Source organism: Saccopteryx bilineata, chromosome 3 (genome assembly GCF_036850765.1).
Source record: "Saccopteryx bilineata isolate mSacBil1 chromosome 3, mSacBil1_pri_phased_curated, whole genome shotgun sequence".
Lineage (NCBI taxonomy): Eukaryota > Metazoa > Chordata > Mammalia > Chiroptera > Emballonuridae > Saccopteryx > Saccopteryx bilineata.
In genome coordinates this window covers 233,889,005-234,033,183 of record NC_089492.1, presented here as the reverse complement: position 1 = coordinate 234,033,183, position 144,179 = coordinate 233,889,005, and the positions used below count along the sequence as shown (strand labels likewise).

At 40.9% G+C, this 144,179-nt stretch overlaps 2 protein-coding genes and 1 non-coding gene across 6 annotated transcripts; 2 read left to right on the top strand and 1 right to left on the bottom strand.

Annotated features, from left to right (window-relative positions):
- The first annotated feature begins 23,062 nt into the window (after positions 1-23,062).
- On the top strand, positions 23,063-114,856 carry IL12RB2 (interleukin 12 receptor subunit beta 2). Its single transcript, XM_066264982.1, has 16 exons — positions 23,063-23,236; positions 35,833-35,944; positions 37,879-38,166; positions 44,211-44,325; positions 45,226-45,410; positions 47,530-47,672; positions 48,594-48,744; positions 62,321-62,400; positions 73,536-73,755; positions 83,404-83,604; positions 89,580-89,678; positions 90,098-90,256; positions 101,169-101,306; positions 104,429-104,519; positions 107,218-107,317; positions 112,700-114,856. The coding sequence occupies exons 2-16, from the start codon at positions 35,869-35,871 to the stop codon at positions 113,237-113,239; spliced, it is 2,586 nt and encodes an 861-aa protein (XP_066121079.1). The 5' UTR covers positions 23,063-23,236; positions 35,833-35,868; the 3' UTR covers positions 113,240-114,856.
- TRNAA-GGC (transfer RNA alanine (anticodon GGC)) lies at positions 82,625-82,700 on the top strand. The gene has a single exon. It is a non-coding gene; the product is annotated as a tRNA-Ala (tRNA).
- An 11,043-nt stretch (positions 114,857-125,899) lies between the features above and the next one.
- SERBP1 (SERPINE1 mRNA binding protein 1) lies at positions 125,900-141,962 on the bottom strand. 4 transcript variants are annotated; one of them, XM_066268919.1, is made up of 8 exons: positions 141,537-141,962; positions 137,901-138,051; positions 137,312-137,452; positions 137,113-137,202; positions 136,421-136,540; positions 132,555-132,732; positions 130,251-130,424; positions 125,900-128,055 (listed from the first exon to the last, which is right to left on the bottom strand). In XM_066268919.1, the coding sequence occupies exons 1-8, from the start codon at positions 141,847-141,849 to the stop codon at positions 127,999-128,001; spliced, it is 1,224 nt and encodes a 407-aa protein (XP_066125016.1). In that variant the 5' UTR covers positions 141,850-141,962; the 3' UTR covers positions 125,900-127,998. The 4 variants fall into 4 exon arrangements, with proteins under 4 accessions (XP_066125016.1, XP_066125018.1, XP_066125017.1 ...); XM_066268921.1 differs by having other exon boundaries at positions 136,421-136,495; XM_066268920.1 differs by having other exon boundaries at positions 137,113-137,184.
- Positions 141,963-144,179: the final 2,217 nt, after the last annotated feature.

Below are 144,179 nucleotides of genomic sequence, written 5' to 3'. Positions count from 1 at the left end.
ACCAATGACCTCAGTGTTCCAGGTTGATGCTTTATCCACTGTGCCACCACAGGTCAGGCAAACTATATATTAATATATTTCAAGCTGTAACAAAAAATATTGCATCTCAAGCTGTTACAAAAAGCAGTTTCAGTGTAGTTTGCATTGCTCCTATTGAGAGAGAAGTTGAGTATCTCTCTTATACTTAGTAGCCTTTCTTTCTGTGAACTGTCTATTTGTACTTATTATTAATTTCTATTCATTGTTTTCCTGCACCAATTGATAGGGGTTCTTTATACATTTTAGCTTCATTGAAACGCTTTGGAGTGGCAAAAATTAGAAAGTTGTTGTGGGAGGGTGAAAAATGATTCCTCAAAGATATCTACATTGTAATCCCCAGCACCTGTGAGTATGTTAGGTTACACAGCAAAAGAGGTTGCAAATGAAATTCAAATTGTTAATCAGTTGACTCTGAGAGAGGGAGATTATCCAGGTGGCCCACTGTAATCACAGGGGCCCTTGAATGTTAAAGAGGAAAGCAGAAGAGAGGGTGTCAGAGTGATACGATGTGAAAATCACGGATCAGCCATTGCTATCTTTGAGGATGGAAGGGAGCCATGAGCCAAGAAACATAAGTAGATCCTAGAAGCTGGAAAAGGCCATAAATTGGATTATCTATTAGAATTTTCAGAAAAGAATGCAGCCCTGCTAACACATTCATTTTAGCTCAGTAAGACCCATTTCAGACTTCTGATCTTCAGAACTGTACACATTTGTGTTGTCTTGAGCCACCATATGTGTAGTAATATGTTGCAGAAGCAATAGAAAGCGAATAGATTGGATGATACAAAATTCTGAAAACAGTGAGGAAAAAAGTAGACATCCTCACATGTACTCATGTGCCAATTGGTGAGCACATTGCACACCACAATTCTGGAGAGCAATCAAAGCAGTGTTATAGTTCTTAGTGAAAAATAGTATGTGTGGCACTTACAACACAACACTTCTGTTTCTGAATACACACTTCAGGGAAACATCTACATATGCAAGGATGTTCATTCGTCAAGATATTATTTGCGGTAGCAGGAGCTGGAGGCAAACTAGAAGCCTACCAATGTAAGTATGGATGTGGAAACAAGGGTTATATTATACTCTTGACAGAATGCTATGCAGCAGGCTGAAACAATGAACCAAAGCTATTTGTAACTACATGGATCAATCATAAAAACAAGATGTTGAGAGAGAAATAAAAAGAAGGCCTGACCTGTCACCACAGTGGGATAAAGCGTCGACCTGGAACACTGAGGTCGCCGGTTCAAAACCTTGGGCTTGCCTGGTCAAGGCACATATGGGAGTTGATGCTTCCTGCTCCTTCCTCTTCTCTCTCTCTCTGTCTCTCTCTCTCTCTCACTCCTCTCTCTCACAAAAAATCAATAAATAAAATATTTTTGGCCTGACCTGTGGTGGCGCAGTGGGTAAAGTGTCAACCTGGAAACACTGAGGTTGCCGGTTCAAAACCCTGGCTTGCCTGGTCAAGGCACATATGGGAGTTGATGCTTCCTGCTCCTCCCCCCTTCTCTCTCTCTCTCTCCCCCTCCTCTCTAAAATAAAAAATAAAAATAAATAAATAAATAAAAATAAAACAAAACAAAACAAAAAAAAGAAATAAAAAGAAAAACACTATTGAGTTTATAAAATAATAACATTCATTAAAAACATAACATTAAATATTTATTACCGATTCCCATGTATGTAAATAAACAAACAGAATGTAGATTGGAAAGACAGACATTATGTAAATGAGGTTGTCAATGGGATGAGAAGGAAGATAGGACTGAAGATAAAGCATAAGTAATAAAAAAGAAAATATAAAATACAAGAATTTTGAAGGAAGTATGAACTAGACTCACCAAAAAAAAAGAGAGGAGACTCGAATAAATAAAATCAGAAATGAAAGAGAAGATGTTACAATTGATACTACAGAAATACCAAGGATTATAAGAGACTACTATGAACAACCATATGCTAACAAATTAAACAATTTGGAAGAAATGGACACATTCTTAAATATATAATCTACCAAGACCAAATCATGATAAAATAGAAAATCTGAACAAATACATTACTAGTAGGGAAATTGAATCAGAGGAAAATAAAAACTTCCCAACAAACAAAAATTCAGGACCAAACAGCTTCACTGGTGACTTCTACCAAACATTCAAAAAAAGAAAGAATTAATACCCATCCTTTTCAAATTATTCCAAAAATAGAAGAGGAGGGGACTCTTCCAAACTCATTTTACGAGGCCAGCTTTATTCTGATACCAAAAGCAGATGAGGATGCCAGAAGAGAAATTAGAGGCCAATATTCCTCATAAATATAGATGCAAAAGTCCTCAACAAAATATTAGCAAACTGAATTTAACAACACATTGAAAGGATCATACAACATGATCAAGTGGGATTTATTCTAGAGATGCAACGATGATTTCAAGATCTACAAATCAGATCTATCACATTAACAAAATGCTTGCTGAATGTAGAAAAGTTACAACCCTGAATTTTAAGAATCTTTGGGGGTTACTGATAGTCTAAGAATCTTGTATTACACTATTTTATATACCCTTTCAACACATGACAAATACATTTAGTAGTTACATTGGTGTTCTATAAGTGGAACACTTTATAGACATGAGTAAAACTAATGATTAAGTAAAATGAAACTTTTGCAAAGTGAAGCAGCAAAAATGAATGATTAATCTTAGGTTCTAATCTCCTTATTATAAGCAAAAGGTTAAAATATATGTAAAAACTGTCTTACCAAGCTTAACTGGGGCCAGTATTTGTCGGATACCCTAAATATGTTGACAACTTCTCTTTATATTTATTCTGACAAATAACAGTTGTTCACAGCACTGTGTGAGTAAGTATTTTCAGGACCTTTGGTATCAACCATGAACCAAAATAGTCCTTTAAAGGAATGGAAAAGTACCAGAAATGGAAACTGAACTAGTATTTCCTAGAAAAGTCTTTGTTACTGTTACTGTGGTTTTCACTTAATTAAGCTTCTGATTTGCAAGTACATTCATCTAGCTGTAGCTGTGCAGAAGGCCATCTAATACCCATAAGACTTAAAAATAATCATCTTAACAATCATCGGTTGATACTTTGGTTTGTGTGTGAAGCTCTTGCTTCATCAGGCATTCTCCACTTATTCTCAGAAAACCTAGAAGCAAGATTTTTTTTCCCTCTAACTAGACACACAACCACTGATAGCAGGCATACATCTACTAGAACTCCCCAGATATTAAAAGAAGGATGAAGACAAGGAAGAGAAAGGAAAAAAGAAAATAAAAAGGGCTCTACAGATTACATAAAGAAAGGTAACTGTCTTGCTTTAAAAAAAACTATATATCATTTTCAAACTACATTTTTAAAACTCTGTTGAAAGTTTTGAAGATTCAAGACCCCCTTGTTTGACCAAAGACAGGGAGATCACTCCAGAACAAGGCCATTCAACTCAGGAAATATGTGTTGAGCACCTGCCCTGGGGCACTCACTGTGGTGCCAGGTACTGGAGATAAGGGAGCAAACAAGACAAACGTGGTCCTTGCACTCAGGGAACCTATGACACAGAGAGGATGCAGGGTTGGGGGGAGGGGGGTGAGAGACGCACTGATAACAATTAGCACAAGTCTTCCCTTGATTATAAGCCTTAACTCAAATGATATTATGATAAACTTAGAAGATGATAATTTTTCTAAAAATGTTTATGTAAGATTGGTCATCTTCTAATTTATTTCCATATAGAGGAGAGGACAAAGAAGGCTGTCATTGTTGCCTGCATCTTATTATCTTTTTTTTAAAAGATTTTATTTATTCATTTTAGAGAGGAGAAAGAGAAAGAGAAGGGAGAAGGAGGAGGAAGCATCAACTTCTACATGTACCTTGGCCAGGCAAGCCTAGGGATTTGAACTGGCAACCTCAGCATTCCATGTCAATGCTTTATTCACTGCGCTACCACAGGTCAGGCTTATTGTATCTCATAATTAGTTTTGCTTGCTTTACAATCAGATTCAAGTCCAATACCTCTTATTTGTATCTCTAAAGAAAATGGCTTCAGCCCTGGCCGGTTGGCTCAGTGGTAGAGCGTCGGCCTGGCGTGCAGGAGTCCTGGGTTCAATTCCCAGCCAGGGCACACAGGAGAAGCACCCATCTGCTTCTCCACCCCTCCCCCTCTCCTTCCTCTCTGTCTCTCTCTTCCCCTCCCGCAGCCAAGGCTCCATTGGAGCAAAGTTGGCCCGGGCACTGAGGATGGCTCTGTGGCCTCTGCCTCAGGCGCTAAAATGGCTCTGATTGTGACAAAGTGAAGCCCCAGGTGGGCAGAGCATCGCCCCCTGGTGGGTATGCCGGGTGGATCCCGGTCAGGCGCTTGCGGGAGTCTGTCTGACTGCCTCCCCGTTTCCAACTTAAGCAAAACACACACACACACAAAAAAAAAATGGCTTCAATGCATTTGGAACACCATCATGTGTCTGAGTTAGCAATTCAGATTGTGCATTCCTTCAGAAAAAAAGGGATTTGAGATTATATCACAATATATGTTCAGTTTTGTTTTCATTTACTTATAAATTTTATATACATAAGTAAATATATGTTGCAAATATATATTGTAAAATGTATATAAAAAGATAAAATTTTAAAATGAAAAAAGTAAAATACATTTTTGGAATAGTTAATAAAATAAAAGCCTTTCTTCTCTCTAAAAATTATTGAGAAATAAGCTAATCCATAAATTATACATGCTGATTATTATTAACATCTGGTTACCATAACTTTATTATTCTTGATAGTAATCAATTGTCCTTTCAAACTAATCAGAAGTTGCTGCATTTTCACATTTTTTAACAAATGTGTTCAAAATTTACTAAACTTTTCAACTGAAAAATTAAAGCAAGTTAGCAAATTGTTTTCAAAGTTGGTTTTTATTTTGAGAGAGAAGCAGAGAGAGAGAGAGAGAGAGAGAGACAGGAACATCAAGCTGTGCTGTGGGTGCCCTGACTGGGGACCTGAACCAGCCACCTTCATGCTCCAGGACGATGCTCCAGCCAACTGCGCTCTCCGGCCAGGCCTTGTTTTCAAAGTTTTTAAAGCATTTTTTTTTGTAGATAACAAACTTAATTTTTAGTAAACCACACCCCTCCCTCTCACACACACTAATGGCAATATTTTGAAATATTTGCTTTCAAATATTCTCTCTTTTTTTTTTTTTCTTCATTTTTCTGAAGCTGGAAACAGTCAGACAGACTCCCGCATGTGCCGACCGGGATCCACCCGGCACGCCCACCAGGGGCGACGCTCTGCCCACCAGGGGGCGATGCTCTGCCCATCCTGGGCGTCGACATGTTGCGACCAGAGCCACTCTAGCGCCTGAGGCAGAGGCCACAGAGCCATCCCCAGCGCCCAGGCCATCTTTGATCCAATGGAGCCTTGGCTGCGGGAGGGGAAGAGAGAGACAGAGAGGAAAGCACGGCGGAGGGGTGGAGAAGCAAATGGGCGCTTCTCCTGTGTGCCCTGGCCGGGAATCAAACCCGGGTCCTTCGCATGCTAGGCCGACGCTCTACCGCTGAGCCAACCGGCCAGGGCCCAAATATTCTCTTCATTGCAGGTTTTTACTCAATGTTAAAATGTTATCTTTACCTTGAAGGGACAAAGAAGCCTAAAATTTTTTTGTTAAGAAAAATCTATTAGGTAACATATGATTAAGAGACATATTATTACAGAAAATATCAGCAAATTTGGAATATTTGTTTTTTTGTAAAAGAGATAAATAAAATAAATTATAACTCACTTTTAACTAAGATTACTCTTTTAACTTTGTTGCAAATGGTTTTCACAGTTGTTTACCATCTTACCACACAGTAATGTGAAAACTCTACAATTTAAAAGTTTTTATCAAATCATCCACATAAATAAATTGCTGAAGTATGTAAACTACAATATGTCACAATATCATAAAAGCAGTCTATATATTGTCGAAACTAAAGTGTACATTTTAAGAAATTTTAACATCTTATGCTCACTATGGTGATGTAGTTGGCCCTGCACGTGCTCAGCAAACCTGGATTGGTTTTAGTGGATTGGAAGACTATTCCAGAAACAACAGTGGGGCACTCTTTTAAGAAATGCTGCCTTAGTAACACTTCTATGTCACTGAGGAATATATTGGGTGAAGCAATATCTGTACTAGTTGGGAGTGCTGGAATCTGTATCTAAGGAATATTTTAATCAGTTTTTTCTTACACGTAGTGCCCTTTTTCTTTTTTGAATGAATGAGAGTGATAGATAATAAACATATGTCTACATAAAACTAAAGAAAAAATTTCAGTAAGTAAAAATTTAATTAAAAATATTTTAAGTGATAAGAAAGCATTGTCAGTTTATGATACAGTTCTTTTCATTTTTTTCCTACTGTGCGCACAAGAGACAGAGAGACAGACAGACAGACAGACAGACAAGAGGCCAGAGAGATGAGAAGAATCAACTCATAATTGTGGCACCTTAGCTGTTCATTGATTGCTTTCTCATACGTGCCTTGACGGCGGTCTCCAGTCAAGCCTGTGACCACTTACTCAAGCCAGGGACCATGAGGTCATGTCTATGATCACTCCCCTTCAAGCTCCTGAAGGGGCGCTCCAACTGATGAGCCTGTGCTAAACCCAGGAACTCGGTTTAGAAAATGGGTCCTAGATCACGTCAGAGTAATGGCGGGGTAGGAAGCGATACCTATAAATCTCTCCCAAAACTCAACAAGATCTTCAACCAGAAACAGAAAAACCTATACTTGGAGCCTCCAGATGCTTTGCAATACACTCAAAGGTATGGTCGAGTGAAAAATTGGCTAAATATATAACCAAACCCCGAAGGAAATAGGGAGTAAGAAATGCTCCGCCTTCCTCACTAACCTAAACAGGGCGGCTTTCTCTGGTAACTGTGAATATAGAAACTGAGGCGGGCAAAGGGGGTGAATAGATCCAGGCCACGGCACAAGCGGCCGAACCAGGCTGTGGCACGGAGATCCAAACCGAGGAAAAACTGATCCTGTGGCAACCCGGGCAATACAAGCTAACACTCGCGCCAAACCCAAACAAAGAAAGACAAGCGGGGCAGCCATTTTACCCAATCTCCTGGTCCATGCGCAGTTAATGGACAAGAGATTTCTTCCTAAGCCCCAGAAGTGGGTGCCCGTGTTACCCCACAGAGAGGCAGAGTCAGAGGCCTTTCTGTGGGCCGAAAGCAGAATCTCTGGGCAGCCCCAGTGCCCTGGGAAAGCCGCGCATGGGAGGGAGCGAGAACTAATTCCAGCGGTGGAAATTTTCCGTGCTGGTGGGGGTTTCACTCAGAGGGAAACGCAGCTGGCCTCATATCCTGGTCTGCGCGCGCAGATAGTGAATGAGAGATTCCTCCAAGTGCCTCGGCAGTGCGCACCCGTGTTATCGCTCAGAGGGGCAGAGTCAGGGGCCTTTGTGTGGGCCAAAGCGGAATCTCGGGCCGCCCCAGCACCTTGCAAAAGCCGCGCATGGGGACGGAGCGAGACTCAATTCCAACGCTGCAACTTTTCCATGCGGTTGGGGGTTTCACTCAGAGCGTGAGACTGCTGGCCGGATATCCTGGTCTGCGCACGCAGATTGTGAATGAGACTTTCCTCCAAGCACCCCGGAAGTGGGCGCCCGCCTGTGTTACCGGACAGAGTGGCAGAGCCAGAGGTCTTTGAGTGGGCGGAAAGCCCGCCTGATTATGCTAGGAGCTCTGAATGACTGAGCCTTACCCAGAGCCCTGTGCTGAGTGGAAATAGAGTGGGGAATTGCCAGCTCTTTGAGCCTCTTACTATCCAGGCAGAGGCAGCAGCAACCCCATAGCTGGATTATCAGGCTACTAATTGAGGAAGGAAAGACTAGGAGAAAGGCTCCAGGAACACGGACTCTCTCACTGTCGGAGCCTATAAATGCTAATGAGCCTCAACTGCCAACGAGACTAAAGCACAATACATGACATTGCCATAGAGACTTATCAACTGCAAACCTCTACCTGAGCGTGCCAAAGGGGCAGAACCCGGGGTACAGAGTCACCGACCAGGAAGAGGGAGAGAAAAGAAAAAGCAAGAAGATAACCTCTCAAAATCAAGAATAATCTGCAGACTTTATAACCTATCCCATTTTATTATATTTGTTCGTTTGTTTCTCTTATCTTCATTCTTGATACTTTTTTTCCTCCTCCAATTTGGCCGATTAACTCTCTACCGGTCTTACTCTCTCCTCTCCTTGAACTACACTACCCATAAGTGTTACATCTCCCATTATCTTTTCTCTCCTCTTCCTTTCTCTCTATGAGGGTTGCACTCCAAAACCCTTAACTCTCTCTCTCTCCTTTCTTTTTTCTTCTTTTAGTGGTTCCCTCTTTTTTTCTCTCTCTCTCTTTCTTTTCTCCCTCTATATTAGTTTCTTCCTTTCTCCTTTACATCTCCTCTCATTCAAACCTCAATAACAAACAAATTATCTTATCTGGGACTCAAACTTATGTTTGTGGCATTTTGAGGGGTTTTTACTTCACCTTTTTAACTCACTAGCAGTGCTCCCATCCCTGGCTCTCCATTTTATCTAGTTCTTGTTCCACTAAATACAATAGTAATTTTTTAATTTGTCCCCCCATTTTTCTGTTTTCCTCTTATTCCTCTCATCATAACTCTTAGACAACCAACACCTAAAAGCAAATCATTTTATTCTTGACCCAAATTTTTTTCTTATTTGCTTTTTGTGGGTCCATACCCTCTTTTTTTTCTTTTTTCTTTTCTTTTTTTTTTGCCCCTTTATTACTTTTCCCCAATTCAGGCCCTCCATCACAGGCATTGTTTGTTACAATTCACAGTTCACCACAAATTTTCTCAAGAAAGAGGGGAGAGGAGAGGACAGGAAAAAAGGAGGGGGGGAATAATTTCCTTTTTTTAAAATTTTTATTTTATTTTATATTTATTTCATTATTAATTTTTTTTTAAAAAAAAACAACTCTTTGATTTTTTATTTTTTATTATTTTTTTAACTTTTTATTCTTTATTAAATCTCATTAATACTATCAACAAAACCACCCTCAGATGCCATTAAGGAAGAGAAAATCAAATATCATGGATACAAAAGAAAGAGAGGTAACACAGCTAGATGAGGAAAAATCTATGGAGAAAAAATTTAATATATTGGAAACCTTGGAGCTAAATGACAGAGAATTCAAGAAAGAAATCCTAAAAATGCTCCAAGATATACAAGAAAACACAGAAAGGCAATTTAGGGAGCTCAGAAAACAACTCAATGAGCACAAAGAATATATGTCCAAGGAAATTGAAACTATAAAAACAAATCAAACAGAGATGAAAAACTCAATTCACGAGCTGAAAAATGAAGTAACAAGCTTAGCTAATAGAACAGGTCAGATACAAGACAGGATTAGTGAAATAGAAGAAAAGTAACTTGAGGCACAACAGAGAGAAGAAGAAAGAGACTCAAAAATTAAAAAAAATGAGATAGCCCTACAAGAATTATCTGACTCCATCAAAAAGAATAACATAAGAATAATAGGTATATCAGAGGGAGAAGAGAGAGAAAATGGAATGGAGAACATACTCAAACAAATAATAGATGAGAAATTCCCAAGCCTGTGAAAAGAACTAAAGCCTCAAGTTCAAGAAGCAAACAGAACTCCGAGTTTTCTTAACCCCAACAAACCTACTCCAAGGCATATCATAATGAAATTGACACAAACCAACAGCAAAGAAAAAATTCTCAAGGCAGCCAGGGAAAAGAAGAATACAACATATAAAGGAAGGCCCATTAGATTATCATCAGATTTCTCAGCAGAAACTCTACAAGCTAGAAGAGAGTGGACCCCAATATTTAAAGTCCTGAAAGAGAGGAACTTTCAGCCACGAATACTATACCCATCAAAGCTATCCTTCAAATATGAAGGAGAAATAAAAACATTCACAGATACAGAAAAGATGAGGGAATTTATCATCAGAAAACCCCCACTCCAGGAATTACTAAAGGGGGTTCTCCAATCAGATACAAAGAACAAAAAAAAACAGAGCCACAAGTAAAAGCTCCAAGAAGAACACAATAAAACCAAATTTAAACTGTGACAACAACAAAAAGAAAGAGGGGGAGAAGATGGAGATTAACAGTAGCAAAGGACGATGGAGTGCAAAAGTACTCACAAAATAGTTCGCTACAATGAACAGGGTAGGGACCCTTTTCATTACTCAAAGGTAACCACCATTGAAAAAACCACCACAGAAGCACATGAGATAAAAAAGATAGCAACAGAGGAAAGATGTATGGAATACAACCAAATAAAAACAAAAGATAGAAAAACGAAAGAGAAGGATCAAACAAGACACAAAACTAACAGAAAGCAAGATATAAAATGGCAATAGGGAACTCACAAGTATCAATAATTACACTAAATGTAAACGGATTAAACTCACCAATAAAAAGGCACAGAGTAGCAGAATGGATTAAAAAAGAAAATCCAACTGTATGCTGCCTACAGGAAACTCATCTAAGTAACAAGGATAAAAACAAATTCAAAGTGAAAGGCTGGAAAACAATACTCCAAGCAAATAACATCCAAAAAAAAGCAGGTGTAGCAATACTCATATCGGATAAAGCTGACTACAAGACAGGAAAAGTACTCAAAGACAAAAATGGCCATTTCATAATGGCTAAAGGGACACTGAATCAAGAAGACATAACAATTCTTAATATATATGCACCAAACCAAGGAGCACCAAAATATATGACACCTACTTATTTATCTTAAAACAAAAACTGACAAAAATACAATCATACTTGGAGACCTCAATACACCGCTGACGGCTCTAGATCGGTCATCCAAACAGAGAATCAACAAAGACATAGTGGCCTTAAACAAAACACTAGAGCACCTGGATATGATAGACATCTACAGGACATTTCATCCCAAAGTGACTGAGTATACATTTTTCTCCAGTGTACATGGATCATTCTCAAGAATTGACCATATGTTGGGCCACAAAAACAACATCAGCAAATTCAGAAAAATTGAAGTTGTACCAAGCATATTTTCTGATCATAAAGCCTTAAAACTAGAATTCAACAGCAAAAAAGAGGGAAAAAATCCCACAAAAATGTGGAAACTAAACAACATACTTTTAAAAAATGAATGGGTCAAAGAAGAAATAAGTGCAGAGATCAAAAGATATATACAGACTAATGAAAATGACAATACGATATATCAGAATCTATGGGATGCAGCAAAAGCATTGATAAGAGGGAAGTTAATATCACTTCAGGCATATATGAACAAACAAGAGAGAGCCCAAGTGAACCACTTAATTTCCCACCTTAAGGAACTAGAAAAAGAAGAATAAAGACAACCCAAAAGCAGCCGAAGAAAGGAGATAATAAAAATCAGAGCAGAAATAAATGAATTAGAGAACAGAAAAACTATAGAAAAAATTAATAGAACAAGGAGCTCGTTCTTTGAAAAGATCAACAAAATTGACAAACCCTTGGCAAGACTTACCAAGGAAAAAAGAGAAAGAACTCATATAAACAAAATCCAAAATGAAAGAGAAGAAATCACCACGGACACCGTAGATATACAAAGAATTATTGTAGAATACTATGAAAAACTTTATGCCACTAAATTCAACAACCTAGAAGAAATGGATAAATTCCTAGAACAATACAACCTTCCTAGACTGAGCCAAGAAGAAGCAGAAAGCCTAAACAGACCTATCAGTAGAGAAGAAATAGAAAAAACCATTAAAAACCTCCCCAAAAATAAAAGTCCAGGCCCTGACGGCTAAACCAGCGAATTTTATCAAACATTCAAAGAAGACTTGGTTCCTATTCTACTCAAAGTCTTCCAAAAAATTGAAGAAGAAGCAATACTTCCAAACACATTTTATGAGGTCAACATAACCCTCATACCAAAACCAGGCAAGGATGGCACAAAAAAATAAAACTACAGACCAATATCTCTAATGAATACAGATGCTAAAATACTAAACAAAATACTAGCAAATCGAATACAACAACATATTAAAAAAATAATACATCATGATCAAGTGGGATTCATCCCAGAATCTCAAGGATGGTTCAACATACGTAAAACGATTAACGTAATACACCATATCAACAAAACAAACAACAAAAACCACATGATCTTATCAATAGATGCAGAAAAGGCTTTTGATAAAATACAACACAATTTTATGTTTAAGACTCTCAACAAAATGGGTATAGAAGGAAAATATCTCAACATGATAAAGGCCATATATGATAAACCATCAGCTAACATCATATTAAATGGCACTAAACTGAAGGCTTTCCCCCTTAAATCAGGAACAAGACAGGGTTGTCCACTCTCTCCACTCTTATTTAATGTGGTACTAGAGGTTCTAGCCAGAGCAATCAGACAAGACAAAGAAATAAAAGGCATCCATATCGGAAAAGAAGAAGTAAAGGTATCACTTTTTGCAGATGATATGATCCTATACATCAAAAACCCCAAAGAATCCACAAAAAGACTACTAGAAACAATAAGCCAATACAGTAAGGTCGCAGGATACAAAATTAACATACAGAAGTCAATAGCCTTTCTATATGCCAACAATGAAACAACTGAGAAGGAACTCAAAAGAATAATCCCTTTCACGATTGCAACAAAAAAAAAAATAAAATACTTAGGAATAAACATAACAAAGAATGTAAAGGACTTATATAATGAAAACTATAAACCATTGTTAAGGGAAATCAGAAAAGATATAATGAGATGGAAGAATATACCTTGTTCTTGGCTAGGAAGAGTAAATATAATCAATATGGCTATATTACCTAAAGCAATAAACAAATTTAATGCAATTCCCATCAAACTTCCAATGATGTTTTTTTAAAGAAATAGAGCAAAAAATCATCAGATTTATATGGAACTATAAAAAACCCCGAATAGCCAAAGCAATCCTAAATAAAAAGAATGAAGCTGGGGACATTACAATACCTGACTTCAAACTATATTATAGGGCCACGACAATCAAAACAGCATGGTATTGGCAGAAAAATAGACACTCAGACCAATGGAACAGAATAGAAAGTCCAGAAATAAAACCACATATATATAGTCAAATAATTTTTGATAAAGGGGCCAACAACACACAATGGAGAAAAGAAAGCCTCTTCAATAAATGGTGCTGGGAAAACTGGAAAGCCACATGCAAAAGAATGAAACTCGACTACAGTCTCTCCCCCTGTACAAAAATTAACTCAAAATGGATCAAAGATCTAAACATAAGACCTGAAACCATTAAGTACATAGAAGAAGACATAGGTACTCAACTCATGGACCTGGGTTTTAAAGAACATTTTATGAATTTGACTCCACAGGCAAGAGAAGTGAAGGCAAAAATTAATGAATGGGACTACATCAGAATAAGAAGTTTTTGCTCAGCAAGAGAAACTGATATCAAAATAAACAGAAAGCCAACTAAATGGGAAATGATATTTTCAAACAACAGCTCAGATAAGGGCCTAATATCCAAAATATACAAAGAACTCATAAAACTCAACAACAAACAAACAAACAATCCAATAAAAAAATGGGAAGAGGATATGAACAGACACTTCTCCCAGGAAGAAATACAAATGGCCAACAGATATATGAAAAGATGCTCATCTTCTTTAGTTATTAGAGAAATGCAAATCAAAACGGCAATGAGATACCACCTCACACCTGTTCGATTAGCTATTATTAGCAAGACAGGTAATAGCAAATGTTGGAGAGGCTGTGGAGAAAAAGGAACCCTCATTCACTGTTGGTGGGAATGTAAAGTAGTACAACCATTATGGAAGAAAGTATGGTGGTTCCTCAAAAAACTGAAAATAGAACTACCTTATGACCCAGCAATCCCTCTACTGGGTATATATCCCAAAAACTCAGAAACATTGATACGTAAAGACACATGCAGCCCCATGTTTATTGCAGCATTGTTCACAGTGGCCAGGACATGGAAACAACCAAAAATCCCGTCAATAGATGACTGGATAAAGAAGATGTGGCACATATACACTATGGAATACTACTCAGCCATAAGAAATGATGACATTGGAACATTTACAGCAAAATGGTGGGATCTTGATAACATGATACGAAGCGAAATAAGTAAATCAGAAAAAAACAGGAACTGCATTATTCCATACGTAGGTGGGACATAAAAGTGAAACTAAGAGACATTGTTAAGAGTGTGGTGGTTACGGGGGGGGGAGGGGGGAATGGGAGAGGGAAAGGGGGTGGGGAGGGGCACAAAGAAAACAAGATAGAAGGTGACAGAGGACAATCTGACTTTGGGTGGTGGGTATGCAACATAATTGAATGACAAGATAACCTGGACTTGTTATCTTTGAATATATGTATCCTGATTTATTGATGTCACCCCATTAAAAAAATAAAATTATTAAAAAAAAAAAAAAAAAAAGGAGTGACCTCACGGAAATGGCGCCGTGAGAAGCGCGTCCGACAGCTCTCCCCTAAATCACAACAAATTTATCAACTAGAAACAGAAAAATTTATCCTCGGAGCATTCCGGAGTTCCACACAAACTGAAAGCAAAAGGACTGTTATCACTTGAATCTGAGAGACGAGGGTGTGGAAGAAGCTACCGCAGCGACGCTCATTCAAGCCGCCAGGGAGTGCGCCTGCGGTGAGTCAGCCCATATACTTGGGAACCGCAAGCCGCCGCGAGCGGCCGACCATGAGCCGCCGCGAGCCCCCGCGAACCGCCACCGCGAGCTGCCGCGAGCCCCTGCGAACCGCCACCGCGAGCGACCGCCATGAGCCGCCGCGCGTGCGCCCGGTCCGGTTGAGCACCGCTGACGTTCCCAGCAGCCCGCACACTGCGAGTGGGGGTCGCCGGCCACCGGTGCCCGGAGCGCCCCATTTGCGCGCGTGCCTTGGGCATTCCACGCGCCCAGGGCGCCCTACTGGCCCGCACACCCAGGGGGCTCCATTATCCTGCGCCTGGTGCGGTCCAGCCGCCAGCAGTGAGCGGGAGAGGCTTGGGAGATTCTCTCCATGGGCGGGGCACCTCACCCAGCCATTCAAGCTAACAATCAAGCGTTGGGGGAGGGGCGCGCGCAGGCAGCCTAAAATACCTTCGGAAACACAGCTGCGACCCAATCACTGAAATTAGCTTAACCCATAAAATCTGCGCACCCTCGGTTCTAATTGATAAGATCTCTCTCAGTTCAGCGATCCAAGACAAGAGGCGTGATATTTTTTAGTGCCTCTCGCTAAAGGGGCGGGGGCAACTTCTGATTGATAGAGCCTCCATATTCAGGGATAAACGCTAACAAGAAGGACTTGGCAGATAATAAGGTCTATACTACACTAGTCGTAAGCAGAGACTAGTGCCTCTTCTTCCCTGCAAAAACAGGCTACAAAGTGTGGAAAGCCTGGGTTGAGAGGTCCAACTAAATGATAGGCGCTGAACAGTCACCTTGACAACAATTGACTCCCACCCCCGCCTGATTACACTGGAGGCCCTGACTGTCAGAGCCTTTCCCAAAGCCTTGCACTGAGTGGGGATAGAGTGGGGATTTCCCAGCTCTTTGAGCCTCTTACTCCCCAGGCAGAAGCAATTGCAGCCTTATAGCTGGATCACCAGGCTGCTAATTCAGAAAGGGGGGACTAGGAGAGAGAATCCAGGAAAGCAAACTCTCTCATCGTTGGACCCTGCAAACGCCAACAAGCCTTTACTTCCAGCAAGACTAAAGCCAATTATATGACATTGCCATAGAATCCCATCAACTGCAAATCCCTACCTAAGAGTGACACAGGGGCAGAGCCTGGGGTACAGAGTCACCGACTAGGAAGAGGGAGAGAAAAGAAAAAGGAAGAAGTTAACCTCTCAAAATCAAGAAAAACCCACAGACTTTACAACTTGATCCACTAATTTTTTTTTGTTTGTTGTTATTGTTGTTGTTTGTTTCTTCTATCTTTTTGCCTTTATTTCCTCCACCTCGGTCCTTCTATTCTCTGCCCATCTTATGCTTCCCCTTTCTTGAACTACACTACCCATGAGTGTTGCATTTTATTTTTCTTCTTCATCCTCACCCTCCTTTAAGGTTATACTCCAAAACACTTAACTCTCACTCTCTCCTCTTTTGTTTTGTTTTTTGTCTTGCTTTATTTTGTTTTTTTCTCCTCCTATTTTATTTCTTCCTTCGTTTTTCTCTTTTTCTTATTTTTTCCTTTCTATTCGTTTTTTCTTTTCTCATTTTACTTTCCTCCCATATAATCCTCAATCACGAACAAATTAGTTAATTTGGGACTCAAGGCTTTTTTTTGGCTTTATTTCTCTTTTTTGCTTTTGTTTTTATATTTTTTTCTCTTGTTTGTTTACTTTTGTGGCATTTTGGGTCCTCCCAACCCAAGGTCTCCATTGTATTTAGTCTTCGCTCCACTTAATACAACAGATTTTTACTTATTATTTTTATTTTTTCTTCTTTATTATTCTTTTTTGGTCCTTTTTTCTGATTCCCTCTTATCCCTCTCATTATATCTCTTAGTTGACCATCACTTACAAGCAAATCATCTTATGCTTGTCTAAGATTTTCTTCCTTTTTTTTTTTTTTTTTTTTGCATTTAGTAGGTCCCTACTCCCTTTTTTTGCCCCTTGAACTCTTCACCCAAAATCAGGCCCTCCATTATAGGCACGATATTTCCCTGAGGAGGGGAGAGGAGGGAAAGAGAAGAGAGAAAAAAAGGGGGAAATAATAAATTATTACTGTTTTTTTTTGTGGGGTGTTTTACCCTTTTTTTTTTTTTTTTTTTTTACTCTTTATTAATTCTAATTAGTGCTATCAATAAGACCACCCTCAGATGCCGATAAGAAAGAGGAAATCGAATATTATGGATACAAAAGAAAGAGAGGTAACACAAATAGATGTGGAAAAATCTATGGAGAAAAGACTTAACATATTGGAAGCCTTGGAGCTAAATGACAGAGAATTTAAAATAGAAATCTTAAAAATACTCAGAGATATACAAGAAAACACAGAAAGGCAATATAGGGAGATCAGAAAACAACTCAGTGAACACAAAGAATATATTACCAAGGAAATTGAAACTATAAAAACAAATTAAACAGAAATGAAAAACTCAATTCACGAGCTGAAAAATGAGGTAACAAGCTTAGCTAACAGAACAGCCCAGATTGAAGATAGGATTAGTGAAATAGAAGACAAACAACTTGAGGCACAACAGAGAGAAGAAGAAAGAGACTCAAAAATAATAAAAAATGAGAAAGCCCTACAGGAATTGTCTGACTCCATCAGAAAGAATAACATAAGAATAATAGGTATATCAGAGGGAGAAGAGAAAGAAAATGGAATGGAGAATATACTCAAACAAATAATAGACGAGAACTTCCCAAGCCTGTGGAAGGAACTAAAGCCTCAAATTCAAGAAGCAAACAGAACACCAAGTTTTCTTAACCCCAACAAACCCACTCCAAGGCACATCATAATAAAGATGACACAAACCAATGACAAAGAAAAAATTCTCAAAGCAGCCAGGGAAAAGAAGAGTACAACATATAAAGGAAGGCCTATTAGATTATCATCAGATTTCTCAGCAGAAACTCTACAAGCTAGAAGAGAGTGGACCCCAATATTTAAAGCCCTGAAAGAGAGGAACTTTCAGCCAAGAATACTATACCCATCAAAGCTATCCTTCAAGTATGAAGGAGATATAAAAACATTCACAAATACAGAAAAGATGAGAGAATTTATCAACAGAAAGCCCCCACTCCAGGAAATACTAAAGGGGGTTTACCAACCAGATTCAAAGAACAAAAGAAAACAACACCACAAGTAACAGCTCCACCAAGAACACAATAAAACCAAACTTAAACTGTGACAACAAAGGAAAAAAAGGGGGGAGAGGATGGAGATTAACAGTAGCAAAGGATGATGAAGTGCAGAAATACTTATAAGATAGGGTACTACAATGAATATGGTAGGTACTCTTTTCATTACTTAATGGTAACCACCCTTAAAAAAACCACCACAAAAACACTTGACTTAAAAAAGGTAGCAACAGAGGAAAGAAGTATGGAACACAAACAAACAAAAACAAATGATAGAAAAACAAAAGAGAAGAATCAAACTAGATACAAAACTAACAGAAAGCAATTTATAAAATGGCAGTAGGGAACCCACAAGTGTCAATAATTACACTAAATGTAAATAGATTAAATTTACCAATAAAAAGACACAGAGTAGCAGAATGGATTAAAAAAGAAAATCCAACTATATGCTGCCTACAAGAAACACATCTAAGCAACAAGGATAAAAACAAATTCAAAGTGAAAGGCTGGAAAACAATACTCCAAGCAAACAACACCCAAAAAAAGCAGGTGTAGCAATACTCATATCTAATAATGCTGACTACAAGACAGAAAAAGTACTCAGAGACAAAAATGGTCATTTCATAATGATTAAGGGGAAGTTGAATCAAGAAGACATAACAATCCTTAATATATATGCACCAAACCAAGGAGCACCAAAATATATAAGACAGCTACTTATTGACCTTAAAACAAAAACTAACAAAAATACAATCATACTTGGAGACCTCAATACACCGCTGACGGCTCTAGATCGGTCATCCAAACAGAGAATCAATAAAGATATAGTGGCCTTAAACGAAATACTAGAACACCTGGATATGATAGACATCTACAGGACACTTCATCCCAAAGCGACAGAGTATACATTTTTCTCTAGTGTACATGGAACATTCTCAAGAATTGACCATATGTTGGGCCACAAAGACAATATCAGCAAATTTAGAAAAATTGAAATTGTACCAAGCATATTTTCTGATCATAAAGCCTTGAAACTAGAATTCAACTGCAAAAAAGAGGGGGAAAAACCCACAAAAATGTGGAAACTAAACAACATACTTCTAAAAAATGAATGGGTCAAAGAAGAAATAAGTGCAGAAATCAAAAGATATATACAGACAAATGAAAATGAAAATACGACATAGCAGAATCTCTGGGATGCAGCAAAAGCAGTAATAAGAGGAAAGTTCATATCACTTCAGGCATATATGAACAAACAAGAGAGAGCCCAAGTGAACCACTTAACTTCACACCTTAAGGAACTAGAAAAAGAAGAACAAAGACAACCCAAAACCAGCCGAAGAAAGGAGATAATAAAAATCAGAGCAGAAATAAATGAAATAGAGAACAGAAAAACTATAGAAAAAATCAATAAAACAAGGAGCTGGTTCTTTGAAAAGATCAACAAAATTGACAAACCCTTGGCAAGACTCACCAAGGAAAAAAGACACAGGACTCAAATAAATAAAATCCAAAATGAAAGAGGAGAGATCACCACAGACATCATAGAAATACAAAGAATTATTGTAGAATACTATGAAAAATTATATGCCACCAAATACAACAATCTAGAAGAAATGGATAAATTCCTAGAACAATACAACCTTCCTAGATTGAGTCATGAAGAAGCAGAAAGCATAAACAGACCAATCAGCAGGGAGGAAATAGAAAAAACTATTAAAAATCTCCCCAAAAATAAAAGTCCAGGCCCAGACGGTTATACTAGTGAATTCTATCAAACATTCAAAGAAGACTTGGTTCCTATTCTACTCAAAGTCTTCCAAAAAATTGAAGAAGAAGCAATACTTCCAAACACATTTTATGAGGCCAACATAACCCTCATACCAAAACCTGGCAAGGATGGCACAAAGAAAGAAAACTACAGACCAATATCTCTAATGAATACAGATGCTAAAATACTAAACAAAATACTAGCAAATCGAATACAACAACATATTAAAAAAATAATACATCATGATCAAGTGGGATTCATCCCAGAATCTCAAGGATGGTTCAACATACGCAAAACGGTTAACGTAATACATCATATCAACAAAACAAAGAACAAAAACCACATGATCTTATCAATAGATGCAGAAAAGGCTTTTGATAAAATACAACAAAATTTTATGTTTAAGACTCTCAACAAAATGGGTATAGAAGGAAAATATCTCAACATGATAAAGGCCATATATGATAAACCATCAGCCAACATCCTATTAAACGGCATAAAACTGGGGACTTTCTACCTTAAATCAGGAACAAGACAGGGTTGTCCACTCTCTCCACTCTTATTCAACGTGGTGCTAGAAGTTCTGGCCAGAGCAATCAGACAAGACAAAGAAATAAAAGGCATCCATATCGGAAAAGAAGAAGTAAAGCTATCACTTTTTGCTGATGATATGATCCTATACATCGAAAACCCGAAGGACTCCACAAAAAGATCATTAGAAACAATAAACCAATACAGTAAGGTCGCAGGATACAAAATAAACATACAAAAGTCCATAGCCTTTCTATATGCCAACAATGAAATATTAGAAAACGAACTCAAAAAAATAATTCCCTTCACGATTGCAACAAAAAAAATAAAATACCTAGGAATAAACATAACAAAGAACGTAAAGGACCTATATAATGAAAATTACAAAGCATTGTTAAGGGAAATCGAAAAAGATACAATGAGATGGAAAAATATTCCTTGTTCTTGGATAGGAAGAATAAATATAATCAAAATGGCCATATTACCCAAAGCAATATACAAATTTAATGCAATTCCCATCAAAATCCCTATGAGATTTTTTAAAGAACTGGAACAAAAAATCATCAGATTTATATGGAACTATAAAAAACCCCGAATAGCCAAAACAATCCTAAGGAAAAAGAATGAAGCTGGGGGCATTACAATACCTGACTTTAAACTATATTATAGGGCCACGATAATCAAAACAGCATGGTATTGGCAAAAAAATAGACACTCAGACCAATGGAACAGAATAGAAAGCCCAGAAATAAAACCACATATATATGGTCAAATAATCTTTGATAAAGGGGCCAACAACACACAATGGAGAAAAGAAAACCTCTTCAACAAATGGTGTTGGGAAAACTGGAAAGCCACATGCAAAAGAATGAAACTCGACTACAGCCTGTCCCCGTGTACTAAAATTAATTCAAAATGGATCAAAGACCTAAATATAAGACCTGAAACAATAAAGTACATAGAAGAAGACATAGGTACTAAAATCATGGACCTGGGTTTTAAAGAACATTTTATGAACTTGACTCCAATGGCAAGAGAAGTGAAGGCAAAGATAAATGAATGGGACTACATCAGAATAAAAAGTTTTTGCTCAGCAAGAGAAACTGATATCAAAATAAACAGACAGCCAACTATATGGGAACTGATATTTTCAAACGACAGCTCAGATAAGGGCCTAATATCCAAAATTTACAAAGAACTCATAAAACTCAACAACAAACAAACAAACAATCCAATAAAAAATTGGGAAGAGGACTTGAACAGACACTTCTCCCAGGAAGAGATACAAATGGCCAACAGATATATGAAAAGATGCTCGGCTTCATTAGTTATTAGAGAAATGCAAATCAAAACTACAATGAGATACCACCTCACTCCTGTTAGATTAGCTATTATCAACAAGACGGGTAATAGCAAATGTTGGAGAGGCTGTGGAGAAAAAGGAACCCTCATTCACTGTTGGTGGGACTGTAAAGTAGTACAACCATTATGGAGGAAAGTATGGTGGTTCCTCAAAAAACTGCAAATAGAACTACCTTATGACCCAGCAATCCCTCTACTGGGTATATACCCCAAAACCTCAGAAACATTGATACGTGAAGACACATGTAGCCCCATGTTCATTGTAGCACTGTTCACAGTGGCCAAGACATGGAAACAACCAAAAAGCCCTTCAATAGAAGACTGGATAAAGAAGATGTGGCACATATACACTATGGAATACTACTCAGCCATAAGAAATGATGACATCAGATCATTTACAGCAAAATGGTGGGATCTTGATAACATTATAAGGAGTGAAATAAGCAAATCAGAAAAAAACAAGAACTACATGATTCCATACATTGGTGGAACATAAAAATGAGACTAAGAGACATGGACAAGAGTGTGGTGGTTACCAAGGGTGGGGGGGGAGGGAGGACATGGGAGGGAGGGAGAGGGAGTTAGGGGGAGGGGGAGGGGCACAGAGAACTAGATAGAGGGTGACGGAGGACAATCTGACTTTGGGCGAGGGGTTTGCAACATAATTTGATGACAAAATAACCTAGACATGTTTTCTTTGAATATATGTACCCTGATTTATTAATGTCATCCCATTACCATTAATAAAAATTTATTAAAAAAAAAAAAAAGAAAAGAAAATGGGTCCTCAGCGTCACAAGCCACCACATCAACCACCTGGCCATGCCAGTTCTTTTAATTTCTTACTGGTATATTTTTTTAAAAATGGATATCTTATAGTTGATGAATTCCTAGATTCAATGCAATAGTGTCATAAGTAAGGGCACTACTGTCATCCCCACTACGTTTTGTGATTTTCCCTCTTCCCTCAGAATCCCACTTATAATATATAGAACATGGGGCCATTTAGGGTCGGTGCATGCCAGCTATTAAATGTTCACTTCTTTCTTATTTTTTAGATAGCAAACACAAATTAAAGTCTTGATATTTTCTCCCCACCTAGACGTCCCTGCACACAGCCCTTTTGGCGACCAGGGCCCAGGGCGTGGTGAGCGCTGGGCGCCCCGACTGCACAGAACATCACCTCAGGAAAGTTCTCTAATTAGAGTGTCAACGAAGTGCCGCTACTCTGTGGCTGTGAAAACCCACAACATAATTTCGTCGTAGCACGCCAACTCAGCCCTCGCTCAGTCTCAGGAGACGGGCTTTACCCTCGCGTTTTATATAAGGGGAAACGGAGGTGTGAGGAGCATTACGCTGCTCGGGGAGACAGAGGCACTGCCCCCGGCGGCTGAGCCGGTCCCCGGCCCGCTCCGACCGCGGCGTGGAAACCGCAGGCGCTGGTGGCCCGGGTCAGGCAGCTGGAGGCTGCGCCGCGCCCCCTCCGCGCCCCGCCGCACGGAAACGCCCACCCGGGGTCTCCCGTGGCGCCCGAGGCGGACGCGCGGAGCACCTGCGGCAAGCGGCACACGTGCTTCCCAGCGCACCCGGGTCACCGGCCGCTCCGGCCCGCCCAGCCGGCCCATGGGCGTGCGACGCGCGGTGAGCGACCAAGGGCTCCGCTGGGGCGGGACGCGGGGTACGAGCTGAGCTGGGTGTCTCAGTGCTGAAGCTTCAGTGCGTCGCTTCTGTTGGAGTGGGGGCTGGCGGGTGGTGTGAGTGGGGGTCTCTCCCCGGCAAGGTCCTCCTTCTCTGGGCGCTGATGTTCACTCGAGAGTGCAGGGTTGAAGTTTGGCTAGACTTGGGGAGGAGGCGCTGAGACTCAGCCCTGACAGGGGGTGCTTGCCGAGGGGAGGGGAATGGCGTCTAGAAAACGGCAGAGGGCACCCCTCAGGGTCCAGCCTTGGTCTAGGACCACGGGCGCGTTACTCAGGCCTTGAAAATGAACTGTCTATAAGATATTGAGGATCGTATTTAGTCTTGCGGGGGAGGGGGTGCCCCCTTTTCGGCAGCATGTGGCGTCTTTAGACAGACCCAAATCCTGGCCTGGCTAGTTACTAGCAGAATGCTCTGGGGTGAGTGGACTGGCCAATCTGTTTTCTCATCTGTGAAATGCCTCTTTCAGGAGGCTCTTCTCACCTGCTTGAAGGACGGTAAATATAAGCACTGTGAGAGGTTAAATTCTTTCATATTAAGGGTCTAGATATAGGTTTTACAATAGTAGCCCAAAAGCATACAAAAAGACTTCACCCTGGTGTGTCTAAAGAGCAAGGTGAAATTACCTTAGTTTTTATATTAAAACAAAAACAAAACCTCTGGATAATTCTTACAATCCCCTGGGTGTATAGATAAAATCTTTGTTGAGTACCTACTGTGCACTTGACACATCGTTATCCTATTATAACTCTTTAAAAACCCAGTGATGTGGTTATTAGCATTCCCATTTTACAAATGTGGAAACCAATGCAGTTTCACAGAGATCACTATGTTTCTGGCTCCAAACTCTGTGCTCCTTGCCTTTTTGCTCCTCAGGCTTAATAACATTAAAGCCACCTCCACTTGGGCAAACAAACATTAGATTCTCATTTCCCTTTTACAGGGCACGGTACAGGGTCCTATTTCTGTCTCCCACATATAACTGAAGGGACTTTAGTATCTGAGAGCTAACACTCCCCTTCCCGTTTTATTGTGAAATCCTCAACTCATTACTATCACTTTGTTCATGAAAGGCTCTGGAAGAGTTTGCAGCATTCTTTTATCTTTTATTATGGTTTTTATTTTTGAATGTTGATTTTACATAAGATGTTAAATTCCCAAATTTTGAATCCTTTTGTATTGGAATGAGTTCTGTTGTGGAAAACAAATTCTAAAGCACACATGAGATTTTTATGGGAGGAGAATCCTCTAAGTGCAGTAAATGTTGCACATCATTTCTCAGCTGTGGACTTACCTGTATTTCTGTAGCACTGCATCTGCATTGTTCTCTAGCCAGTTATTTGCCATCTTTGTAATTACACTCACAGTGCTACTACTGCTCTCAAATTCTACTTGTGAATTTGTGCAGATTAACCTGTAAAGAAAGCCAACCCCCTCGACCCCCCCCCCCAAAAGAAAAGAAAGCCAAAAACTAATCAAGCCTTGTCCAGTTTCCTTTGCTCTTGAAACTTTGTGGTGCTTTTTGCTAATGGAACAATGCTATACATTGAACATCTATGATGTTCAGCATGCTGTTCAGGTCGCTGTAGTGAATATAAAGAAGTTTAAGACCCAGTCCCTGTCCTCAAGAAGTTGAAACTGTTTAGGGAGACAATAATTATGATAATATAATATAAATAAATTATATTTAGTTGTCATAAATGATAAGTGGTATAAAGTCACTTATAAAGGAGATATGGGATCTAGTTTTAATCAAAATAATTTTTCAGTGGTGAGCAAGAATGGGCAAAGAGGTTATAAAACTAGGCAGTCTTTCTTAATTATGACAATATCCTTGAAAAGTAAGTGATATTATCTTCTTTCTTATTATAATACCAGATGACAACATTTATTGAGCTCTTGGTATATACCAGACACTGTATTAGGAGCTTTTCATTTAACCCCCATATTAATCCTGTGAGGTAGGTGCTATTTTTATTTTCAGGTTACAAATAAGGAAACTCAAGCATGAAAGGTAGTTCTAATTAATCTAATTCTAAACTGACTTTTTTTTTTATTGATCACCTTGTAGATTTCTCCAGCTGTACAATAGAGATACCAAGAGTTACTTTATATAGTAGAACACCAAATATTAACAACTTCATTATTTGCTCTGAATTGTGATCAATTGCTTAGTAAATGCTCATTATAAAGGATTATTAAAATTAGAATCTTCATTTACATTTCTTTTGCAGTGATATGCAGAGGAAACAGGAAACAAAATGTCAGGCAAAGATAATGAGACATGGGATTATTAGTGCAGAGACTTCAGTTGAATTCTTAGTTTATATAAGAAACTTTGAGGAATATTGTAGGATGGTGATCACTAGTCTTAGTCCCCACCCCATTTCCACAGTGTGCCTCCAATTATCTGAAGATAATTGTGAAATTCCTAGAAAACTCTCAAAGCAAAGTAATTGTAATGTGCTTTAATATCTTTAATGTCTCATAGCACTTTATGAAAAGACTCAGGGGTTGATGGTATAAGGGGAAGCAAAAGTCACCGGAATTTCATTAAGATCCAAGGTTAACCCTCTCCAACCCCCATGCCATTGTCCACAATTCGAGATTTCACGAGTGAGGATGTCCTATGAGAGACCTTTCCAATAAACTGAGGAAGAAATGTTAGTGAAAGATATTTAATTCACTCAGTAAATGTTTTTCAAATAAGGAAAAAAGGCTTTGAAATGTGAAGTCACTTGTGATGGTGGCACAGGTGGAAGTGGAGGAAACGAAATGGCACCCAGGTTCTCTGGCTCCAAACACCATGCTCTTTCCATTTCTTCATCCCTCCCAATAGAAGATGGCTTATGTTAGTCGTAGTTCTAGAAGGATGCAGAAGGTGAAAACAGAGAAGGTTGGATTGTTAAAACTTAATTGAACAAGTGCCATGAATATTGTAGGCTTATGGAGCTAATCAAAGAAAGAAAAGACGAAATGTAGCAAATAATAAGTTGATTTGAAAGTACCTTATTTCTTCAAGACTCCATCCATGTTTTATTTCTTCTTTATTTCTTTCCCTCTTCCTTCCTTCCTTCCTTCCTTCCTTCCTTCCTTCCTTCCTTCCTTCATTTCTTCCTTCCTTTCTTCCTTTCTTCCATCCTTCCTTCCTTTCTTTTTTTTTTCTTCCTATTTTGTTGTTCTATTGTGGGTAGGTTTGCTCAATTTATAAGGCAGTTTACAGTACACATGATTCATGGATTAGGCTGGATGTGATTTCCTAATGCATTTTAAACATGACTTGTTTATGCACAACATTTTGGGATACTGTTTGTGTCCAGTGTGATATATCTGAAATGGGAATACAGACAAGTAGAATTAATAGAACATTCTAAAAAAAAATAGAAAAGAAGGGAGAAAAATATAATGGGATTTGTTTAGAAAAATGATAATGAAATCATAAAGAGGGAAAGGAAAAGATATTGTGACTGAAACTTTTCTTTAAAAGTTCCAAAAAGTTCAGAAGTCTCCTGAATTTGGGCAAGAAAAAAAAATTCTGTGCATGGTATAATTAGGACTATAAAGGCTTACCAGTGATGAGAGAATATTCAAGAGAGCTACAGCAGCTGCGTAAGAAAGGAAAACGGGATTGTGTTCAATTTGGCTTGTGTAAAGGGTGTTGACACTATTGGATAGAAAAATTAAAAAGCAGAGAGGATTGATGTGGTGTAACATTTTCCCCCCTTCAAGCCATCTAACATGGTGCAAAGAGGCTGATTTGATTGGAAACTGACAGACCAGCATTTGTCTATGTCAGGGGTCCCCAAACTTTTTACACAGGGGGCCAGTTCACTGTCTCTCAGACCGTTGGAGGGCTGGACTATAAAAAAAACTATGAACAAATTCCTATGCACACTGCACATATCTTATTTTAAAGTAAAAAAACAAAACGGGAACAAATACAATATTTAAAATAAAGAACAAGTAAATTTAAATCAACAAACTGACCAATATTTCAATGGGAACTATGCTCCTCTCACTGACCACCAATGAAAGAGGTACCCTTCCAGAAGTGCGGTGGGGGCCAGATAAATGGCCTCAGGGGGCCGCATGTGGCCCGCGGGCCGTAGTTTGGGGACCCCTGGTCTATGTTATAGCTTGATAGGTTTTCACCAAGTAGTAGACTCAGAAAGGAAAAGGAGATAGTGCTTCAGTCAGGAGACTGGTTTTTTTCATAACATAGATCATGAGAAGTCCTGGAGAAGAAAGTTGGCTCTAATGGCAAAGTTGCAAGTTAGTAACTTGGTGGATTTGATTTTCTTTTTCCATCCTCATAATGGGATGGACCATTAAGGATGGCTGCATGGGGTTTGTTCGTTTCACTCCCTTTTGAGGAGGGTAGTTATCAGAAATGATGATTCAGGCTTCTGAAGATTACCAGCATTAGGCATTATAAATGTTTTTCCAGACAGGTATCATAAATACTGTGTGCAAGGTATGTGGTGCCGTGAACATAGAGATCAACAAACTGTAGCATTGCTATTAAGACTAGTGTTAACATTAGAATTATTTTCAGTATTATGCTGACACTGTTACTAGTGATCGGAAACAGTCTTACATGATAGAAATAATGTTATATTAGAAATCTGGAGACCTACGTTCTAATCTGGATTCTGCTATTAATGTGACCTTTCCTCTAGGCCTCAGTTTATCTCTCTGTAAAATGGGGAAATATTTTGTACCCTGCTTCATTGATCAAATGGCTAATTAACAGCATCCATCTAGAAGACATCAAGCCTTGATGCATGTTCAGAACAATTGCTTGATTGTTCTGCAGTGGCCCTCAGATTTCAGTTGTTGGGAGGGGAAGGGGCAGCATTACATGGTATTTACTAGCAAACCCTTGAGGTTCCTTCTTCCTTTGACTTATTAAATTATCTAATAGCCAGTGTTAAGAATAAAGAATGCCTAACATATGATTTTTTACTTAGTCTAACAAAACATACAATTTCAGTACATTGAAAGTAATAAGTGATTTTAAAAAGAAATGCAAAAATAGGACGCAGAAGGGAAAATGGGAACTAACCTAACTGTAATGTGCTATGTATTCTTATGGTCCATGACATTATCATACTAATCTTCTCAAAACTTTGTCTAAGCAGTCTGACCAGGTGGTGGCGCAGTGGATGGAGCATCAGACTAGGACACAGAGGACCCAGGTTTGAAACCCCGAGGTCGCCGGCTTGAGCACAAGCTCATCTGGTTTGAGCAAAGCTCATGAGCTTGAACCTTGAGCAAAGCTCACCAGCTTGAACCCAAGGTCTCTGGATTGAGCAAGGGGTCACTGGTTCAGCTGTAGCCCCCTGGTCAAGGCACATATGAGAAAGCAATCAAAGAACAACTAAGGTGCCACAGTGAAGAGTTGATGCTTCTCATCTCTCTCCCTTCCTGTCTGTCTGTCCGTATCTGTCCCTCTCTCTGTTTCTCTCTGTCTCTGTCATTTAAAAAAAGAAAGAAAAAAAACAATTTAAAAAAAAAAGGAAAGCTTTGTCTAAGCACCAATTGCATGAATGAGGAAATGGTTCTCCATGGTTAATAGCACAAAGTGGAACTGAGATTCACTAGCCTTACCAGTGGTAAGGGTTTTTCCTAGACTGGTAAAATAAGACTTTGAAGTAGTTGCATATTTTTTTCTTCTTCCTGGAGCAATGAAGAAGAGACTCACTAAGAGGTAATTGTTGCCTCTGCCACCTGCCGGTGGCTCTATTTCTGGCTAGTCCCCACCCCTCTCATTGAGATATTGTTTTCACTATCTGGAAATGGTTACAACTGGAGTGATGAGTCAATGACATAGCACACTCATTGTTTTTCTGATTCAAGATAGAGTTGTAGTTTTAATATGGACCTTCCAGACAGGCTATATGAGGATGTTTACAGATGATAGGTTTCATTTTATTGGAAGATATCTCATTTACTTGAAGGTCTTTGGGGTTCTGAGTTTCTTATAAATGGAGAAGCTGTTTAACCTGGTGTTCTGAGAAAATGAGCAAGTTTGTGTTTGGATCAATATACTGTATAAACTCAAAGTTATCCTCTATTTTACCTATTTCATATATAGGTATGTATGTATATTTCATATATGTGCATATTTCATATATATACATATTTCGTATATGTACATTTAAAAAATTCTAATATCCAATTGAATGTTTTAGTATTGAATATTTTACTATTTGAAGAATGTTACAGTTTTATAAATTGCAAAGCACATTGAAAGATACCCTGGATAGCCTGTTACCTGACTAGGCAGTAGCACAGTGGCTAGAGCGTTGACCTGGGACGCTGAGGACCCAGGTTTGAAACCCCAAGATCACCAGCTTGAGTGTGGGCTCACTAGCTTGGCATCATAGACATGACTCCATGATCGCTGTCTTGAAAACCAAAGGTCACTAGCTTAAAGCCCAAAGGTCACTAGCTTAAAGCCCAAAGGTCACTAGCTTTAGCCCAAGGTTGCTGACTTGAGCAAGGGTCTGGAGCCCCCCGGTCAAGGCACATATGAGAAAGCAATCCATGAACAACTAAAGTATTCAATACCATAACAAAGAAGTTGATGCTTCTCATCTCCTCCCTTCTTGTCTGTCTCTGTCTATATGTCTGTCTCTCTCTCCTTCTGACCTTCACTAAGAAAGAAAGAAAGAAAGAAAGAAAGAAAGAAAGAAAGAAAGAAGAAAAGAAAGAAAGAGAAAGAAAGAAAGAAAGAAAGAAAGAAAGAAAGAAAGAAAGAAAGAAAGAAAAAGAAAGAAAGGGAAAGATAGAAAGAAGAAAGAAGAAACCCTTTAGACACCCTTTGCAATTAGGGAGCAGAAACCTATTTAATCCCTATGGATCTGTGTATTCAGTTATCTTCTAGTTCAAGTCATAATTTCCTTTATGGAGAATATTACAAATTTTAATGATGCAACTAAGGTAACTACAGTAAACAAAACTTATTAATTACATGAGCCACATTGTAGCAGAATAGCATTTAATTTAGCTTTCATTTCATTAAGCTAAACTGGAGGTAAATTAGATGAACACAGAAAAACCATTTAAGCTTCACTCAGTTCAGCACATGCCTACTATGTGCCTGTAATTGTGGCCTCTGCCAAAGAAGAGCAGGCAAGCAAATGGAGGAGACAGGAAGATACAGAAATAAATTAGTTCTACTTATGGTAGATGCTAGGATAGGAGAATGCAAGAGGCTATGAAGATACTAATAGGAGGCTTCAGTCTGACCTGAAGCCATAAGTAAGGCTTCCTAAAATCTAGCAACTTTTCTCTCTCTCTCTCTCTCTCTCTCTCTCTCTTAGAAAGTATTTTATCCCTGGCCAGATACCTCAGGTGGTTAGAGCATCATTCCAAAGCACAGAGGTTCCTAGTTAGATCCCTGCTCAGGGCACACACAGTAACAGATCTATGTTCTTGTCTGTTTCTCCTTTTTTTTTAAAGTATTTCATTTATTTGTTTTTCTATTGATTTTGAGAAGGAGAGAGGGAGGAGAGAGGTAAGAAACATCAACTCGTAGTTGCTTCACTTTAGTTGTTCATTGATTGCTTTTCATATGTGCCTTGACAAGGTGAGGAGGCCTCAAGCCAAGCCAGTGACCCCTTGCTCAAGCCAGTGACCTTGGGCTTCAAGCCAGTGACCTTTGGGCTCACACCAGCGACTTGGTATCATGTCAGTGATCCTGTGCTCAAGCTGGTGACCTTGGGATTTAGAGCCGGGGACCTCAGCGTCTCAGGTTGACACTCTCTCCACTGTGCTACCGCCAGTCAGGCCTGACAACGTTTTCCATCTCTACTGCTATAACTGTGGTCCACATCTCCATTGTTTCCTACCTGGGTCTCTGAGGTTGTTTTCTTACTGGTCTGCTTGCTTCCTCTCTGGTCTCTATACAAGGGACCAAGACTACTTATTTTGTTAGTTTCTTTTTTGGTTGTACGAATATATTTAATTCATACCTTAAACACCTGCAGTTAAAATCTAGTGGAATAGATCAATAAAACCTCTAATGAAACACCAGTTATTTTCCTTAGTTTTGAGGGTAAAATCCAGGCTCCCATCCACGGCAAACAAGCCGGTGGTGGATCTGGCTCCTGCCTTCTCCAGTTTCATTTCATACCAGTCTCTCCACGGGCACTTTCCCTACCACCCTGACCTTACTTCTGAGCCTCCTTCACAGCAAGCTTGCTCCTCTGCTTCTGGAAACTCACCGTTTTCTCTATCAGGAAAGTTCTTCCTGAGTCTTCCCTTGGCTTGCACCAATCTCAGCTCAAACTTGACTCCTAGAAATTCTTCACTTACCTGCTTCTCTGGTCTCCCAGGCTCTCTCCCTTTAGCCTCATCTTCTTTCTTCTATCATTATCTGAATCTGTTATTTATTTCTTTGTCTTCTGTCTCCCTACTCCAGAATGTTGCTTCCGTAAGAGCCAAACCCCTCTCTGTCTTCTCCACTCTTTCCCAGATTCTTGACACATAAAGATTGCTTTATACATATTTATTGAATGAATGACTGAATAAAAGGTGTCTGAGCGGAGTTGGGATGGATGAGTAAGACTCAGACAGAACAGTGAAAGGTAAAAGAATAGCATGAACAAAGACAAAGAAGCATGAATTGGCATGAGATGTGCAGGGGAACTATAAGCAGCTCAGCGTTGCTAGACAGGTGAACGTCACCAGAGAGTCGTGGTAGATGTGGCTAGCAGTAAAGACAGAAATGAGCTTTGAGGCCATTGTAAGCCATGCCTGTGGACTTCATGGTTTAGTGAGAGGGACACTGTCAGATTTCTGTTTAGATCAGCAGGAGAATACATTTTATATTATCTGTAAATTGAGATCCATCCCCAGACTGTAGAGGCCACCATATTCCTTGGGCATGGTCCCCTTTCTCTATCTTCAAGACCAGCAGAGGCAGGTTCATGCCACAGCTCTCTGCTTCCCTCATCCACTTTTTTTTTTTTTGTATTTTTCTGAAGCTGGAAATGGGGAGAGACAGTCAGATAGACTCCCGCATGCGCCCGCCGGGATCCACCCGGCACGCCCACCAGGGGGCAACGCTCTGCCCACCAGGGGGCGATGCTCTGCCCCTCCAGGGCGTCTCTCTGTCGTGACCAGAGCCACTCCAGCACCTGGGGCAGAGGCCAAGGAGCCATCCCCAGCGCCCGGGCCATCCTTGCTCCAATGAAGCCTTGGCTGCAGGAAGGGAAGAGAGAGACAGAGAGGAAGGAGAGGGGGAGGGGTGGAGAAGCAGATGGGCACTTCTCCTGTGTGCCCTGGCCGGGAATCGAACTCGGGACTCCTGTACGCCAGGCCGACGCTCTACCACTGAGCCAACCGGCCAGGGCCCTCATCCACTTTTATGGACTCATGTGATTAGTCCATTTGGATAATCGAGGATAATTTCCCCATCTAAAGGCCCTTACTTTTAATTACATCTCCAAAATCCCTTTGTCATATAACATAATATAGTCGTAGGTTCTGGGGATTAGGACATAGACATCTTTCATGGGCCATTATTCTGCCTACCACAGGGATGTTTAGGAGTTTTCTTTTTTTTTTAATTCAGTGAGAAGAGGGAAGGCAGAGACAGACTCCCACATGCACCCTGACTGGAATTCACCCAGCAAGCCTCTACCAGGCAATGCTCTGCCTGGATAGGTTGCAGCTTTGTTGCTCAGCAACTGAGCCATTTTAGCGCCTGAGGCTGAGGCCATGGAGCCAGGTCCCAGGGCAATTGCTCAAAGCATTCAAGCCAGGTTGCGGGCAGGGAAGATGGACGGGGAGAAGCAGATGGTTGCTTCTCCTGTGTGTACTGATTGGGAATTGAACCTGGAATTTCCGCACGCCAGACCAACACACTACCGCTGAGCTAACCAGCCAGGGCTGTTTAGGAGTTTTCTATGTCATATTCCTTCTCTTCTCCCACTTTTCTTTCAATGACCATTTATTGAGTATTCTTCCCTAATGCTAAGTGCTGGCATACAGCAATGAGCAAGACAGTCAATGTTTCTTCTCTGCTGGTGACTTAACTTCTAGCACAAAGATAAATGACAAACAAATAATCAAGTACATAAGGGAGTTACAAATTGTACCATGAAGGCAATAAATAAGGCAGTGAGTAGAACATAGCGGGGCAAGACCACTTTAACAAGGTGGTCAGGGAGGGGCTCTCGGAGGAAGTGACACATGATAAGAGATCTGAAGAATGTAAGTCAGCCACTGAGAACCTGGGAAGAGAATTCTAGCAGAGGAAATGGAAAGTGCAGAGTTCTCTGGGCAGCAAAGGGCATGTCTAATTTAACAAACAGGCTGAAGGCCAGTGTGAAAGGAGCAGGGTGAGCAGGGCAAAATGCAAAGCAAATGATGGTGGCAGGATGAGGGAAGTGAGACGGTGAAATGGCTCAGAGCTCTTGTGTGGTAAGGATTTGGGGTTTATTCTAACAGCAATGGGGACCTGTTTAAGGATTCTAAATAGTGGTAATGTGAAGAGGTAACGTAATCTCCTTTATGTGTTTTAAAGATAGTCAGCCATGTGAAAGTGAGTTGGAAATGGGCAAAGATGAATTAGAGAGACACTTTAAGAGGTTAGTTTAGTCATCTACTGGAGAGATGACAGTTAATGGGATTGGAGTGAGGAGGGTAGAAAAGGAGAGAAGTAAAATGATCTGAGATATATTTTGGAGGTAAAATTGAGAGGACTTAGTTTGGTTGTAGGGGATAAGAAGGAAGGTGGAATCTAGGATTTTGAACTGCTTAAGGGATAAAATGTTATTGATATTTACTGAGATAGAAAAGGCTGGAAAGAACCGGTTTGCAGAAGGTAGACCTAAAATTCGAACTGAGCATGTTAATATTGAATGTCAGATACACGTCCAAAAAGTGATACCAAGGAGACAGGCCTGTGAGACTGGAGCTTGGGGAGAAGTCTGAATTGAAGATATCTATCTGGGAGTCTTTAGCATACAGATGATAGCTAGAGCCAGGTGATCAGATGAGCTCTCCTGGGAGAGAATAGAAACAGAGAAAATAATCATGCTCTGAGTGAGCTGAGATCCTCCAAGAATTAAATGTCGCCTGACGAGGTGGTGGCGCAGTGGATAGAGCATCAGACTGGGATGCGGAGGACCCAGGTTCAAGACCCCAAGGTCGCCATCTTGAATGCGGGCTCATCTGGTTTGAGCAAAGCTCATCAGCTTGGACCCAAGGTCACTGGCTCAAGCAAGGGGTTACTCGGTCTGCTGAAAGCCCACAGTCAAGGCACATATGAGAAAGCAATCAATGAACAACTAAGGTGTCAAAACAAAAAACTGATAATTGATGCTTCTCATCTCTCTCGTTCCTGCCTGTCTGTCCCTCTCTATCCCTCTCGCTGACTCTCTCTCTGTCCCTGTATAAAAAATTTTTTTAAATAAAAATAAATTTTAAAAAAAGAATTAAATGTCAAGAGGAGAAAGAATAGCAGCTGGAAAGACTATTGAAAAGATGCTAATTTAATTTGGGGCTACCCTGAGTGATAACTGGGCTAGAAATAAAGGAGTCAAAGGAGCAAGTGGTATTTCCTTGGAAGCCCACTCTGGCCAGACTGCCGTGTCTAGCACTTAACTTTGTGCCTGGCACATGAGAGGTAGCCATCACTAACTGAGTGAATAAGTGAATTTTTCTGAGGCTTTCCAATACATTCTGGCACATTTCTAGAATGGTAATAAGAAGTCAACATTTGTACTGGCTGGTTCCCAGCGGCCTGACATCAGAGAATTTTCCATCTTGTTTTATGTATTTTTTGGTCCATCTTTAATAGAATTTAGAAAATTTAGTAATGACTAGTAGACTCATTACTTTTATTTCAATTTGGGAACAATGAGAAACCACCAGCTTGCATTTTCTGAACCATTCAAGATGAAAACACTTGGTAAAATAGTAAATAAAAAAAAAAAAACAAGCAAACATACAAGGAAAATTAAATTTCTATAGAAAACTTAAACACGCCTCTTTAGAATCCTTGGAATTTTTTCCTACTGCCAAAGAGATCAATCTTTTACTAAGGTCCAAGGTGATGTGGGAGGGCGTTAGGAGACACTTGTTAATCTTGTTACTTCCAGAAACTGAGGACTAGATCAAAAATTCTCATTGGTCTTGGAATTTCACACAACTGTGTTTGACTATACTGATATACTGATACAGCCTGTCTGGAAAAAAAAAAAAATAGGACTGAGGCTTAGAAAACTGAGTAACTTTGCCAGTAGTCTCAGAGTATTTAAACCCAGTTCTAAAGGACTCCAAAAGCTATCTCTCTTCTCTCACCCTTTGCTTGCCCCAAGAAGCTTAAGTGACATGGAAGTTAGAGATGGCTAAGATTGTCAATTTACTAATTTTAAAGATACAATTCATTATTTATTTAAAAGTAAAAAACAAAATCTTAACAATATGAAGAGAAATAAAGGGGCATTGTAAACCCTTCTGAATGATGGTGGTTCTGGTATTTTCTGAATGTGTTTAACATGAATGAATCTGTCTTCTTTTACAAGGAAAAATATAGAGGTGAATTCCAGAAGTAACAGTTCATGGCACATATGGTTAGAGCATGCTGTTTGGCACTTATTTTTGTCCTCATGTCGCTGTTGGTTAAAGCAAAAATAGGTAAGCTATTTCTATAATCTAGTCTGTGGAAGGATTTGTGGTTTCCAACCTCAGTTACAGATGAAATATGCATTTGTGATAAATGTTCTGGTCGTTGGTCTACTGTAGTCAGTCTTTTGTCATGTAAGTGGATAAGTCTGGTTTTATGTATGGAACTAATATGTATTTTATTTAATTTATACTAATGATTAAAATAAAAGTTCAATGATATATTTCCTCTTAAGAAAATGGCTAGATAGCCAAACTCAGCATCATGAATGAATGTTTTACATTATAATGTATTTTAACAAAGGGTATTCATGGGTTAATTCAGCAATTTTTTTTTTAATTTTTCCAAGTGAGAGGAGGGGAGATAGTGAGACAGACCCCCACGTGCACCCTGACTGGGATCCACTCAGCAACCCTGGTCTGAAGCAGTGCTCTGCCCATCTAGGACCATGCTTGCAACGGAGCTATTTTTAGCACCTCAGGCATGGAGCCATCCTCAGTGCCCGGGACAATGTGCTTGAACCAGTCGAGCCATGGCTGCGGGGGACGGGGGTGGGGGGGGGGGAAGCAGATTGTCATTTCTCCTGTGAGCCTTGACCAGGAATCAAACCTGGGACATCCACATGCCGGGCTGATGCTCTACCACTGAACCAACTGACCAGGGCAGCAATTTTTCCAAAAAAATGGCTCATGTTTCCTTTGCTTTTTCTATTGGGAGCTTATTTTTTACTTTCTGAGCCATTAGGATCAAAGAAGATCTAACAAGCAGAAAACAAACATAAGTAAGATAAGAAAAAGAGACTTAGTTTTCTTTCTGAAAATAAAAATGAGAACTTTTTATTTTAAATGAGTTTTTCAGTACTTTATTTGATTTAAATAACATTTTTAAAAAATCAATTCCTACTTATGGTAGGTGATCCAAGCAATCTTATAATCACCCAAAAAAAGACTTTCAGGGAAGGTTTTATATCACATTTAAAATTCATGGTGAATCTTAAGGTTCTTTCATTGGCAGTTACTACATACCACCAAAACCTGTTAATTCTGAATAATTGTTATGTTTATTTATACAAAAATGTTAGCAGTAAGAATGACCTCTCTTTTAAATGAGAGTATAGTACGGTAACTGGCATTAGTAAGTAATATGGAGAATTCTTTTAAAAAGAACACATTCATGTAATTTCACATTAGCTGTACTGGGTAATGGTTCATCCAGCCCTCGGTCTTATATCTTGAAGGAATATCAGTTTTGGCATGGTGAGACCTAACTTCCATCTTTGTTGCTGACTATAAACACACCAGAGCCCCTGAATGTTTTCTGTTACAAAATAATGTTATAATAATGTCACCTTCATAAATTCAATAAAAAATGTTATAGCTTATACGTACTTTAAACCACTGATCTAGCAAAAAGAGGAAAGTATTCTCAAATTTGCCTCTAACATTTTGTTTGTTTTTTTCTTTATTTTCATCTCTAAAGTTTTTAATAGCCTTTTAAGATGGTCTCTCTTTTTCTTTTTGGTATGAGTAATTGAAGTAAGCATTATAAATCATAAATAGGGATGGAAACAAAGGTCCTTTATTCTGGGAAGTACTTTTTAGTAGTCTGGTGAATAATTTACATATAGAAAGATTGGTTTTTCCTGGAACTGTGTTCTCACATGTTCTTCCAACTCTATTTTCTCATCACTTTCCCAATCAATAGTTCTGGTTATAATATTACTGTTTTGAGAGGAAGGCATGTTTTAATTCAGTCAGACTTTAACATGGCCGCCTTCTGTTCTCAATGTGCATCACCCGTATGGCCAGAGCAACAGAGCTTGTTGATGTTTTCAAGGCTTGATGGGGTTAATTTTACCCTGCTTAAGGGAATTACCCAAACTCTCCATTTTGGAATGGGTTTCTTATATGCCAACTGAGTATATTGCATTTGTGTCTTATGGCAGACGTGTGCAAGAGAGGAGATGTGACTGTGAAGCCTTCCCACGTCGTTTCACTTGGAGCTGCTGTCAATATTTCATGCTCTTTGAAGCCCAAACAAGGCTGCCCTCGACACTGCAGCTGTAAGAGGCTAATCCTGTACGAATTCGGCAGAAGAATCCAGTTGCAGGATGGTCACTCCCTCAGTTCTCAGGTCTCAGGTCTTCCTCTGGGGACAACCCTGTTTGTCTGCAAACTGACCTGTAGCAGCAATGAGGAGATTCAAATATGTGGAGCAGAGGTCTCCGTTGGTGGTGAGCATTCCATTCTGAATTTCTAAAAATTGGTGATCTTTGCATATTTGTCATGTGTAAAGCAAAAACTCCTAATATAGAACACTGTTCTTTCTTCTCCGACTACATGGATATATTTTATCTTGATAGTAACATGAGCACCTCAAGGTGAAAAGTACAGAAATCAATACAATTGGGGTCTCATTTAGTAAGCCTCTATCTATCCCTTTCTCTCTCTCTCCTTCCCCTCCCTCCCCTTTTGGACCATTAACACCACTCACCTGTTGTCCTTGGACTCCAATGGCAGGAAAATGGGTCTCTACAGCTGAGTCTTCATACCTTCTTTTTTTTTTTTATAATTAAGAATCTTTTTTTTTAATTTATTTTTTAATTTTTATTTATTTATTTTTAGAGAGGAGAGAGAGACAGAGAGGGAGAGAGAGGAGAGAGAGAAGGGGGGAGGAGCAGGAAGCATCAACTCCCATATGTGCCTTGACCAGGCAAGCCCAGGGTTTCGAACTGGCGACCTCAGCATTTCCAGGTCGACGCTTTATCCACTGCGCCACCACAGGTCAGGCTTCATACCTTCTTGACTTATGAGAATTTGTTCAAATCTACAGTCTCCTAAAAAGAAGAAAGAGATGTCTCTTTTGACTCTGGAACCCAGGTGGCTGCCCAAGACAGAACTTTCCCCCTCTTTGCCTTAATGCACAAAGAATAGTTCTCCCATCCACAGTCACTCCTAATCGTACCTAGCAGAGGTGAAAACTGTCATTATACTTACTATGTTTTCCTGGGTTTTCTAGAAAACCACCTGGGACAAAACTAACATGCTGACACTCCCTCGGGGAGGAGAACTGTACTGTTCCAGGGAAGCAAGAGTGAAGAGGTAACTCAGGAGAAAAGCAAATACAAAGCAGTTGAGTTCCTGAGCTGGCCGCAGAGTCAACAGGAAATACAGCCAGTTGCCTGGTCACTTGGCTCATCTTCAGAAAGAATACATGGAAATACAATGACAGGGGAAAGAGAGAAAAGTTTAGCCGTCTGCTATTGTTCAGAGTTCACCCACAGGCATCAGCTGCCCCATACTTCTGGCTGCACTGCTGGTCCTTCCAGGCAGCTTCTCAGATGTCAGAGTTGGCATCTGCAGCGTGAGCCACAAAGCACAGGGGGAGCCAGCAGAACACCTGCCTGCAGCTTGCAGTCTTAAAGGCCCAGCCAGGCATGGGCCCCGAGAGATCTCATGGTGCTCTGTGGTTCCCGGGAAGCTCCGGGAGCAGGCGAGAGGCATGATAAGAGTAAGAGGAATTGCTCTGACAGGCTGACCAAAATGTGAGGACAGGGTCCCTGTCACAAAGACAGTGAGACAGGTCAATGAGGAAAGATGGAAACTTCTTCTCTGTGACCTGTGAGGATATGGAGGGTCACCAGAAACAGAGCAGAACACAAGCAATGGCCACGCTAATCACTGGGGGGGGGGGTGTAAACCAGGCCCAGTACTCCTCTTTCAGCTCAGGGTCTCCTGTGCTCACCACTATGGGACATGTGCTCTCAGCTCTCAGAATCTATGGTGTCGTAAGAGCAAAGTGGGCTTTAATTTCAAACCTTATCACTGGCAACATACCCTTAGACAGTTTCAATTCTCTGAGCCTCAGCTTCTCTGTCTGCATTATGACGATACTAACACCTACCTCATAAGATGGTTGCCGTAATTAGATGACACCTTATATGCAAAATGCTTAATAAAAGTAACATAGGTCATGAGTGCAAAGATTGCACGTCCAGTTTTACTCTTTTCTTCACATGTACTGTGTGCAGGGTAGTGAACATACTTCCCTTAAGAGAAGTATAAGCATTGGTTATAAATAAAATGAAAAATTTTCTAAAAAACGCCTATGGTCCTCACCTTCCTTATCCTCAGAACATCTGAATAGTTCACTCAGGCAATTTGCCATTTTATAAAGACTGACATTACATATTTGTGTTAAACATTCCCAGCACTGTGATATCAGTTCCAAGGTGCACAGTGCTGCTGGGGTGTTCTTTTTCAGTAGGCTAACAATAGCCTCAGAAGTCAGTGTTCTTGCAGATGTTTTTAGCCATTCTGTTCTGTGTCCTATCTTTGTTCAGGTAAATCTGGGTGCTGCAGTTTTTTCACTTTTTCCTTTTCCATCCAGAGTATGCAGATGCATTTGTGACCATGTGCAGCATCAGAAGGTCTAGGGAGATGGTAAGGAGTATCTGTCGTGGTGCAGCTCAACTGGGTGGTGCTGCCTGCCAGAATGTTGCTTGTGCAACATGCTCAGGTCGTAACCACATCATGAAATGGCTGCTCTTTCAGCAAGTTTAACACCTTTGAGGTGAAGGACTGACTGGAAGCAATGCCTTTTTTCTGAATATCGCTAGTCATTCCAAGAAAAGACACAATGAATGTTGGTTTCACCCAGTGTAGTAAGCTCAATCCTATCTAGTGACAGTGTATGCAGGCCATTTTCTCTTTTGTGATAAGAGGCAGTCTGTAGTGTCATTGCATGTCCTTCGAGGGCCTGTGTATAATTGGCTGGTTCTTCAGGACTGGGAATGGGCAAACAACCTTTAACCTTTTCTTCCCTGCCCCTTTCTGGGCTTGTACTGCTCTGCTACCAAGTGCTCATCCTGACTGTGTAGTAAATACACAATCAGTGCTTTAGCTTAATCTCATAGGATTGATCCACAAACTATTTACATAGTCAAGGCAATAAATTATTATGAAAGACCATGATTTTTGCTGGATTGTTTTCAATATATGTTTAGCTACTATTGATTATTTCTGAAAGCTATATTTTCTGAGACTTGTTATTACCCATAAGTGCTTTTAAAAAAAATAACAGTCATAATACTCATAATAATTTATGATATTATAAGCTATTTTAATTTTTAGAGGCTTCCTGTCCTTTCTTTGGCATCAGCTATTATACATTTGTATTGAGGAGAATTAGGTCTGGTTTCCCCTGGGACAGTCTCTAGACAGACAATCCAAAACCAAGTCCTGGGCTGAAGTAGACACCTGAATATCATGGTCCAGGCAACTCACATTGAGAAAGATGGTTGTGCGTTAAAGCTGTGGTCTTTAAAAGTCAGAGTCTCTGTAAACTGTTAGGAGTAAAGGTGATGATGAAGACTAACTTTATTGTGTGTAAAAATACCAGGTATTTTATACCTCATTTGATCATCAAAAGACTGTATAAAGAGTTAGGGTAAAGATGGTGGTTTGAACACACTTACTCTCATTCCCCTGAAATAAAGCCAAAACACAAAACAAAGCATGGAAGTAAAGTGTAAGAAATAGACTATATTTAGGGACAAAAAAATTCTGAAAAAACAGTAAAACGCTATCCCTGATAGCCTTAGAGAATTAAGAAAAATTGCATACAGAACAAAAATAAGATGCTAAAAAGAAAATATTTAGAGAATAGAAAATATGCCCCCCCAAATAAGCAGAAATTAAAAACTCAATAAGCGGGTAGATATATAAACTGAGGAAGTTTTCCCTCATACTAGAACAAAGAGACCAAGAATTTTAAAAATATAAGGGACAAAACATAAAATTATGGGACGATCCAACCTATGAAAACTAAGGATTTTTAGGAAGAAAAAAACAGAGGAGAGAATCTTAGAGAAATAAAGTAAGAATGTTTCATAAACTAAAGGACAAAATTTCACAGAATGTATGAACTCCTTGAGAATCTGTAGGAGTGAGAGAAAACAGCCCCTCAGTAAGCATATCTTTGTGAAAATTGAGAATAGTATAGACAAAGAAGATTCTACAATCTCTGAAGAGAAAAAATAGACAATTCCAACTCAAGAATCAAAATGGAGTTGGAATTCTCAACAGCATCCTAGAATGTGGAAGACAACAGAACATGGCCTTGAGAATCCTGAATGAAGGTGCTTTCAACCTAGAATTTTACACTCAGCCAAAGCATCAGTCAAGTTTTAGAGTAGATAAGACATTTTAAGCTATGCTCAAAGTATTTCCTCCCCTGTACAGTTTCCCAGGTAACTACAGGAGAATATACTCCCAACACATGTAATTAAATCAATAAAGAAGAAAGCAATGGATCTAAGAAACATGAACTCCCAACACAGGAATAGGGAGAATTTCCAGGAAATCATGACAGGTCCAGGAGGAGCTCAGTGTACTAATCATTTTTGGTCCTGGTTAACCCTCTAGAGACAAGCTTTGCCTAAGGCTGCTGACCACACAAGGGCTTAGGGAAGATTGATACCAGCTTTAGTCTTTGCTGGATTAGCCCTACTGTCTCATTTCCCCTTTATTATTTACTAACTTTGTAAGTTAAAGCAAACAAAAAATAAACTTTATTATTTAGCTATTAGGTAATTATAATGAAATCTTCTGCAAACACCATCTTGAAATCAGTGTGCTCAGGACTATAAGATACCTATTTGCTCAACATATTAGAATTTTTACTAAGAAGAGTTTCAGAAGGTGTCTCTTTGTGTGTGTACGTGTATGTTAATGGAAGAAAGATTCTCTCAAAGAAAAAAGAGAGAGAGAAGATTGGCAATCCCAGGATGACAGCTGTATACCAGGCATAGAGACCAAGCAGTCACATTAGAAAGTTCACAATGCTCCAAGAAAGGTCTTCAAGCAGATGAAACTGATAGAATTCTCAGTGCCTCTAAATATGTCGAACACTGACTCAGATAATTGGCTTGAGAGTTTGGAACTGTATTAATAATAATAAAAACTAAACAAATGAAACAATTGGAATTAATTAACTCCATGATAAACAAATTTTATATAAAACAAAAAGTTAATATAGTATTTTATGTGCCTCAGTCAGAAATAGTGTATATGAATGTATAGAGTATATAGACATACATATATATATGTCTGTTAAAATGTACACATAAGGAAGAGTCTGTTATTCTAGGAAAATAGTTTATTGTTCTATTAAAACAATTTAATCTATATATTGTTACACCTATTTTATAGATAGAAAAACTGAAGCTCTAAGAAGTTAGCATGGCCTGGGTCACACAGTGAGCAGTTACTGTGCTAAGGACAAAAAGAAAGTATTCTATCAATTATAGCTTTTTTGGGATACAGACAATAACTAGGACTTCAGTGGTATAGTTGTTTTGTCTCGCCCAAAGAAAACATCTATCTACATGTAGGTCTCAGTATGATGATTGTTATGTCTGATAAACTCTTAGCTTTGGGTTCTGTCTTTGACTATAAAGTGGTTTCATTTAAAAAATACACACCTTATGATAGAAGGGACCATGTCTGCCTTGCATACATTTGTTTTTCCACAGCTAGCACTGTCCCTAGCCCATGAACACCAATATCAATCTACATAGATAATTAATTGATAAATGTTCATGAAGTACTCCAAGTAATGCAGCAGAAATTAGATTTATATGGTACAACCCAGAGGGTCAGTGGGTAGAAATGCCTTGGCAGCAAATTTCAGGTCAGTGGAGAAAAAGAGCCCCTAATTTTTAATGTTTTCTAATATTTGAGTGGGCTTTATTCTAGGAAGGTATGCTCGTCATCACCAGGGTGATGAACCTAGCATGGATATTCACCTTCCAGGGAGAATAGTAGGATATGGTGGTGAAAGGCTTGAACTCAAGTCAGCCAGCCACACCTGGTCTGGAGCCCTGCTTCTGCCACTTCGTAGTTTTGTAATCTTTGGCAAGATACTTAACCTCTAAGTCTTAGTTTCCTCTTCAGTAATGTGAGGATAATAATAATTATGTACGTAATGTAGCTGCCGTGATGTCTAATTGAGAAAAACCACACATAAAACACTTAGAGTAGGACTTGGCATATAATAAGTGTTTCATCTGTAGTCAGTACTATTGCTATTGTTATAGAAGAAATTCATGCTGCAGAGGCAAATTTGAACTCGATGGGATTAAAATGACTACCAGTATCTCTGGGTATGGGACTTACAAAGAAAGCATTGTTATCTTGTTCACAAATAATAACAATGTGATTGAAATATCACTTGTGTGGTATTTAAAATATATGATTTTGCTCTTTATTTTTAAAGTTGCTCCAGAACAGCCTCAAAACATATCTTGCACACAGAAGGGAGAACGTGGGACCGTGGCCTGCACCTGGGACAGAGGACGAGACACCCACCTGTATACTGCATACACTTTACAGTGAGCCAGAGACTGTTTTTTGAAGCTTTTTTGTGGGTCTTCTGTAAGATGATGTTTAGAAATATTTAATAGTTTTAGTTTTACCAGGGAGAAGAAGCAATAGACAACTCTAGATAATTAAGAGCTTTAAAAAAGTTCTAGTATTCATCAATTAAAACTGGTTCATTCATCTAAAGTGTGAGAATGGATGGCTTGGGTCTGAGGTCTAACTCAGAGTTCACTTAGGGCATCCAAGGCCCATGTTATGAACATTCTTTCCTGCTCTAATAGGGTTCGACAGGCTGCATTATATCTCTTTCCTTTTTTGCAGATGCAGGCTCTTGTGGTCATGATATATAAAATGCACTTTTCCTTGTGTGAGCTTTCTGTTAACCTGGGTGAAGTTCCTTTTTAAAGCACCTTTGCATGACCTGAGAGTCCATAAAAGAGAGTTTCTGTTCCTTGTAGTTGATTCCACAATCCCACCCCAAGGTCCAGTTCGGTTGCACTATGCCTAGCTAGGCAGCAGAGAGGGAAAGGAAGAAGGGCCCAAGGTTCAGGTCTGTACTGAGAACTGGCACTTCTGTGCAGTAAATGCCAGGGTGACCATGGATCCTTTGGATCTGCCATAAGGAACCAAGATATCTTATCAGTCAGATTTGAGAGATTCAGGCAGTGTGGGGATGGTTACTCATCTCTACAAACATCAAAAAAGTCTTATTCCTAGGGGAAAAAATGGAGGTGGCTGTGAAAGGAAAGTATGGTCCTATTTATGACCACACAATGCAAATATTTCCATAGTGTAATCTGTAGTAATAAGACTGACCTTAAAAATATGTCCAGAATTTTAAATATGTGAAAATTTTGTTCTTTTGTATTAAAAAGAGAAAGTAGCTAAACACAATTGTTTTTTCTTTACAGGTTAAATGGACCAAAAAATTTAACTTGGCATCAGCAATGTATTGATTATTATTGCAACCGTTCAGACCTTGGAATCAACCTAACCCCCGAATCCCCTGAATCCAATTACACAGTCACGGTTACTGCCAAGAACAGTCTGGGAAGCGCTTCTTCATTTCCATCCACATTCACATTCTTTGACATAGGTATATTTTATTTCACTTTTTGTAGGTTCACGTGCCATACATTGACATGTAAACATTATTTTAAAAATCACTCGAATGTTTTATGTGATTATTTCAAAAGAGGCAGCGGTTGATGGAAAGTTACCAACAGGCACAGACAGAGGATAAATGTTACTTTGATGCAAGTAAAAGGGTGCTTTATCCTAGAGCTATATAGAGATGGTTGTATAAAATGGGATATCCAACATTATTCTCTATATTGGACAAATGGGAACCACTGGCTTCAAATCCCTTGAGGGCACCAGCTATCACTAATACTGTCTGGCAGAGAAAGTGTCCTGGAGGTGATTCAGGAAGCTCAGTGTAGGCCCTTCTTGACAGAGGTGGCTACTCCAGTGTTCTGAGTTAGGCCACATGTAGGCCTGCTGGGCTAGAGTAGTTGGTGCAAACTATAAATAAAATATATCAAGGTTTGCCCTGGCTGGTTGACTCAGTGGTAGAGCATCGGCCTGGCATGCAGAAGTCCCGGGTTCGATTCCCAGCCAGGGCACACAGGAGAAGCGCCCATCTGCTTCTCCACCCCTCCCCCTCTACTTCGTCTCTGTCTCTCTCTTCCCCTCCCACAGCCGAGGCTCCACTGGAGCAAAGATGGCCTTGGCACTGGGGATGGCTCCTTGGCCTCTGCCCCAGGCGCTAGAGTGGCTCTGGTCGCAACAGAGTGATGCCCCCGGAGGGGCAGAGCATCGCCCCCTGGTGGGCAGAGCGTCACTCCCTGGTGGGTGTGCTGGGTGGATCCCGGTCGGGCGCATGCAGGAGTCTGTCTGACTGTCTCTCCCCGTTTCCGGCTTCAGAAAAATACAGGAAAAAAAAAAAAAAAAAAAAAAAAAAAAAAATATATATATATATATATATATATATATATATATATCAAATATATATATATATATTTGATATATATATCAAATATATATATATATATATCAAGGTTCAACTGCACCGTACTCTGAGAATACTTACCTCCACTCCTCTTAGCTGGGAATGAGCCAGTCCTAGCACATTTCTGAGCAAATGTCATTGGCCCACTTGTGTCAAAGACCAATCTCAGGCATTCTCAAATGCTGCCCATCCCAGGTAGAACTGGGCTCTGGCCTGCCTGAAGGTCTAGCCTCACTCTGTGTGTTTCCCCTCTCTCATCCCACAACACACTCCTCTGTGCGTTTATCCTGCTAACTCTAATTCTGAGCATTTTCCTGTCACACTTCTCCCCATCCTGCCTTCTATCTCTTTATATAGACATTGCTAAGCACCCTTCTTCCCTCTTTTCTTCCGTTCCCTTTCCAGTGTCCCCTTCCTTTGGCTTTTCAGCCAACACTTCTCTTCCTGGGGTGATCACCACTGGCTACCTATGCCTTCTCAGCCTTTGGAGCTCTCAGGTGTGACACATCGGCTTTCTTGAAATCTTTGGATTAAATGAAATTGACTAATGTTAGTGCTAGTTTATTTGGTAAAAATGAGGGTAGATTAAGGGACATTATTTTAATGATTTAGAAGTGAATCAAACTGTTTTTTTTTTCTTTCTAAAAGCCAGGAACTTCTCTTTCGTTTATTTCACTAAATTTGGTGGTCTCTCATCTTAGAAATGAATTTGTTCAACTCTTTTTTTTTTTTTTTTCCTGAAGCTGGAAACGGGGAGAGACAGTCAGACAGACTCCCGCATGCGCCCGACCGGGATCCACCCAGCACGCCCACCAGGGGCGACGCTCTGCCCACCAGGGGGCGATGCTCTGCCCCTCCAGGGGCATCGCTCTGCCGTGACCAGAGCCACTCTAGCGCCTGGAGCAGAGGCCAAGGAGCCATCCCCAGCGCCCAGGCCATCTTTGCTCCAATGGAGCCTTGGCTGCGGGAGGGGAAGAGAGAGACAGAGAGGAAGGAGTGGGGGAGGGGTGGAGAAGCAGATGGGCGCTTCTCCTATGTGCCCTGGCCGGGAATCGAACCCGGATCCCCCGCACGCCAGGCTGATGCTCTACCGCTGAGCCAACCGGGTCAGGGCCTCAACTCTTTATAGCGCATATCAATACATAAGGCAGTTTCTGATGGTGGAGCCCGAATCACACTTTGTTTTGTTTGTCCTGGTTACCAGTGAGGCCTCTCCCTCCGTGGGACATCAGAATAAAATTTGTAAATGCTTCTGTGAGCAGATGCATTCTCCAGTGGAGAGACGAGGGGATGGTGCTGTTTAACCGACTCAGATACCGGCCGAGTCACAGCGGGTCCTGGAATATGGTAATGGCCTTTAGAGTGAAAGGTAGCCTTCTTAGTATTACTGTACAGATTTCCGTCTTTTCATACCAGCAAAATACGTAGTTGCTCAAAAGTATATACTTGAGATATGCCAGAAAGTAAGATGCACCACCAGTTGTTAAGAAATGTCTTGAATTCTGATCACTGAGTTGAAATTTAGGTCGTAAGCTTCTGTAAACCAGTATTAATTTTCTGTCTTTTATTTCTAGTAAAAAGCTCATTTCTCCTTGTTTTGTTAACCCCTGTCCCATTATTATATCTTAGTAATTTTTTAACATGCTGAAAAAAGAAATGTTAGGTAATGTCAGTAGAAGCTTATATGGAATTTAATATTTCACAGATAAAGTCACACACTTAGGTATATTAGGCATTATTTTTTACAATAAAAAGTTTAAGATTATAATATCCTTCTAGTATTTTTGTAAAATTTAGCCTTATAATGACAAAGAATCAGTTTCACATATAGCTGATGTTCAAGAGAGGTATAGTAATTAGATTTTTCTTTTACAGTTATAATTAAATTAAATTTTCTGTTTGAACCTAGTTCTGTCATATAAGTGATAAAAATGCATCATATTCTAATTGAGACCAAATAGGAACTAATCTCTAGTGTAGAAACTTCTCCAAGGCCTTTTTGAAAATTGGTGGTTTTCAACCTTTACTCCTTTTCCTGCTGGTTTTAGGATCCCTCTTGGAACTCATATATTCTCAGTCTCAGGAGTTTGTTGTTTCAGCTTAACATCATGTGTATTCAGTAACCCAGCCATTGATATTTCTTCTCATTGAATGACAGATCTGAAAAAATAAAAAGGCTTATCTGGTCTCATTTTTTACCTTTATGTTAAAACTCTTTAAATTAATATAGTATTAATATGCACTTTTAAAAATCTTTTCTGATTAAAGGTTAATACTACAAATGCCAAAGGAAGACATGATTTGTCAGATCTAAAACCATTTACAGAATATGAATTCCAGGTTTCTTCTAAGCTACATCTTTATAAAGGTAGTTGGAGTGACTGGAGTGAATTATTGAGAATGCAAACACCAGAAGAAGGTATGTGTCTAAAAAGAAAAAAGAAAAAGCAGGATTGGGGGAAGGGAGAAGAGAGAACAGGGGTGGGGGGAGAGAAATATGCAATGACTTTCTTGAAACAGAATCTCTAAAGTATTGATACTGAATCAAACAGTGTGATTGCATTAATTAACAAGTTAATTTTTACATTAAATTCTGAAACTGTCCAAAGAGATGTTTATATTGCTAGATAATTTTTAACATCAGATAAGTCCCACTCCTGTTTGCTACATGTTGCCATATTGGTTACGAACTTGCCTCAGTGATGCTTAGTTATAACTCTTATGTTACAATCAGTTTCACTTACTATCTCACTAACTCTCTCTTATGCCACAAAGCTAACCCAGTAATTAATTTCATTCATTCATGGTTAAACCTTGATACATTTTACCTTTTGGAGTCTATGAAACTTTGGAGATTTATGAGCCACTAAAAGCTTGAAAGAAGGAAGACTCTGGAGACATGGCATTTTAAAGTAAATTTTAACATCCAGCCATCTTTCTCCTCCAAATATTGCAACACTGCACTTCTTTGAGGCTTTGACTCACTGCCCATAGCTCTGAAAAGGAAATCAAATATATTTTTCAGTGTTATGTACTTCTCTTTTGGGCAATTATTGGGAAGATAATTTTATTTAAGTATAATCAAATATTTTGTTAAAGCAAAAATGCTTATATGAACATTAGCCCATATTAACAGATCTTTGGAGACAATAAATAATCATCTGAATATTAGTATTCAGAAGCTCTCAATTAGTGACATAGCATGAAACGTTTTATAATTTGTGTAAATTTTGTTCAGAGAAAAAAATTATTAGCATATAATTCATTGCTTTATTATCTGGAGATTTTGTAATACTGATGCTTATTTGTGAAACTCATGGATGTGTGTGCATATAAACTAGCCTGTGACTAAGTTACGTTTATATTCTGTGAGCTAGTAATGGCTTTTGGTAATTGATGACACTTATTAATGATGCCTCAATGACATTCAGGTACCTAAAGGACTTATTTTATTTTATGGGAGACAGAGATGGAGAGAGAGAGACAGAGGGACAGATAGGGACAGATACGAAGGGATAGAGATGAGAAGCATCAATTCTTTGTTGCAGCTCCTTAGTTGTTCATTGATTGCTTCTCTCATGTGTTTTGACCAGGGGGCTCCAGCTGAGCCAGTGACCTTTTGCTCAAGCCAGCGACCTTGGGCTCAAGCCAGAGACCATGGGTCATGTCTATGATCCCATGCTCAAGCCAGCGACCCCACGACCAAGCCAGATCAGCCCGTGCTCAAGCTGATGACCTTGGGATTTCAAACCTGGGTCCCCTATGTCCCAGACCAACGCTCTATACAGTGAGCCACTACCTGGTCAGGCAGGACTTTTTTATTTTTATTTTTTATTTTACAGAGACATAGAGAGAGTCAGAGAAAGGGATAGATAGGGACAGACAAACAAACAGGAATGGAGAAAGATGAGAAGCATCAATCATCAGTTTTTCGTTGTGACACCTTAGTTGTTCATTGATTGCTTTCTCATATGTGCCTTGACCATGCGCCTTCAGCAGACCGAGTAACCCTTTGCTCAAGCCAGCGACCTTGGGTCCTAGCTGGTGACCTTTGCTCAAACCAGATGAGCCCGCACTCAAGCAGGCGACCTCGGGGTTTCAAACCTAGGTGCTCTGCATCCCAGTCTGACACTCTATCCACTGCGCCACCGCCTGGTCAGGCAGGCAGGACTTATTAATAAAATATAATTCCTGATACATAAATTGTGGGTTAATTGGGTATTCTTCCTTTCTCCTTGTATGAATTGTATTTCTCTATTTTAAAACAATATTTAAGAATAAATTCCTCCAACAAATTAAATTTTTTTTCTTCTCATTTCATGATAATAATCTCTTAAATTAATGTTGAGTTACTTACTCTCTGCTTAAATGCTTGCCATTTTTATAATCCAAAACTTACTCTTATTACCCTTTGATTATACATAGTTAAAGGAATGTATTTTTAAAAGATTTTATTTATACATAGTACAGATTAAATTCTTGAAATGGGCCATATTTTATGTCTTAAGTTCAAAGTAGTAAATAGGCTGAGAAATATTTGTTATATCATATTAGGGAAACTCTGGGCTTGTGAATTCTTGCTGCTCTTACTCACATTTGATAATGATCTGTTTAAAGATGTGTGAAAAGAGCTTTTTTTTCCTTTTAAGAGTTTATCTGTTGAATTAAAAACCTTTCAAAGTAAAAGACAGTAACTTTCTCATATCTTATAAAATAAACCACTATCATAACAATGACTGCAGCTACTTGTTATGGTTAAGAATTGAACCAAGGAAGCTGGCTTATTCAGAGTAATTATAGGCATTCATAAAGAGAGAAACCCATACTCTGAGATATACCACTGTTACTAAGCTCTGTTGACTTCCTTTCAGTGTCTGAATCTCCCTTTCTGGTGTTTGATCTTTCTGTGGGTTGTTGTAGGATCTCTTTTCTTTTGCTCTAAGTTGCATGGTTTTCACCTCTTACCACTATTGCTGTCATCAGTTTCTTTTTGAAACACCAACTGATGTAAATCTAAAAGGTGTGAAATTTTTAAAACACTACTTCCTTTTAACCCTTTAAATAAGTACTCATGTGTAACTTGGCATTTAAAAAAATTACTAGTAAGCTTTTTTTTTTCTTTTTTTTTAGCTATTCTAAAATTGAATGATCCTTTGCTACCAAAACCGAGAGCCACATGTTGTCTTCTGGTGAATTAGGCACAGTTATTGATGCCATGCTCACAGAAAATGAGGCCATTATTTACTCCAGGTGGCCTTTTCCTATATTATTAAATTTAACTCCAGTCATAGTCCTTCATGAAAAAACTTTTTAAATGACCACTAAGTTAAGGGTAGAAAGAAACAAATAACTTTCTGTGTTTAGGACAGTCTCACAATCAGTACCCATCAAAGGCAGGTGCTACTGGGAATCCAGCAACCGCGTGTTGCTTCTAGTAGGGAAACATTCTTGAGTTTGGGTTGCACGGTGTCCAGACTTGCCTGAGAATATGCTCAGGTGCTGGGGAAAGGCAATCCCTCATCACTCAGAATACCCAGGAGGAGACTCCAAACTCAAGATGAATGAGCAATTCCTTAGAACTGTATTATCAATTTGGTATTTCTGTCTGTTCATTCACCATTTTTTAAAGTCCTATTTTCAAATTTTGGTCTTGCTAAACTCTACTGTGAACACTTTTTGTCTGTGTGTGAGAGAGAGAGACAGAGAGAAAGAGACAAAGAGAGGGACAGTCAGGAGCAAACAGGCAGGAAGGGAGAGAGACGAGAAGCATTAATTCATCGTTGTGGCACCTTAGTTGTTCATTGATTGCTTTCTCATCTGTGCCTTGACCGGAGAGGCTACAGCAGACCAACTGACCCCTTGCTCAAGCCAGCGACCTTGGGCTCAAGCCAGCAACCATGGGGTCATGTCTATGATCCCAAGCTCAAGCCAGCAACCCATGCTCAAGTTGGTGAACCTGCGCTCAAACTGGTGACCTCAGGCTTTTGAAGCTGGGTCCTCTGCGTCCCAGTCTGATGTTCTATCCACTTTGCCACCGCCTGGTTAGGTTCTACTGTGGACACTTAATAAGGAAGTGTTACAGTCTTATACTTGTGCTGGAGTAGTAAAGCCCTTAGTCATCATAGTGATGACATGGTGATTAGTGACAGATCCCCAAATAGGGAGAAAATGCAGGTTACCTGCTCCAGCCATCCCTCCTCACATTGAGAAGCTAGGTAATGCCAATGCCTTCATTTATTTGTAATCTTAAAATATTGCTAAAATTGGCCCTGCCCGGTTGGCTCAGTGGTGGAGTGTCGGCCTGGCATGCAGGAGTCCCAGGTTCGATTCTCGGCCAGAGCACACAGGAGAAGCACCCATCTGCTTCTCTACCCCTCCCCCTCTCCTTCCTCTCTGTCTCTCTCTTCCCCTCCCGCAGCCAAGGCTCCACTGGAGCAAAGTTTGCCCAGGCGCTGAAGATGGCTCTGTGGCCTCTGCCTTAGGCACTAGAATGACTCTGGTCGCGACAGAGGAACGCCCCAGATGGGCAGAGCATCACTCCCTGGTGGGCGTGCCAGGTGGATCCCAGTCAGGTGCATGTGGGAGTCTGTCTCTCTGCCTCCCTGTTTCCAGCTTCGGAAAAATACAAAATATATATATATATATAGCTAAAATTGGTTAGGTGTGAACAATTCAATACTAGAGGTTATTTTACCATCTTGGTTAGCAAGATTTCATAACAGTCTAGCTTTGAGATCAGCAAATATTTTCTGTAAAGATCCAAATAGTAAATATGTTTGGCTTTGTGGACCATATAATCTGTCTCAACTACTAAAATTTGCAACTGTAGTGTGCAAGCAGCCATTGGCAATGTATAAGTACTCAGACAAAACTGTGCTCCAATAAAACTCTATTTATGGACACTAAATTTCAATTTTATGTAATTTTTACATGTCACAAAGAATGATCCTTCTTTTGATTTGTTTTCATCCATTTAAAATTATAAAAACCACTGTCAGTTCACAGGCTGTACAAAAACAGGGAATGGGCCGTAGTGTGTTGACTCCTAAACTAGTCGAACTTAAAAGTACTGTATTTATGCCTTTTTGCTTGAGGCTTAAGGAGATGAAAATGAATGACTCCTTACCCTTCAAAAGGGATTTATATGCAAACATTTTCATTAGAAAGAAAATGTTATGTTTGAGATCCATTCCCAGTTTCTACCCTCTTTTCTTCTTTTGGTTCATGTACCCTGGAGGAAGTAAGTGCCTAAGCTCAATTATTTTACAAGATGGTGAGCGCCCCAAAAGGAGGGAATATTTTCCATGAAGTCCACTCCGAACATAAACCAATAAAGAATATATATGCTTCTCTGAATGGTCTGTGGGGAATGTGTGTGTGTCAGGATCTATGCCAGGTGCTGAGACACAGTGATAACTAGTCAGAGCCTCAGACTAAGGGTGTATCTTGGAGTATCAAGGAAAGATTCCTAGAAGAGAGGACATCAAGAAGAAATGTGAAGTCCACAGGGAATCTTACGACTTTCTTCTGTCTAGAAAACATGACTTCGCAGATCATTGTAGCAAGGGAAGAGTTATTTCCCCCTTGAATTATTTGATTCTCTCCAATTCTGTGAAATCTCAAATTCCTGATTTCTATTCTACCTTATCAGCCAAATCTTGGTCTTTTATCAAGCTCAATCCCTAGGCTATAAATTGGACCCCTTTTTTTTCTCAGGTGACCTCATCCAGTCTGATGGCTCTAAAACAGAATAGAGATAGATAGATGATAGATAGATAGATAGATAGATAGATAGATAGATAGATAGATGATAGATAGATAGATAGATAGATAGATAGATAGATAGATAGATGATAGATAGATAGATAGATAATAAATGTAATGTATGATTTCAGTTCTGGGCCCATTCCCAGCTTCAGCTCTACACTTCCATCACCTATTTCATATCTTCACTGAGATGTCAATAGACATCCTAAACCTCACATAACCAAATAAAAACTTTTCATTTTTCTCCAAAGCAAGTGTTTCCAAAATACTTCTGTTTCACTCTTTTTATCTCAGTAAATGATGCCACCATATTCCTAGAGTCACAAGTCAAATATTGAGAAATTATGCTTAGATTTTCCTTTTCCCCCTTTTCCCATATCAACAATTGACTTGGTTTCCTAAACATATTCAAAATCTGCTCATTACTCCTGTGGCCATTATGATTGTCCTAGTTTAAGCTATGTTCTCCTTTAGAGGCATAACAGCAAAATTAATACTATGAACTTAGGAACTCACCATTCAAGTAAAATACTATAAAATTACTAATATGTTTTTACCCCTGGTATGCCTCCCTGGAAGTAATCACCATCCTGTATTGTATGTTTCTCATCCTCATACTTATTTTTAAATTTATTGTGTTGAGATGGTTTCAAGTGTCCCACTCAGTAACACCCTCTGCACACCAGTGTGCTCCCCATGCCCCATGCAAAATCTCTTTCCACCCCTACTTTCCCCTTAGCCCTCTTCCCCCACCTCCACCACCCTTTCCCTCTCGCTATTGCTGCCTTGTTGTCTGTATCTATGTGTAATGTATCTATGATTTTGCCCTAATCCCTTCACCTTTTTTGATCTTGTCCGCTCTTTCTCCTTCCCTCTGACAGCTGTCCATCTCTTCCCTGTGACCTGGCCTCTGTTTCAGTTTTGTTCCTCGGTTTATTGTGTTCATGAGATTCCACATATAAGTGAAATCATACAGTATTTGTCTTTCTGTGTCTGGCTTATTTCACTTAGCAGGATAATCTCCAGGTCCATCCATGCCATCCTCATGCTTTTCTCATAGCTTTCTGAAATGTGTATATCTATAAACAGTGGTTAGTTGTGCTTGTTTTGGAACTTAATCAAAATTATAGTCTATGTATAATCTTTTGCAACTCACTTTTTTTCTATCAATACCCGACAGCACTCTGATGAATTTGGTATAGATGAAACATCCCTGCTTTTATGAAGAAAGAAGCTTGTTCTTCACTTATGACCATAATAAAAGGTTATGTTTTTTTAAAGAGAGAGAGAGAGAACTCAAATATGTCAAATGCGGCTGAGAAGTCCAGTGAAATAAGAACAGAGAAGTGACCATTGGATTTGGCAACACAGAGTTTTTTGCCAACCAGTAGAGTGATGGGCCCAAAGGCTCAGTTGGTATGGGTTGAGAGTGAGTGTGAGATGAGGGAATACAGACAGGGACAGTTCACACACAACTCTTCAAGAAGTTCTGGGGAGTGGAGCAGAGATTCAGGGCAATACCTGGAAGAGGATGTGCTATTAGACATTTGTTGTGTCTTTGTTTTTAGGATCAGAGGTAATATAGTACAGGGATTTTCAACCTTTTTCATCTCATGACACACAAACTAATTACTAAAATTCTGTGGCACACCAAAATATATATTTTTTGCCAACCTGTCAAAAAAATAGGAATCATGTTTATTCTTTGCACCAGATGGCTATTGTTGTGTTGGTTATTGTCATTTTTATTGGACAATTTAAGAGAAAAGAGGTCAGTGTCCCTGATTAAATAGTCTGGTGTTGCATGTTTTAAAAATTCTTGTGACACACGATTTGAAAATCACTGATACAATATAATTATAAGGTAATGATAGGACCCAGCAGAGAGAGACACATTAACGTTACAGGAAAAGTGATAGAGAAGTCTTTGATAAAGCAAGTTTGGGGAATAGATTCAGAACTCAGGTTAAGGGATTGAATTTTGTTGAAAATAGAGATGCTGTGTTAGGAAATTGATGGTGAAGTCTGAAAGTTTTCATGGTGGAAAGATAAAGGAATTCTTGCCTGATGGCTTCCTTTTGCTCAGCAAGTGTGAGGCAAAGGCGCCAGTTAAGAGAATCAGATCATTGAATGTGGGTAGGTAGAGACTGACAGTACAGCCTTCAAAAAGGAACACCCATGTGGATGATGGGCCATCAAGAACAGTAACAAAAAGAGGTAAAAAGAAAACCAAAATCAAGGATTAAAAGTCATCAAAGAGGAGGATGGGGGAGTCTATTTAAGTCTTCCCAAGAAGGCACAGCAGATAATATCTGAAGGTGAGAACCTACCACTGAAAACTTTTTTAATCAAGTAGGTGTTTGTAAGACCTATTTGAATTTAATTGTTTGAGACTAGATTTTATATATATATAATAATATATTGTATATATTATTAAATATTAGAATTATAATAATTTTATATATTATATATATGCAGGGGGTCCTTGGGTTAAGACACAGTCTGTTCCTATGACAGTGACATAACCTGATTTTTGGTGTAAGTTGAAACACACCCTAGCTTAACACAAATGGAACACTTGCACTTTTAACAGTACAATGGTGTAGGTAAGTGTAAGTGTACTGAGTGACGCCAGTTCCCTCACTCATACACGGCTGTTACTGTGTATTTTTTCATAGTGCACAACCAAACTAGTTCACCCATGTAGTTCGTAAGTACAACACTAATGGCACAAGCCAAAAAAAACACTCATGTCTCAATTATTTTAAGTTTTTTGTTTTTATTTGACAGAGACAGGAAGTCAAGAGAGAGGGACAGATAGGGACAGACAGGAAGGGAGAGTGATGAGAAGTATCGATTCTTCATTGCAGCACCTTAGTTGTTCATTGATGTGCTTTCTTATATGTGCCTTGACCGGGGGGCTACAGCAGAGCAAGTGACCCCTTGCTCAAGCCAGGGACCTTGGGCTCAAGCTGGTGAGCCTGCACTCAAGCTAGCAACCTCAGGGTTTTGAACTTGGGTCCTCTGTGTCCCAGTTTGACGCTCTATCCACTGCACCACCACCTAGGCAAGCCAGTTTTTTAAAAGTTTTTATGGGAGTAAGCATCGTAAACTCAAAACGTTGTATGCCAAGACTGTCATAATATAATATTTCTCACAGCCTAAAGAGTAGACATCAAGAAGCCAAGCAGTGGATGATGTCTCTCTCTCTTGTCCTGCTTAGAGCATGACTTTGACCACTAAGTCATTTCACTTGTGCATTTCACTTAGTCCACTACCTGAAACCACTTAAGATATGCCTATTCCGTATTTACTTTTTGTTAAATTCTCCAATTTCACTATTCTTGGAGATCTTTATTCTTTTCTTCACTGCCTGCTAAAACCTCTGGGGGGCTTTCTACTCTGACTCAGTGGCTCTTGTCCACAGCCCTGCTCTACTTTGGCTTCAGATATGGACGCTAACCTTAGACGCAACACATGGCGTGGCTCTGATTTGTCTGCCACACACACAATTTTATAGAATTCTAGAATCTTGGGATTTTAAATTTGTAAGAATCATCAAGGTCATTTAAGTCATTTAGGCCAATCTCTGGCTTAATTTAGGATCTCTCCCTTTTTACATATTGGTGACTCTAGATAACCCTACAGTTTTCCCTTTACATTGGAGCTAGTTTCATCTCAGGAGAGCTGACTTCCATTTTGCAGTACAGGTATTTGTATATTTAATCATTTGTACCCATTTGTGTTTTTATGTGGGGGTATTTTTTGTATTTTTCTGAAGTGAGAAGCGAGGAGGCAGTCAGACTCCCACATGCGCTCGACCAGGATCCACCCGGCACCAGGGGCAATGCTCAGCCCCTCTGGGGCATTGTTCTGCTGCTATCAGAGCCATTCTAGCACCTGAGGTGGAGGCCATGGAGCCATCCTCAGCGCCCAGGCCAACTTTGTTCCAATGGAGCCTTGGCTGCGGGAGGGGAAGAGAGAGACAGAGAGGAAGGAAAGGGGGAGGGGTGGAGAAGCAGATGGGTGCATCTCCTGCATGCCATGACTGAGAATCAAACCCAGGACTCCTGCACGCCAGGCCGATGCTCTACCACTAAGCCAACCGGCCAGGGCCCCATTTGTTTTTGTTTATTTTATTTTATTATTATTTTTCTTTTGTATTTTTCTGAAGTTGGAAATGGGGAAGCAGACAGACTCCCTCATGCGCCCAGCTGGGATCCACCCGGCATGCCCACCAGGGGGCGATGCTCTGCCCATCTGGGGCGTCGCTCTGCCACAATCAGAGCCATTCTAGTGCCTGAGGCAGAGGCCACAGAGCCATCCTCAGCGCCCGGGCCAACTTTGCTCCAATGGAGCCCTGGCTGTGGGAGGGGAAGAGAGAGACAGAGAGGAAGGAGAGGGGAAGGGGTGGAGAAGCAGATGGGCACTTCTCCTGTGTGCCCTGGCCAGGAATCGAACCCAGGACTCCTGCACGCCAGGCCAACGCTCTACCACTGGGCCAGCATTTGTTTTTTAATCACTTCAGCTTTCCTTTTCCCACCTGCCTATACTAGTTTTAATCTGCCTTTTGCTAAATAACACTGTGGTTTGAACTTTTAAGTGATTTTGTAACAGTTGAATATCAAAGATTCTTTTTAATAATAGCCTGACATTGTGTTAAGCAGCAGTGGTTTGACACCTCTGGTCATGAAATTCTGCACATTGAATACTCATACAGATTCAACTAATGATTTCTCTCCCATAGCAGCTTACCGTGTACGTGGCTGCCATTAAAATTTCGGTTTCACTTGAAATTTCTCCTTTGAAGAGACTCTGATTCTAGAATTTGATTTTCAGCTTGGTAATAATAATAGTAGGTTGTAGATCTTTAATGAGGCAGTGAGTGTCCCCTTTAAATTTCTTACCAATATGTAATTAACTGAAGACATGTCATGCTAAGGGACAAGTCAACTGGCTTTGACACTGAGTACAGCCAAGTTTCCATATCCTGATTATGTGTCAATGTCTGGATTACCTAGTTTGTGAAATGTTTAGTTCTTTGCTCATCATAATGAACTATAATGAAAGTGCAGGGTCTTTGGAGACCAAGGCTCAATTCCCAGTTTTGCCATTTATCAGCTGTTTGTCTTCTATAAATTATTTAACCTTTGTTAGCTGTAAAAATAGGTGTGATGCATGCCCTGCAATGTGTGAGGATTAAGTGAGATGATGTATATAAAGTATCCAAATATTACCTGGCACACAAGTGGTTAATATATGTCAGGTTCCCTTTCCTTCTGTTGCCTGTGCATTTTTCCTTTTTTGCATCTGGTCTAGTGGGAAAAAAGTCCTGGTTTGATTCCCGGGTCACTCTTCATAATCCTAAAGGACTGAGGTTTTCAGGGTGTCTTAAGTATGTATTTCTTACTACTTAGTCCTCACTGCAAGGGTAGATACTACCACTGGTGGAAAGAGAGGGAGAAGAAAAGAAACGAATGTTTAGAAAAAGAAAACAAAAAGAAAAGAGGGCAAGAGAGGCAGGAAGAGGAAGTGACAAAGGAAGAGAATAGAACGTGAAAGAGGCGTACCTCCGAGGGGCTGGAAGTATTACAGAGAACGCATACGCCTTCCCAGAACCTGGCAGCTGCATGGTGCAGAGTGAAGACCACAGGCTATGAAGTTACACAGACCTGTGTTCAAAGCCTGGCTTCTCTGATGATTAGTTCTGGGACCTTGAACAATTCCTTTGTCTCTCAGCACTTCCATTTTCAAGTGAAGAAAACAACAGTTAATGTTACTGTTTACCATGTATCAGCACTCTTCTAGTCATTTAAATTCTCCCAACTGCCCATGTGATGTACAGAATTATGATCCTCATTTGACAGATGAGGACACTGGCTTAAAGATTTGGTTAACATTTATTCAAGACCACAGATCTGGGATTTTCCCCAGATGATCTGGCTCTGCAGCTCACGTTAACCACTGCACTAAAGCTACGTTTGTCACAGTAGTGAGGAGACAGGAGGTGTAACTGTGAACGGACCCACATGGGCCCTGCCCACAGTGTGTGCTGGGACATGTGCTTCCCTTCCTTTTCCTCTTCCCTCTCCTTGGCTGCTTGTCTTCGTCTTCTATTCCGCAGGTGGAACTTAATTTTCTGGAAACATTATAGCCTCACCTTAATTACACTCTAAGTGTAACTATTAAATAAGTTAGGTTGGTACAATTTCAGGGGTTGCTTATTTGATTTCACCCCTGGCTATAAAAACAAATCTGATAGTGGGAGAAATAAAACTATTTCACCCACTTGCACACACATGCATGCATACACATGTACACACATACACTCTCTCTCTCTCTCTCTTACCCACAGTGGTTGATTTAGTTTCTTTTCAAGGCATGTTTGATTGACTTTCTCATATTACATCATATTTGACCATTGTCTTATAGATTGATGGCTATTTTTACATCAGTTCAGCCTATATTTTAGCATCAAGTAATTAATTTTGCCTGATTTTTTCATTCATCATTTAACAAAGAGTTACTGGGAGTCTGTTACATTCTAAGCATGGTGCTAGGTAGGAGAAATGTTAAGATGCATGAGATAAACCTTCCTTTCAAGTAGATCATTGTCTAATGATCATAAAACCAAATAATTGTAGTTCAACATTAGATCAGGAGTAGAGATGAACACAAAGCGTTTTGTACTTCTGCAGGTTCAAAAAATGTTTTTCTTATGATGTATGTTTTTATTTAATATTTATCTTTCTTTTTTTTTTTTTGGTATTTTTTTAAAGTGAGAAGTGGCAGAGAGACAGACTCCCACATGTACCCAACCAGGATCCACCCGGCAAGCCCACCAGGGGACAATGCTCTGCCCATCTGGAGCGTTGCTCCATTGCAACCACAGCCATTTTCGTGCCTGAGGTGGAGGCCATGGTGCCATCCTCAGCATCCAGGCCAGTTTGTTCCAGTAGAGCCTTGGCTGCGGTGCGGGAAGAGGGAGATAGAGTGAAAGAGGGGGAGGGGTGGAGAAGTAGATGGTTGCTTCTCCTGTGTGTCCTGACCAGGAATCAAACCCAGAATATCTACATGCTGGGCCAATATTATACCACTGAGTCAACTGGCCAGAGCCAATGTTTTTATTTATTTTTTTTATTTATTTATTTTTACAGAGACAGAGAGAGAGAGTCAGAGAGAGGGATAGTTAGGGACAGACAGACAGGAATGGAGAGAGATGAGAAGCATCAATCATTAGTTTTTTGCTGCGACACCTTATTTGTTCATTGATTGCTTTCTCATATGTGCCTTGACCGTAGGGTTACAGCAGGCTCGAGCCAGTGACCTTGGGTCCAAGCTGGTGAGCTTTGCTCTAACCAGGTGAGCCCGCACTCAAGCTGGCAACCTCGGGGGTCTCGAACCTGGGTCTTCCGCATGCCAGTCCGATGCCCTATCCACTGCACCACCGACTGGTCAGGCTGTTTTTATTTTTGACAGAGAATTCTTTATGCATTCCAATGAAAAATAATTATTTTATTAATATATGTGTCAAGAGTAAGTTAGGAATATAATTTTCTCCTTAACATTTTTTAAAAATTTGTTTTTAAGGTAACTGGGAGCTTTCTATGGCCAAAGATGCACATGTTCATGGTTTAACAAAAGAAGAAAAAAGGCCCTGGCCGGTTGGCTCAGCGGTAGAGCGTCAGCCTAGTGTGCGGAGGACCCGGGTTCGATTCCCGGCCAGGGCACACAGGAGAAGCGCCCATTTGCTTCTCCACCCCTCCGCCGCACTTTCCTCTCTGTCTCTCTCTTCCCCTCCCGCAGGCTCCATTGGAGCAAAGATGGCCCGGGCACTGGGGATGGCTCTGTGGCCTCTGCCTCAGGCGCTAGAGTGGCTCTGGTCGCAACATGGCGACGCCCAGGATGGGCAGAGCATCGCCCCCTGGTGGGCAGAGCGTCGCCCCATGGTGGGCGTGCCGGGTGGATCCCGGTCGGGCGCATGCGGGAGTCTGTCTGACTGTCTCTCCCTGTTTCCAGCTTCAGAAAAATGAAAAAAAAAAAAAGAAGAAAAAAAATACTGGGGCAAAAAGAGAATTGAAAGGATTTTATAATCTTATTCTCCCGGAATTATGTGTTAAAAAACTCATTGACTTTTAAAGGTTTTAAATTGTGTGTGTGTGTGTGTGTGTGTGTGTGTGTGTGTGTATATATATATATGAAAATATGTTCTTTCCCTTTCAAATCAGAGCCTACTGGGACATTAGATGTCTGGTATACGAAACAGAACATCGACTACAGTAGACAACAGATTTCTCTTTTCTGGAAGGTAAGTTTTCAGTGTCAACTTAAAATTCAGGGGAATTATATACTTATGGGTTTTTTAAAATTTTATTTTTATTGAGATTTAATTGATATATAAAGAGATTTATATATTTGAACAATACATTTTAAGGATAGAAAAAGGCCTTTCCATTCCATAGTGGCTTTCATGAGGCTTCAGGGTGTTGGAGCTCATTTTCTCAGCCATATCTTCGTGATATTTGACTGAACATCATTTCCTTTCACCAATAAGGGTGAGAGCACTGGGCTCCTTCCTCCACATATCACATCGTTTCCTCCTCCACTTCCTCGTCTTTTCCTCGTCTAGGTCCTTTTCCACCCCCAAGCACGTCCACCCTCTGACCCCACGACATCCTTTCTTCTGACTCTTGTCCCCTCTCTGCCCACCCCTCTCTTCTATATACAGTGTGCCCAGCAGTGACCATGCCACCTGCCTCATGCAGTCGGCAGATGTGGGTATTTAGAAACATTTTGTTGTTGTTGTTGATTCTGAGAGAGAGAAAGGGGAGGGGAGGGAGAGAGAGAGGTAGAAGAGAGAAGGATGAATTCATAGTTGCTTCACTTTAGTTGTTCATTGATTTGATTGCTTCTTATACTTGCTTTGACTGGGGGGAGCTCAAGCCTAGCCTGTGACCGCCTTGCTCAAGCCAGAGACCGTGGGCTTCAAGCCAGTGACCTTTGGGCTCAAGCCTGCAACTTTGGGGTCATGTCAGTGATCCCTTGCTCAAGCAGGTAACCACGCGCTCAACCTGGTGAGCCTGCGCTCAAGCCAGCGACCTCGGCGTTTTGAACCTGGAACCTCAGTGTCCCAGGTCAATGTTCTATCCACTGTGCCACCAGCGGTCAAGCGGAAAACATTTTCTATAGTCATTGAAAAGGGAGAGGAAAAGCTGCCCTCCCTCAGGAACACAAATAATAGCCAAGAAAATAATACGAATAAGAATGGAAAGCAGCTCTTCCTCAGGAATAGCAGTAAAACAGCAGTAAATCCAACAACCTCCCAGAAAACAGTGCAGCCTAATGTCATTTACAGGATGGGAAAGTTTCACAGAGTGCTGAAAGCTGACACTATCGTTTCATTTAATCCTTACCAAAACCCTATGAGGTAAGTACTAGGTATCCCCACTGCTCAAATACAAAACCTGAGGGTCAGAGACGAGTGCTTCTCAAAATAACCTCGCTGCGGAGTGCAGAGCTTGCGCTGAAACCTGAGCCAGAACTCTTTCTGCTACATCATGACTCATCTTTGCTGAAAGAACTTGCTATTTGAAGTGAACTACTGATTGGCATGCTCATAATAAGAGGTTTTTTGGGTGTCTCTATTCCTTCTTATTTCCCAGAACCTCTCACTGCCCCTCTTGCAGCTAAGGGTAAGTGAACAGTGTTGGACTTAGGCAGCTGATGAGCACAGAGCTCGAAGGGTTAGAGTAATGAATGTAAAGTTCTCTGGTGGGGTTAGCCTGATAGATTTTGATAGTTGCAATCTTCTTCAGGGTTAAGAAGTGAGCCAGGCGACAAATGAGCTCATTCTCCCTCTTTTTCTTTCTCTCTCTCACACACAAATGTCTGGTACAAGAGGAGACTACTATAAATAGCTGGGAAAGTCATAATCAAGCTCTTTGAAACTAAAACGGCAGCTTACAATTTATTTTAAAATGAAGCCATTTACACTAGCAAGGCAATCCTTACAGCAAGACATCAGAGCAGCCATATTGGTTACTATTATAGAAGAACCTAGATCAGTCCTTGGCTCTCTGTTTTTGTTTTCACAAGTCAGTGACTGGTTAAAACCAGAATTCCTCCTCCCATAAAGATTTCTTCCCCTAAAAGGTCCTCAGTGGTGATCCGAAAAGATATGCTGTTTTTTCAGTCCCGCTCCACTCACTTTACTCCAGGGTTCCTCTCTGTAGAGCGCGGGTAAGGACACTGGTGTCTGGGTAACTACAAGACCATTGTGGGGATTTAGAAGTGAGAGGACACAAACATGGAAGAATCACTGGGGCCACCAAAGAAGAATTAAATGCTGCTACATTATGAATTTTTATCCTAACGGTGACAGCAGCACATACCCAGTGCCACGCCTGTGCACTTCTCACTGGAACAGAGAGAACAGGTGTGAGCATGGTTCTCTGAAACAAGTGTCAGAGCTAAGTCAGCGTAAACAGTGGTTAGTAAATTCTTCTGTGCTTCTCAGTTGAATCTTGCCCCTAATCCTCACAGAGCTTAGGTTATAAAATGAGGTTTTGGATTTCAAAGGGACTTGACTCTTCTTCTAACTCACCCTTCCTGACATGAACGTTGCTCCCATATCAGCCAGGACAGAGATATCTGGGACCTTCTGAGACAGGGAAAATTCCACTCTGTGGGCAGTCTTTGCCATGATGGTCCTCTCTTATTGTTAGAAAATCTTTCCTTATGTAGAGCCAGAATTGTAGATGCTTGGATACAAGAGCAAAAATGCAAATACTAGAAGCTTCTATAACTTGATAGCGGCCATGACAGGGAACTTTCAAAAGTATCCGAGACTGTCCAGCCTGAGAGGGTGAGGGAAAGCCGGATCTAGACCTCCGTTTTGCAGGACTGTCACAGAGTTGAGTGCTTTTCTGCCAAATCTTGGGCTTCTTCAGTGGCCCCAAATAGGCCTCGCACCTGGGACCGGGAATAAAACACTGAGCAGTTACTGAGATGAGCGGACCTGCTTTGGACCACAGAACCAGAGTCACGGACCTCTAGAGCCGGAGGGAACTTAACCAGCATGCGGCCCCACTACCCATTTTACAAATGTGGAAACAGGTCTGGAGAGGTGAAATATTTCCAATGAGAGGTAAAGGTGTTTGTTCCTGGGAGCCTTTCCTGGCAGCAATCACTGCCCCTTCTGTTTGGAACCGTTTTTGTCCCACCCGTCCACCAGGGAATGCCTCACGCCGCTTTCCGGCAGGCAGGCTTGGGGACTTTACAGGGTGGTCAGGGTGGTGCCATGACACAAGAAACCCATTGAAATGTCAGACTAGAAAGAGACGCTGCAGCCAGATCAGGTGCTTTGTGGTGGGGCCCAAATTAGACCCCTATTGGAGAAAGGAGGCAAAGACATGCGTGTGGTGGTTTGTTTTTTCTAAACTGTGATTAATACTGGGAAACCCAGTGAGGGGACACCCCACCACTGCAGAGAGGGAAATTTCAGGTGTTCGCACCGAAGGAAACCCCAAGTAAAACCCCATTAGTCTGTGAACAGAGTGAGAGCACGTTTCTTTCGCAGTTGGGCAGATGTGAGATGACCTGATGACCTTTCATTTTTGCAGGATGTTTACATTAGAGGAGAACAACCAGTGCTGAATGGGCACAGTCCCGGTGGGCCTGTGGGTGTGGGTGTGAAGTGTCTGTGAGTGTGAGTGTATGTGAGAGTGTATGTGAGTGGTTGTGTGTGTGTGTGTGTTGTATATATGTTGTATATGTGTGTGAATACAACAGGTATTTGTGAGTATGTGTGAATACACATCTTTCATGTCTGTGAGGGATATGAGTGTGGGTTTGTATATGTGTGTGTGTGTGTGTGTGTGTGTATATATGTGTGTGTGAGTATAAGTACATGTATGTGAATGTCTTAGTTTATTCAGGCTGCTAAAACAAGATACCATAGAATGGATGGCTTATAAACAATAGAAATCTATTTCTTGAAGTTCTGGAGTCTGAAAGTCCAAGATCAGTGTCCTAGCATGGTCAGGAGAAGGGTGTTTCTGGGTTGCAGACTGCTTGCTGTACCCTCACATGGTGGAAGGGGCTAGGGAGCTCTGGGGGGGTCTCTTTTATAAGATCATTAATCCCATTCATGAGGGCTCCAGCACCCCCTAGAGGCCCCACCTCCTGACTCCATCATGTTGCACCTTAGGATTCCACCGTGTGTGTCTTGGGGACACACAAACATTCAGACCACAGTAGTGAATAAGTGTGAATGTGTGGAAGATGTGCATGTGGAGGTGAGTGTGGGTGTGAATGTGTGTGAGTATCAGTGTGTGTCTGCGTGAGTGTGAGTGTGTGTATGAGAGTGAAGGAGAGCTTTGTGTTTTATTCTGGTTCCCACAGAGTTACTCATTTTCCCACTTCTTGGTTTCTCCTAAAAGCTGCATTTCCTCAAAAATATCCTGTACTATTTTTGCCATAGTTATTTTTAAAAGAAAATGTATTTTCTCTCTCTAAGCCAAAAATTACAATCTAATCCATTAAATACAATAAAAATACCGGGTATTGTTAAAACAGCACATGCAATAACATTTAGAAACTGTTTCTCTGTCACAAACAACCCATTTTGTGCGAGAGGCTTTCATAGGAGGCTCTTAGTAATCCTGTCCCTCAGATTTCTCTGTCTTCTTCTCTGCAAAGTTTCATGTTGTTTCCTTTGCTTGGATTAAACATTACAGTTCATGGGTCAAATACACTTCCCTTCAGTTAATACAGCATATGTCCTTTAAGAAGAAAATCACCTTGTATGGATATAGATATAGGTATAGATATAGATATAGATATAGATATAGATATAGATATAGATATAGATATAGATATAGATATAGATATAGATAGACACGGACATAGATATAGGTGATATAGATATATAGATATAGAAAGAGATATAGATATATAGATAGTATATAAAAAGATATGACATGACATTGGTTAAACTGGTATGTTTTCCAGTTTCCTCTGTTAATTTCTTCAGGGTCTTCTCACTATCTCAATCATAGTAAATCAGAAATCTTCTGAAATTATTGCTGAGGCCATGGGTCTGGAAGACAAATATCTACATGTAAGTGAAAGCTGATGAATTCACTCCATTCATTTGTTCATTCAAACAAATATATTTGGTACCAGATGCTGTGCATGCTTCATGCCAGCGATGTGGAAGTGAACAAGATAAATCTAGTCCTCATGACCCTGAACTCCCAGTCCAGCAGGAGCACAGCAGTGGGAGTGGGGATGATGAAGGCACTCAGTCATTAAGGAGGAATTCAAGATCGAATGGGGGGGGAATGGTGGTCGGGCTTACTCAGCAGAGCTGAGGGATGGACAAGGAGCCAGAGAGGACCTCTCAGAAGGTAATACTGAGCTGACCTCAGAAGATCAGCTGAGCCAGGACAAGAGTGGAAGCACATTTGCCAGGAATCCCTCTGGGGACTGTGGATTCAGCCTATAAAGAAAGGATAACGGCCCTGGCCGGTTGGCTCAGCGGTAGAGCGTTGGCCTGGCGCGTGGGGGACCTGGGTTCGATTCCCAGCCAGGGCACTTAGAAGAAGCGCCCATTTGCTTCTCCACCCCCACCCCCTCCTTCCTCTCTGTCTCTCTCTTCCCCTCCCGCAGCCAAGGCTCCATTGGAGCAAGGATGGCCCGGGCGCTGGGGATGGCTCCTTGGCCTCTGCCCCAGGCGCTGGAGTGGCTCTGGTCGCGGCAGAGCGACGCCCCAGAGGGGCAGAGCATCCCCCCCTGGTGGGCAAAGCGTCGCCCCCTGGTGGGCGTGCCGGGTTGATCCCAGTCGGGCGCATGCGAGAGTCTGTCTGACTGTCTCTCCCTGTTTCCAGCTTCAGAAAAATACGAAAAAAAAAAAGAAAGGATCACTTCAGTGAAGTGCCATCCCATAGAAATATAAAGCAAACTACAAATGCGAGGCAACCATTGGTAATGTAAATATTTTCTCGTAGCCATATTTAAAAAATATATATATATATTTAAGATATTTAACCCAAATGGAATAGTTTTGTTTCACCATGTAATCCATCCTTTTAAATTATTAATGAGCTATTTTACCTTTTTTTTTTTCCTACTAAGTCTTTGAAAACCAGTGTGTCTCCTAAACGTCAGCCCAGTGCAGTGGCTGAGGGTCCACCCCCCAGAGAGCACACGTCTCAGTTCAGACCAGCCACGCGGGGAGGGCACCGTGGTCGCCTGCAGCTTGGGGCTCCCCCCTGTGATGACAGTGCAGCTCTAGGGCTTTGACAAGCAGCACAGACGAGAAGGAAACGCTTGGTTACAAATGTGGGGGAAAGATTTGGTGGTTTTTATTCATTTGTTAAATGAAGTAATTCATTTAGATAAACACCTACCTCAAACCACAGAAGGAGACAAGAAGAAAGAGAAAATAATGAGCCCCAGAAAATCCGTGGGGACCAGAGGCAGCTTATTCAGTACATTCACTGTGTCTGTTTCCCCCTGTGTTTCTCTGTATCGCATGAAGAACATTCCAGCCTACATCATATCGCACTGAAGGGATGAATTGTTTTGCCCTCTCATATGAAAACTGTTCAAGAAATGTGGACAGTGCTGCTTGCATCTTGATTTATATTGACAAAGGCCTATTGTAAATCCCCGGGGAAGACTGGCTGCTGGGAGCCTGAGGCCCTTATCTAGTAATTATAGGATGTATCCAACCTCAGAGTCAATACTTAAATACAAAAGCAGCAGGTGGAGAGATTTCAATAGTTTGTCACAATATTCAACTCCCCAAACCTTGTCCCATCACAGGCTGGCATAGCATTTCAGAAGCCTGTTTCAGGACAGGCTGCTTTCCCTGGCTTACTAGTTACACAGGTTATACCAGCTGCCATGTGGGGACTAGCAGAATGGAGAAGACGAAGATAAGAGAGTAGGCAGCAGAAAATTAACAGAGGCTAGAAAACAGTGTGGTGATTGCCAGTGTGGGCGGGAGGGGGAGGTATAGAAGAGGATGTGGGGGGAGAGAAATGGTGATGGACCGAGATGACTTGGGGGTGGGGGTTGAATACACAATATAGTGTACAGAAGACATGTTGTAAAACTGTGCACCTGCAACCTGTATAATTTTTAAACTACTGTCACTCCAATATATTCCATTAAATTTTTAAAAATAAATAAAATTAAAAATAAAGCAGAGGTAGAAAGGGAGTTAAAGTTTTGCTTTTATGAAAGTTTCCATTATTCCACAGGTTTTCTAGCTGCAAAACAGAATGAAAATTTTGTGGAGTAACTACCACGGGGTATGATTAGCAATTAAATCAGTTCAGTGTTGCCTGACCAGGCAGTGGCGCAGTGGATAGAGCGTCAGACTGGGATGCAGAGGACCCAGGTTCGAGACCCCCGAGGTCGCCAGCTTGAGCGCGGGCTCATCTAGTTTGAAAACCAACCAGCTTGAACCCAAGGTCCCTGGCTCCAGCAAGGAGTTACTTGGTCTGCTGAAGGCCCGCGGTCAAGGCACATATGAGAAAGCAATCAATGAACAACTAAGAAGTAGCAACGCGCAACGAGAAACTGATGATTGATGCTTCTCATCTCTCTCCGTTCCTGTCTGTCCCTGTCTATCCCTATCTCTGACTCACTCTGTCTCTATAAAAAATAAATAAATAAAAATTAAAAAAAAAATCAGTTCAGTGTAGGACACATCTGGGAAAAGTCTCCTAAGTGCTAATATCATAGTGGTTAAGAGTTCATCCTCTAGCAAGAGCTGTGCTTCCTGAGTTTACATTTCAGCTTTACCGCTTAATGGCTGTGTGTTCTTGAACAAGGTGCTTAACCTCTCTGTGCCTTAGTTTCCTCACCAGCAGATAATAATAATATACACCACATGAGGTTGTTATGAAGATTAATGAAAAGTATTTACTAAGCCATCATAGGAGGCAGACATCGCCCATGACGCAGGACGCAAAGGCGAGCTGGCAGGCTAGTGGAAAGGTAAATGCATAGATAAGTCATTTCAATACAGTTATTTTAAAACTTCCCAATGAGGGTTGTCCTTTGAGGCACTCGTTCCCTTGGCCTGGGGTTGCTGAAGGTAGTCATGGGTTCTGAAATCAAGGTACCCAAACTGAAAGCCGCAAATTATATGTCTTTGGAATCAACTGTATGGCATTGGTGAGACTTCCTTATGGAGCTGTGGTATAAGCCGAGTCAAGATGGCTTGGCTCTCCATCAACTGACAGAAGAGTCATATGAATATAATGGGAGAAGTGCCAATTATGATGATTTTTCAGTCAGAGTAAGTGAGATAAGGGAACTCGCTCAGTCATGCACCAAGTACACTTTGAAACAGTTCACTTCCCCTTAGCGCACTGAATCCTCCAATAAGCCCATGCTGTACTTAGAACTATCCTCATTTTACAGATCAGAAATGGAGCCTCAGAGAAGTACAATAACTTGCCCATGGTCACACAGCTGCAATGTGGTAGAGCAAGAAAGCAAGGGATCTGCCCAAAACAAAACAGAACAAAACAAAAAAAGTCTTTACAAAAATGTTTTTAAGTCCTAAGAAGAAATAATTTATCAATTAACAGAAACACCTTTCTTCTAATATACTTTAAAACAAAACAAAAACCAGGGACCCTGAATTCTGACATGTGTTAGATTTTATCCTGTCGTGGATTATATTCATCGAGTTGTTTTTGATGCTGGGAGCCCTTTTAGGCAGAACTCTTAAAATAAGTCTATGAGGGAGCCGTTCACTCTTTGCTTCTCAGACAAACCCAAGTTAGAAAGGTTGTTTACGAAGTTAAATCATTCCCCACAGGACAGGACAGAACGAAAACTGAAGGACAGTTTTCTTAATGGCAATAGGACAGCTTTTCCTTTTTTAGCGTTTACTAATAGGAGAGGATGACAATGACAGTGGGAACACTGGGTTGAGACCAGCTTCAGCACTTCTCAAGGGAGTACAAGAAGTACCAGGTCTTCAAGACACTCCCAGGGATGCCAGAAACGGTCCAGACATCTCTTCCTCTCCTATATCCACCAGGGGGCGCACTAAAACTCACATAACTTGTCTGTGGGGACTACTTGAGTCAGTTTCTTAACCACTCCAAACTTCAGCACCCTCATCAGAGTAGGGAGTTATAAGGATTACATCTAACAATAGATGTGAAGCTCCCAACTCATGGCATGATAGTTTCTGCCTTATCACTCACCCAAATAAACAAATACTGAAATAAAAATAAGTTCATCTGGAAAGACCCAGCTGGCTACTGGGGTCGCAGTTCTTCTGGGTTCACAGCTTGTCTCTTTGTGTCTCAGGGCCATTGTCTCTGAAAAAACAAAAAAAGAATTCTGGATCTCCACCTTCCCAAAATTACTGACATTGTTGATGTTCCCTGTCAGAAAGTACCACAACCTCACAATTAAAGTTTTATAACTTGGGGGCAGAAGAGTGACAGATTTCCAGCCATGAAACATGGTGGCCCATACTTACCAGTTCATCTTCTCAGGCTCAGCAACGTGAGGAGCAGATGTCAGAGTCAGGGGGTCACTAGTCTAGAAGTCAGGAGCCCTGGATTCTATTCTCATCCCTTCTCTTAATCCCTGAGTGGCCTTAAGCAAGTCACTTCATCTCCCTGGGACTTAGTGTCTCATTGGTAAAAGGAAATGTTGAATTAATTGTTAATCTGTAGACTCCCTTTCTGTTCTGTTGTTCTGTGATGATATTCCATTCCATGTGGGCCATAGGGGCAATGACATAAATTTTTGCAAACTTTATGTTGTAATTTTTTAAAAAACTGAAACTATACTGTTTTCAGTTGCTTCAGTTGCTACCAGGCCAGCTGGGTAAATACTTGTTTTCCCATTGGCTCATTAGACCTGTTGGCTCATTGGACCCCTTGACTCATTGGACCCATTGGCTCATTGGCCCATTTTTGAATTTAGAGAAGGAGACCAGTTTCCTGAGAGAGGTTAACTTTTATCCCAAAACTTGAGCTTGATGTTTTTATACAAGCATAACTCACAGAATCCCACATTTATTTGTCTAACTACCTCAACCCCCACACTCACCTTTTCATTGATATTTTCAGCTCTAAAATATGGGATATGGAAGGAAAAATGCAGAAGTGTGGTCTAGGCCCTTTACTACTCTCTGAGAACAAACACTCATCTCTCAGATCCACAGCTCTGTTTACTAGATCACTGTGATCACCTGGAGTTTCATAGCAGTCAGTGGGCAAGGTCGTTGGCTCCAGGATGATTTGGCATTTCCCCCCTTCTTCCAGCATTCTGCCATCAGATTGAATGAGGTTCCTGAAGTGTCTATGAAGGATAATGAGAGCAAGATAATAATGGCTGATTTGAAAGGAGTTTGTTTTGTTTTTCCAGTTTGGGCTCTGTTTGCTTAATTGTCAGAGTGGGACTGAATATCTGTGTCTGTGGCAAGAATGGAGAACTTGGTGAACTCGGTTAACTATGGCAGGTGCCGTAGAGTGGGGATGCATAGAAATGGAGTAATAGTCCCGCCTCTGGAACTCCAGGGGAAACAGATAAGCTCTTAAAAATCTTGTTTATGGCCCTGGCCGGTTGGCTCAGCAGTAGAGCGTCGGCCTGGCGTGCGGGGGACCCAGGTTCGATTCCCGGCCGGAGCACATATGAGAGGCGCCCATTTGCTTCTCCAACCCCCCCCCCTTCTTCTCTGTCTCTCTCTTCCCCTCCCGCAGCCAGGGCTCCATTGAAGCAAGGATGGCCCGGGCGCTGGGGATGGCTCCTTGGCCTCTGCCCCAGGCGCTAGAGTGGCTCTGGTCGCGGCAGAGCAACGCCCCGGAGGGGCAGAGCATCGCCCCCTGGTGGGCAGAGCATCGCCCCTGTTGGGCATGCCGGGTGGATCCCGGTCGGGCGCATGCGGGAATCTGTCTCCCCGTTTCCAGCTTCAGAAAATACAAAAAAAAAAAAATCTTGTTTATGATTTTGCGAGCAGCACTGAATTTTCTATTTAAAAAGTTATATGTGTGTGTGTCACACAGTTAGAAATGGTGATTGAGAGGGGCTTTGTGCCTGGCCCTGGGTCACATAGCTGGTGGTTGGTAGAGCTCGAACACAAATCCCACAGCTTCTGAGTTTAGATGCTGCTCTTGTTCCATTGGACATAACTGAGTTTTCTATTATTGGGAAGTTTCATTTTGAAGCAAGAAAAAAATTCAATGTGTTTTTACTTTAAAAAACTGTTAATTGACATTTTTCTGTAAATGCTGGGGGTAGAAGGCAGCATAAAGTATGCAGTAGAAGAGATGGGAGGGTGTGAATTAAAAGACCACTCAGATGCAGCCACCTGCTGCAGAAGCCATGAGGTCCAGGCGCAGAGCCTCCAGCGACCCTGTCTGAGCATGCGCAGTAAATGGATGTGTTTCGTTGCAGAATCTGAGTGCATCAGAGGCAAGAGGAAAAATCCTCCACTATCAGGTGACTTTTCTGGAGGTGGAAGGGGAGAAAGCCATACTACAGAACATCACAGAACATACCTCCTGGATCTGGGTCATTCCCAGAACTAAGAACGGGGCTGTGGCTGTGTCTGCAGCTAACTCAAAAGGCAGTTCCCTGCCCACTCATATTAATATAATGGACCTGTGTGGAGCAGGTAAGTACCAATTTTCCTTTCACATCACCTGTGGGAAACTGTTTTACTCATCTCTTATCTTCCACAGGCTTAGCTCAGGGCCTGGCATGAGAAGCACTGGAATTTAGACTTTGGAGTTAACTGCTTTCAGAGGCTGTCATTTCTACTCAGACTGTCAGTGGCCTTGGACAAGTGAATTAACACCTCTGAGCTTTACTTCTCCCTGCCCTAAAGTAGGGATTACATCATCTGCTTTGCAGGCCACTGTAAGATTAAATACGGAGACTAATACACAGCAGGTGCTTAATAAGTGTTAAGGAAATATCAGTTACATTAAATTGAAAACAAATATCTGGCTAATTTTTCCAGAAGCAAGAATCATATGTGCTGTCAGGTTCTAGACAAAAACATCTTACACTTATAGTCAAAACATTATTTTTAAACCAATAGTAATAAAACAAAATTCTGGCTCTAATGAAACTATAGTAATATTTTTCTATATTACAGCTAGCTCTGTATTCCAAAAATTTTGACAGGTATCCAATTATCTATATTGAAACCTTCCCAACTAGCTATACACATTTTATAGTTTTATTCTCTGAAAACTCACTTCTCTGGATAAAAGCTTATAAGTAGACAAGAAAACGGATACTAATGCTATTTCTCAAATTCTGTGTTGTAAGAAGTCCTAACTTTTTCCAGAAATGCCTAATAGAATAAAACTATAATTAGGTCCTTCCTTAAAATTCAGTGTAACAGTTTTCTCTACATATGAGTCTAGTAGTTATTATTTTGAAGAGCTTCTACCAAAACATGATTATTTTATATATACTGTTAAATCTTAGTTATGTATCTTTTCGGTCATATATCTATAAACATAGAGATAATAGAATAATAAAAAAATAACTAGAAGAAAATACAAGAAAGTATTGATATAACCTTGGGTTGTTATAGGAGTTAGGAATTACTCTTAGGAGTAAGGGTCGCTCTTACTCAGAGGCCTGACGACAGCGACTTATTTATTCTCACACATTAAAGAAGTGAGAAATAGGCCAGGGCTGGTGTGACAACTTATTGACATCATCAGGACTCCAGGCTCCTTCTTTTTGTTCCTTCTGCCAAGTTGGCTTTCATCCTCAGATGGAAATGGTCCAAGGGAACTGCCAGAGCTCTAGCTATTTCCATGTAGGCAGCAGAAAAGAAACTAGAGAAAGGCTTGCCCCCTCACTCTTGAGGAGCTTTGCCCCAGGTCACAACATACTTGCAGTCACTGACTCTATAAATCAGTCATCTGGCCACATCCAACTGCAAAGGAGGCTCAGAAATATATTTCAGGCAGCAATGGTGCATTGCCAAAGAAGATGAAGAGAGGGTATTTGGTAGGCTACCGGTGATCTCTGCCTCATATGGGATAGGTACCAGAGGCAGAAACATGAAGGGAAAGATGCATTAACTATGGGAGGAAAAGCTTAAAATTTCTGCTTAGTAAAATTAATTTTTTTTTTATCTATTTTTAAGTGAGAGGAGGGGAGATTGAGAGACAGACTCCTGCATGCTCCCCAACCAGGTTCCACCCAGCAAGCCCATCTGGGATCAATGCTTAAATCAACTGAACTATCCTTAGTGCCCAGGGCCAATGTTTGAACCAATCAAGCCGCTGGCTGCTAGAGGGAGAGAGAGAGAAGGGGGAGAGGAAGGGGAGAGAAGCTGATAGTCACTTCACATTTGTGCCCTGACCGGGGATCAAACCTGGGACGTCCGCATGCCAGGCCAATGCTCTGTCTACCGAGCCAACTGGCCAGGGTCATTAAAAAATTTTAAAACACAAAAATAAAACTTTAAAAATACAAATAGCAGTATTTTTTTCAGAAAGTAACATCATAAAACCATGTTCCCACTTTCAGATCTAACAAATGTTAATTAAGATTTTGCCAGATATTTTTTTCTATTTAAAAAAAAAAGTTTTTTTGTTTTTTTTTTATTTAAAAAGTGAATTCTGTGGGGGAAATTGAACTCATACCACTGTTCAGTATCCTGCTGTTGTTAAAATGCAGTATGTCAGAATACCTTACTTCAAACATCACTGCAGATGAGTATTGGGAATATAAACATCAATTTTCCGGGCCTGTTCCAGGCTCTTTATTTAGATTTCTTAACAACTCAAAATGACACACTCATTATTTTAGGGTTGGCCTCGCCTGTATTCATTCAGCCGTCCTTTATTGAGCATACTGGAGTCCAGCAATAAGTTGAAAACAATATTGTTGGGGCCCTCCAGTTACATTTCGTCAGGCGGGAGAGCAGATACATAAACAAGCACGCTGTAGTACAGCAGGAGACGTGTGAGGTTAGAGGTGCACCCAGAGAGCCCTAGAAACTGAGAAGAGCCAAAGTCTGGCCTTGAAGCGGAGGCAGCCTGTGAGCAGGCTGTGGAGAGACAAGCTGGCAGTATCCAGGTACGGGAGTGCGGGTGAGCAGGGATGAAGGTCTGTTTGAAAGTGGGATCTGAGCGAGCGTAGAGGTTGATAAAAAGAATCAGGGGTAGAAGAGTTGAAGATAGAGGAGGAAGAGGGGCTAACCAATGGAAGGAAGTCCCTGGGGAGTTGGAAGATAATGGGATCCAGTGACAGTTTAAAGGAGCACTTCTCTCAGAATGGACAGTGTTAAATAAGGACGGGTCTCACTAAGCATGATCATGTAGAGGAGGGAGACAGGACTCTGAAACAGTTCTCCACCACCGAGCTTTCACTAAGAGGAACGTGGTCCTGGTCATCTGGGATTCCCAAGAGCCTTTTGCCTCACCTAAGACCACACCTCACCATTCAGTACAAGTTGTGGTGCACCTGGAAAGACTAGCAAATCACATAATCCCATCCTTGATGGCTTTTGTCTCAGACACATTCTGAAGGATCTGTAGAAATAGTGCACCATAATTTTGTGTCTCCCTCTCTTTCAATATATGTTCACACTGCTCACATATATAGGTTTTCATTTAGGAAAGAAAGAAATAATGCCCCGACAGGCAGAATTAGGTTGATGTTGAGAGAAGTAGGGACAACTTCAGTATAAAAAGTGCCTGCTACAGCCTTGTGCATCAAGAAGCACAAGACTGATTGTGTTGATTTGTGATGAAAACTGAATGTTTGCCAAACTCACAGCTAACAAGTAAAACATATTTCACGTCTGAGACCAGTCCCTCTGCTCAAGAATTCTTGAAACTGTGGGATCAATCAGAAGCCAGTAGAGTCACAAACAGGCCAACACAGGTGTCAGAGACTTAGACCCCAGGAGGTGGAATAACTTAGCCAAGATCATATATCCAATTAATGGCAGAGCTGGGTGAGAAAACCAGGCCACCTGTCTCTTAGGTGGTCACTTTTCCAAATATCTCATGAACTTCATAATTCTATTCAGAAGCTCTCACTGAAAAGGGAGATGGGAGGTTGAATGACTGAGGCTAAAGGAATAATTTTGAAAGGTCACAGAGAGAAGGTGAGTTGTGAGCAGAGATCTGAAGCAAAGAACAAGCCCTGGAAGACCCCTTGAGGGAGGAAATCCAGGCAGGTTCCTGGCAAGTGTGGTGACTCAGAGGCAGAGCAAGGCCAAATTGATTTGCTTAGCTAATTCCAGAGAAAACAGTGGCTAGGCTCTCCTGGCTCTGTTAGCCCGTCACCTGGCAAAGGGTCTTGTGAATCATAGGTGCTCTAAAAATATTTAATGAATGAATGCATTTCATTAAAAAAAAAACATCCTGACATAATAGGTCAGATAATAAGGTTAATGAAGATAAAGGAACCACAGCTGGGGAATTCTAGCCTGTCCAGCCAGTGGTGCAGTGGATAGAGCATTGAACTGGGACGTGGAGGACCCAGGTTCGAAGCCCCGAGGTCGCCGGCTTGAGCACGGGCCCATCCAGCATGAGCAGGGACTCACTGGCTTGAGCACGGGGTCGCTGGCTTGAGCATGGGATCATAGACATGACCCCATGGTCGCTGGCTTGAGCCCAAGGTTGCTGGCTGGCTTGAAGCCCAAGGTTGCTGACTTGAGCAAGAGATCACTTATTCTGTTGTGCTCCCCCCCCCCCGCCCCGGTCAAGGCACATATAAGAAAGCAATCAGTGGACAACTAAGGAGACTAAGGAGCTGCAATGAAGAATTGATGCTTCTAATCTCTCTCCCTTCCTGCCTGTTTGTCCCTATCTGTCCCTCTCTCTGTCTCTGTCACAAAAAATAAAATAAAAAAGGAACGACAGCTGGGGAATTCCAGTTCCTGGAATTAGGCAGGTTATAGGCTCTGACTGCCCTCGGGATGCCGCAGGATGGCAGAGGGCCTGTGCAGTGGGGAATAGTGATGGAGGGAGGGCTGAGGTAGCACTTTCTGGTGGCACTCATTTTTCTTGCCTAGGTTGTTGGGATGTGATCATTGCCTGGGCATTTCTCCTGTGGGGCAGGTAAGCCCTGAGAGCAGGGCCGAGAATCTTCAAAGAAGTCCTAGAAACTTACTGGGGAGAGGAGCTGAGAGCTCGGAGTGTCTGCGGGCTGGCTGGTCCCTTGAGATTTCTTGTGCCACCCACCCTGTGGGCCTGGCTGTTACAGAAGAGAGTAACAGCCCCACTCTCCCATGAAGATCAGTGCCAGACAAAAAGGCACGGGTATGTTTTGGAGGTGCTAAGGACACCTATGGGGAACCTGGGGACAGGTAGAACTCAGGTTGCGTCACTGCGGGCTCTCTGACCTGGTGCTTTCCACCCTGAAAAGCTCCTCCTCCCAACTTACACTTACCTGGAGGAGCGCGAGCTATAGCTGAGCTTTTACACCCCCACAGAAAAATGAAGGTCAAGGCTGCCGATCAGTCCAAGAAAATAAAGCATGACCCCAAATGAGAAAATTAAGAGAAATCTTAGGGGGCACAAGTTCAGGGTGGGGGGTAAGTTAACAAATGTAACAACTTGTGCCATAGGAACTGTAGCTAATGCAACAGAAGAAGAGCTTAGAATAAGCATAATAAGTATTTCTAGGAAGGAAAATAAGAGAGGATGATAGAAAATGAATCAGAAAAAGATGGTTGTGAAGAAGCCCCAAATAAAGAGATTCAGGCCTGACCAGGCAGAGGCACAGTGAATAGAGCGTCGGCCTGGGACACAGAGGACCCAGGTTCAAAACCCGAGGTCACCGGCTTGAGCACTAGCTCATCTGGCTTGAGCATGGGCTCACTGGCTTGAGCTCTGGGTCACTGGCTTGAGTGTGGAATCATAGACATGACACCATGGTCGCTGGCTTGAAGTCCATAGGTCGCTGGCTTGAGCAAGGGGTCACTGGCTTGGCTGGAGCCCTCCATATAAGAAAGCAATCAATGACCAACTAAAGTGCCACAGTGAAGAATTGATGCTTCTCCTCTCTCTCCCTTCCTGTCTGTCTGTCCCTACCTGTCCCTCTCTCTGACTCTCTCTCTCTCTGTCTCTCTTGTAAAGAACTCAGCCAATGGGTTGGATAGCAGAAAGGACTCATCAGAAGATTGAATGAGTAAGTCAGAGAGTAGGTAAGAAACTCTTTAAAAAGGCATCAGAAATAAGAAAGAAGTTTAAAAAAAAGAAAAATAACTTATAACACTGAAAGGATTGAAAGAGAAATAATGACCACGTAAAAGGAATCCCAGTGAGAGAAAAAAAGTAAATGAAGAAGAAAAATACTTGAAAATATTTACCAGAATCTTACAGAACGCGCACCCCCCGATGCAGGATGGCAGTGGTAGCAGAGGCTGTGTGCATATGAGGGGCAAGGAGTATATGGAAAATCTGTATCTTCTGCTTATTTTGCTGTAAACTTACAACTTCTCTAAAAAATAGCCTATATTTTTTAAAGTCTCCACAAATAATAATGCAGAATAGTCAAGCAGGGTTGATTCTGTGAATATAAAAATGGAGCAATATCAGAAAAATTCAGTATCAGTATCAGTGTAATTCATCACAATACTGAGAGAGAAATAAAGGAATATGTTCTTAACAGATATAGAAAGGTATTTAGTTAGAAAAAGCTTTTAGTAATATGTTATTTTTAAAAACCTATATAAAAACTGAATAAAAGAAAACTTTTTAGCTTTTTAAGATTTTTCTATCAAAAACATGCAGCAACTATCATCCTAATAAAGATATACAGTCACATTCTCCTTAAAAATAGCAACCAGATAAAAACAACAAAAAAGGAAATACAAGGTTTAATTTAAAGATTGGAAGGAAGAGATATTTTAAGTATGCATTTAATAAGATTATTATATGGAAAATTCAATAAGGGCAATAGACGAATTATTAGAAGTAACTAGAGTTTAGCAGGTTTGCCAGACATAAGAATAATAGACACAAATTAATAGTAGAAAAAGTAGAAAATAAGAGGCCATTTAAATAGCAAACAAAAAATATAAAGTGTCTAGGAAGTAACCTAACAAAGAATGCATGAAAACTTGCCTGACCAGGCAGTGGCGCAGTGGGTAAGCGTCAGACTGGGATGTGGAGGACCCAGGTTCGAGACCCCGAGGTCACCAGCTTGAGTGCAGGCTCATCTGGTTTGAGCAAAAGCTCACCAGCTTGAGCCCAAGGTCGCTGGCTTGAGCAAGGGGTCACTTGGTCTGCTGAAGGCCTGTGGTCAAGGCACATATGAGAAAGCAATCAATGAACAACTAAGGTGTTGCAATGCGCAATGATTGATGCTTCTCATCTCTCTCCGTTCCCGTCTGTCTGTCCCTGTCTATCCCTCTCTCTGACTCTTTCTCTCTGTCTCTGTAAAAGAAAAAAAAAATTAAAAAAAAAAGAATGCGTGAAAACTTTAAGGAAGAATTTTTGAAACTCCATTAAAAGGTATAAAAAGAAAGCTGAGTAATTTCAACGAAACAGCATATTTATGAATGGAATGATTTAACATTGTAGCAGCATCAATTTTCCCTGAAATAACTATATTTAATTAAATTCCAGTAAAAAATACCAACTGGAATTTGGGGAGCCTCTGATAAATTGATTCTAAAAGTTACATGGAAGAATAAAGTTTTATGAATAACCAATACTATTTTTGAAAAAAAAAAAAAGCAAAATGAGAAGGAAAGTTTACCACCCAGTCAGACATCACAAAGCCTAGTAATGTGAACAACGTGTTCTAGTAAAGAAGCTGACCAGACGCAGACCCAATGATATATAGAACTTGGTGCATGCTGGGGATGGTATCACATTTGAAAAAATTGACTCACTGTGTGGAAAAAAATAATAAAATGTATTCCCTTAAAAAAAAAAAACTAATAGGAGAAAATGTGGTTGAGTATCTTTGTGACCCCAAGATGGAAGGATCTCATAAACAAGACTCAAAATGTACAAACCATCGATAGAATCACCTCCTTCAAAGATACATTGTAAAGTTATCGGAGAGTTGAAAGACTGGAGTAAGATATTTTTAGTGTTAAAAGTGACAAGTGATTAAGATCTAGTATATAAAAGCTATTTCTGCAAACCAGAGAGACAGGAAACTCCGAGAAAAATGAGCCAAGTTTATGAACAGGCAGTTCACATAAGGGGGAAAAGGTGATTAGTAATATGTGAAGAAAAGCTCAGTCCCATAAGAAATCAAAAAATGAAAATAAAACCACAATTAAATGCCACTTTGCACATACCAGATTGGCAAAAATTAGAAAGTCAGAAAATACTAAGTGTTAAGGGGTGGTAGGAATGAGATCTTCCAAGCTTTCTTGTTGGGAGTGTCAACTGATCGGCTATCTTAAAGGACAGTCTGGCCAGTTCGGTGAAATATGTGAATTACGACTGAGCAGCTCTGCGCACGTACACTCAGAGACATTCTTACACAGGCACACGTGAGGACAGGCAACAGAATATTCACTGCCTTGTGTCAGTGTAAATGTAAAAAGGTCCCAACCTGTAGAGAATTTTTATGAGGTTATTTGAGCCAAACTGATGACACATGCCGGGCATAAAGATCTCAAGTGCTTTGGAGAGTAACAATTTTGCTGGTTTTTTTTAAAATTAATTAATTAATTAATTAATTTTTATGACTAAGGCAGAGAGAGAGACAGAAAGAGGGACAGATAGGGACAGACAGACAGAGAGAGAGATGAGAAGTATCAATTCTTCATTGTGGTGCCATAGTTGTTCATTGATTGCTTTCTCATATGTGCCTTGACGGGGGTGGAGGGGGTGCTGCAGCAGAGCAAGTGACCCCTTGCTCAGGCCATTGACCTTGAGCTTTAAGCCAATGACCTTTAGGCTCAAGCCAGCGACTGTGGGGCCATGTCTATGATCCCACACTCAAGCCAGCAACCCCGTGCTCAAGCTGGTGAGCCCAAGCTCAAGCCAGCAACCTCAGGATTTTGAACCTGGGTCCTCTGCATCCCTGTCTGATGCTCTATCCACTGCGCCACTGCCTGGTCAGGCTTGCTGTTATGCATTTGAAACTAAAGAGAAGATGTAAGGAAGATCACATGAAGGTGGGAAACACAGGCAGGGATTGGATTAGAAGATTATGTGCTTTCTTGAAGGTGGTTATGCCTTTGAAGCATATTATTTCTGGCATCTTAAAGGTGTGTTAACCTAGATGCGCAAAAACAATGGACAGGATTTGAATAAAAATCTTTCACTTAAGAAGTTATAGGCCTGAGATGTGACTACGCACCATGACCTGCCCTGTTAGAAATTTATGATCTATTAAAGCACCTTTTTGTTTTGGTTTACATTAGTAAAGAGTTGAGGAGAACCTCTTGTTTGTCACTTGAGACTGGACAAATAAAGGGCTGAAGCAGAAGTCTAAAGGAATGAGCTAAATTTACATATAAGAGCAGGATGGCTCTATCCCAGAAACACAATGTTGAGTGAATATAACGGTTAGAAAAAGCATTTGAGGCCCTGGCCAGTTGGCTCAGTGGTAGAGCGTCGGCCTGGCATGCGGAAGTCCCGGGTTCGATTCCCGGCCAGGGCACACAGGAGAGGCGCCCATCTGCTTCTCCACCCCTCCCCCTTTCCTTCCTCTCTGTCTCTCTCTTCCCCTCCCGCAGCCGAGGCTCCATTGGAGCAAAAGATGGCCTGGGCGCTGGGGATGGCTCCTTGGCCTCTGCCCCAGGTGCTAGAGTGGCTCTGGTCACGACAGAGCGATGCCCCAGATGGGCAGAGCATCGCCCCCTGGTGGGCATGCCGGGTGGATCCCGGTCGGGCGCATGCGGGAGTCTGTCTGACTGCCTCCCCATTTCCAGCTTCAGAAAAATACAAAAAAGAAAAAGAAAAAGCATTTGATTTATTCCCAGTACAGTTCATGAAACAACTCACAATCACAAAGCAACACTAAGTTTCAAGGGCATATATATGTTTAAATAAACATATAAGGTGGCTTAGAAGGATGCATATTACACTCACAAAGAGAAGGTACCATTGGGGACACAGAAGTGGAAAGTGAAATGGAAGATGAAGGGGAAGTAATTCTACAAATCACACTACCCGGAGTCCTTGTCCAAGCTGATGATGCCAGTTCTCAAAGAACTGAGAAGTAGGATGAACTCTAATCTGTGCACCTGAAGACCTTAAACAGAAATTGGTTCTTCCTAAAACTTTGCTAGGATGAGTTGTTGTTTTATACCTTGATCTACAGTGAGTTTTGTTTTTGTCCTTCCCTATTTTCCCCCATATAGGGTTTCTGGCTCCTGGCCAGGTATCTGCAAACTCAGAGGGTGAGGACAACATTCTGGTGACCTGGGAGCCTCCTGGGAAAGCTGCCTCTGCCGTCCAAGAGTACGTGGTGGAGTGGAGGGAGCCCCGCCCGAGGGGAGGCCTGCGGCCCCCTCTGAACTGGCTACGGACTCGCCCCTATAATGTGTCTGCTTTAATTTCAGGTACTTAATTTTTCACCCTCCTTTTGGAAGGTTACTAAATTTACGTTTGTTTGAGGAAATTGCAGGTGGGAACCCAAAATCCTGCCTTCAATTACGAGTGGCTCTATGAGAAAGAGGGACAGCGATGACCAAGGGACCATCAGGACAGAACTTCCGAATACACCACTGCAGCCATAGGAGACCAGCTGGTTGACTAAAAGCTCTAGTATTTATGGAAATCCACGTGCCTGACACAGGGCTGTAAGTGAATCATTAAAACAAACGAGCATGGCTGAGAGCTAAATAGTAACCAATCAGTGTGATGGGTACCTTACATTTGGGAGTTCATATAAGTCTCAGAAAAATCATGTACAGCAAGAGTTATCATGCCCATTATATAGGTGAGGACACCAGGGGTCTTTCATTCCTAGTTCTGCTGTTTACTATTTGTGTGGTAATAAATTCAGAATTATCTCTATGCTAATTGATGCCTCTAGTCCTCAAATTCCAAATCTGTCAGTGATTATAATCAAGTGATCGAAAGCATCTGAAAGCATATTAAAATGATTGGACAGACGCAGGCAATGTCCTTTTAATTACTTTCTTTTTACTGATTGCTTTCAAAGAGATAAAGGAAGAGAGACAGAGACAGAAACAGAGAGAGAGAAAAAAAAGCACTCATTTGTTGTTCCACTTAGTTGTGCACTCATTGGTTGCTTCCTATATGTACCCTGCCTGGGGATCAAACCAGCAACCTTGGTGTTTTGGGATGACTCTAACCGACTGTGCTGGCAATGTCATTTTTATTTTTTTATTATTAGTTATTTTTATTTTTTTAGCGAGAGAGAGAGGGACAGACAGGATAATAGAGAGATGAGAAGCATCAGTACTTCACTGCAACACCTTACTTGTTCATTGATTGCTTTCTCACATATGCTTTGACTGAGGGGTTTGAGCCGACCCCATGACCCATTGCTCAAGCCAGCAACCTTGGGCTTAAGCCAGCAACCTTTGGGTTCAAGCCAGCAACCATGGGGTCGTGTCTGTGATCCCACACTCAAGCCAGCGAGCCTGTGCTCAAGTCAGTGAGCTCAGGGTTTCGAACCTGGGTCTTCAGCATCCCAAGCTGATGCTCTATCCATTGTGCCACTGCCTGGTCAGGCATGGCACGTCATTTTAAAATGTAAGTTCACTTAAGTGCTGGTTCTGCAGCCAGACTATTTAAATTTGAGTCCTGGCTCTGTCACTTACTAGGTTGAATAATCTAGGTCAAATTAGTTAACTTCTCTGTACCTCAGTTTCTTTATCTTTAAAATGGGAATAATATTACCCACCTCATTGGGTTATTGTGAGGACTAACTGAATTAATATAGAGAAAATGTTTTAAGCAGTGCCTAACACATTTAAAGTGCTTGATAATTTAGCTATTATCATCATTATAATAGAAATTATTATGGTGATTATTACTGTATTTTCCCATGTATAACATGCTCCCATGTATAAGGCACACCTTAATTTTGGGGCCCGAAATTTGAAAAAAAAATATTACCTAAAGTTTTTTTTTTTTTTTTTTTTTACCTAAAGTTTTTGAACTCAAGTTTTACTCATATAAAATTCATATAACTCCTCATCACTGTCAAAACTCCCATCCATTATTTTGTCCTCATCTGTTTCTGATGATGAGTCATTGTCTTCAACAATGAGCATGAAAACAAGCGTGCAAAAGCGGGAAGTGCAAGTCAAAAAATCTACAACCACTGTATAAGACACACCCAGTTTTTAGACCCCAAATTTTTCAGAAAAAAAGGTGCATCTTATACATGGGGAAATACGGTATATATCATAGGGCAAAAATGTTAATAGGCTTTCCAGCTCTAAATCCCATAACACTTCCATGACACCATGACAGTCATTGCACCTGTCCAGGAGGGTACACACACCCTGCTGAAGGAAACAAGATTTACACGGATAAACAAACAGAGCGTACCGCATGATACCTGAGCTGGTCCCTAACTGTGCGCCGCTTTTACACTCCAGCTGCTCAGATTTTTCGTGGGTTGCGTTTAGTTTTAATCACTACACTTAAAGAGAATGCTGCCAGTGAGCAATAGAGGAAGGCGAGCAAGTCAGTGGGACCCTGGAGCTTTTCATGTGAAAACCAAGCCACTGGGACCCTGGAGCTTTTCATGTGAGAACAGCTTAGCACATGGAGAGAAGTCCCGGTGGGGGCGGGGGTTTGATGGCCGTGGCTGGCTTTGACGTGTCCACGAAAAGCAGTATGTGTCCTTTATTGTTCCGGAGGGTAAAACTGAAGTCTCTGCATCGAAACTGTGAGAAGGCAGATGTCAGCTCTATTTTGAGAAAGAACTTTCCTTACTTGATATGGTCTCTAATGGGACAGTTGATTTTCCCTGGAGTTGTTGCAGTAGAACCACTTTTCCTTCAGGGCTCTTATGCCCATCAAATCGGATGAAACAGTGCATAGGGACAGCGTTTAGTGAACTCCAAACTGCTACAAAATTGCAAATGCTTATCGTAAACGGTATTAGGATTCACCCCCGCGGAATAATTTGAATCGTATAGTCCCTACAGTTCCTTCCTTTTATGAGTCTACACAGATACCATAATATAGAAGAAAAGAGAAAATGTTTTCCATATTTAGGAAATTAAAATGTTTTTAAGCATTTTAGAAATATTCATTTGAATAAGTTCAATATAACAGTTGGTAAAATAACTTTTTATTAAATTTGTTCTACTTGAAAATACTTAGTTAACTATTATTTTATGTTGCTGTTACATTCTGAAAATAAACTCTTAAAAAATTAAGTAATCTGGCCCTGGCAGGTTGGCTCAGTGGTAGAGCATCAGCCTGGCGTGCAGGAGTCCTGGGTTTGATTCCTGGCCAGGGCACACAGGAGAAGTGCCCATCTGCTTCTCCACCCCTTCCCCTCTCCTTCCTCTCTGTCTCTCTCTTCCCCTCCCGTAGCCAAGGCTCCATTGGAGCGAAGTTGGCCCGGGCTCTGAGGATGGCTCCATGGCCTCTGCCTCAGATGCTAGAATGGCTCTGGCTGCAACAGAGCAACGCCCCAGATGGGCAGAGCATCACCCCCCCCCTGGTGGGCATGCCGGGTGGATCCCGGTCAGGCGCATGCAGGAGTCTGTCTGATTGTCTCCCCGTTTCCAACTTCAGAAAAATACAAAAAAATAAATTTAAAAAACTTAAGTAATCCAACCTGTGGTGGCACAGTGGATAAAGCGTCGACCTGGAATGCTGAGGTTGCTGGTTCGAAACCCCTTACTTGCCTGGTGAAGGCATGTACCAGAAGCAACTATGAGTTGATATTTCCCACTCCTTCCTCCCGTGTCCCTTGCCTTCCTTTCTCTCTCGATCTCTCTTTCTGTCCTTTCTAAAAAAAAAAAAGAAAGAATGTAATCCACACTTACCATAAATTCAAAATGGTCCTCTCCATCACTACGGTGACTCATTGCCATAGCATCCTCAGCTTCTGGCTGGAGCAAAGCAGGGTGTTTCGAGTGGGACAGAATACAGTCCACATCCAGGGTTGTAGGCTGGTGAGACCTAGGCTAGAGATCATCAGTCCTGTCCTGTCAGGATAAAAATGGTTCAAGCCAGCCTGACCAGACGGTGGCACCATGCATAGAGCGTCGGACTGGGATGCAGAGGACTCAGGTTCGAGACCCTGAGGTCGCCAACTTGAGCATGGGCTCATCTGGCTTGAGCAAAAAGCTCACCAGCTTGGCCCCAAGGTCGCTGGCTTGAGCAAGGGGTTACTCGGTCTGCTGAAGGCCCATGGTCAAGGCACATATAAGAAAGCAATCAATGAACAACTAAGGTGTCGCAACGAAAAACTGATGATTGATGCTTCTCATCTCTCTCCGTTCCTGTCTGTCCCTATCTATCCCTCTCTCTGACTCTCTCTCTCTGTCCCTGTAAAAAAAATAATGGTTCAAGCCACACAGAGCCACTCCTGTATAAACACTGTATGTAGACATCGCCATGTCTAGAAAAGCTTCCTTGATTCCCAGGCTATTTGGGTCCCCCCTTGCATGATCCTTTGTACTACTCTATGATTCCTTCTCGTTACGGGCCTTTCAGTGCTTGCCTTCTCCCATATTTAATAGGTGAAATCAATAGCTATTTAATTAAAGTTGTTCTCCTACTTGAAAACACTTAGTTAACTATTGGTTTGTGTTAACTAATAGCTTTCTGCAGGAAATCCACCTAAGAGATTATTTATAAATGTGGAGACAGCCTTCGCCTAAGGGCACCAGGTATATATATATGCATAGGAGTCTGAGGAAATGAGCCAGTAGTTGGAGCCAGAATGGAGAGCGAGCCACTGGGCAGCGCAGCTAAGGAGTTTTTGAGGTGGGGAGAAGACCTGATTAAGGGATGTTTATGTAGGAATTAGCCAGTTAAACAGAAGTTCTCAAGGTTTGAACTGGGGAACAAGTTTGCTGGGACTCTACCTTTTACGGAAAGGGAAATGGTACCTGAGTGAAGGGGCCACAGTTTCTCTGCTCCTCCACGAGGTAGGCTGTTCACAAGAAGACACCGACAGCTTCCGGCGCAGCTGTTGCCAAGGCTTCTACACTGAAGTCACGTTGTGCATGGCAAAACGCAACAAAAGCATTTGCCTAATGGTCTTAACTGGAGCTCCCACACCTCTACGTGGCACAGTGGTTGGTTGGCACCTTCCACAACTAGTAGCACAACAGTCAGGCACTAGCCCCTCCCAAATGAAACGTGATTCCATAGTCCGTGTTGCCCTTGGGGCTTCTGGGTCCGGATGCCACCCACAAAGAATCTTTGGAAAACAGGACTAAGTTGACTGCATTCTTTCCTCCATTGCACTTAGTTTATGAATCTAAATGGGAACTCACCACGGTTGTGTGTTCTTTCTCTTCATGGTCACTCTGAGAGAACTGGTTGTGTGTTTGAGCTTTATATGCTGCTTATTGGCTGGAATATTTAAGGGACAATGGATTTTCATATAAAACACTATTTAGTAAATCATTCTGTGATGCAAAATTCTTCTCCCCCCCAAAAAGGAAATGTTCAATCCTAATCAATGTGAGCTGTAGGGGCCAGATCTACCTCGTTTTGACCACATGATCCTGTAGTTACCAAGTAGGGATTATCTCTCTTTTTAAAAAAATTTTTCATTGAGAATTTAAAGCTATGTCATGGCAATATCTATGAGAGGGGCTATTTCTTTATAGCAAATAGAAATCATGGAAATAAGGAGCTTGGACAAGAAAGAGCAACCTGCCAACAAACTTCATGGCTGATCAGACATTGTGAAGTGTGGCACTTAAAAGCTAGGAAGGAACATTAACATTCCCAACCATCTTCCAAATCTTCAGGCTGTGAAGCAGCTGAGATCTAACTGGAACATGGACATGGTGGCGGGAGGCAGAAGCAATGGGTGGGATTGCACTGAGGACGCCCGGGTTAGTCACACCCGAATGTGTCATGCCCAGCGGCCCTGTCAGATCCTGATAAGCATCTGTAGATGAGCCTTCCAGGTTCTATGCCTGAACAACCCCAGCCTCACTTTTTGATAAACAGCAAATGGTTTGTTTGTAGAAGTCCAAATATTTTTTCTTAAAGGAAATTCTTGTTTCAAAAGTTGTCTGTGTCACTATATTTAAATTGTTGTTGGAACTGGGCTTGCTTTTGTCTCCTTAATCATGATGACCCTGGAAAGAAACCTGGGTTGTTTGATTGGTTCGCTGTGAACTTGGGAGTTGGGAGCCGTGGCTTCCAGGAGTCAGTGCCCAGCAAACAGGATGCTGTTATTTTGTAACTTAGGTCAGTCCTTTACCCTCAGTTCACATTGTACTTAAACCATCTTCCAGCTAAGAAGAGGCAAGAAATGTCTTGAATGCATTTGTATCAGATATTAAAGTGGTTCCATTAATGACTCACTTGTGTGGCCACACCTGTTAAAAGAGCTCCCTTTTCCCTGCAGAGAACATAAAACCCTACATCTGTTATGAAATTCGTGTGCACGCCCTGTCCAGGGACCAGGGAGGATGCAGCTCCATCCGGGGTAACTCTAAGCACGAAGGTGAGTCTTGGGACCTTTTGCCAAATTTTGTTTTAGTTTAGTACAGGGGTCGGGAACCTACAGATCGCGAGCCAGATGTGGCTCTTTTGATGGCTGCATCTGGCTCGCAGACAAATCTTTAATAAAAGAAATAATAACGTTAAAAATATAAAACATTCTTATGTATTACAATCCATTCATTTCCTACCACTCATGTTCATGGTTGCGGGTGGCTGGAGCCAATCACAGCTGTCCTCCAGGACAACACCAAATTTTTATTGGATAATGCGTAACGTACACGGGTCGTTGTATGGCACTCACGGAATTACATTTTAAAATGTGTGGCATTCATGGCTCTCTCAGCCAAAAAGGTTCCTGACCCCTGGTTTAGTGATTTGGATTTGCAGGGTGACAAAGGTCTCCTGTGTTCTACTTTACAGCACCATGGAGTGGCCCTCACATTAATGCCTTCACAGAGGAAAAGGGGAGTGTTTTAATTTCATGGGATGAAATTCCTGTCCAGAAACAAAGGGGCTGCATCCTCCATTACAGGATATACTGGAAGGAACGGGACTCCAATTCCCAACCTCAATTTTATGGTATGTGTGAGAAAAAAACGCAGGAGGACACAAGTGCATACATGTGCATGCGTGCGCCAGGTGCTAGTACCACGCATGGCACTTAGTAGGAGCTCGGTAAATATCGTGAACTCGATTAAATGAAGAAAAATGAAAGACACCAAAACACATACACACAGTTACTGAATATATGTGGTGTGCCAAGCAAATTTAAAAAATGAAGATAATGAACGGGCTCCCAAGGAGCTTACTCATATGAGGAGATAGTATTTTAAAAAGCACCAAAGGCACTTTCGCACTATCATATAGACTCTTGAGGTTTGCAAGGAATGCATTTGGAGAATTCTTGAGTCCCCACATTTGCAAATACCATCCTATAGGAGCTTATTATTTTCTGCTCAAAATGGATAAAATACAATTCAAGTCATTTCTTATGACCTATAATTATTCTATAACTATAAGACTAAAAATTTTTTTTAATATTAATATTTTTTTATTAAATTTAATGCAGTGACATTGATAAATCAGGGTACATATGTTGAGAGAAAATATCTCTAGATTATTTTGACATTTGATTGTGCTGTATACCCCTCCCGCAAAGTTAAATTGTCTTCTGTCACCTTCTATCTGGTTTTCTTTGTGCCCCTCCCCTCCCCTAACCCCTCTCTCCTTCTTCACCCCCTCCCCCCTCCCCTAAACCCCCCCTCCCCGCCCCTGTTGCCATCACATTCTTGTTCATGTCTCTGAGTCTCATTTTTATGTCCCTTCTATGTATGGATTCATCTCAGTTTTTTTTCTGTTTTACTTATTTCACTCCGTATAATGTTATCAAGGTCCATCCATGTTATTGTAAATGATCCGATGTCATCATTTCTTATGGCTGAGTAGTATTCCATAGTATATATGTACCAAAGTTTTTTAATCCACTCGTCCTCTGACGGACACTTGGGCTGTTTCCAGATCTTCGCTATTGTGAACAATGCTGCCACAAACATGCGGGTGCATTTCTCCTTTTCGAGCCGTTCTATGGTGTCCTTGGGGTATATTCCTAAAAGTGGGATAGCTGGGTCAAAAGGCGGTTCGATTTTCAGTTTTTTGAGGAATCTCCATACTGTTTTCCACAGTGGCTGCACCAGTCTGCATTCCCACCAGCAGTGCAGGAGGGTCCCCTTTTCTCCACATCCTCGCCAGCACTTATTCTGTGTTGTTTTGTTGATAAGCGCCATTCTGACTGGTGTAAGGTGATATCTCATTGTGGTTTTAATTTGCATTTCTCTAATGATTAGTGATGTTGAGCATTTTTTCATATGCCTATTGGCCATCTGTATGTCCTCTTTGGAGAAGTGTCTATTCATCTCTTTTGCCCATTTTTGGATTGGGTTGTTTGTCTTCCTGGTGTTGAGTTTTACAAGTTCTTTATAAATTTTGGTTCTTAACCCCTTATCAGACGTATTGTCAAATATGTTCTCCCATTGTGTAGTTTGTCTTTTTATTCTGTTCTTGTTGTCTTTAGCTGTGCAAAAGCTTTTTAGTTTGATATAGTCCCATTTGTTTATCCTGTCTTTTATTTCACTTCCCCGTGGATATAAATCAGCAAATATATTGCTCCGAGAGATGTCGGAGAGCTTACTGCCTATGTTTTCTTCTAAGATGCTTATGGTTTCACGGCCTACATTCAAGTCTTTTATCCATTTTGAGTTTATTTTTGTGAGTGGTGTAAGCTGGTGATCTAGTTTCATTTTTTTGCATGTAGCTGTCCAATTTTCCCAACACCATTTGTTAAAGAGGCTGTCTTTACTCCATTGTATTTCCTTACCTCCTTTGTCAAATATCAGTTGTCCATAGAACTGTGGGTTTATTTCTGGGTTCTCTGTTCTATTCCATTGATCTATATGCCTGTTCTTATGCCAGTACCAGGCTGTTTTGAGTACAATGGCCTTGTAGTATAACTTGATATCAGGAAGTGTGATACCTCCCACTTTATTCTTCTTTTTTAAGATTGCTGAGGCTATTCGTGTCCTTTTTTGGTTCCATATAAATTTTTGGAATATGTGTTATATATCTTTGAAGTATGTCATTGGTATTTTAATTGGTATTGCATTGAATTTATAAATTGCTTTGGGTAATATAGACATTTTAATGATGTTTATTCTTCCTAACCATGAGCACGGTATATGCTTCCACTTGTTAGTATCTTCCTTGATTTCTTTTATCAATGTTTTGTAATTTTCCGAGTACAAGTCTTTAGTCTCCTTGGTTAAGTTTACTCCTAGGTACTTTATTTTTTTGGTTGTAATTGTGAAGGGGATTGTTTCCTTAATTTCTCTTTCTGACTGTTCATTGTTGGTGTATAAAAATGCTTCTGATTTCTGAGTATTGATTTTATATCCTGCCACTTTGCTGAATTTATCAGGTCCAGTAGTTTTTTGACTGAGACTTTAGGGTTTTCTATATACAATATCATATCATCTGCAAATAATGATAGTTTTACTTCTTCTTTTCCAACTTGAATGCCTTTTATTTCTTCTTCTTGTCTGATTGCTGTGGCTAGGACTTCCAGGACTATGTTAAATAAGAGTGGTGAAAGGGGGCACCCCTGCCTTGTTCCTGATCTTAAGGGTATTGCTTTTAATTTTTGCCCATTGAGTATGATGTTGGCTGTGGGTTTGTCATAGATGGCTTTTATCATGTTGAGGTATGCTCCCTGTATTCCCACTTTGCTGAGAGTTTTGATCATGAATGGGTGCTGGATTTTATCAAATGCTTTTTCTGCATCTATTGAAATTATCATATGGTTTTTCTCCTTCTTTTTGTTTATGTGATGAATCACATTGATTGATTTACGAATATTGTACCAGCCTTGCCTCCCCAGAATAAATCCCACTTGATCATGGTGTATGATTTTTTCCATATATTGTTGGATCCGGTTTGCTAATATTTTGTTGAGGATTTTAGCATCTATATTCATCAGAGATATTGGCCTATAATTTTCTTTCTTTGTGTGGTCTTTGCCTGGTTTTGGAATCAGAATTATGCTCGCCTCATAAAAGGAGTTTGGAAGTCTTCCTTCCTCTTGAATTTTTTGAAATAGTTTGAGAAGGATAGGAGTTAGTTCTTCTTTGAATATTTGGTAGAATTCCGTTGTGAAGCCATCGGGCCCCGGACTTTTCTTTGTTGGGAGTTTTTTGATAACTGTTTCGATCTCCTTTGGTGTAATTGGTCTGTTTAAGTTTTCTGATTCTTCCAGATTGATTTTTGGAATATTGTACGTTTCAAGGAATTTGTCCATTTCATCTAGGTTGTCTAGTTTTTTGGCATACAGTTCTTCATAGTATTTTCTTACAATATTTTGTATTTCTGTTGTGTCAGTTGTTATTTCTCCTCTCTCATTTCTAATTTTATTTATTTGAGTCCTCTCTCTCTTTTTCTTGGTGAGTCTACTTAAAGGTGCATCAATCTTGTTTACCTTTTCAAAGAACCAGCTCCTAGTTTCATTGATCCTCTGTATTGTTTCTTTAGCCTCTATGTCATTTATTTCTGCTCTGATCTTTATTATTTCCTTCCTTCTACTACATTTGGGCTTTACTTGCTGTTCTTTTTCTAATTCTTTTAGATGCAGGGTTAAGTTGTTTATTTGAGCTTTTTCTAGCTTCTGAAAGTGTGCCTGTAGTGCTATGAACTCCCCTTTCAGCACTGCTTTTGCTGTGTCCCATAAATTTTGAGTTGTTGTATGCTCATTGTCATTCGTTTCTAGGAATTTCTTTATTTCTTCTTTGATCTCATTCTTAATCCATTCATTATTTAACACCCTGCTATTTAGTTTCCATGTGTTTGAGAATTTTTGAGCTTTTCTGCTGTGATTCATTTCTAGTTTCATGCCGTTGTGATCGGAGAAAGTGCTTGATATGATTTCAGTCTTCTTAAATTTGTTGAGAGCACTTTTGTGCCCTAACATGTGGTCTATCCTAGAGAATGTACCATGAGCACTTGAAAAGAATGTATATTCTGCTGCTTTAGGGTGAAAGGTTCTGAAGATATCTATTAAATCGAGTTGATCTAGTGTTTCCAATAAGTCTGCTGTTTCTTTGTTAATTTTCTTTCTTGAGGATCTATCTAGTGATGTTAGTGGGATATTGAAATCCCCTACTATTATAGTATTGCTGTTGATCTTGCCCTTTAAATCCATCAAAATCTGTTTTATATATTTGGGTGCTCCTATATTAGGTGCATAGATATTTATAATAGTTATATCTTCCTGTTGGATTACTCCCTTTATCATTATGTAGTGGCCTTCTTTATCTCTTACTATATCCTTTGTTTTAAAGTCCAATTTGTCTGATATAAGTATTGCTACCCCAGCTTTTTTTTCATTTCCGTTTGCATGAAACATTTTTTTCCATCCTTTTACCTTCAATCTGTGTGTGTCTTTTGTTCTAAGGTGTGTCTCTTGTAGACAACATATGTATGGGTCCTGTTTTCTTATCCATGCAGCTACCCTATGTCTTTTGATTGGATCATTTAATCCATTTACATTTAAGGTTATTATTGATATGTAGTTGTTTATTGCCATTTTCTTCTTTAAAGGTGTATTCCTTTTTTTTTCTTTCTTTCTGTATTCTTTTCCCACTTTATCTGTTTACACCAGGCCCCTTAATATTTCCTGCAGCATTGGTTTGGTTGTAATGAATTCCTTGAGTTGTTTTTTGTCTGGGAAGCTTTTTATTTCTCCTTCAATTTTAAACGATAGCCTTGCTGGATAAAGTAGTCTTGGTTGTAGGTTCTTGTTGTGCATTACTTTGAATATTTCTTGCCATTCCCTTCTGGCCTCAAGTGTTTCTGTTGAGAAGTCAGATGTCATCCTTATGGGGGCTCCTTTGTAGGTGATAACTTTTTTTTCTCTTGCAGCTTTTAATATTTTCTCTTTATCGCTTAGCTTTGGTATTTTAATTATGATGTGTCTTGGTGTAGGTTTCTTTGGGTTTCTCTTTAATGGAGTCCTCTGTGCTTCTTGGATTTGTGAGTTTCTCTTGCATTAATTTAGGGAAGTTTTCAGCTATGATATGATTGAACAAAGTCTCTATCCCTTGTTCTTTTTCTTCTTCTTCAGGAACCCCTATGATGCGGATGTTATTTCTCTTCATGTTGTCACAGAGCTCTCTAAGAGTTTCCTCTGACTTTTTGAGTCTTTTTTCTCTTTTCTTCTCTGCTTTCATGCCTTCATTCCAGTTGTCTTCTAACTCGCTGATTCGATCCTCTGCTCTATCTATCCTGTTTTTAATTCCTTCCATTGTGGTCTTTATTTCTGATATTGTATTTGTCATCTCCAACTGATTCTTTTTTATACTTGCTATTTCTTTATTTAGGTTTTCAAACTCCCCCTCCATTGTTGTTCTAAGATCCCTAAGCATCCTTACAATCATTATTTTGAACTCCGCATCTGGAAGTTTGATTATTTCCATATCACTCAGTTCATCTCTCGAAAGTGTCTCTTGTGGTTTCATTTGGATTGCACTCCTTTGTTTTCTCATCTTCTTCTTCTTTTTTTTTTTTTTTATTTGTAGAGTTGATTGAGTCTAGGCTTGGTGTTGTCTGCCTCCAGTTTTCAGTTGTGTTATTTTTAGGTCTTCGTGGGTTGGTATCAGCTATTATTTGTAATCCACTTTCGGATTTGGGCAGCTTTGAAGTCTTGATTTGTTTGTTTTCTTAACAGGTGATAGTCTTGTTAACTGATCTCAGCAGGGGGCTTCCTTGAAACTGTATCCAGGAATGCTGTGGGTGTAACCTGAGACGCTGAAGGTCTCTTCCTCCAACTAATCTCACTGGGGGCAGGGTTTTTTCTCTCAGCTTCAGTAGGGGGAGGTGTATCTCAGATCTCCATGGAGACCTGAGTTACTGCCCCTCCTCCCCACTTCTTTTTTTCAGCTGTGTCTTGTTGTGCTGATTGGAGCTGGATAGATGTCCGGAGATCTCTGATCCGGAAGCACTTCAGCTCTGTTTTGTGAAAGGTTCAGTCCCTCCCCCAGCTATGGCCGCCTCCAGCACGAATGAGTCAGCTTTTTTATTTTGTTTCTTGCATACCTTAGCCCCTCACAGTCTGTCCCTCTCCCTGTCTTTTCCACTTGGGAGATAAGCTGGTCTTTTCAACCCACCTTGCTCCCTGGTCGCCAGGTAAGTGGCTGTGAGCAGTAGTTTCTGCTCTTTTTCCTCTGTGAAATCCTCTCTGGGCTCTCAGCCTCACCCCCCTCCTTCCCTTCCTGTAAGCAGAGGAGATTCAGGCACTCTAAGACTAAAATTAAAATAAATTCTGGCTGGAGCATTATCTCAAATGACTTTATTTTTTCACTCATTCATAGCAGCGCCAAGGCACAGGCCAGATTTGAGTCCCCTGCGGCCCCAGGCTTGGCTTTCTCCTTACTTCATAGGCAGCCCTCTTTCTTTCCAGGAGACTTTATCGTCAAGACGTAGCAGTTTTGTTCCTCCTTGAGAGTGAGTGGGCACAAGAAGAATGCAATGAAGCCCCTGAGATGTGGCTGCCAGCGCGCTGCCTGCAGGGTGATTCTACCCGGCAGCATTAGGAGTTGCTCCTCTCTCTCGACCTCAGAACTGCACTGTTGCTTTTCTACGTTATGATTTTTGAAACTAGTTAACCCTTTATCATATAAATAATACTTCCATATGATAAAAACATTCAGGTAATTCAGTAAGATATAAAATCGAAATTATCCCTTCCTCCATACTATAGCAGTTCTTTGTGCGTTCACCCAGAAAAAAAAAACTTAATACAGCTTGACCTGTGGTGGCGCAGTGGATAAAGCGTTGGCCTGGAACACTGAGGTTGCAGGTTTAAAACCCTGGGCTTGCCCGGTCAAGGCACATATAGGAGTTGATGCTTCTTGCTCCTTCCCTCTTCTCTCTCTCTCTCTCTCTCTCCCCTCTTTCTATAAAAAATGAATAAGTAAAATATAAAAGAAAAAAGGAAAGTTGCGTTGCCTTTAAAAAAAAACTTAATACATACACAAGCATATATTTGGAATAATTATCTGTATTCTGATCTTCACCTTGCCTTTGCTTCTGAATAATACATAGTAGAGATCTTCCTACATCAGTCCATATAGATTTACCTCATTCTTTTTAACACCTCTCTAGTATGCCATTATGAGACCTTACAATCATTAAACTAATCCACCATTGCTAAACAGAATGTGTCATTGAACAGAACTGCTTCCCACCGGATCTGTCAGGGTAGGTCAGTTCTGAAAAACACCCCAAAAGGTGACGAATCAGTTGACCTCTTCCTGAGCCATTTCGAATTCTTCATGTGGAATTTGCCCCCCTCCACCTCCCAACTCTCGTTTTGGCAGAGTTTAAAGCGAGATGCCTGTTTATAACCAGACAGATCAACATAGTTACTTGGTTCTTAAATCTGCTCTTGCAGAAGTAGAAGAAAATGCCTACTTTACTATGCCACACATCGGATGACTCTGAAGTCTATAAGGGCATTTTAAAATATGTCAAGAGTTGAGGAGGCCCAGGTTCAGAGTCCTATTTGTACTGGTTTAGATGAGCTTTTCCTTTCATTCATTAAGCACTTACTGATGAGTAAGACCCATTCCCTGTCTTCACAGAGTTCACAGTCTAATGAAGGAGGGAGAAAAGCACACAAAAGTGATGTAACTGCGCTAATGAAGGACTGACAGCTATCTATTTCATTTGACACCCAAAAGTCACAGATGGATTCACAAATGCAGCTTCCAGCGAGCGATAGAAGGCGGTAGGTGGCAGGAGAACAGCGCCAGGAGAGAGGCACCACCACAGCAGGAGCAGGATGGAGTTCCGAGGAGGAAAGGGCCCTGTCTTACGTGTCTTGTGGTACTGCCCACCACGTCCCAGACTTACAGCAGAGGCAGAGCAGTCAGGAGCACTTGGCCCTGCTGGGTGGGAGGATAGAGTTGGAGAACTGGGAGGGGACCCAGGCATCTGTAGGTTAGCACATTCCACAGGGGAGTCTGGGCACAGCCTCTCCTCTGGAAGTTTGTTGGTACAGCCAGGTGCACCAGGGACAAGTGCCCTTCTCTACTGGTGCACACATCGTACTTTGTTACCACTTGGCTGTTTTTGCCCACAGACTAAGCATCATGAGGGCAGACACCATGGCTGTTTGCTCACCATTGTCTCCTGTGTACTTACAATACAGCCAGACACACAGTAGATGCTTAATAAAAACAGTATTTGTTGCCTGACCAGGCGGTGGCGCAGTGAATAGAGTGTCGGACTGGGATGCAGAGGACCCAGGTTCGAGACCCCGAGGTCGCCAGCTTGAGTGCGGGCTCATCTAGTTTGAGCAAAAGCTCACCAGCTTGGACCCAAGGTCGCTGGCTTGAGCAAGGGGTTACTCTGTCTGCTGTAGCCCCACGGTCAAGGCACATATGGAAAAGCAATCAATGAACAACTAAGGTGTTGCAACGAAAAACTGATGATTGTGCTTCTCATCTCTCTCTGTTCCTGTCTGTCCCTATTTATCCCTCTCTCTGACTCTCTCTCTGTCTCTGTAAAAAAACCAAACAAACAAAAAACCCAGTATTTGTTGATTAACAAGTGGGTGATTAACAGCCTACACTTTGTTAAACCAAAGTAGATTGTTAGGGAAAAACTAATTTTCAGTAGCAATGCATCTCTTTTGCCTGATACTATTTGACCTTATGACCCACTGCCTGTCAGATGATTGGCTACTATCCCATTTTCCCAAACTGGTGCCTTTGTCCTTTACCCACCCTGAGCCTAAAGTTTCAGAGGGTCACGGATTGAATGGCCCTTTTTTCTGTGCCTGAGATCACAGCCCAGACCCAGGCAGCAGAACCAGTATTTCCTGAATGATTTCTTTCTCCCATTACTCAATTCAACCTATTTTGCCAACCAAACTGCTGAACCATATCATCCTCCTTACTGCTTCCCCCATAAAGTTTGTTTTTATTCTTCAAATATACATATATGTATGTGTATGTGTGTTTGTGTATAAACTCTTTGGCCCAGCACACCATTCAAATTTCTTCTCTTCCGTCCCGACTTCTCATTTCACTCCCGAGCTCAGGATGTCCTCACACAGTCCGATGGCTGACTCCCTGATGCTCGTTGATGCTTTGCTGCCGCAAGCTGAGCAGGAGGTTGCTCCAAAATTAATACTGTAATCCCCTGCCTTAGGAATAAGGAAAGAGATGTTTTTAGTTTAATTATATAATTTAAGTATGTGCAAGCAAGTTCATCAGGTTAGAGTAGGCTTGGGAGTTTTTCACATGGTCTTTTTTCTCAACAGGATGTAAAATACCAAAATTGCTCTGATTGTCACAGCTCTTAAATAATGCAGTCCGACCTCAGCCCCTTTGGGTGGGGTGGATGAGGTAATATTACAGGGCTCCACCTTGCGGCTCACCCACAGTAAGCACGGTGGGAGTGTAAGGGGTCTGTTTCCCTCACTTCTTGGCGAACTCTTTGAGGCAGATACTATGCCTTTGTATATTGGGTGCCTTGTCCAGAGTAGACACTTAATAAATTTCGTGACTGTTGAAATAATTTCAGCAGACAGCATCATCATCTGACTTGCCCTGAGGTTTGCGAGCCAGTAGATGATGTTGAGGCACAAAGTGCTGAGTTCTAGTTTCCACTGTGGTCACCAGCACAGGCCCAGGACTGCCGAGGAAGCCCACAGGCTGCTCCTGTCGAAGTTGTGGCCTTAATTTTATAGTCTCCCCTCACCCCAGCTTTCGAGAGAGTATTCCAGACTCACACCCAGAAGATCACAGGGAGATTTCCTGTTTACTGAAGGCTGCAGACACTCACGTGTCTTAGAGGAGAAAAAACGGCATCAGTGTATTGCTCAAAAAACAAATCTTCCCTGCTGAGAATCTGCAGGGGTTTTGAGTACATAGGAACTGGTGATTTAGGTTTAAACTGCCAAAATAAACTAATCGTAAGTACCATTGCCCTAGGATTTAGATTTTGTTTCAAATTGTAGCAGCTCACTGTATTAAGCCACTAAGCTCAGTACTCTGAGCCTACAAAAAAAATGGAAAATCAAAATGAATAAATGTTGCTTAAGTATCCGTTTCATTAATTGTTAACCTTAGCTTTCTTGAAAATTCCATGTAAACAATTTGTACATTTAATTTCCTCCCTAAGGCCCTGGCCGGTTGGCTCAGCGGTAGAGCATCGGCCTGGCGTGCGGGGGACCTGGGTTCGATTCCCGGCCAGGGCACATAGGAGAAGCGCCCATTTGCTTCTCCACCCCCACCCCCTCCTTCCTCTCTGTCTCTCTCTTCCCCTCCCACAGCCAAGGCTCCATTGGAGCAAAGATGGCCCAGGCGCTGGGGATGGCTCCTTGGCCTCTGCCCCAGGCGCTAGAGTGGCTCTGGTCGTGGCAGAGCGACACCCCGGAGGGGCAGAGCATCGCCCCCTGGTGGGCAGAGCGTTGCCCCTGGCGGGCGTGCCGGGTGGATCCCGGTCAGGCGCATGCGGGAGTCTGTCTGACTGTCTCTCCCCATTTCCAGCTTCAGAAAAATACAATAATATAATAATAATAATAATAATAATAATTTCCTCCCTAAGAGTTCACACATGTACCTGGGTGCAAAAACATTGTAGGAAATAAAAAAGAATGAACTACAGCTAAATTTCAAAAGCAAAATGATAAAAATTCTTTCGAAAGATTTTACCACAGGGAAAAATGTTTACGTCTTCTAACATGCTATGAAGTGAGGCCTCTGTAAGTGTAAGTCCCCAAGGCTTACTAAAGTATTAATCACTAATGAAGACTCTTTTAAAACAGAAATATGCTTTTCTCTTTCAAATTAAATGAAGCATTAACAAATAAAAATGAGTAAAAGTTCATATTCAACTCTTTCCTTCAATACATACCGTTCTTCCTTTATCTTCCTTGCAGAAATTCCCTATAGGGTCTCTCCAAGTCCGTTTGCAATAGATAGCCTGCAGCCCAGGGTAAGGTACGTCCTGTGGATGACAGCTCTGACCGCAGCCGGTGAAGGTCCCCGAGGAAACGAGAGGGAATTTTGTCTGCAAGGTAAGAAACAACTTAGAGATGAGAGTCCACCCTGGGTCCCCAGGCAGGTGTACTGTCCAGCTGCCTTTGGCATCGATATTATCATATTGTCTTTAACTTGCACATAATTTTCTTACTGCTACACCTTTGCACTTGCTGTTTCCTCTAACTGGACTGCCCTACCCTGTCATTGTCTGCTTAGAGACAGTCTCTACTGATTTTTCAAAACCCAATGGAAATGCTGCCTCCTCTAGGAAGCCTTCCCAAATGCACCTCCATATTTCCTTCATAATGCTCTACATTATGACCCATATTCAAAACTCTAAATCCAGTGGGCAGAGCCTGGTATCTGTTTATCTCTATCTTCAAGGTCTAGAATGGTGCCCAGTACATAATACTTCTTCACTAAGTATCTGTTTAATGAATAATCTCAACAATAACAATAGCAGCTCTTGAATATCTAATAGTCATGCACCATTGTGTTAAGTGCTTTTATATCATATTAGTTTGCTGGGTCTCCTGTGACCAAGCACCACAGACTGGGTAGTTTAAAAATAGAAATTTATTTTCTCACAGTTCCGGAAGCTGAAAGTCCAAGATCAAAGTGTCAGCAGTTAGTTTCTCCTGAGGACTGTGGAAGAATGTTTTATGTCTCGCCGTGAGTCTTTCTGGTGGCAATCTTTGTTGTTCCTAGGCTTGTGAGTCTCTGCCTTCATTTTCACGTTGAATTTTCTTTTTGTGTGTCTCTGTGTTCAAATTTCCCCCTTTCTAAGGACACCAGTCAAATGGGAATAGAGGCCGCCCTGTGCAGGCTGACTTCATCTTAACTAATTACATCAGCAAAGACCCTATTTCCAAATGAGGTCACTTTTTGAGGTGAGGACTTCAACATATGAATTTTGGGGCCATGAGGACACATAATTCAGCCCTCATAACACATACTTTTACTCATTTAATCTTGACCACAACCATGTAAAGTGCCTGCTTTACATGATTACACCTGGTCACACTACCAGGTACTCAATATGAAATCCATAAAGGAATGAGAAATTAGGATGCCTTTCTACAAGTGTAAGGTACAGAAAAATTACCCAAGATTGTAGAGGTGATGAATAGAAGAACTACAATCGAACTCAGATTCGAGTTGCGCATGTTAACTCTGAGCATGTGCAGAAGCGACCCTGCCACCATGGGCTTCCACCGGCTGCGTGAGGCCCCGAGAGAAAACAAGCTGCCCTGCTCTGCAATGTGGAGGATCAAGTGGCTCAGTCAGTGCTTTGTTGTTCTGCGCCTGGTTCTTCTCCGCTGAGAAGACTGAAAAGCCCTCTTTTCATTTCCCAGGTACTCCCGTGAAAGTTAATTTGTGAGCAATTAATTAGATTAAGAACTCCGCATCTTTCTACTCGTGGTGCTCTAAGCTGTCCCGTCTACCCAGGAAGGAAGACAAATGCTGAAGTGATGTCAGGCTGTGCTGACTACAGGGTGGTAACTAGGCTGCCTGCATTAACTGCCTGTTCAGCCCTGGTAACACGTCTCTCACTGGGCCTAGCCGGTGTCTGGCCCCTCGTGCCCTTTGCTCACCTCCCCACCCCACCCAGCCTGTCCTTCATTCTATCAGCAAAATCTTTCTCCAGGACCCTCAGTGCTCGCCTTCCACCTCCTGTTGCAACCCAGCAGTGGTTTCCCAAGGGCTTCAAGCTAGAATTCAGACTGCCTTGTTACCGGGCCCTGCATGATCTGATCCCGTCCCATCCAGCCTCATCCTCTGACTCACACCCATCATTCATACTCAAAAGCAAGACCAGCCCGACCAGGCAGTGGTGCAGCAGATAGTACATTGGACTGTGACGCAGAGGACCCAGGTTTGAAACCCTGAGGTCGCCACTTGAGCGCGGGCTTACCAGCTTGAGTGTGGGATCATAGACATGACCTCATGGTCGCTGACTTGAGCACAAGGTCACTGGCTTGAGCAAGGGGTCACTCACTCTGCTGTAGCCCCCTGCTCAAGGCACATATGAGAAAACAATCAAAGAACAACTAAGGAGTTGCATTGATATTTCTCATCTCTCTCCCTTCCAGTCTGCCCATTCCTGTCTGTCCCTCTCTCTGTCTGTCTCTGTCTCACACACACACACACACACACACACACACACACACACACGCCAGACCAGACCGCCTGCAGTCCCCTGATAGTGTTGCGCCACGTCCTCCTCCCACGCCTTTGCATGGTTCTGGGTTTAGTCTGTGCTTCCCTAACTTGGCTGCTTAGCCAACTCCTGCATCCAACTCTAAACTTTTGAGACACTACCTTTTGGGAAACCTTCCTGAGCTGTGAATGAGGCCATATCCCATTCTGTTCTCTGCTACATGACCTTGTACGTGCCCGGTTTTACAATTGTTTACATGTTTACACATCTCTTTCTTGAGAGACATTCATGACTTCTGAAGACAGCAGAGCCCATGTCCTAGTCACTTTTGTACCTCAGCACCAAGTAGGGCCTTGTACATGGTGAATAATGAATGCTGGATGAATTAATGGATAATTCTGACTCATGGCAAAATACATATGCATAGGAAGAAATCAAAACAATTTCAAAGACCCTAGTTAGGTAGAGGGTTTATCCAATGATTTGCTAAAATTACTAGCTACTGTTTCTTGGGGCCTGCTACATTCAGATACGTTGCCTTGTACTTTAAACACATGGTCTTCACAGCCACAGGCAGACATCATGACCCCTGATAGCATCTTGTATGTTTGTGTGTGTGTGCATGTGTGCAGGTAGACATCATCATTCACCATCTATAGATAAAAAAATCTGAGGTGCACAGGTCACATATCCATCAGTGGGAGATTCAGTACTAAAATTCGGGGCTCCCAGTTCACAACCAGTGCTGTGCATATCACACCCCTTCCCACCCCCCCAGATGAAGGACCCCTTGTAGGGCTGGAGCTCCTCTCAGAACTATAAAATTGGCTCCCCAATGGCCCCTTCCCCTTAAATGAATGGATAAAAATGAGTTAGCCTATTCCTGGACCCAGCTACCCAGGAATGCTGGGTAGGGCCCAGTGGGTTCACACAAGAGCCAGTGTTTGGAAATGTTCATTGAAGATAACACAGTCACAAAGTTTGCTGTCTTTTCAGGTAAAGCCAATTGGAGAGCATTTGTGGTGCCGAGCATTTGCGTGGCTATCATCCTGGTGGGCCTTTTCTCAATGCGTCACTTCCGGCAAAAGTGAGTTGGTTACATCTGCCAATTTTGGTAAATGCGTTTTTTGTGTTTTTTTTTTTAAAGTGATAATCACTGTTGCTGCTATGAGTCCAAGAAATGGACAATGTCATACATTGCTGGTGACAAATTAAATTTAGTCAGATTTTTGGAGTGACAATATGTTAAATTTTTAAAAATACTCTACCTTTGACCTAGCAATTACTAGCTAGAAATTTATTCTAAGTATATCATAGGGGTATACAGATATTTGGTGTCACATATGTTCACTAAAGTATTGTTCATAAAAGGAAAATAATTAGAAACAAAAATGCCCAATGATATAGGGTTAAATAAATCATGATATACCTTATGCTACATAGCAATATTATGCATCTATTAGAGATGTAGATTAAATCATGAGTACTTGCTATATTACATTTTTAAAAGCAGCTCGAAAAACAATATGTACTTCCATTAAAAATAAATAAATAGCCCTGGCCAGTGGCAGTGAATAGAGCATCCCCTTGGAATGCCAAGGCCACCAGTTTAATCACAGCGTTGCTGGTTTGATCCCATGGTCACTGGTTTGATCCCAGGGTCACTGGCTTGATCCCAGCATCACTGGCTCAACCCTGTGGGCGCCAGCTTGACCCCAAGGTCACCAGTGCGAGCCTCAGTCAGGACTCATATGAGAAGCAATCAGTGGGTGCACAGCTAAGTGGAGCAACAATTTGATGCTTCTCTCTGAAAAAAAGAAAAAAATAGAGTACATACACACACTTGCGCACACACAAACATACAAGATACTATCAGGTGTCATTAAATTTGGTTGCATGTAAGAGAAAAAGCCAAAATACGATGACTTCAACTAGCTAACAGTTTCTCATCCATGTAAGGGCAGTAACTGAGGTAAAGGCTGGTGTATAGCTCCATAGTCAGCAGGGACTTAGTTAGGTTCCTGTATCTTTCTGCTCCATTATCCTGACATTGGCTTCCATCAGGTCCACTGCATGGTCCAATTACTGCAGGAATGATAGCCACCATGCCTGCATTCCACAACTACAGGGAAAAAGAAGGGGCACACTTTTCAGAAGACTTTACATGAAGAAGTCACACAGGATACTTTTGACTAGATCTCATTGGCCAGAACTTGGTGAGGCAGGGAGGTTTAAGATTGTGGCCTTATAGCTAAGCTCCTGGTTTCTCAATAAATTAGGGTGATCTTCCTAAGAAAGAGGGGAAAACGGGTATTGGGTGGCAATTAACATTCCCTACCTTAAGGATATACACCAAAATATTAATGGTGGTTATATCAGGGAATAAAATCATAGGCGATTTTAGTTTCTTTAATTATATTTTCTAAAATTTCTTTAAATGTGTATTATTTTATTAAGAGAGGATTTTTAATGAGGTAGTTATTCAGCATAAAATTTCCCTCAGATGTTGTATAAAGTAAGAGGTAAAAATAAAACTAGCTCAAAGTCATTCTGTAAGGCGTTGAACTTATCCGAAAAGCTTTACATTTATTGAAGCTCCCATGTATGATAGGTACTTTAAAGCAGAGCTCTCTTTAGGTAGATTTTGAAAAAGTTCAACTGAAAACGAGTTAACTAGGTTCACATTCATTCTCTCCAGAGAAATAATATGTTAGGCTTTTGCTGTTAAAAAAAGAAAAGAGATAAAAGAGAATCCAAAATATAGTTGCCATCATAAAATAGTTTATTTCTCTCCCCTGTAAGAGGGAAGTCATCCAGGTTGGTTGGCATCTCTGCTCCACACAGTCATTTAGGGACCCAGTTTTATTGGCCCACCATCCTTTGGGCACTGTCTTCATCTGCATGAGCTATACTAGGTCACATGTTCTTCTATTCACATGCTTTGGAGAAAAATGAGTCATATGGCAACATCTCTTGTGTCAAAGGGCTAAACACATCCCAGAAGCTAGCCATTCTTATTTAAACATCAAAGCTTATTAAAGCCAAGGTTTTAAAGATGTTCCATATTGGTCTTGAATTTTTAAAATATAGTCAAAATGTTTAAGCCACATGAATTGATAAAAAGCATTTTTAGGATTTTTCTCCTTCCACATCATAAAAGTAGTATAAACTCATTTAAAAATATTTTCAGAAACCTAAAGATATAGAAGAAAAAAATATATAAGACCCATTATTTCCTCTGATCACCAGAGACAAGTACTGTTAACAGTTTGACTGCTTCTCTGTGGTATTTTTTCTTGGCATTTTTTGCATGGCTTATGTTCAAGCTTTTTATATCATTTGTATCCTGTTTGTTTTTCTACTTTTAGCATTAAAATTTACTTGTCATTACAAACTCCATATAAGCATTGTCATCAAGTACATAGTAAGCAAGGGTAGGGACCGTGTCTTCTTGTTTGCTGTTCTATCTCAGCACTGTGCTGGTCACTCATACACGAGGGGATGTTTCTTGAATAAGTGCATGGCTGGAGAGGGATAGCTAATCATTACATCGAGCAAAAGCTCCAGTTTATTTAGCAAACCCCAAGAGACTGCATCATGACGCTTTATCATCTAACCAAACTTCACACTAAACTAGTCCATCCTTGGATGATGGATCATCTTTCTCCTTCAGTGTTTGGTTTGTTTATTTCATACCCCTACACGGAACAGCCCCTACACTAAGAACCTGTGCTTCCATGCCACCGTGTACATTCTTAACCAGATGTTGTTTGCTTTATCTATAGGGTATTGCTTCTTCTTTCAACCCTCAGACCTCAGTGGTATAGCAGACAAATTCCAGACCCAGCAAATAGCACTTGGGCCAAGAACTTTCTCATTGTGGAGGTAATGTATAAAGCCTTAATGGTCAGTAGATGGGGTTCTTAGACATGAGGACAGGCCTCCCATTGTAGTTAGGAGGAAACCTGAGTACATAGAGCCTATGAATAAACTGAAGTCATACACATTAGGCTACCACCTGAGTCGTTACTCCCACATATGGGAATTTTCTGAAGCTTATGACCAAAAGACTCAGTCTCATGCTTTTCATTCCTCTCCTCACCTCAACTTACTTTAAAAGAAATAAATGGGGTGTTGCAAAGAGACTTTGCTTGGAGGGTGCACGATGCAGTGTGCAGATGGTGTTATATTGAGTTGTTCACTTGAAACCTGTTTGGTTTTGAAAATCAATGTCATGCCCATAAACTCAGTTAATAAAAATAAATAATTAAGGAAGTGTTTTTGCATTTGCTGAGCACTAGCCTGAGCACTGTCTCATTGGACTTCAAGAGAATTGAAGCTCTGCTCTGCCGGCCCCAGCCCCATCTGAAACAGATCTATCGAACCAAGATTATTTTGGTCTGGGCAGGAAGCCAGGAAGCCAGTCCACTGTACGTATATGGCGAAGGTTTTAGAGGAGAGGTTGCTCAGGGGGCAGATGAGAGGGGTAAAGGAAGCACAGGGAGCTGCTGCTGTGCGGCCTGAGGAGGTGAGAACAGCTCCCCGTGGGCAAGATGGTCCATTGCTGGTGGAAGGCATCTGAACGTGGGGCAAGACTGTGCATTTATGGAAAGCAAAGAGGAAGAAATGGGTGTGCCCATATTCTTCCCGGGCCTGGGGCGTTGCAGCCGCATGCTCCCTTTCTCACACCTTACAGCCCTTCTCCTCTTCACACGCCCAGTGCACTCTATTATCCACAGCCTTCCTCAGCCCAGAAGCCAGTGGTGCCAGCCGCTGCTCAGGGAAAGAACTGGTCTCAGCCATGTCTGCCTCGGTGGGAATTTAAGTCACTGCAGTTTAGTGCTTTGATATAAGGCTTGGATACAAACCACACCTCTGCCCCTTACTATGTAGATGACTCTTGGGCAACTTACCTGCCATCTGAGCCCTCGTTTGATCCTCTGTAAAACAGGGATTGACAAAATCTCCCACGTATACCATTGTGAGGATTAAGAAGATTCCATGTAAAGCACATGGCTCATACGAGGCAGATACCATTCCCTTTCTTCCCTGGAAGACTCATACTTGTTCTCTCCTCTGCCTATTGAGGGGTTTTATCACTATTAACTTACAAAAGCAAAAATAGTAATAATAGCAGTCGCTTATATATATATTTATATTTTGTATATATTATATATCACCTACATGACATATAATTATATATGTTTTTATATACATATACAATATATATTATTTTATATATGCCAGACACTGTAAAAAACATTTTCCATGCATTAACAGCTAACCTATATAACAGCTTTATGAAGTTGTACTATTATTCTCATTTTTCAGATGAGGAAACTGAAGCACAAGTGACTAAGTAACTTGCCCAACATTAGTCAGCTAGTAAATGGTGGATCCTGAATTCATACAGAAGCAGGATGTTCCATTTGCCATACACTGTACATTCTAAAAGGTCTTTAAGCACAGGCTATGGGGGGAGACGTTCCCAAAGTCAACACCTCCGAGCTGGAGAGAGGGTCCTGACTTAAGAGGCAATAGCGTGACCACCTATGGGAATGCACTCTGTCAGGACGCCGCTACCAGTTAGAGGGGATTCAAGCAGTAGGAGCTGAACCAGCATACCTTTAAGATCTGTCTCCCAATGCTGAGGTTCCACAGTCCCTGTCCCAAAAGCCTGAGATGGCATCATGGGAAGCAGCTCTTGGTCATTCATGGACACCTGGCTTTCAAGCTGGAAGCTTTGGGGTCATGGACTGTTTGCCTCTGCCTGGACATGACAAATGTCCTAAAAAGCCTAGGAAAAACGCTAAGAAAGACACGCAAGGGTTCAAGAAAGTAACACAGGGCAAAGCTAACAGAAATTGCCACACCCATGCCCAGAGTTTTATAGTATAAATACATTCATTAAATCATTATAAATAGAAGCCAAAAATTGGTCATAACGTAACCTGCCACCAGAAGGGCAGGTTGAACAATTTGAGTAGATCTATACAGCAGGATATTATGCTATTTTTTTAAAAAAGATCTATATGTTTCTAAGGATCTCTAAGATATTTAAAAGTGAAAAATACAAAGTTTGTAACAGTTTCTAAAGTGGGTTCTTATTTGTATAAAAAGGAGGGAGATTTTGTGTACACACACACACCCCTCCACATGTGCACAGGATATTTCTGGAAGCCTACACATGAAATTAATGATTGGGGCTGCCTTTGGGGAAGGGGTCAGACATATGAGGGCTACTTAATTTTCATTATAAATTTCCTTTGAACTTTTAAAATTTCTTACAAAACTTATACATATATTTCTTTTGCAAAAGTAACCAGTAAATTAGAAAATTATAAAACTGCTCTCCTGGTAAGAAGCTGGGTCAGACATCAGAACTACAATTGTCTTTCAACTCCAACAAAATGTTTTGTTCTCAGGCCTTATCTACCCCTACCATTTCTCAAGATGTGACTAGAAAAACCATGAGTGGTAAAGCTCACTGGAGTGTTAATCCATTTTTAGCTAGTAAAAGTTTAAAATAGTCTCATGAGGTACCTGAGCTAATGGTGGTCTAAGAGGCCTTGCCCCAGGACTTGTCCACCAGAGTGCCTGTGGTATAAAAACTCTGAGGAACAGCCTCTCTCAGAACAGCCAAAGCTTTCAAGAGGCAGAGTAAACACCTCACCTTGTGATAACGAGCTATTTCCACACTGAGTAATCTCTCACATCTGTTCCCCAGAGCCCAGCATGTTCCCAGCCATACCCACATGCCAGAACCAGCATGGCAGGATTGGGGAGAGTAGGCTCCCAAAAGAGACACACACACATCCCCTCTGGCTTGTGGGCCTTCTGTGGAAGTCTGTCCTGAGACAATGCCATCATTCACTTTTTGGAAACTTCCTATGCTCAAGGCAAGGGATATCACATCAGAGCCAATCCAGGCCAAATTATTCTTACACAGCTTGACATTTACACACAAGGGAATCAAAAGCCAGAGACATGGTTTTTCCAAGCTGTAAGGTGTCAGAGTTGGGACTGGTTCTGAGGGTTTGCCCTGTCCCAAGGCTATTTTTTTTTTTTTTGTCATCCTACACCTCTCTTAAGACAGTCCCTGATCACACATGGCTTGTGGACATGTTTTTTAAAAGGTGACATTATAAAGCACCATGTGCCAAGAAGCTAAAAGGTATTTGCTTCACTGCTGTAGTTCAGTGAAGGGAACTGTCAGAGGGGCAAGAAAGAGGAAGGTGTCAAGCAGGGGACAGTGCAGCAAACAGAAGCCGGTGGAAGCTGGCAGGGAGCAAAAGCGTGGTGGTGGCCCACAACAAAAAAGTGTGGTGTGCCTGAAATAATTTCTGAACAAAAACATGGGCAAGTGGGGGAAGGTGCAGGAACCTGACTGCCCAGGTAAGGGCTGGAAGCTTACTGCATATGTGAGCCTGAGTCCTTAAAGACTGGCACTTTGGGCCCTGGCTGGTTGGCTCCGTGGTAGAGTGTCGGCCCGGCATGTGGAAGTCCTGAGTTTGATTCCTAGACAGGGCATGCAGGAGAAGCGCCCATCTGCTTCTCCACCTTTCCCCCTCTCCTTTCTCTTTCTCTTCCCCTCCCACAGCCAAGGCTCTATTTGAAGCAAAGTTGGCCCAGGCGCTGAGGATGGCTCCACGGCCTCCGCCTCAAGCGGTAGAATGGCTCCAACTGCAATGGAGCATCACCCCCTAGTGGGCATGCTGGGTGGATCCCGGTCGGGTGCATGCAGGAGTTTGTCTCTCTGCCTCCCCATTTCTCACTTCAGAAAAAAACAAACAAACAAGAAGACTTGGCGCTTTGCTTCAGTAAGGTTGGTCAGTGGGAAAGAGTTTCCAGGATGTAGGGAAAGTCCAATAGATCCTGTTAAAAGAAATGTTAATAAAGTGCTGGGACTTGGACTCAGGAATCAGCAGCAAGTTGGGAAAGCAGCGATATGACACTGAAGAGGTAGTAAACAATGTGCTGTTGCAAAAGTAAGCAAGAGAAGTAACAGACAAAACTTCTTCCAAGTCATTCTGGAGGTGTCTTTTTTAAAGAGCAGAACTGATGAGGATATTACCCTAAAACCTTTCAGTAGTGGTATCAAAACCTAGAATCTTTAGCATCCCTTGAAAGTCCCTTCATCATGTGGCCTCCTCCTATTCTTTTTTTTTTTTTCTCTCCTTTTTTCTGAAGCTGGAAACGGGGAGGCAGTCAGACAGACTCCTGCATGCACCCAACCGGGATCCACCCGGCATGCCCACCAGGGGGCGATGTTCTGCCCATTCAGGGCATCACTCTGTTGCATCCAGAGCCATTCTAGCGCCTGGGGCAGAGGCCACAGAGCTATCCCCAGTGCCCGGGCCATCTTTGCTCCAGTAGAGCCTCGACTGCGGGAGGGGAAGAGAGAGACAGAGAGGAAGGAGAGGGGGAGGGGTGGAGAAGCAGATGGGCGCTTCTCCTGTGTGCCCTGGCTGGGAATCAAACCCAGGACTCCAGCACACCAGGCTGACGCTCTACCGCTGAGCCAACCGGCCAGGGCTCTCCTCCTATTCTTGAAGCTTCAGTTTGCCTAAGAACTATACTGCTCACAAAAGTTAGGGGATATTTCAAAATGAATATGAAGAGAGAGAAAAAAAGAAGCATTTGATTTTTTTTATTAAACAAGAATGTCAGAAAAGCAAACAAGTCAAAGAAAGATGTCCAATTATGCAAATAAGATGCAAAATCAACTTTTATTTCATTGGTGAAAATGCACTGTACAAAAGGCTGAAAGTACTGGAGTATCTGCATGTTCCCTGATCCCCTAATTTTTGTGAGCAGTTTAATAGGTTCCAGAATAGACCAGTCCTCCTTCCCCACAACCTCCCCATCTAAAAAATTCTACACTTTTCAGGATTCAGCTCCAGTGTGACCCTTTCATAGTCTTCCCTGCCTCCTCTCCCAGAGACAAGCTCAGTCTTTCCTTTGTACGTAGGGTACCCTCTATAGCAGAGGAAACGCAGCTTAAGGCAGTGGGACTCACCAGGAAGTCTGGTTGGAGGTTGAGCAGGGTAGTGACGCACTGGCTGGAGGTTGAGGAGTTCATGGCTCCTGCTCGTCAGCCTCCCTTGACAATGTTAACTGCTTCCCTTACTTCATAAAATCAAGGGCCCAGTGTCTACCTCAAGCTGACTAGTGCTGGCGGGGAGGCCTTTTGGTACCCTCGAGAAGTTGGTTGTCAAGGCAACTTAGTTAACATAGCCACATGAGCTTCCTCCTCCCCTTTCCCAGGAGAAGACGCAGCTGCCCTTGGACAGGCTCCTAGCAGAGGGGCCCACTCCGGAAGAACCCGAGCCCCTGCTCATCAGCGAGGTTCTTCATCAAATGACCCCAGTCTTCAGACACCTCCTTCACCCCAACTGGCCAGAAAAGGGAAAAAGAGTCCAAAGTCGCTATACCTCTGAGGAAGACACAGAGTACAGTGCCTCAAGCTCACCACCTCCAAAAGCTCTCACAGCAGAGACAGGACAGCCAGTGGATCTATACAAGGTGCTGGGGAGCAGGGGCCCCGACTCACAGCCAGGAAACCCAGCCAGCCCAGTCATCGTCCTCCCAGTGGACTACCTTCCCACCCATGAGGGCTACTTACCCTCCAACATGGATTATCTCCCTTCACAGGAGGCTCCTGTAACCGAGCCCCTGGAAGAACTGGAGCCTCTGCACGTCTCTCTTTCCGTTTTCTCCACAAGCTGCCTTCACCCTCGCACCTTCTCCTGTGGCGAGCTGACTTTGGATCGGTTAAAGATGGGGTGCGGCTCCCTCATGCTTTGAGTGAAGCTTGAAACTTGGAAAGCCAGTGCTCCCACTCAGCACAGAACGCCCACCTCCCAGCCCTCTGCTCCAGCAGTCATCCCCTCTGGGTGCTGCCTTTGGGTCTGGTTGCAGCTAGAGGGGCAGTCAAGCCAGGGTGAATCTCGGGAACCGAGAGGTGGCTACAACCCAGATAGCTCATCTTGCCTTCTCCAGAGGTTTAAGGTGACACCCTTCACTGTGTGGACATAGCGATTCCAGCCTAAGTTCCTGCAACTTTCTTGACTATGCTTTCTTGGTTTTTCCCTTGGAAAAGGGAAAAAGCAGAGTGGAAGTCAAAACTCTTACCAGCAATGAATGGCATACAGTCCTGAGGGCCATTCATGCAAGAACTGTTTATAAAGGATAACTACATACCAGGTCTTCTGTCTAGATCAGTAATGTCCAGTGGGCTTATCTGGACTGTTCAATCCAGTAGACAGTAACCACGTGGGCTGTTGACACTTTGGAATGTGTCTAGTATAACTGAACAGCTGCATTTTTACTGTAATTAAAATAGTCACACATGGCTAGTGGCTTTTGTGTTATAACACAGCTACAGATGATGGATACATTAGTCAGAATTAAAGATACCTTCAAAACAGATCATTCTAGTTTTACAAATGACATGAACACCAATATAAAAGGATTTCTAAGATGGTTGTGACTGTCCTTATTTGTGGAAGTCTAAGAATGTCCCTTTTCCCTAGTTTTGCTTTTATTTTGCCTTCACCTTGCAGTGAGAACAGCTTGACTGTGGAAAGCTACTGGAAACTCACCTAGGACCTTAAGCAGACAGCCTCTCTGAGACCAGATGTCTTGAAAAGGAGCAAACCAAAGGCTTTCTGCCCCTTGTATTCTTTGATACAGCAGGTGCTGCCTTCAGGACCAGGGCTGTCTCAGTCTAAAAGACCCAAACTGTCACACTCATAAGTTATCCTTCTGCTTTTCTTCCTGTGGAAAACTGAGTTGGTCCTCAAGACAGCTCAAGCTGAGCCTGGAAGAGAATTCTTTTCCATAGCACAAACTCAGAACATGGTACATGTTTTACTCCTTTAGAGCTGTAGCCCTAGCTGTCACCCGTCCCTTCTGCATCAGTCTCTATCCCATCACTATAGACACTTCTGCTAAACCAGTGGTCTAACTGCTAATCCTACCAATCCCAAGAGACAGGATAAAAGGTCCAAGAACTTTTCTCAAATCCCTGTCAAGCATAGGACCTTCCTCCTGCCCCGATACACCCAAACTAGAACTGAGGAAGGTGTCCCTTACAGCTCTAGAAATACAAGTAACAAATATTGCTCTGCTTGTTGTTCATGTTTTAACTCATCTGTGCTTCTTGCCGTTCCAGATTTAATATTACTTAGTTCTCCCAGGCTTTCTTCTTTCCCCTACATCCCCATTCTAGTCTGTTCGGGTGCCATGCAACACCCCACCAGTCCCTGGCATCTCAGCAGCCTCAGCGTTGGCTTGTCTGCCCCTGGAATGTGGTTCTTCTTGTTTGCAATGGGCTGAGACAAGGCCATTTCCTTGGAAGTCAGCCAACCTATCACCTCCTGTCAATGGAAGCCAACTTTTCTTTCTTGCAATACTTGTTTTTACCTATCCTTGATTTTTTGATTATCCATCCTACTCTTCCCTTTACCACTTGGCCCCAAAGGCCCCACCACACCCCCTTTCCCTTCCCTTGAAATGCCAGGGTATTCTGCAGTCCTCATTTGCTTTTCTAAAGTTTTAAAAATATTTATTATTTAAATTTTGACAACTTCCTTGACTCCTAAAGGCTCCTTTTTAAGGATGCAGAGGTTTTCTCGGTGTTCCCGACATGACGCCCACCCCACCTACTACTGGACTGTTAGCAACTTGAAAGCGGGAATCATGCAGTCATTTCCCTGGCACCACACATGGCACAGAGTGGGCTACCAATGGAAAGTACAAGAGGCCACCCGCCGCCACTTGCATCTTGTTCCTCTGTCCCAGGAGCCATTCCAGCTGTGCATGCTTCCTCTTTATCGGGACAACTGAGTTTGCATTTGCTCTTCATTCCCAACCTCCATTCTACCCCCCCTCCCCCGTTCACTAGCAGAACTACTGTAACACATATAGCAGTGTGTATTTAAAAAAAAAATATTTGCGCAAGACTAGCTGCTCGCTGCCAGATAAACTGTCTTCTTTCCAAGAATGAGGATGGGTAACCTTGTTCTGTCCTTGCCCCAAATAGCTTTTGAACACCCCCACCCTGTCCACACACAAAATTCCACATCAGGTTGCCTAGCTTATCCGGACTAGGTGGAGCTCACCACTATTCATACAGCCAGACTTTCATTCCTCAAGAGAATTAGCAATGATTTAAATCTTCACTCCTGATATACTGCCAAAACCAACCCAGGAATCTCTATCCAACACATTAAATTTCTTAATTCGCTGGAACCTAAATATTATCAACTCCAATTTACACCTACTGGATATATGGGAATCTTACCATCAATTCTTGTGTAGTAATCCTTCTTTTGGATTATTTCTTTAAAGACTCTGCTTTCCCAGAAGCTAGATTCTATTTCCTGGGCTTTTGTCTCCATTTTAGACAACAGGAAAAGTCAGAATAGTGTTACCTAGTTCTGTTCTTTTACCGCCTTTCTCCCTCTACCCTGTCCCAATTTCTCAGCTTCCACGAATATCCTACAGCTGCACCTCACCAATGCCGAGGCCAGCGAAAGAGATGCCGAGCTAGGCATTCCATTCTAGTCAACCTCTGGTGTTCGATTCTTGGTTTTTCTGAAGCTCTTTCTCTCACATGATGTGGTTCTCATGTGTCCCAATATCACTGCACAAGCCCTGCAAAGGAGCCCTGTTTTCTCTTCCTATTCTACAGGACTCACGGATGTTCACATTAACCAATCTTATAGAAGGTGAATCCTCAAGTAAACTACTCTCTAGAATAAGAGATCAGAAAGTTCTCTTCTTCCCCCTAAAATGATAAATACAATCAACTGGCTAATTGACATCTAAAAGAAACAAGCCAGATCTTTACATCAAGCTATACTGGAATAAATTTCCAATGAAAAATTTGCAAGACTCATACACACCATATTAGGTAAAAATATTTGCAGTATATGCCAATATGAAAAAAAAAGCCAACACTTCAAAGAAAGTGGACCGAGAAACACAAAACATTAAATGCTCACTAAGCAGGAATAAAACAATCATCTACAATCACTTTTTACTTAACAAATTAGCAAAATTTAAAAAAAGCCAGTAGTCATTAGAGAAACTGCTGTTTGCAACAAGGCATGCTAGCTGGCTCCTTTCTGAAGGCAGTTGGGCAACATTTTCTAAAAATTTGAATAAACACCTCCACTCCTAACAATGTAGGCCAAAGAACAGTATAAATAAACTGAGTATGAGTTATCACAGCATTAATTAAAATGGGGAAAGGGGCCTAAATATTTAGTAGAAACTTGGTTATATCATCTATACAACAATGAATTTAATGGAATCTAAGACTACCAATTTTATAACACACCCATTACATTATATTCTGAACAGGAAAATTGCTAGTAACTAATGCCATTGATTTCCAAGGTGTACAAGTCCCTTTCCCCACTTCATTTTAAAATGCCTGAAATTGGGATGAATCTTAGAATTGATGAAAAGCATATTATGCAATCTTTCAAAAAGTGTAACAATATTTGACATGGAAATGGTCAGTTACAAAAGAATGAACAGAATCACATCACCTTTATAAATCAATGCAAACATTTTTTAAAATATATACAAAAATGCTAAGTCATTTCCTCTAGCCACAGATTTTTAATAAATTCCATGTCTGCATTCTTTTCATTATAAATATTCCTCACTCTTAAAATTGGACAAAGTAAACGAAATGTAACCAATTCTTTCTCCCCAAAGACCTGGCACAATGGGTCTAGAGACGAACACTACCAACCCCTTTACGGCCCGTGTCTTTCATCTTCCACTTGTCTGACACTTCCACCGACCCTCACTACTGCTGCCAGTTGATAGAAAAGGCAAAGATGACACAGATGAGGGTGGGGTTTGGGATGTCAGGGCAGTAACTAAAGCACTAGATGTTTAATACAAAGTTTATATAACAATCCAATTTTTGCCAAATTCCCACTCAAAATATAGCACAGTGCATTTGTTCCAGGACTACCTCCCTCAGATACCAAAATCCTTGGATGCTCAAGTCCCTTATATAAAATAGCAATTTGCATATAGCATGTGCAGAGCCCCTCATATACTTTCTATCTCTTGATTACTTATGCCTAATACAGTACAAATAGCTGCACTGTGATTAGAGAATTAACAAGAGAAGTCTGTACATGTTCACAGTAGACCTAACTACATAGTACACCCTAGCCAACAAAGTAACATTTTTTGGAATATCTATAATCCTCAATTGAATGTGTGGATTTGAACTCTGGATGGAGAGGGCCATATACTTAGTACATGCTATTTCTAAGACATGTAACTCAGTTCTCACCAAGACTGGTTTAAGGGAGGTGTTATCTCCACTATGGAAAAGGAAACTGAAATACAAATAAATTAACCAGTCACACTACTGGTACCTAATATAGAAGTCTGGTTTCAGACCTTAACTTTCAATTACACAACTCCTTTCTATGCAAATGACTTCTCCATAGACTTACATCAACTGTGGTTCTAACTGTAGCTGACTAAAACTGATGTCATAAAAATATTCAGAGCCTGACCTGTGGTGGCGCAGTGGATAAAGCATCGACCTGGAAATGCTGAGGTCGCCGGTTCAAAACCCTGGGCTTGCCTGGTCAAGGCACATATGGGAGTTGATGCTTCTAGCTCCTCCCCCCCCTTCTCTCTCTCTGTCTCTCCCTCTCCTCTCTAAAATGAATAAATAAATTAAAAAAAAAAAAATATTCAGAGCTGTTTTTACTAAATAACCAAAACCTGGCATTTTCTATACTTCTCAAGTCCTAGATCATTTGTTTTCCAAGAACTCTACCTTAAAAAAAGGTCAGTTTTTAAATGATAAATCTGGTACCCCTACATTTGCTAATTTACCTAGCTAATCTAAGTCATACAAGGCACACAGGCCACAGAATGAACACTCCCAAGAACACCCATTATTTTAAAGAAATCGATAAATGGAATAAAGCTATTCTAAAAATTGTCTTTTATATAGAAGAGTAACGAGCAATTTGTGTACTTCAACAGCTATAAACCCCACCCAACGTACCTTTTTTTCCTCAAACATGAAAGCCATTATTTCCTAAGCAAAAAGGAAATTGAGCTGCATAACTCAATTTTGTTGCTTGTATTAATTGTTGAAACACGAACACCTTCCCTTTACTCTGTAGTAACTGGCTATACATTTTATTAGTGGTCCTTTATAAGTTTTTCTTAAGGTAAGGTTTGCTGAATTTCAATTACAGCTCTAAGAAATAAAACAAATCTATTATGTGCTGCCATGGGATCCCTTTAAGGCCACTTTTCAATTCCCACTTTAAGCAGTTATTCCATTAAGGCTGTGGCCTTGCCTAGACAAGACAATGTAGATGAGGTTCAAAATACCTTCCTCCCCTTTCTCATTCGTGCTCTGTGGACCCAAAGAAATACTATTAAAGCTGTAATGAAATTCTCAGAGAATAAACTGTTCTGAAAGGCCCTATATTTTCATTGGAAAGGCAGGCCCTCCCACAAGCAGGAAATCTTCACTATATTAAAAAATCTGCAAAATTCAATGAAAATTAGTAGCAAAAATCACTTTTCCTTTACCAAAGAAAGTCTCAATTAACTTGCTAAGATGATTTGTCTCCCCGCACGTTAACCAAGAATGTGGCCCATGTTAACTCAAGGATATTTTTCTTATGCTGTCTAAACTAAGCCCAGACACCCTCACCAGCCACACTCTCTCAAGGTGAAAACAGTACCCGCAGATTTCATTTAGAAAAAAAAAAAATCTTACTTTATTCTATCAGAGGGAGTAAAAGACCATTTGCCTTCTTTCCATACAGTAATATAGACAATAGCTCTTTCCTAAGGTTCTTCTATAAACACTCCCTTTAGTTTACCCCCTCTGGTCTATGGTAGGGTAGCTTTCAGCTGAGTTTCAAAAAACAAACAAAAATCCCCACTTAAAAAGTAAGCAGCAAAAGAGGGATGATCCTGGAAAAAGGAACATTAATGCTCTCCTGTAACCAGATGCTAGTTATACCCTTCCAACAGTATACAGTTATTTTCTTAATAACCTTTCTCCATTCTTCCAGAAGAGAATTTTCCTGATGTTTTAGATATTTTCACTTAGCATTACACAGCATCCAAAGCACTTCTCTTCTTCAGTCAACGACTTCTGGTTCCACCTTCTTTATGTTTATTTTTTTGATTTTAGAGAGGGGGAGAGATGGGAACATCAATCTGTTCTTGTAGGTGCCCTGATAGGGGATTAAACCAGCAACCTCTTGTGCTTCCAGATGATGCTCTAACCAGCCAAACAATCTGATCAGGGCCAGTTCCACCTTCTGACTCAAGAAGCAGGGAGGTCAGTCCAATTGTTAAAAACTTTGATCTATACAGGATTTTTGATATATAGTGACAAAGTGCCACTCAGTCTTCAAGGGATACTGTTATGAACAAAATACAGTGGTCTGCAGTACCCACTATACCAGCTAGGTATGTGATATTTTCCCCATGTCTAGTGAACAATTAACATCTGATTAAAAGTAGCTTTATCCAATCCAGTCTTCACACGCACCCCTCAGAAACTCCTTCAACGTTAGCACACATCATCAAGTTGAAACAATTATTTGTAGTTCCTAGAAAAAGTTCTTTCTATTTGGGAAAAAAAAAAGTGGAAGCTTCGCTGGAAATTCAGAATTTCCAGGAAGAAGACAACCAATCTTCTCTCTGAAAATAAAAGGTACCTGTTTAGTTTAATTCACCAATCATTAAATCCTAAACATTTCAGCCATAAAACTGGATGTGGCAGAACGGTTATCTACCAACTTCTTTGATGTGTTTAAGTCATTTATTTCCACAATAGCTCCTGGCATTCTAAGCACAAAACGTCTGTATGTGCTTCTCCATTATTGTCAGGATGTGGTTGCCAAACAAAGCAACATTTCACCATGGATTATTACACGCAAGGTGTAAAACAAGAAATTCCAATATGCAGTATTTCCCAAATTTCTGACATTCAAGCTAATAAATGAAATTCAGTGCAATCTGTCAAAATTTTAGGCAGTCAAATGCCAAGAACCAAAAGTTCAAATGGACCACTTTATACAGAATCTTACTTCAAGGCAGATGAAAACCAAAGCCATTTCTTCAAATCAGAGAGGTCTTTTCAAGTTCCTAAAATGTTAAATAGATCACCTACAACTGCAATTAATGTGACATAAATATGCCTAAAAATGTTACTTCCCATGTTCCCTAATCAGTTTACAAAATAATAGAAATATCATGATTAACTTCATTTTTCATGTTTCCATAGCAGTGATGTAGCTATTTAAGAATCAAAATCAGTTCAGAGCAATTCTCACACCTGATATGAATAAATTATCTAAAATAGGTTAAAAACCCATAAGGAATTAGAATTCTCTGATACTAGTTATCACCAGTTATCTTTTGTCTTCCATTCCCAAAGCATAGAATACACATACAAGCCCACATGGAACTGCCACATCTTACCAAATGGGCAGCAAAAGGGGCAAAGATATTGATTTAAAACCCTAATAAGTACGTACCATAACTCCTCAAACAAAAATTTGCTAAGTTATTTTCTAACTTTTATAGGCCATTTCTCACCTTTCCTTCCATTCAGAAGTGAACTGAGTTCTAGTTAATCTATACAGAAGTAATCAATGGCACAAAAGCTAAACTCTGCCTAAAAGGGCAGTCTCCCAATAAAGCTCTGAGAAATGTTGGTCCTCAGAAGCCATTCATTTGTTCCAGCTCATCCTATGGAGTTAAATCAACAAGTTTGTTCTTACCCTTTCAAAACGTTCAGAATTCTCACCTGATGGAAATATTGACCATAACAAAAAGATTTAAGCACTGTGATGAGAAGTGCCACTAAACATGAATCATAGCATTCAGCTTGCTTTTATAGCAAATTTACACTTTCCTAATAGCTTGCAGGGCAACATATTTAAGTTACAAGCTGCATGATCTCTTCTTAAAATAATAAAACCATCTTACAAAAAAATAATCATCTTTACTAAATGGCTACCAAATATCTTGGCCCTTATTCTGAGTATAGAAGAGGCAAAAAAATTTGCTTTAAAATACTTCTGATTTCATAGTTTTCCACAGGATAGGTAGGATGACTTAATTTGCACCTAGAATGAAACTTTTATTTTAAAAGAACTCTTGCTTTTCTTCCTCGTCTTACCTTGAAAGGAAATGGGCTAGGAAATCGAAAGACACGTGGTATTAAGGGACTGAGTACTAAGTGCTGGGACATGCGAATAAGACAGAAGACCTTGCCCTCACAGACTGACCGTCTAGTAGCAGGTGCTTGCTGAGAACCTACCCAGACCACGGCTGCCTGCAAGTGGCTGATACATCCTGGTGCGAGCCTGCAAAGAGGAAGTAGCAGGGCATGGAGCAGCAACTGAACACAAAGGCAAGGTCCTATGCATGGAAAGGCCTGGGTGGAAGAGCCCTCAGTGGGGATAAGCAGCCCAACCCAGCCCAGCAGGCACCTCTCTACAATATGTGGGCCTTGTGTGAGGACCATGGCCACCACAAGACCAGGGCTTGGGCTGGGGAAGAGGAACCCCCTGACTGTTACATCAAGTACGTAATAAGAGGCGAGTTTTCTGAACCCATCCCAGAAGAGGACATCCTTCTTAAGTCCTTCAACTGCCTGACAGAAGGATCAGAGCAAAAGCTTTCTCAACAGGTTCTTCCAGTAGGCACACTACTTGAATGTCCCTCCAAATACACAGAGAAGGGGGAACAAGAATTGCCTCAACAGACTTTTGGAGAGAAGTCACTTTGTTGAGTGTTCTGAATCCGTGACAGGCAAGAAGCTTCCTCCTGGACAAAAATCCAACACTAACTTAACTAGATTCCAAACAGCCTGCAGAATTTGCTAGAAGTAAGCCAGGAAACAATAATGTGATGTTCCAGAAAAATTTGCCTGTCCTTATAAGGGATGCAATAAGTCAGTTGAAGAGCAGAGTCCCTGAGAAGGCATCTCATCGTTTATGGTCCCCGAAATCACATGTGCGCAGAATGTGGAAAAGCATTTTATGAGAGAGCAAAACTACAGAGACATTTTGTGGTTCATACTGGAGAGAGGCCTTTTCGGTGCCCTTTTAAAGGGTGAGGGAAACGCTTTTCCCTGGACTTCAATTTGCGCACGCATGTACGCATCCACACTGGGAAGAGTTTTGTATGTTCTTTTGAGGGTTGTCGCAAGAAGTTTGTTCAGTCAAATAACCTGAGAGCTCACCTCTCAACTCATACAAAACCACAAATCAACGATGACAGAGGTGGGAAATAATCTAACATGATAAGCAATTTTAACAAAAGAGTGACTGGGAACAAACTTGTCTCATTGATTATTGTTTCCAGGAAAGAAAGTTTGAATCAATGTTGCAACCCTGTAAAGTATATTATCTAAGGTTACTAAGATTCTCCTATAGTTTGTGGATACCATTTTAAGACTATTGTGTGCTTTCAATAGGTCAGGAATGAACTTACTTCAAAGGCATAATTCTTAATACTTTGTGAATTGGGTTACTGGATGAGGGCTTATTTTTACATACTATAAAAAATGAAATTAAGCCCTGGCCGGTTGGCTCAGTGGTCGAGTGTCGGCCTGGCGTGTGAGAGTCCCGGGTTCGATACCTGACCAGGGCACACAGGAGAAGCGCCCATCTGCTTCTCCACCCCTCCCCCTCTCCTACCTCTCTCTCTCTCTCTCTTCCCCTCCCGCAGCCGAGGCTCCACTGGAGCAAAGATGGCCCGGGCACTGGGGATGGCTCCTCGGCCTCTGCCCCAGGTGTTAAGAGTGGCTTTGGTCGCAACAGAGCGACCCCCCCCCCAGGGGCAGAGCATCGCCCCCTGGTGGGCGTGCTGGGTGGATCCCGGTCGGGAGCATGCAGGAGTCTGTCTCTCCCCGTTTCTGGCTTCAGAAAAATACAGGGAAAAAAAAAAGAAATTAACTTGGGTTTTTAAGTTTGTTGTTTCTAATTGTTTAGCTTTTGCTTTTTAGGAATGTACTTTATGCTAATCCTAGAGAATAAAAATTTTACAATAGATTGCCAAAAAAAAAAAAAAGAAAAAAAAAAAGAACTCTTATATGTTGACCTAGGAATCATAGCTTAGATCAAGATTTAAATAATCTTTAAAGCTTTGTGGGCTACATACATCTTTGTAAGTTTTGCTTTTAACCCTTCAAAACGTAGGAGTCATTTTCACGTACTGTACAAAACAAGCCACAAGCTGAAAATCTGCTGACCATGGCCTAAATATAGCATTCATTTAAATGACATTCATTTCCATTGTTAGTACATTTCTCTGTGGCCAAAATTTTGATGGCTTCATAATTTATCTTTATGTCCTAATTACTTACAGAAATTATGCTTCTAATCCTTTAAATCACAACCTTTCTTTCACTGTATTGAGTTAGTGGATCCCTTCTTGGCTTGAAACACCAATTTCAATCACTTAACATATAAACCCAAATTTTCTAACTTTAAAATCGAGTCTCAAATTCAGAGAACATACTCAAGGTAAACCCAGGCTGAGCAAAAACTGATTAAACTCAATTTCTGAAAGCTGACAATCTACACCTCAACAATATAATCTGACAATTTTGCAAATGTTGTTACTTCACTAATTATTAGGTCTGAAGTTTGATTAGAGATCATTCTACTGCCTTGTCACTAGATATACTCTGCAAAACATAATGGTGACCAAGTTCTGGGCGTTTTCCAGTTAACTTGAGATCTGGCTTATACCGTTCAGACTTGATAAACACATTTCAGCAGAATTATAAATGTTTGGTTTAGAATATATTAAGTATCTATTTACTTTCTTTGAAAAGTAGGCCTGACCAGGCAGTGGCGCAGTGGATAGTGTCGGACTGGGATGTGGAGGACTCAGGTGCGAAACCCTGAGGTCACTGGGTTGAGCAAGGGGTCACTTGCTCTGCAGTAGCCCCTGCCCTCCAGTCAAGGCAATGAGAAAGCAGTCAATGAACAACTAAGGTGCTGCAATGAAGCACTGATGCTTCTCACTGCTCTCCCTTCCTGTCTGTCCCTATCTGTCTCTTTTGTCTCTCTCACAAAAATAGTAGAAACAAGTAGAATTAACATGCACCCAATAAAAATAAGTAGAATTAACATGCACCCAAGAGCCCGAGAATTTGTCATACCAATGACTTAAATGTTTGGATATCTACTAATAATATCAGATCCTAGCAGTTCTACATTTCTCCTGAAATTTTTTAAACCTTTACTACTTATTGGTTCCTTAAACATAATGTGTTCCTTCCACATAATGCTAGAGCCCTTAAAAATTTTTAAAGTCCCATATATTTATATTTTATATGCAACTCCCTGATATAAATTCTATTTTGGTGCAACCATCTAGCAATTAGTAAAATAACACAATGAAAATGAGTACTTAATATAGACCCCCTCCAAATACATACCAAAAACATATAAGCCTCAAATATGTGTCTTAATTCCACTTTTAAAATAAAAGAGTAATGTAATTAGATGTATAGTACCTAGTGACATTTTTAAATCTTTCATTAACTCTACACAGGTCTCAAAATAGTATTTAAAAAAAGAAACCATATCCCAATCATTCCAATACAGGTTGGAAATATCTTATACTCTAGCATTATGCCATTTAAAAAAATCAAGATAAAAGTTCATGAAAACAGCCACCACTATTATTTATGGATCTGTATAAGGGATTTTCTTTACAATATTATATACCCTGTTTAACCCCTTGCTCCCAAGAGTGGCATTCTGCACTGAAACTCTGCATTCAAGATGCAATCTAAGAGAAATGCCATTTGAAGGTCAGTCCTTGAAATTCGTCTTATAAGAATTAAATTTCCTGGCCCTGGCCAGTCGGCTCAGTGGTAGAGCGTCGGCCTGGTGTGTGGAATTCCCGGTCAGGGCACAGGAGAAGCGCCTACCTGCTTCTCCACCCTTCCCTCCCTCCTTACTCTCTCTCTCCCCTTTCCACAGCCAAGGTTCCATTGGAGCAAAGTTGGCCCAGGCGCTGAGGAAGCTCCATGGCCTCCGCCTCAGGCGCTAGAATGGTTTCAGCCACAATGGAGCAATGGCCCAGATGGGCAGAGCATCACCCCCTGGTGGGCATGCCGGTGGATCACAGTCAGGTGCATGAGGGAGCCTGACTGCCTCCCTTCTTCTAACTTTGGGGTAAAAAAAATTTTTTTTAAAATTTCAATTTTCTAATTATATTCATTAAAGTAGGTATCCTTTCCCAATGAGACTAGACAACCTGGTTTAATAATTCATCTACCCACAACAAAATCTAAGTCTAAGGGGAAAAAAGAAAATATGAGTATTACCTTTGAGGTGCACACACAGGTCAGAAAACACATGATGATAAATGAGCTCCTATTTGATTGTTTTTATGACTTTTAAGAAGTGAGCATGAAAATAAAATCTTTATTTTCAGTCATTACCCACCAATAAAAGAAAAGTTAGGTTCACAGTTATAGCTCTTGACACAAAGTGAACTAGGAGGCAAATTTACATCCATCAGATACAACTAATGGACCAACTTTTTAGAGTTCAGGCTATCTTGAAAGCTTGCAACGTATCAGATATTGCTATGTATCCTTTAACGACAATGGCTGACAGTGAGTGGAACTTGTGAAGTGTTCTTAATAGCAGGTGTTTTCTATGTTGCTAGAAGTCAAGAGGTTTATGAACACGTTACACGTCCAGCAATGAATTAAGATACTTGAAAGTCTAAACACACTAACTTAGAAGGGGCCAATAGTCCATTATACTTGCTTCTGGGTAGCAGGTATGTTTGTAAATATAAAATATTAGACATTAGCACCAGTACAGAACACCCAGCATAGTAAGATCCAAAATACCAGCACAAGTTATCCATCATTTAAAACCAATTACCTCCTTCCCTAAGATGTCAAACTAGTAGGTAACTAGATTAATTAATAAATCTAATTCAAATGAATAACTTTTGTACTGTACAATTTCTTATAGAAGTATATGGGAGAACTAATCAGCTAAACAGCATTTTATGGTTTAAGATTTTCAATATTTTAAAAACTGGACATTATCAAACATAGGAAGAAAATTACTGAAAACCAATGAGTGACAAAAAAAATCTTTAAAACTCTAAATCAAATTCCTTTTTCTGCTTACCAATAAATTTGGCAGTAGCCTAAAATAAAGATACCAGGAAACCTGTTTATTGATCATTCTCTCCATGTTATGTTTTACTAGGTGAGCTGACACTCCCATTCAGGAATCTATTAACCTAATTTTCTAATGCAGGAAGAGGTAAAAGATACTTATCACCTTCTGTGGAACAGTCATGTATCAACTTAAAACCAAAATTAATAGCAATATAGGGAATTCGGAAACAATACGATTTTTGGTTTACATTTCATGAATAGTGCTGCTGTTCCAATCTTATAAGTAAAGCTGTTTGCTTTCCAAATTCCAAAAATCAACACACTCCCATATCTTAACATACTAACCAGTACCCTTTGGTTTCTTTAGAACAGGAAGGGTTAAAGGTCATTGACTATGGGCAAACAATTTTGATTTGGGACCTTTCACAAACACAAATCTTACCGAGTGGCCAGATGCAGCTTAAATATTATGCATTAGCCAAATCAACTTTGTTACACCCACCCTGCTGGAGGAAGAAAAGCCCAACACCCATAAAACTACTTCATCTGACAGGATGTGTTTATCAACAATAAGTAACTTAAACAACTGTCTACTAGACAGTAAGGTGCCTAGTTTGGTTTTTAAAATGAGAAAGTCACACATTTTAAAATATAGTTGCAACTGTCAATCAATTATAATTTGAACCTAATAAACCTTGCAGAAACAAGGGTTAATAAAAACCAATGTGCTTTGAATTTTTCAAGTCTGATATTTGTATATAAAGATTTAGCAAATAACAGCTATCATGAGAAGTGAAAAAAATATTTCCCCAGAAATGAGAATATTAAAACTAAGTTAAAATACATAGTCATTAGTATTCCACACAGCATAAAATTTGACAGTTTACATGTCCCAGCTGACCATGTGTGTAAATGCAAAGCAGGTACTGAAACTGATATTATGTCCAATATTTAAAGCCAGTTTGTAACTGAGGGAACATCTAAATCCTTAATTAAAAAACACAAATGAAGTGAAAGCTTTAAACTGGTACACATGTTCACACCTATATTTCAAGTTTGGAAATGCATATTTGCAAGCAGCAATACAAAATATTCATGAAGAATGCATAATCTCTGAAAATTATGAAAACATCCCTGCTACCAATACGTTTCTAAATACAAAACACTACCATATTGTTACTTCTGTGTAGCGAGAGAAGTTCATTTTCAAAACAGGTAAAATTCAGTCTGTAGGTGTGAATGGTATGAATGACAGTCTTTTTTTTTTTTTAAATTTCTTAGTTGGTTGGGATCCTTAAGCATGCAAAACCTCAGAGAAGTAGGGTCCACAAAGGAACCATGGTTGTCTTTTGCCATCCAGTTAAGCCAGGGCTGGGAATGCCTCTGGGTCATCTACATCAGGAGCAGAAGCACTTGACTGAAAAAGAAACAAATCAAAATTAGTAATTCACAAATCTTGAAAATAAACTGCCAGTGTCTACATTCAGATAAACTCTAAAAAACATTGAAGTTAAAATACCAAATAAAATACGTCAAACCATTCACTTAAAGGTAAAATTATGATCAGAATAGGACCATGAATACTTGTAACAAGTCTTGTCCTGAATTTCAATCAAGACCTAGGAAAATTCCCTAGTAACAGCACGGGTTATTTTTCTAATACATCACACAAGTACATTCATATGGGGTATATATGTAGATTCTTACTTTATTGTTAAGTATTCCCATATTTTCCCCTTACTAAAAAAAGAATGGCATCAATTTGAAAGCAGGCTAAGAAACCAATTACAATTATTTAAGCAGCATATTTAACAATGTTAGAATGGAACCCAACTGCCAACTGCTACGTACAAAGTGCAAAGAACCAAAAAAGGGGGACAGGGGGACGATGGCCTGAAAGGGTCCATGTACACAATATTGGCTGTTAAAAACACCTGATATTGGCCCTGGCTGGTTGGCTCAGCAGTAGAGCATCAGCCTGGTATGTGGAAATCCCTAGTTTGATTCCCAGTCAGGACACACAGGAGAAGTGACTATCTGCTTCTCCACTTCCTCCCCAACCCCTTCTTTCTCTCCCGCTCCTGCAGCCAAGCTGGCCCTGGGTGCTGAGGATGGCTCGATGGCCTCACCTTAGGGCACTAAAATGGCTCGGTTGCTGAGCAATGGAGCAGTGGCCCCAGAAGGAAGTGCATCGCCCAGTAAGGGGCTTGCCAGGTAGGTCCTGGTCGGGGTGCAGGTGGGAGTCTTGTCTCTCTGCCTCCCCACTTCTCACTTAAATGAATAAACAAACAAATATGGCTGATATCAGAAAAACAAAATATCCCTACATTGTTACTGGTGACCATAAAATCTGTAATATTTAAGTTACCACTATAGTCAAACACTGGCAAGACCCAATCAAGCAGGAGGGCCCCCCAATCTGTCTATCAGGTGTTGGGAATTCAGGAAGACATTACGTTTGTATCCTAAACAGATCTTAAGAGACATTAAACTAACCAAAAGGTTTCCTCTAATAATTTAGTTTAATAATACCTAGACATTAAAAACATGAACTCTGGCATCAGACAGATCCGAGCTCCAATCTATCAATTACTAGGGCTTCTATTAAAAAAGGTCACAAGACCTTTCTGTTCTGTGCTGCACACTGTGTAAGGCACTGATGATTACAAAAACTAGGACAAAAACGAATCCCAGCTCTAATATAACAGTCTAGTAAAAATAATCAAGAACTAAAATGGTGTTTACTAGACAATTAGCTAATGAGTCACACAATTATACAATGGCCAAAAGGTTATGTTAAGCTGAGACCAAAACAGCAGTGAAGAGTCAAGTCAAAGGAAGCAGTTGGCATTTTTAGGTGACCCTGTGAAAGGCCAGGGTAAACTTGGTTAGTATAGCTGAATTCCTCTTCTGTAAAATGGGATGTCAACATAGTAACAAGAATTAAATGACATAGCACATAAAATGCCTACCAGAGCACCATGACCAGCACCTAAGCATTCAATGAAAGGTAGTAATTTTATTTTACTGGAGCACACTATCCACTCACTTTAAAACAAAAATATAACCTAAGTGTAGTTTCTTAAAGACACATGTACCTTTTTTTCCTATCCCCAAAGGTCCTTGAACTATCCACTCACTTTAAACAAAAATATAACCTAAGTGTAGTTTCTTCAAGACACATGTACCTTTTTTTCCTATCCTCAAAGGTCTTTGAATCATTTAAAAGGACAAAAGAAGTCTGACCAGGCAGTGGAGCAGTGGATAGAGCACTGGACTGGGATGCTGAGGATTCAGGTTCGAGACCCCGAGATTGCCAGCTTGAGCACAGGCTCATCTGGTTTGAGCAAAAGCTCACCAGCTTGAGCCCAAGGTTGCTGGCTCAAGCAAGGGGTTACTTGGTCTGCTGAAGGCCCATGGTCAAGGCACATATGAGAAAGCAATCAATGAACAACTAAGGTGTCGCAATGAGCAACGAAAAACTAATGATTGATGCTTCTCACCTCTCTGTTCCTGTCTGTCTGTCCTTGTCTATCCCTCACTCTCTCTCTGTCTCTATAAAAAAAAATTAAAAAAAAAATTAAAAGGACAAAAGAAGTCTTTAAAAATTACCTTGTCAGTCCTGCTGCCACGATTTGGACGTCCACCGCGCCCACGGCCACCTCGTCCTCCCCTGCCACCACGTCCTGGGCGGCCAAGGTCTCCAAAATTGATCTCCAGTTGAGACGTTATATCATTTGCTGGCTTCCGGAAATGATGGTCCATAACCGAATCTTCAGCATGAGCCTAAAATTTTAAGTGAAACTGGAGTGTTACAGATTCAAGTGGATCACAACTTTACATAAGGGAATCTTAAAAAGATGAGCTCAAATAAAACCAAGCCTCAAACAATATCAAAGGAACCATCTTAAAAATGAAGCTGTCATGTTTGTGAAATCCAGACCCTACTCTGTGTTTATGTAATAGAGCTACATGACCCAGTCTGTTTAAAAACAAAAACAAAAAGCCAGAGAATTTTACACTGCTTAATGATTTCTACTTTTAGGTTTGGGATAATTTTTCTATATACATATATAATCCTCTTTTCTGCAGGAATATATTTTATTCTAAGTATCCAGTAGTAATACAACTATAATAGCTACCTTTAAAGTACAAATAAATGTTTATTTCCATGTTTTAACCCTTTTATCATCTAATATCCAAATTAAATGTTATCCCTTAGTGTCAGAACCTAATTTAAAAGGAATTGCTTTTATTTTAAAAAGGTTAAAGAAGCCTCAAAAATAAATGCAAACCCATAAAACTAATAAATTAGTCAATTATATATAATTGTCTAATTTTTAAATGTTTTTAATTGTAAAGAATATCTATTTAGTAATCAGAAGCTTTTACAAGTTTTTAGAGCACAGAAGCAAAAAATAAATTAAAAAAAATTTAAAAGCCTAAATTGATCTAATACTGAAATAACCTAAAAGGTTTTACTACAATAATATAAAGGAAGTCTAGATGTTTAGGGCATATCCCTGACCTAGTAACTAGAAGGATAAACTGGCAAAACCCATAAATGTGGTTTGACAGTGAAAATGTCCTGGTTCAAAGTGATTCATAACCAATTCTATGCTTTATAATTTTCAAACATATCTAATCATATACATCACCTTATATATATCTGATAAGTGCACTATAAAATATTTAAAACGGGGATACCTAAATCCACCTGATGTTTATAAAATGCATGAAGAAGCTTCAGGGTATTAATAGATCACCTAAAATTATACCGTTCTGTACATGTGTATTGTCCTGGAGAAAGGTTCTGTCAGCACCCCAAAAGTTATGAATAATTGTCTCAAAGATGCTCAATAAATCTTTTTCATTATATTAACCTAAACAGTTTAATAATTAGTTCAAATGAACAATCTCCCCAAGGTGTACTTTCAAGGTTCTTTAATCTGGAAACCTGTTTCTCCTAGATACACAAAACAAGTATATTTCCAACTATGAATAATAATCAAACATGTTCTAATAAATCAAAATGTTATTTTCTACAAGACACTTTAAAGACAATGTCCTCATTTATACTAATTTTTAGACTCAATGTTTTTAAAAATCACCTCTAAACTCATAAATATTTCTCTTCAACCTGTTTTATTTCAAAATGTTTCCAAGTTTCAGTTTTTCTTTTTTAAATTAAAATACAGTAAGATCTTGCTGAATTGTTTTATTACAAGTTGCCTTCATAACATTTTAACTTTATGACTAAAACCTCATACACAAAGCCCTAAAAGGATGTGTAGCACTGGGGACATTCCTCTAAAAATATGTCCCAAGGCTTAAATAGAAGCTGCCAAATAAAAAGTCACCAATGTGTCCTTCTCATTAGTTTCCATGTTTTATAAGAAAACCTATACATTAAATTTCTGATCTTTACTTCATTTCTCAATACAGGGTATTACCTGACCTTTAGATATGGCTAGGTAGACAGTTTCAAAGACTGAATACTGAATAAAACCACTCATTTTATTTTAGGTTAAGCCACATGAAAATGCCAAACTTTCAATCTGATAAAGTTCTTGAATGACTACCAGTTAGGCAACATTTAAAAAAATATCACAACTCTGAAAAGGCCTATTCTATTTCTAAAGCACAGTAATTACATGATATACAATTGATTAACAGCATTTGGGGTGAGGAGGCTACTACATTGAATATAATTATAGACTGATAGAAGGTATATGGTAATGAGATTATTTTCATTTTTGAGCAATTTATCTGTCCCAAATGATCCTATATAGGTATAATGCTTTTTTATAGAGTATCCAAAAATAAAAAGATTATCCATGTAAAATTTTAAACCAAAAACTATAAACACAATTCGAGACATCTAAATATTTCAAGTACCACAAAACTGAATTTTACCTCTTCACTCTTTGACTTATGAAGAACAAATCCCTTCTTCCACTGCCCATCAGCACCTTCATTTGGTTTTCGAATATTAAATTCTACTTTTGCCCGATCCTTATTTTGAATAGCCTTCCACTCATCCAAAGTCATTTCTTTTGGACCCTCTTCTTTTACTTCTTCAACTTCATTCTCCCTGTGAAAAGATGTTTAAATTTTACACCTAGTACGTGAATGACAAAAACTTATATAATCTTGTCTGATTCATCTTTTAGAGGAAAATTATGTAAGGACAGGAGGATCGTCTTTGTAATTCAATGGCTAACATGTAATTCCATAGACACCAGGAATTTAATACTTGTTGAATTAGTGAAAGTATGAATAACTGAGAAAAAGACAAAACAAAATAAACTTTAAAAGTTAAGGTTAGCCCTATCCAGGTGGTTAAGTAGATAGTGTCATCCAGGTGCGCAAAGGTTGCGGGTTCAATCCCCGGTCAGGGCATATATGACAATCAATCAATAAGTGCACAACTAAATGGAACAAGTCGATACTTCTCTACCTCCTCCTTCAAATCAATGGAAAAATTAAAAATAAAATGTCCAAGTTTATAGAAATACTAGATTCTGTACATTCCAACCTGTGTGTGGATAGGAGACTGAGGTTCCACTAGCAATGAAACTCAACACACACAGGACTCAATATTTTACTAAATTGGTTATTTCCAAATATAATTCTCAGATTAAAACATCATATTATCATTTTCTCTTTTAGCAGAAAGATAGATGGGCCTAGAAAGCCATCATCTCAGTCTAATCTCAATTTCCAATTGTCACCAACCAAGTGTTTGCTATTTTGGGAGCCCTGCTTCTTTCCAAAGATAGCAGGTGATTCAGTTAGCCTTAGAGCTCAAATATCTCCCCCTTCCATGCTACTCTGTACTATTTGACAAATCCTACTTTAAAACTTCAAGTTTACACTGACTCGAGATTTGGCTATCAGGTCCAGCTGTCACTTTACAGATGAGAAAACTAAGAAAAAAGGTCCTAGTTGCTCATAAGTTGTGACACATCAAGATGGTAACAACACTTTATCATATGGAACCATGACACCACCTTCAAGGGTTGCTGTAAGGATCAAGTGAGATAAAACAAAAGATCTGGAAGCTGCTTCTTAAATTTACATTTCCATATATAAGCTACAATACTATACTCAGATTTGCTCCTAGTGGAGACTGCCCTCATAGTATCAAGATCTTCTTTAGACCAAATACCCTCAATTTCATTCCTGGGTCCTTAGTTAAGGATTTGTTTCCAATATCCTATCAATAATACACGATTTCCTTCTGGTAGACCTAATCTTCACAAGTCACACTTAAGGTGACTTAAACATGGGCTCTTTATTTAAGGAACAACAGTTGTGTTGAGCATTATGAAATACTTAAGGCTAATTTAACTCATCCATCACAATTTTGTTTACCAAAGAGAATTATGATTTCATACAGTTTCACAACAAAAAATTTAAAGCCTGACCTGTAGTGGCACAGTGGATAAAATGTTGACCTGGAAGCAGGTGGTTGGTTTTGAAAACCTAGGCTTGCCCAGTCAAGATACATACAAAAAAGCAACTATGAGTTGATGCTTCACACTCCCTCATCCTCCTTCTCTCTTACTGCCACACCCCTGCTAAAATCAATAAATAAAATCTTCTTAAAAACAATAAAATAGCCTGACCAGTGGTGGCACAGTGGATAGAGCCTTGACCTGGGGCACTGAAGTCCCAGGTTTGAAAACACCAGGTCGCTGGCTTGAGTGCAGGCTCACCAGCTTAAGCACCAGGTCTCTGCCTTGAGCAAGGGGTCATTGGCCCAATTGGAGCCCCCTGGTCAAGGCCCATATGAAAAGCAATCAATGAACAACTAAAGCGCTGCAACTACAAGTTGATGGTTCTCATCTCTCTCCCTCCTGCCTCTCACAAAAAAAAAAAATAACCCTAGCTGGTTGGCTCAGTGGTAGAGTGTCGGCCCAGTGTGTGGAAGTCACAGGTTCGGTTCCCTGCCAGGGGACACAGGAGAAGTGCCCATCTGCTTCTCCACCCCTCCCCCTCTCCTCTCTCTCTCTCTCTCTCTCTCTCTCTCTCTCTCTCTCTCCCTCCCCATTCTGCAGCCAAGGCTCCACAGGAGCAAAGTTGGCCAAGGCACTGAGGATGGCTCCATGGCCTCTGCTTCAGGTAATAGAATGACTCCAGTTGCAATGGAGCAACACACCCCCTCGCGGGCTTGCCAGGTGGATCTTGGTCAGGCGCATGCAGGAGTCTGTCTCTCTGCTTCCCCACTTCACTTCAGAAAATTACAAAATAAATAAATAGTCATAAATTAAATATATCACTTAACACCATGTTATTTTTTTCTACTCTCTCCAGCAGCAAATCTAAAATTTCTCATTCTAACAAACCCATGGAATATGATAATCATTAATAATGTTTCATTGTAAAAGCAACTGTCCCTAAAGAAAAAGCAAATTTTAGAAAAGCATCTCCTCCTTGGTTGACTTGAATATGCTCTGGTTAAGAATTACTGACCTAAATAACCTATAATGCAAGACTTTAAATGACAACAGTATAAGAAATGACTGGCATGTAATTCTGCTTCGACTGATGGAAACTAGAGAAAGGCATTAAGTTACTTCTACCAGCCCTCAATGAACAAAAATTTCAAAACCAAGTCTTCTATCTAAAAACTCAGGTCTGACCTGTGGTGGCGCAGTGGATAAAGCGTCGACCTGGAAATGCTGAGGTCGCCGGTTCGAAACCCTGGGCTTGCCTGGTCAAGACACATATGGGAGTTGATGCTTCCAGCTCCTCCCCCCTTCTCTCTCTCTCTCCTCTCTCTCTCTCTCTCTCCTCTCTAAAAATGAATAAATAAATAAAAAAAATAAAAAAAAAATAAAAAGAAAGAGCCAGTCCAATGCGGCAAACTAGACTGTGGTCTTATTTAAAATAAATAAATAAATAATTAAAAACTCAGAAAATGAAAAAGATTAAGAAAGCCAGTGAATAATATATTCTGGCTTTTGATTTCCTCACACTTTTTAAAACAAGATACCTAACCAGGTGGTGGTGGTACAGTGGATAGAGCATTGACCTGGGACACTGAGGTCTCAGCTTGAAAACCCCAAGGTTGCTGGCTTGAGCAAAAGGTCGTTGGCTCAGCTAGTCCCCCAGTCAAGGAACATATGAAAAGCATTCAATGAACAACTCAAGTGCCCCAACTATGAACTGATTCTTCTCATCTTTGTCTCAATCTCAAAAACACTAGCCAATAACATCCAAATTCAATGCTGTTGGGGGAAAAAATTTTAGACAGAGGCACTAATTTTAAAGTGGTTACATTTTCTAGTTTAAAACTGTCTCAAAAGAAAAATTTTATAGTTACAGAGTCCAAAGTACTTTGAACTATGAGTTCTAAATACTGCAACTTCTCTTATTTCAACCATTTGGTCTAATGTAGAAACTGCAATCTCAGATTCCAATCCTCACTTATTTGATGTCTCTGGATCATCTGAATTACCCATTACCATTATCTCTGTAAGTAAGGTTAGTTAGGTAAAATACATGGCATCTTACCTCTATTCCCATTTTGAGGTTAAAATAGTTAATTTTAGAGCTAACAGGTTATACTAAAATATGTCTGTTCCTTATCTTTTTAAAACAACGGTAATTTCAAATATAAATAACCATTTCTATTTTTCAAACCATTAGAGCCATACAGACACACATGTGTAAAATACTCCTCTAGATATAACAGCATTAAACTTACCACTGGTTTTCTTGGAAAAAACCTATTTCTGTGGTGGAGCATCACCACTACATATAAAACCACTTACTTATTTTCAGTGTCTGCAACTGGATGTTCTTCACCTTCAGGTGTTTCCTCAGTCACATTTGACTGCTCCAAGTCACTGCAATTATAAGATATTTGTTTCTGAATGTATTTTGGGGACTCTCTAAGGAAAGAAAGAAAAAGAAAGGCATCTAGGTCCATTTACATGTAGCTTTTGGATCTTTATACAAAAATATTTTAAAATCTTCACATTTCCTAAAAGCATTTTCCTACTAACTTTATGCTCCAGTAGACCTTTAAGAGAAAATAATTTAAAAATATATACTGACCCAAGTTACAGTACTTTATTCAAAAAGTAGGACAGAAAAGTTAGTTTTAAAACAAAGCCTCACTGGTTTATCAAATTTTTGTAATGACCAGAAGGGTAAACAGCTACAAAGAATTAGACATAGAAAATCAGAACACCCAAAAAACTCCAAAGTAGGGTTTCAGGGAAAGCAATATAGCCATATGAAAAAAACTAAAATAGCATATATCGAAAATAGGAAAACTAGTCATTTGATACATTAGAATCTAAACATATACAATAAGACATTATCTTGCAAGGCAGTAGCTCTAAGAGGAGTTATTTTATTCTTGTCTCGAGGACAAATAAAATATAAGAGTTATGGGTGAACCTCTACTAAGGTATAGGATCAATTTTATTAAATTATTTTTAAAAATCAGAATACCAACGTTAATTCATCTTTGACAGTTCCCCAGTTGTGAGATCCGCTACCTCCACGTTTGTCCTCATGCTTCAGGCCACTGTAATGTGAAAAAGAACTAAAAAAACTGAGTTAACATAATACTCTTTAGTTCTAGAAATTCAAATTTTGTTTTATTAAAGTAGATTCAAATATAAAAATACAATAAAAACCAATATAAGACTTACGATCTATCACTTCCACTATGCCTATCAAATTCACGTTTGCCACGAGAATCAAATCCATCTCCTCGGCCCATTCCACGTCCACGGCCTCCTCGACCTCTCCCAAGACCACCACGGCCTCGGATAGGCCGGTCAATAATCGGTCTACGGCAAATAAAGAATACTATGTATGTTCCAGGTTTCCAGAAAAAAAGAACAGGAAAATTCATTTAAAGGCTCAAAAATACATTATCTTTACTAGCTCATAAACTAATAAACACACAATTTAGGAAATTCAAAATAGCCTATTTCTAAACACACAAAGGAGATCAAAACAAGAAATTTATTTTTACATTGTCTAAAACTTACTACTAGTGCTTATGCTTTTTCACTGTTACTCATTTCACATAATCCAGTAAAACTGTTCACCCATAAATACACTTAATAATTAAAATACAAATCTAACCTGCATGTGTACCGTTTTGCTATAAACCCAAGAACTTTCCTGTTAACACAGCTACCTGGCAATCATGACCAATTTATAACTTTGTGTTAAGATGTGACTCTATAAACTGACAAAATATGAAGAGATTTCAAAAAAAAAAAATCTTGCCTATCAACTGAAAATTCTCCTCCTTCACCCTTTTCTTCAAGTGGCTTTTCAAACCGTCGTTCACGAGGTGGTCGCCTTTCTGGTCTCCTATCAATTATTTTCCCTTCACCCTGAAGTTGTTGATCAGGTCTTCTTCCAACACGTCTTATTCCTATAAGGATAAATTACCAGTATAAACAAGTTATTTTTGCAACACAAAAAAATTAGGCCTAGACTTAAAAAAGAAATGTTGCTAATCTTTGGTTCCACTAACTAGCACAATGGCAAAAAGGCAATCATTGGGCATCTCTAAAGTGGAACAAAGTACCTTAGAGAAATTCCTATTTAAAGACAATGAACTTCTTTCAAACTTCTTATCTCGTTTGCCAAGTCATTTTCCCTCCTAAAGCATTCTCTGTAATGGACTTAGAAGTCATCTGGATAGGTAACCATTCTCTCATCTTCAAAATGCCAGTCTCTTAACTTAAAATTCTAAATTTAAAGACATTTTAGGCAAATGACACATTTTTGCTTTAAAGACACCAAAGATAACAGCAGTAGCCATCCATAAATAATAACCAAGCAAATCCACACATTCACCATATAAGGACCCTCAAAAAAAAAAAAGTGAAGGTCACACTTTTAATTTGCATAATCTGGAGAGGGGAAAAACTCAACAGAGTAAAAAGACTGACAATTCTATGAAATAACAATTAAAAGGAAAACAAATGGCATTTATCATTACAACTCTATAGTTTGAAATAGTTATTTAACCAGAAAAAAAGTACCACTCTCCTCCATTAGTTTTCATATATATGTATACACGTATAAATACACACCACACCTAACAACAAAAAAACTGTTATATAACCACTAAGAATTACTTGTTATTTTACTATATGGATGGAGAACTTTTCTTTTGGTTTGCTCTTACCAGTGCATTGACTGATTTCATCCTTTATTAATTCTTTCCTGTTAGTGTTTAATGCCCACAGAGGCAACCAGTGTATGCATTACTACTGGTGGCCTTAAGAATAAGTAGATGGATGGTTAAATTCTGACTGTAAAATTTCAGGTATACTGTAATTCCCAAACCACAATATCTGACAAAGTCAAAATGCAGCTGAAGAATTGTTTTCATAAAAAGATCTTAAGTTGATTTGCTCTGGTTCTTTCTAAGAAAGTGTAAAACCATCAAGATGTACCCAATTGTTCAGGTGCTATAACTAGGGTAAAACAGTAAATATCACTCTTCAAAGAAATGTTAAAGTTCACTCCACATAAACTCTCAGAAAAGGCCACATTGTTAGATCTTACACCAAAACATTTTAAATTTTAAATAAATTTCGTCAGAGGTATAAGTACATTGGGGTGGAGCTATGGAACCAGTCTTTTATAATGATATCCAAGCCAAACACACCCAAATGAACAATGGCTTGCTTCTCCACCCAATATTCAACATAAGGCTTACAGAATCTACAACTTACCAAATATAATCACTGAATAACCGACATTTAAAAATGCGTGCTTCTCTTGATATATTTATCTGTATTAGCAAGCTCACTTGTATTTTCACTAGATTCCAGGCTTTTAATATTTAAAAAACACACAACAAAACACCTTTGTCTACACTCAAAAGATTCTTTGTGGTGTCAACTCTCAAGTTCTTCAAATGGACAAATATCCTTCAAACCTAAATCTTAAAAATATAAACATTAAATCCATATCTAGGTTATGTCCAGCACTGTACCAAGATCTATCTTCAACGGCACTGAACACATGATCAGGGTAACAATTCTTCCCACTGTAAGAGGCAGAGTTTGTTTATAGGTCTAGCTTCCCCCAATGCCCAGCACATCAACTGACTAACAGGATAGTCTCAAAACTCCAATTATTCTCCATTCAACATTTTCCCTTTATTTAGAAATTTGTTTTATGCAATTCAAAGTTAAGAGTGATCTGAAACACTGATCCAAGGAAAATGTTAATAGCTAATATGGGAGGTTTCCCAAGGAAAAACTACTGAATGGCATAGCCGGTCCTGGCTATAAATTTATGAAATAATTCCCTACTTGCGTAACTTAAAATACTAGTTTTCAGATAGGAAGCAACAGAGAAATAGGTGACTTCAAAGATGGGCTTTATGATCAAAACAACTGAGGGATTTCAAACATGCTTCATCCTGTGAACAGTCAATATGGGCGAACACACCTACGTTGGACGTTTTAAATTTACACTTTAGAATCGGTTTCTTCATGTTTCCTTGGAATTAAGTCTGATCGAAGAGGTACGGTTGAGCAGTTTAAAAATTACACAAGCCAGTCAAGCCAGTGTTCCTTAACACAGATCTTTATTTAGTTGTGCTACAGGTTGCTGTAAACCTTAGTTGATGAAATAGGTAAGCGATATATACATGCTTTCTAACACTTCAACTTCAACTTGGGACTCCCCACAACCTGTGACTTTAATACAATTATTCTTTTGTTTTATTCACCATCTCGTACCTTAATTCAAGCCTCGGTTAAGTTCTACTTAAAAAACAAAAACAAAAAAATCTGGCACAATTGTTTTGTTTTTTAATTAGTTGAACGTTAGAATTCAACTAAAGCTAATGAGAAACAATTCCTTTCCGGAGCACATGGCAGTAAAGCGAAATTTCAACTCTAACCATATAAAATCAACCGGGATTCGGAGCTCTGGTCCTACACCTGTTTGTTATTGGTCACGTATGCTTTTTTCTGGTCCCCCAACTGCTCTGCCTTTTCATTCTCCACAAGACAAGCCCGTTAAGGAGAACGCGACACTCCAGCTGATGACACTCCTGTGAAGTTGACAGTGTGACCTGGAAGCAACTATTACCCGCCAACTAAATCCTGACCACGCTTCCCGCACATGTGAGAAGCAGCTCCCGACTGTCCGCTCCGGCTACCGTGACAGCCTCCGCACGCACCGCACCTCGAGGGCCGGGCCGGGCCAGACGCGACACTGAGCGCGGGGGGCGGTGACAAGCGGACGACCCTCACTCCGCATTTCCTCAAATAACCAACCTTCACTCAGAATTCCCGCTTCTGCTGAATGCAGCCAAATCTCTCTCCTTCCCAGGAGCTTAATCCACTCGAGCAACTAAGTTTCAAACAGTTGGGGGAACAATCAAGCTCCTGCGGCCCCTGCAGGAGCAGCTCCCTCCGCAGTAGCTCACCTCGAACAGAGAGGCTCGGTGCAAGTCTCGGCCGCCAGCACGCCGCGGTCGGACAAGATGGCAGGACAGAAGCCTCAGACAGACAGCACCTCAAAGCAGCACAGAGAGAGCCCCGAGCAGGAGGAGGCTGGGGACCCCACGCTTGCCCGAGGAGTCCGGCGGGAAGGCACCCACGACCCGGACCGCGGCACGCCGGGGAGCGGCTCGCCGCCGGACCACGCTCCCCCGCTCAGCACCCGAGGCGGAAAGGGGGTGGCTCCAGGGACCTGGCAGGCGGTGCTGTGAACTTGGGGCAACCACGCTCGCAGGACCTCGCTTTTCTCGTGTGGGGGGAACGTGAGGGGATCAGCCGCATAACCTCGCGCGGACGCTCCGACCTCGAGAAGCAAGTGGTAGCAGCAAGTGCACCCCGCTCCTAGCCTCACCCGGCTCTCCCCCACCTCCTACCACAGATTTACCTTCTTTCTTAAGCGCCACAGGCGGCTGCGCCTCTTCTTTCTTGTCAGCCACGCCAACGTTAGACGGCAGCGGGTTCTTGCGATCTTTCTGGGACTCTTTACGCAGCTGTTTGCCTGCCGCACTGGAGTTGGTCTGGGCCGCGGCCTGAGCTGCGCTCTTGGCCCCGGGGCCCCCAACGCCGCCCCCGCCGGTTTCTTTTTTCTTGTTCTCTGCTGCCTTCAACACCTCGAAGGGGTCCGATTCGTCGTCAAATAACTGGTCGAATCGGTTGGTGACCACGCAGCCGAAGCCTTCCTGTAAATGCCCAGGCATGATGGTGGCTCGGCGGCGCGTTCCTCCACGGATTGCAGCGGGCCGCGCTGAGCCGAGAGCGCCTGCTTCAGCTCTTCCCACAAGATGGCCGGGCTGAGTGAGGGGGGCCGTCTTCTCTTCCGGCGCCAGGCACACATCCGGGAGCGGCCAGAGCCGCAGGGCACTATGGGTTGTGTAGGCCAGAGTCTCTTCTGTCGAGGCAGTTCCCGGCGCCAGGACTACAATTCCCAGAAGGTACGGCGCGACAATTCTTCGCGCGCGCCTGAGAGGTGGGACCTCACGGAGGGAGTGGAGCATGCTAGCTGAGGGAGGGGAAGCGTGGTGGTGGTGGTGGGCGGAGTCTTGCCACCTGCTCTTGCCGCCCTTAAAGTCTCCGGGTCGCAAGCTATGCTGAAAACAGGAAAACGTGACGGCGTATTTTGCTCCTGAAAGTACTGTACTGTCTTTGATTTTTCTCACCCCGCCTCCAGCCCTGGGCTGACTTTCCCCATGTCTCCGGAAAGGTCAGGGTTACTTCCAGATCTTACAACTGGAGACGTACAAACTTCTGGGGCAATGGGGTTGCTGAGGTGCCGCACTGGCCTCTCCTGGGTAGCAGCCGACCTGTTCCAATTCAAGTCCCACGCTGCTCAGTTGCTGGAGTCGCTCTCCCGCATCCTCCAATAATGAACCGACACTGTTTAACGTGAGGCAGAATTGCTTCCTCTTGCAGGGACGTGAACTCGGATAGCAGAATTAATCAAAAGGACAAGTTGAACTACCACGTGGGAATGTTGCGCGCCTTTCTTCGTTGAGAAATACGATTTTGCGACGGACGCTTTAATTGCTATTAACTCCTGACAGTCCCTGGGCAAGCCTCGAAAAGGCACTGTTTATAGAAACTTTCTAAAGTCAATCCAATTGTCCATTAGTCTCTGGCAAGCCAAGGATTAGGTGCTAGTAAAATGTACTAAAGAAAAAAATTTTTTTTTGATCATCTGAGTGTATGGTGTGCTGGCAGGTGCAGTAAGGGGAGGAAAAGGTCAGTGAATTGTTTACTATAAGCATTGATGTTAGTTGAGAATGTCTGTTAAGGTAATTGAGTGTCAATGCATATTCAAATAGATTTGGTAACTTTATAAGTGTTTAAACATATCGTAATTTTTAAACCTTTTTTCATTAACACAAGATAGAGTAGAAAATGCATTTCTATGTTCCAGGTGCTATGAATAACCTTAATCTGAACACCTTTTTAGGTATTTTTCCCTTTTCACTGATGATGAAATCATTTCAGGGGTGAAGTGACTTATCAAGTTCACAGGTCTGTAAGTGCTGGTACCAGGAGTTAACCCCATCTTCTAACTCCACTACGAGACTGTTACATCAACTGTTTATCCAAAGTCTGTCTTCTGATAGAAATCAGTCAATTCTTAATTAATTTCTAATATTTGATAAGATTTAAATATAGTTCCATGTCAGGCAGGGTATGTAATATGGCTGAAGGTGATCTTATTCATTTCTGAGCATATTTTTAATTAATTAATTAATTAATTAATTAATTATTTTTTTTTTTTTTTTTACAGAGACAGAGAGAGAGTCAGAGTGAGGGATAGACAGGGACAGACAGACAGGAACGGAGAGATGAGAAGCATCAATCATTAGTTTTTCGTTGCGCATTGCGACACCCTAGTTGTCCATTGATTGCTTTCTCATATGTGCCTTGACCGCGGGCCTTCAGCAGACGGAGCAACCCCTTGCTCGAGCCAGCGACCTTGGGTTCAAGCTGGTGAATTTTTGCTCAAACCAGATGAGCCCACGCTCAAGCTGGCGACCTCGGGGTCTCAAACCTGGGTCTTCTGCATCCCAGTCCAACACTCTATCCACTGCGCCACCACCTGGTCAGGCAATTTCTGAGCATATTTTAAACCAGTTCCTTAACAGAGAAAATAAAAGAGACATATTACAAGCCTGTTGGTTTTCTTGTTTCTAAATCCAACCCCCCACTCCTTAAAGTCACCTATTTCTCTATTGCTTCAGTCCCTGCCACACACACTCCCATCTCACACATATACCCTACCCCCTCCCACAAGCTTTGGCTCTTGTGGCTCCTACCAAGACAAAAGACAAGGAATGTTTGACCATATTTTCCATGCCCCTTTGAAAATAGCTTAAGTGCAGTTTGGAAGATCTCCATACCTTAAAATCTTACTCTCTTTACCAAAGGCTGTTAATTGCTGCACCTTTGAAATATGCTTCACCTTATCTCTTTCTGGCTACTGCCACAACATTAAGAGCTAAAACATGATATTTTACTATTTGCTTGGTGTACTTTGTGTGATCTCATTTCATCC

What these genes read in the sequence shown, in the direction of transcription:
- IL12RB2 (XM_066264982.1), top strand. Translation starts at nt 35,869, where the DNA reads ATGGCACATATGGTTAGAGCATGCTGTTTGGCACTTATTTTTGTCCTC. An exon ending in GTTGGTTAAAGCAAAAATAG is followed by an intron (nt 35,945 to 37,878) that starts GTAAGCTATTTC and finishes GTCTTATGGCAG; the next exon opens with ACGTGTGCAAGAGAGGAGAT. An exon ending in ATGCGTCACTTCCGGCAAAA is followed by an intron (nt 104,520 to 107,217) that starts GTGAGTTGGTTA and finishes CTTTATCTATAG; the next exon opens with GGTATTGCTTCTTCTTTCAA.
- SERBP1 (XM_066268919.1), bottom strand. Translation starts at nt 141,849, where the DNA reads ATGCCTGGGCATTTACAGGAAGGCTTCGGCTGCGTGGTCACCAACCGA. An exon ending in TGTGGCGCTTAAGAAAGAAG is followed by an intron (nt 138,052 to 141,536) that starts GTAAATCTGTGG and finishes TTATCCTTATAG; the next exon opens with GAATAAGACGTGTTGGAAGA. An exon ending in ACTGTCAAAGATGAATTAAC is followed by an intron (nt 136,541 to 137,112) that starts GTTGGTATTCTG and finishes TTCTTTCCTTAG; the next exon opens with AGAGTCCCCAAAATACATTC.